Source organism: Hermetia illucens, chromosome 1, assembly GCF_905115235.1.
Source record: "Hermetia illucens chromosome 1, iHerIll2.2.curated.20191125, whole genome shotgun sequence".
In the NCBI taxonomy this organism is placed as follows: domain Eukaryota; kingdom Metazoa; phylum Arthropoda; class Insecta; order Diptera; family Stratiomyidae; genus Hermetia; species Hermetia illucens.
The window spans coordinates 91,258,311-91,380,206 of NC_051849.1; the positions used below are offsets into that span (position 1 = coordinate 91,258,311).

The 121,896-nt window shown below is 41.3% G+C and overlaps 3 protein-coding genes across 4 annotated transcripts; 2 read left to right on the plus strand and 1 right to left on the minus strand.

The window, feature by feature from the left end:
• Window positions 1-4,366: 4,366 nt before the first annotated feature.
• LOC119654670 (piggyBac transposable element-derived protein 4-like) lies at window positions 4,367-5,322 on the plus strand. The gene is made up of 2 exons (XM_038060207.1): window positions 4,367-4,667; window positions 4,727-5,322. Exons 1-2 carry the CDS (start codon window positions 4,367-4,369, stop codon window positions 5,320-5,322), a joined length of 897 nt encoding a protein of 298 aa, XP_037916135.1.
• A 46,594-nt stretch (window positions 5,323-51,916) lies between these two features.
• Window positions 51,917-77,809, plus strand: LOC119646144 (Usher syndrome type-1G protein homolog). The gene is made up of 5 exons (XM_038046502.1): window positions 51,917-52,550; window positions 75,896-76,039; window positions 76,097-76,318; window positions 76,418-77,335; window positions 77,498-77,809. Exons 1-5 carry the CDS (start codon window positions 52,528-52,530, stop codon window positions 77,661-77,663), a joined length of 1,473 nt encoding a protein of 490 aa, XP_037902430.1. The 5' UTR covers window positions 51,917-52,527; the 3' UTR covers window positions 77,664-77,809.
• A 50-nt stretch (window positions 77,810-77,859) lies between these two features.
• Window positions 77,860-120,366, minus strand: LOC119646143 (multidrug resistance protein homolog 49-like). Of its 2 annotated transcripts, none has more exons than XM_038046501.1 (13): window positions 120,283-120,366; window positions 104,807-104,954; window positions 91,605-91,662; window positions 91,350-91,543; window positions 91,142-91,286; window positions 90,969-91,069; window positions 89,391-90,895; window positions 89,169-89,323; window positions 88,841-89,107; window positions 88,326-88,771; window positions 88,106-88,268; window positions 87,630-88,031; window positions 77,860-78,235 (listed from the first exon to the last, which is right to left on the minus strand). In XM_038046501.1, the coding sequence occupies exons 2-13, from the start codon at window positions 104,884-104,886 to the stop codon at window positions 77,891-77,893; spliced, it is 3,861 nt and encodes a 1,286-aa protein (XP_037902429.1). In that variant the 5' UTR covers window positions 104,887-104,954; window positions 120,283-120,366; the 3' UTR covers window positions 77,860-77,890. The 2 variants fall into 2 exon arrangements, with proteins under 2 accessions (XP_037902429.1, XP_037902428.1); XM_038046500.1 differs by having other exon boundaries at window positions 89,169-89,326.
• Between the last annotated feature and the right edge of the window lie 1,530 nt (window positions 120,367-121,896).

The window sequence follows — 121,896 nt, forward strand, 5'->3', positions numbered from 1 at the left end:
CCAACTATATTGGACTTAAGATATCTGCAAAGTTGTCGCTCCTTTGTCTTAAGGTTCTTTAATTTGCTGTCAAAACTTGATCAGCAATAGCGTTAACTATACGAACTTCAAATGTGCCTCAAGTTTTCACTAGCGTCCATGGAAGACTCTGCTTTGTTTTGAAATTAGTGTTGCTACTGAATTCTTCTTGAGCACACTTTCAATCCAATTCAATAAGAAATGAAATCTAGCCTTATTTATTCTACACCTCTGAAAGAATTCCACAGGATCGCAACCTTTCATTTTTTGAAATGTCACTTTAAAATAACCATTAGTGTTTCGATCGCAATTTAATTTACGGACGCTACACCATCTCCGTCTTTTTCTGTTTCTCCACTTTACCCACTACTTCTTTAAGACGGCTGAAGTCCGACATAGTTAGGGGTTTTAGCTCTCGTGTTCGGGTGGTGGAATTTTAGTGAAAGCGTTATTTTAAAGTGACATTTCTGAAAATGAAAGATTGTGATCCTGTGGAGTATTTTAAGAACTCTAGGAAGAATAAGAAAAGATTTAATTTTTTATTGAGTTTAATTGAAAATGATCTTAAAAAACAAAGTTATCTATGGACATAAGCGAAAACTTGACGTTTATTTTAAGTCCGTATTATTAACGCTGGTGCTGGTTGTGACAGTAAATTTTACCATCTTAAGAGAAATGAGCGACAACTAAGCAGACGTCTTAAGCCCATCACAGTTAGGACTATAAGCATGTGAGCTACAAAGGAACCACGCTGGGATGAGTTATAATTTAAATCAGTTGTTAAGCGGACACAGTGGGTACAGGGACAACCTCTATACGTTCGGTTTGGATGAATCACCTGATTTTGCTATCTGTATGTGTGAATGCGTAGCCGACTATGCAGAACATGATTTCAGATCTAAAAGCTCAAGGAAAAACTTAGAGAGTGATCTAGGATGAAACAAAATCTCATTGAAATCGATTCAATGTCTGTCTGTCTGTCTGTCCGTCTTTTTTTTTTACAGGAGGAGAAATCTTCAAAAAACACTGGTCAGGGGACACACCAGCGTGTGGGATTTTTACCCGCTAAAACCACCCCCGACTCCCTCCCTGCCGCGCGGAACCACCATAAGGTAGTACATCACGGGGCGGAGTCAGCTCATTCTAGCTTAGTCACCTTTCTTCTATGCGCGGCGCACGTGACCGCGCTTTTCTCCTCTCCTCTGCCTTTCGCAGTTTGGTTTGGATAGATGCGATCATGGAGTTGACCGCATCCCAATTTCCTTGATGTGCTAGCATTTTTGGCACCAGATTTTCTGGTACCAGCGCCTCTCCTAGAGTGTCCTCTAGCTTCCTCATTTCTTCCACAAATCTCGGACAGTGGAAGAATACATGCTCTGGGTCCTCTGGGATTCCATCACAATTTGGACAGTCGGGTGAGGTCTCCAATTTAAACCTGTGCAGGTATTGGCGATATCCTCCATGCCCCGTGAGAAACTGGGTGAGATTATAATTAATCTCACCGTGTCGTCTCTCCAACCACTTTTTGATGGCCGGAATGAGCCTGTGAATCCACCGCCCTTTTCCCGAGCATTCCAACCGCTCTTGCCATCTACTTATGGATTTCTCCCTCTCAGCGTTCTTCGTCTGTAATAAGGAAGAAATTGGCTTGGCATTGTATATGTTCACCATCTTATCTGCCAAGATGTTAATCGGCATCATTCTAGAGATGACGAATGCTGCATCATCTGAAACAGTCCTGAAGGCAGAGCCGTCTGTCCGTCTGTCTGTCAGTCACATCCGATTTACTCGAAAACGGCTCAACCGATTGTCACGAAAATTGGTGACAATATGTGGTCTGTATCCCCTTTTACGTGGGCGAGTGATACCATTTGGTGTGAGTTTTTTTTCACAGAATATGGTCATGTGGGGTATCAAATGAAAGGGCTCAAATAGTACTTTCCCAAATTAGTTTTATTTCTGATATGGTAAACATAGGAGAGATAGGGCTCAAAATGTGTACCCCAAAAAGTGACACAGGTCTCGCTCTCAGAAATCCAACCGAAAAATTTGAAAAAAATCAGTGATCAGTGATCAGTCCTCTTTATACTCTTTTTAGTCGTCTCATTATAATAGCGCACGCAGTCTATTTGAGTGTGGCTATGTTTATTAGTATGGGCTGTCGTAGGTCGCGGTTCAAATCTCACTGGTGGCAAAGAGATTTGTTATCGTGACTGGATGTCGCATACTAGTCGACTCAGCTGCGAATGAGTATCTGAGTGACCGGACGAGCACAATGCTGACCACATTGCCTTCTACAGTGTACTGTAGTGTACCGTTACGGTCTTGAATGAAGTGCTCTAACACACTTCAAGGCCCTGATGCAATATAGACTGTTGCGCCAACAATTATTATATTATATGTTAAATTGCTTGGCCTTTGATGACTTCATTAACCAACTGTCCCTATGCAGATCCTCATTACGAATGAACCAAGGAGCGTCTACTATATTTCGAAGTATTTTATCTTGGAACGTTTGTATGACCTTCAGGTTTGATTCTTTTTGGCACAGCACCAGAGCTGGATGCGGTACGTCCATGTCGGCCTTAGGATCTGCTTGCTGGGGATCCCCAAAAACCAGTACATGCGACTGTATATGATATTTACCTCGTCCTTCTTTCTCAGGATGTGTCTTTTCCAGCTGAGCTTAGCATTATACCTAAATATTTGAGCTCACTCGCCTGTGTCACATCTTGTGCGTTTACAATGACTCAAGCTGAATTGTCTTTTTTGTTTGTGAAATTAATGTACGTTGATTTGCTTTCGCTCAAGAGAAAAGTATGAAGAAACGGAAAATTTCTTGGTCCATTCTACAATGTTGTCAATAGTTGTTTGTAACTTTATTTTTGTTTCTTCCGTAGTTTTAGCCGTGGTAGTGATAGCAGTGTCACCCGCAAATATCGCTATTTTGGCTTCTTCACAACAAGGTATATCATTGGTATACAGAAGAAACTGTGTTGGGTGCAAGACACTGCCCTGCGGTACCCAAGCTGCAATTTTTTTCAGTTCAGGGTAGGTTCCTTCGTATTTCACTCAGAATAGGCGCTCTGATACATATGATTTTAAGATATCGAAAAATTCTTCTGGGAGGTCCCTATGCAATTTATACAACTGTGCCTGTTAGATTATGGAGAGTTTTTCGCGGAAACCGAATTAGTGAGGTGGTATTAGATTTGGATTCCAACCATTTGCTTCAATCTCTAACGCCTTTCAAATAGTTTGGCTGTAGTAGGGAGTAGCGATATTGGTCGATACGATTCGAGTCTACTTACTTGTCTCCTTCCTTGTTTTGGGGGCCGTTATTACTTCGGGCACTTTCCATTGTCGAGAGACGTATTTTAATATGAAAGCTACATTAACTATTTGCAATAATTTGACTAAACCCTTTTCTGGCAATTGTTTTAGTATTTATTTAGTATTTATTTAGTATTTTTTTGCTGAGGATGCTGGGAGTCCTGAGCCCGCACCCACTTAGTGACGGACCGAACCACTTGGGGAGCAACTTAATCCCTCTTTTTGTCATTTGGTTTCCTTGCTATATTTTTGTCTTTTTACTTCATACTGCTAAGCTCTTCACAAATTTGTTGTTCGTTAAGTCTTCTATTTAAAATGTCAAGTCTATCTAAAATAGTTTTCAGTATTTGATTACCATCGTCATGCTTTTGGTTAGTGCACCTTGCCTTACCACCTCCGAGTATTCTATTTTTTCTATATTGAAACTTTGGCATCTTTTGCACTGGGGTGTTACTTTTCTTGACGTTTCTCAGTGCTTTTATTTCGACCTTCATATTAAGGATATTTCTTAAGTTGTGAATTTTGTTTGGGTCTTCAGTATCGTCGAACGTAAGCACCAGTGACTGAAAGAACAACCAGAATGAAGAAGAAGTCCATGATGGATTTCTCCAGACAGATATCTATCTGGCAGGCAGACAGATGACTTTAATAAGGTTTTGTTCTACACAAAACCTTAACCTTCATCCGTCCCTCGTATCAATTTGATACGAATTGCTACTTTCACGTTCTGTATTTTGTAGTAATATTAATATTTTGACCTGCTTTTTTGGCCCAAGGAATATTTTTATGAAATTCATTAGATAATATATTTCCTTCTTTTCTATTTTTCACCCAATTGGCACAATAAAAAAAGTCACGTAAAAGCTCCTCGCGTATCAAATTGATACTACGTAATGTTATGTGTTCGGAACAGAGGTACAGTACCGACATTTGTTTTCTTGTAGCTATCAAACGAACACAGTTCTGTCTGCTTGCCAAGCGTATTTTGTGTTCACTTTCGCGTTTTATTGTCGAAATGTCGAATTTATTTGATTTCGATCCTCGTGAAGACGACGAGGAAGAAAGTGATTTTGATCCATTTGAAACTAGTAGTGACGACGAAGAATATTTACCAGAACCGGGTGAAAATGATGAAAGTAGTGAATACGAGTCAGACGACGATGTTGTAGATAATGAACCACAGCAACATGAAACTACTTGTTCTGAACCGAAGGAGTTTGTGTTATCGAAAGATGGAAAATATTGTTATTATTTCGAGCCGCCGCCACAATTGCCGAATAGATCTAATGCTTCATTTGCTCTACATGAAACACCTGGTAAATTTTTCTTCATATTCTACTTCTTCTTGTTATGCTTGTGATATTTGCTTGAACAGGTCGAACTTTGTTTGCGTCGTCACGATGTACTGATATTTTGTCGTCTTTTCTATTATTCATGGAACCAATCGAAAAGACAATAGTTGAAATGACAAATTTATATGGACCTCGAAAATACAAGGAACTTTGGTTACCAGTTGATATTGCTTCTTTGCGCGCCTATTATGGTTTGCTAATATTAGCTGGCGTGTACAGATCGCATGGGCAATGTATAAATGAATTGTGGGATGACCAAACAGGACCACCAATCTTCCGCGCCACAATGACTTTGAAAAAATTCAAATTAATAAATGAATGCATTCGTTTCGATGACAAAGAACAGAGAAAGGAAATTCGATCAAGAGATAAATTGGCACCAATACGAAACGTTTACGACAAATGGGTGAATCGATTGAAAATGTGTTACACTGTTGGGAAAAACGTTACAGTAGATGAACAACTTGTACCATTTCGCGGTCGCTGCCCATTTACACAATATATACCATCAAAACCGCATAAATACGGTATCAAAATATGGTGTTTGTGCGATGCAAGTATTATGCTTGGAATCTTGAAGTATATACGGGTCGCGATCGAAATTGTAAAGCAGGAGTAAATCAAGGCCAAAAAGTTGTTCTGACTCTAAGCAATCAACTGAGTTGTCGTAACATCACAACAGATAATTTTTTTACTTCACGGCAGTTGGCACTAGAATTGAAAAAGAAACAAAACAAGTTGATTGGAACGATCAGAAAAAATCGAAAAGAAATTCCACCATTGCTGCTGCAAATGAAAAACAAACCAGTATATCATTCCGAATTTGTGTTCGATCATGGTTTGCGCAGCACAATGGTTTCTTACGTACCAAAAAAGAATCGTTTTGTCACTCTATTTAGTACACTTCATGACCAGAAAAGTGTGGCTAACGACGAACAAAAAAAGCCGGAAATTATTCGATTCTATAATGCGACGAAAGGTGGTGTTGATTCTCTAGATAAACTCGTAGGCACTTATCGCTGCAAACGCAAGGTGAATCGTTGGCCATTAGCCCTTTTCTGTAACATCCTTGATACTTCAGCATACAACAGTTTCGTAATATTTATTCATCTCAACGCAGATTGGAAATATGAGAAAAAAAAGTATCGCCGCCGCTTGTACTTAGTGAAGCTCGGAAAGCAATTAGTTACACCATATATTGCGAACAGAAAAACTCGTCCTCGAACACCAAATGCAAATGCTGTTATAGATGAAATTCAGAATATTTCATCAAGATCATCATCACCAACGACATCAACATCAGCAGCGCCAACATCAACGACAAACGCATCGCGAAAATCGAATTTACCAAATTCTCAAAAACTCACGCATGCTCCGTCAGCAGGAAAACGAAGTCGTTGTGCACATTGCGAATATAAAAACAACAAAAATTTATACAGCAATCGCTGTGATAAGTGTATAACTTATGTTTGCAATGCACATCATTTCAAACTATGCACAAACTGCATTGATAAACTATAATTTAACTCATTTTTTCATTTTTTACATTTCGGGATTGAAAGTTTTTTGCGAAAATCGACTTTTTTTTTAATAAATACTTATGAACTGAATTCAATTTTTTTTAAATAAAATATTTTCGAAATATTTTATTATTTATTTTATTTTTTCAAATAAAAATAAATAAAAATGCATGAAACACGTCTACTTTCTATGGGGTATCAATTTGATACGCGAGGAACTTTAATGTGTGGGGAAATGAGGGACGGATGAAGCTTAAAGAGGGTGTTTTTTAAAAAATGTCTAATCCTGAAGACCGGATTAAGTTCAGAACCAATTTTGTGTTTGTTTTGCGTTGTTTTTTTTTCTTTTTTAACAGAAATATCAAAATACATATACCCTTTTGCTGAAATTTGAGCGGTTAAATTTTATTATCGCTTTCCTTGCTGGTCAGACTGGACTGAGAGTGAAGAACTATGGGGGCCCGCCCGTAAATACAGAAGCTGCGTTGAAGTATCCCGGCGACACGCGCTTCACGCCTCTGTGCTAGCCCAGCTCGAAAATACGGGGGTCCTTTTGAGCGCCTCAGTAAACTAAGTCATTTCATTGATGAGAGGAGGGAATGTATGAAACATGAACGAGTGTAATATTATTTAGAATGAAGTATACATGCGTTTCACATTTTAAGTTGCTCATTATCCTGTGTAGCCTAACGATAAAATTCTTAATTTGATTCAACATCGGAATGTATTATATTTGAAAGATTCGGGGACTATACTTTGTAATTTTCGAGCCATTATTTATACTATTATAATTAAGCCTCCGGTTTCAAACTTCAGTGTGACTTCTTTTGGAATAAAAAGTATCATATCTCATATTATCTCATATCAAATGGTAAAACCTCGTCATTTATTAGGTACATCGATGGTATTTTGCAGTTTTAACACTACTTAAAAGTCTTTTGAAAAGATGTTCGTGGGTAGTTAACCAGTCCTTCCCTATTAATATTCTAACGTATTGCATGTTAGATAGTAAGCGCTAAATAATTTACTTTCAATCTATTGCAATTTTTACCACTAATTGCGAATATATGCAAATTAATACTATTAAAATATTATATCGCAATTAGATCAAGAAAATGTTTAATTTGACCTGCTGTATGCATACATATGAACTGCGAACAGATGTCTCTGTTAGTCACAAAAGAATATGTGGATAACTAATTAAGCATTCACTTTTCCAGTATGTGTGGTATGTAACTCATATGCAGAACGTTGGAATATATATGCATGTTTACATAATGTGCATATTTATTTATTTTCTTTGTCTATCTGACATACACCATGTATAATACAATCAATTGGTCCACAAACGGTTGAATTTATTGTTACAAAATATCACATGATATCCACTAGAAAACAAGTCGGAATACCGGAAGCTCGTGCTTCGGGTATAAAGGTTTTGTGTTCATCTTATCTAAGCAATTTCAACGCACATTTTTCTACCCGTATACAGCTACAAAACTGCGAGACATACGTACATATTACAGCCGTAGATGTTACGCTCACCCTAAACAAACAAACTCCCTATTTTCGAATACTGTACACATATAGGCACGTATATAAATTGATCGTACCCATATTTCCGATTTACTTCTTATATCTATCTGAATTAGGCTCCACCCACAAAGTTCATTAGTACGCATATACTATATACCTACATACACACATGTCTCGTTGGAATAATTGATATTCATATACAAATGATTAAAGAACTAAAACAAAATAATTCTTTTCCACCCAATTCATACGAACTTACTCCGTGTGGTATTGACGAATTGATATGTGATGATGACGTCATGCAGGTTGTAGAGTGCACAAAATTCACAAAAAAATGTGAAGTTTCACCCCCTATAACTTTGTTAATAATAATTGGATTTTTTTCAAACTTGACTAACTTGTGCATTATATTCTTCTTTATATGCATGTTAAATTTTGTAGTTCTGGGATGAATATAAGGGGGGTGCCGGGTGAATTTCTAAAATGTGGAAATATACTATTATTAACTCTATTTGTGCAGATATCGGAACCGGATATATTTTGAGGCCTAGATTTCGTAGGGATGCACCACTGTGATTTTTTTCAGATTTTTCGGTTGGATAGGTTCTGAGAACGAGACCTGTTACACTTTTTGGGGGTCATATTTTGAGCCCTCACTCCCCTATGTTTCACTCAACATCAAATATTGAACCAGTTTCGAAAAGTACTAATTGAGACCTTTCATTTGATATCCCACATGGCTACATTCTGTGAAAAAAAAATTTGCAGCCTCCATTCACATGTATGGGGAGCCCCCCCTTAAACTTAACACAAGTTGGCGCCAGTTACTGCATGTAAAGGGAACACCAGATTATATACTTTCACCGATTTTCGTGACAAATGGTCCAGCCGTTTCCGAATAAATCGGGTGTGACAGACAGACAGACAGACAGACAGACAGACAGACAGACAGACAGACGGACAGACAGACAGACAGACAGACAGACAGACAGACAGACGGACAGACAGACATCGAATCGATTCTAATAAGGTTTTGTTTCACACAAAACCTTAAAAATGCTAAAGCCATGGGGAAACAAAGTTTGTAAACACTCCCCATTTTCTTGTCTTTGAGAACAAGGCATTTGATTATATTTTAGAAATTAACTAATGATAAATGCTTCGGATGAGGAGCGGAAGGACGAGAGTGAAGAAAGCGTAAATTGATAATGAGTGATCAGCGGGGGGTCTGGAGTATCATGTACAATGGATTCTTACGTCAGTCCTTTCAAAAAGAGTAAAAGAGATGGTTTCGCAATTGCCATTACCAGCAGTTGTAGCAAAGCACGCACAGGAGATTAAAACAGTATCGAACGAACTAATTTGGAATATTTAAGGCTGGCTTGAAACTACTGGACTATTACAGGCAAATGCTAGCAAATACTGGTGGATCTAGATCATTATAATAGTGTTGTTTTCTTGCGTCATTAGCTCGAACTTGCTTTATAGCACTTCTGGACTGTGGCATTAATTACCAAGAAATCAAGAAGAAGCATTTCACTATTATGTAGCATATGTATCCCAAGGGTAATTAGAAGTTTTCGAGCGACATCGGATGACGTTGCGTTAGTGATAGTCAATTGGTATCGGTAGACATGTTACCTGAAAAGAGATTATAAATCTAGACGAGACTGTGAAAATTACTAAGCAGGGAGGAATAAGTCCTTCCACTACTTCTTTCCTCAAAACGCTAAATCCTTTTCCTCCTACTCTGTGGGCAACATTAGCAATTTTTCGAATTTCATCAGAACAGATGGAAGCTTTTTCGAATCTGAAATTAGAACAGGAAGGCATTCTTTCCACCATGCTCTTCAGGTTGAAGGACCAATTTCTTTTAACAATCCAACGAGCGATATTAACATTCTCTTTTGATATTGATCAACAGTTTAGATAATACGAAAGATAATTGACGAGCGTCATAAACTTTAAATGCTGTGACTATACCCCTCGATCAATCAACTAATTAAATGGTCTTATGTTTTAAACAATCCACCCACTGGTCCCTTTCCCTTAAAATTCATAGTTCAATTTCACTTAAACCATTTCAAATTTTATTTTTTATAAAATCACTCCTATTGCACATTATTAGGTGCAGGCAGGCGATTCTTCGTGGCTGAGGGGAGTAACCTGCCGCACACTTCAGTACCCGTGTATGTTGCTGTTGACGTTGAGCCGACATGGACCGGGAACGAAATTAGCGGGGCTAGATCGGCTGATCTATGAGCGATGAGCTGGACCGGCGGTTGTCATTTGTTAAATGGGTCTGGTGAGAGAAAGTGGGTGAGTCGTGAGTAAATTTTTAATTTTGCGAGAATAAATCAAAAGAAGTGAAATAAATAAAAAGAAGTGAAATTTTTCATATCTAAGCGGTCAACAGATGGAGCCAAAGTTCTTAAAAATCATCTACGGTGGACATGCGGAGGTAAATACCTGCTACGAGCCGTATTGATTGATTTAGAACCCGGCACCATGGATTCAGTACGTAGCGGAACATTTGGTCACATTTTGTTGACCAGATGCCAAAGGACAGTGTGCAGAAGAGCTGAATTGGATGCTTCATTATTAGAGGTTGTACAAAAAAAAATCGCAAGTTACAGAAACGGGAGCTTTTAAAAATAAATTTTAGTTCGTTGGGTTGCATTTTGATTTCGTTTTTATTGTGGTGATTAGAGAACATCAGATGTAAACCCTGGGAGGTCCATTGAAGGGGAATGCGTGCACTGCAACTTAAGGCGACTGACTTTTTCTGATTTTTCTGATAACGGAAAGAGCTCTGCGCACGGAATTTTACGGACAGTGAAAGTATAATTTGCGTAGTCTTCCACGTTCGGGAGTGTGCACCAGGAAAAGTTATGCCTTCGCTTGCTAATACTTGAATTGTGTTTGCTATGCTGGTCCATGCCGAGGAGAATCCGCCGTCGGCTCCATCCAGGACTAGGATAGGTATGTGCTCCATGCAAGCGTATCTTCAATTTATTCATAAATAATTCAAATGTGCGTATTTATTTTTCACAGCCACAAGCGGTGCGAACTCACAGTAACGGGAGGACTCGCGAGAAACAGTTTAGTCTCGCTAACCGCATACAACTGTGCTGGTAACTAGACTGTTTCGCGTCCGCCAAGACCCGGAAATACCCGTACTGACAGTAATTGAAAATTTGGTTTCTTGACGTGTTTCATGCTGAATTCACATTTTTAAGGAGTTTTATAAAGAAGCGCTTAAACGAGAAAGATAAAGAAAAATTGAAGCGTCCTCCGAGAGTGTAACCACACCGATTTGATTGAAATCTCCAAGTCGGAGCATTAAGAAGTTTAGGTCGATTCGAAATTTATTATTTTATTATTTTTTTTTTCGTTACATTATTGAACACTTTCTACTCGTTAGTTTTGTTAGTAATTGAGGAAACTTATTAGAAAAAGAAAATGTGACCACCGCAGCTCTGGGTGAGGTATTTATTTAATATTTTTTTTTACTTGTTTTCCTTTATCAAGAGTGGTTCCTTTTATTTTATTTATTCATTTTTTTTTTCTTTCATTTCCAAACCATTATTTTATTTTTTCATTCGTGTACTTTTTTTTTTTGAATTTACCTATACTGGTTATTTAATTATATTATTTTTTGGAAAGGTGCGGGGAGTGCAGGGGGTCGAAAATGATCATTTCTTTCACGGACTCATTCTCAGAAACTAGCCAACCGACAAATCTGAAAAAAATAGGAGGCTGCCACTATTTGGTGCCTAGGCTCCGAAATACCCTCCATACCGATATCTGTTGAAATAAAGTTAATAACAGTACATGACTATAACTTTTAGTAATTGACTGTAAAACCCCCTTTAAGTTCATCCTAGAATCACGAAATTGCAGCAGCGAATGCTATGATATATGAGTATGATCCTACCATGAAATCGCATTATTACTAACAAAGTCATAATTGGTCGAAGTTAATACTTGTCGAATTCAGGACTGAATGTCAGTATCGCACGAAGTCACATAATATATGCATGCTCGTATATTACGTGCTAGATACTAATGGGACAAATGTCCATCAAATGATTTTATGAAAGAAATAAATAAAACCTTTGATACCAGACGCTGGTTTCCCGACTTGTTTTTATATATCAGTTCCAGATTTGCACGCGAATTCCCATGATTGAGCTTTATTCAGGATCCGGTCTGGACCCACGCACCGGAAAGGATACGTGAATTTTTGTGAAAATGACACATGAGGGATCGAACCGCTCAAAGGAATCCCTCACATTTCCGAGCCTGACTAGCACCGAGGCGTGCAAGGATGTGTCTACGGAGTCTACGGAGCTTCAATATTTGTGGCGGACCTTCACGGTCAATTTTGCAAACTTTTTCGGTTTTTGGGACAGCTCTCCCCTCTTTGTCGTCTCCGGCTAGATGGTGGTTTGATCATCGCAATCTTCAATTTTGTCATTTATCACTATAACATTTGAGTGAAGATCTTTTAAAGAGTCAGAATGGCTTAGAACGTTGCCGATCAACAAAATTAATTTGAAATCTACTTTTTAAGGTTTTGTGTAAAACAAAACCTTATTAAAATCGATTCAATGTCTGTCTGTCTGTCTGTCTGTCACACGCATTTTTTTATATTTGATGTTGGTTAAATTGTTGGCATCTGCTAATAATAGTAAACTGAGAGCGTGAAGCGCATGAAGTTGACCATTATCAAAAGATTTATTTAAATTGCTTTCTAGAAAATAGAGGGCAATGGAATTTTTAACTATATTACACGGAACTGTCGTGCACTCGTCGCTCCTCACATCTTTTCTTTTTCTTCGGCCTTCAGTTCACAAGCGGGGTCGGCTCGTGGTGATCTTTTTCGTCATTTTATTTTATCAAATGCCTGATCAAGATGTAATCGCGAGGCCTTTAAATCCCCGTCCAGCGTATCAAGCCAGCATTGTTTTGGCCGGCTTTTTGGTTGCTTTCCATTGCTTTCGATGTTCTGACACTACTAGTTGTTGAATTCTTGTTAGCGTGAGTTAGGTGACCACAACATCGAAAACGCCTCTCTTGCAGTTTTTCCACAATCGATGCAAACCCATATCGATCGGGGATATTCTCATTTCACACGTAATCAAAACGTATCACGCCACCAGTGCAATGCAACATCTTCGTCCCCATTACCGCAAGATGCCGTTCATTGTCCTTTATAGTCGGCCAACACTCAGAACTATAGAGAGCGGCAGACGGACGGCATTGCAGTAAATTTTAGATTTGGGACGTGCGCTGATACGTCGATCACAAAGAACACCAGTTGGGGAATGCCACTTCATCCAGGTTGTATTAATGCGTGAAACAATTTCATTACGCAGTTCTCCATTGGCTGATAGCATTGACTCGAGATATTTAAATCGCTCTGTTCTGGCAATGGCAGTAACCTGCCCAGAACTGAGCGATTTCAATATCTCCGGTCAATGCTATAAGCCAATGGAAAACTACGCTATGCTCCTCACATAGGGAAGCACAAAACCGTTTATACCTGAAGCGACAAGCTTCCGGTTTCCCGACTTGTTTCTTTATAGGATTTGAATATTCTACAAACCACTCAATAAATAAAGATGATATGGCTGAAGTTTTGTGTCATTCATTGACAATTCTGTTTTGCCTTTGCCTTTCAGAGCCCATTCGGATTCCAAAAATGGCTGCAATATGCAATCTCCTGAAGCATTGGAACATAAAGGAATTATTAGCTTTCCTATCGAGGTTTCCAAACAAAACAACTACACAAAAAAACACGAAATGAGAGAAACATCTTTGAAAAAATGACATTTTTATTCATAAATAATGGACACCACAGCTTGTAAACAATAAACTAAGAAACTTTAGGAGCTAACTTAACTTGATACGGCCGCAAAGATACTTGACCCCAGCCGCAAAAAAAGTCGGAACGGCTGGTTTGACAATGAATGTAAGTTAGCAACGGAACGGAAGAATTCCGCATACCGAGTAATGCTGCACTCTCAAAGAACGTGGACACGCGCAGAGACTTATCACGAACTCCTTCGAGCTGAGAAGCGACTTCACAGACGGAAAAAGGAAGCCTGGGAGAACCAATAAGGCTGTGAACTAGAAAAGTACAGGGAGCAACCGCACCAGGCGCCCAAGTTTTACCAACAAGTCAGCAGGATGAAACATTATACACCTCGATGCTCATCGTGCCGAGACAAAGAGGGAAATCTGATTTCCGACAGAATGGGCATATTGGAGCGATGGGTTGAGTACTTTGATGAGCTACTGAACAACCAGAACATCGGCGAGTTGGAGGTCCCACCAATTGAAGACGACGGATAGATATTGCTACCACCAATTATAGGAGAAAAAGTCCATGCAATTCGTCGGCTTAAAAATCATAACTCGGCAGGAGCCGATGGAATTACAGCCGAATTAGTTAAATATGGAGGCGACCAGTTACACCAAGTGGTTCATCAACTTGTTCTCAAGGTATGGGACAGCGAATCAATGCCTGACGATTGGCAACGAGGCATTATCTGCCTCATACATAAAAAGGGAGATATCACACAGGTATCACGTTTCTTAGTACCATCTATAAGATATTCTCCTCTATTTTGCTAGACCGGTTAGCCCCATACGCCCAGAACACCATTAGCTCATACCAAGGAGGCTTCACTCCAGGCAAATCAGCAACAGATCAGATTTTCGCTCTGCGGCAAGCGATGGAAAAACTGTTGGAATATGGACAACAGTTCCACCATCTATTCATCGACCTTAAAGCCGCCTATGATAGCATAGCCAGGGTAAAACACGGCCTTGAGAGAATTCGGTATCCCAACGAAATTGATAAGACTGGCTAGACTGACCCTGACCAATGTGCGAGGCCAGATAAAAGCAGCAGGATCACTCTCAAGACCATTCGACATCAACAACGATCTACGACAAGGGGATACCCTATCATGCATCCTCTTTAATCTGGCCCTGGAGAAAGTGGTCCGTGATGCTGATGTACAATGTGCAAGAGGTACAATCCTATTTAAGTCCACCCAACTACTGGCCTATGCTGACGATATCGACATCATGGGAAGAACGACCCGAGACGTACAAATTGCCTTCATCCAGATCGAGCAGGTGGCGATCGGCGCGAGATTTTGGGCTGCACATCAATGAAGGAAAGACAAAGTATATGGTGCCAACGTCAGCATCGAAAACCAACCAACCAACAACATCAAACCGCACTGGTCAAACACGAAGAATAAGGATAGGAGAATACAACGTTGATAATTTCTCCCATCCAGGGTCGAAAATCACAACCGATAACAGCTATGATGCTGAATTCCGCGCACGGTTGTTGTCAGCCAACAGAACCTATTTCAGCTTGCAAAGACTGTTTCACTCGAAACGTCTCACCATAGGGTCAAAGCTGTTACTCCTCATGTATTCCTCGAAGACTTGGGTTCTTAGCAAGAAGAATTGCGAACTCTTGGCCGTGTTCGAAAGAACAACCCTCTGAAGAATTTTTAGCCCCCTACATGAGGATGGACGATTCCGTAGCCTACATAAGTCGAAGTCTACGAGCGCTACCATGACCGTCCGGTTGTGGATAAAATCCGGCTCATGGCGTATGGATGAGGATGATTCAGCCAGGAAAGTCTATAAAGAGAAATTCTATCGTTCGATTTTTTCTTATTTTTACATATTTTAACAGAATAAAATTTCGGGTCCATATCTAAATTCGTTTTGATTTTACAGCCTTTAACTTCAGCTTAGAATACTTTTTAGTTTGTGGAAACTTTAAATGCGCTTTTCTCAAATGGGTTTTTCTCAAAGCGATGTAAAAATTTAAGAAAACCATTGGACGGATTCACTTCGCTTTTGCCCATATTATTATTCTGTAAAGTGGAAGTCGCACCGCGTCCTTAAAGAACTATTGTGCGCCTTTGCACGTATACTAACTATTATATTTAACATCCTAAACAAAATAATTACATCTTAAAAAAAATAATTAATTTTTTTCAATTCTGCAACAGTGTTCCAATTAAAACAAATCGGAATATCGGAAGCGGAATGCTTTGTGTTTATAGGAGAAACATATAAAAAAAATTCAAAATGTTTCTTTACTGCAAAATATATTTACATATTGCAGACAGATATTATACTCACACTAAACAAACAATCATTCCTTATTACCTAAAATGTACATATGCATGTACATGCAACTGTACGTAGAGTTACAAAAGTAAGTGTGCACCACTCCTTTAAGTCATTCTTATAATTCCAATCACGCAAAAACATAAAAATTACATTAAATGCTATACGTCATGAATTTGATCAAATATGTGCTAGTGAAAAAAGAATACATTTTTGCAAAGCGGCGTAAATAAACAACATTAAAATTTTAATTAAAAAGTTCTTCCTAAGGGAGAAATATTATATAAAAATTTGCAAAAATAATAATTAGAAGACACTCTATTGTGTAGAAAGTTATTCAAAAGTACAAAAGTTCGAACAATTTGGTAGGCAAAACACGTTCAGGACGACCACGCGTGTTCGATGATTATGAAAAGGGCATAATTGTTCGAAAATTAGAAAGTAGTCTTTATGCTAGCGCAAGAAACTGCTTTGCATACGCTGGATACAATTGTCATAATGACTGCAAAAATAGCAGAAAAATTTGGCCAGGACATTTTCTCCGCCTAACATAATATAGCGAAATTACCGTGAAAAAGTATGGAGAGAAATTAACAGCGAGATGTAACGAAAAACAAGTCGGGAAACTGGAAGCTGGGCGCTTTAGGTATGAAAGGTTTTGTGTATTCCTTTTATAAAGCGATTTGAGTGTGAATTTGCCTCATTAGAACCTAGCACGCAATATATGCATATATTATGTGAGAATATCCACTTTCGCGTGATATTGACATTCAAAGTCTTAAATTTGTATAGAAACGGCAACTTTGACCTGTTATAACTTTGTTAGTAATAGTGCAATTTCCTTCAAACTTGGTAGAATCATGTTATATTCTATATTTTTGCAAAATGTGATACTAGGAGGACATACACATTATAGTAATATATATTAACTTTATTTGAAAAGATATCGGTATGAAGGGTATTTCGGATCCTAGGCACCATATAGTGGCAGCTTCTTGATTTTTTTTTTCAGATTATTGGTTTGAGTAGTTTTTGAGATTGGGTTCGTTGAAGAAATGACCACTTTCGACCCCCCGCACTCCTCGGCTTCTAATTTCCAGCAAAACAATAACTCCATACTGCAAAGCTTGTACAAAAATGGCTGCATCAGAATACTCCGAAAGGAAGCTGAAAACACCGTTACAAATTATAAAGCACACGTCTTCTACAAAAGCTGATATTTAGTGTTGATTTTTGAGTACCAAAGGTATTAAATTAATATTACCTTTCGGAGTTCATCAGATCCTCAGTGCTTTTTCTCATTTTTAAACAAAGCCTTATTAAAATCGGTTTGTTGCCTGTCTATAGCGTAGCGATTGACACCAAACTTGGTGGAAAGGTGGGAACTGTGAACGCTCACGCATACCGTGAGTTACATAATTCTACGACAAATTAAAGGGGGACCCTATACATGCAAAAGGGAGGTGTACATTATTTTTCATCAAATATAATCATGTGGGGTATCAAATGAAAGGTTTTGTGTGAAACAAAACCTCATTAAAATCTATTGGATGTCTGTCTGTCTCATACGATTTATTCGGAAACGGCTAAAGCGATTGTCCTGAAATTTGGCAAGAACGGGTGGTCTGGGAAACCTGCTGGATCTTCAGGTACCTTCTCCTCGGCAATGTTGTCTGGAGGGAGATCCCCTGTGTTTACCTTCCACAAGAAAAAAGGTGTGATAGGTGTCGTCCACAACTCCATTGCAAAACACACAATTAGGAAATCGTGCTTTCCAATCTTCTGTAGATAATGGGTAAGGAAATAGCCAGTCCCATGCTTCCGATGCAGCTAGGCACCTAAGTCACCTCTAAACTCAAGTTACCAAGATAGTTGCTGATATGGGTCGCAGAGTCGGAACACTTTTCCAGCAGTATGGAGCATAAAAAGTGGTTGGTATGAAGACGGCAACTCAGGGTTGCCTCTCCCTTTGCTGATCAGCGCAAGCCTCGCCACCTTCCAAAGAGAAGGGAAAATACCCTCTTTCAAGAAAGCGTAGGTGTAGCCGATGCGCCAGTTCTAGCGTCTTCTTGTTTTTCATAGAGAGGACTGCCTCTTCCAACTCTTTTTCTTTGCGCCGCCGTCATCATCCGGTACAGGGTGCGCAGGGAATAGTGCTCGTAAAATCGGTCCATCTGCTCGGCCTTAAGTGAACCAGTTTACCAGTTTGTAACCACTGGTCCCCATACATCTCGTCGACCAAGTTAGGGAGCTTTGATCCTGTTTATTGTACTGTAGAATTTCCTTTTGGTTGTACTTTGTCATTATCGTATATGCCTCCTCCCGTTCGTTTAGACATTGTGTCAAGCGGCGGCGTTTGTGACACTCTTTCCGGGGCTCTGCGCCGTCTACGAATACATAGAAGGCTTGCCCGTCTCAATGCCCCCATTGGCATGGAAGCTCCGCAGGCTATCATTATCAGGTTTATAACTGAATTTATGGCGGCTCATCCCCGCCCAGCCCCCAACAGCACCCTCTAGCGCGGCCCAACCTGTTCCAAGAGTTTCGCTTTCGCGACATTCCACGCACAGAAAGAGGTCAGAGTGGCGCACACCGAGTGTTTATGTCAACCACTTTGAAGATAATGTAGTGATGGTCGCTTGTCGAGAACTCTATTAGAATTCGCCAGCGGCACCAGCGATTTCGATGGGAAAATCATGTCGAGAATGCTTCCCTCGTAGCCTAGGCGCCGGAACGTTGGCTCCGGTGTTTAAAACTGCAAGTTCTGTTCTCGCCGCCATTTCGAAAATTTGTTTCCCTCTGGAGTTTGGGTGGGGCATGCCCCATTGAAGCGTATTGGCATTGAAGTCACCCTCGGCCAGGATCCTCCTCTTTGTCCCCAAGATAGCGTCCTCCAGAGCATCAATTCTGCGTTGAAAGTCTGGCATTGTCTCACTCGGTGTTAGATATACACTGAAAAAAGTTACTTTTAAACAGCGAATCCAGGCAAAGCCATCTCTTCGGCCTTGGGTAAGAACCCTAAAATGGACAGTGTTCCGAACCCAGATGGCAGTGGTACCGGATATGTTAGGGTGCCATGAAGCTGGGTCCACATCTCGGCACTGTTTCGCTTTGGCCTTCACAGCAAACTGCGCTAGCAACTCGTCAGCGATTGCACTCCGGTCCATATTTATTTGTAAGATGCGGATCATGCTGACCGCGTCCTGGCTCTTTCCAGTTTTGCTCTGAAAACTGGACACAGCTCCGAGCCCGCAGTGTACGCAACGCTATCATCTGGCACGTCATGATCCCTTCATAGAACGCAAGTATCGTTATCCTTGCAGGTATTCGCTTTATCGCCTACCTGATTTCATCTGTAGCATGTTGCCATTCTATCAGGTTCCCGGCAGATTGGTGCTTCATCCTTGGTGTTTACCTTAATTTCAGGCAGATTATGATGATGCAGCGTATCGTGGCATCTTGCCTCTTCGTTTGAGCTCTGGAAAATACCTGAGTGAAGTCTCTTTCAGATGCCTCTTCTCTCTTTCGTTTTCTTCCCAGTTCCCCAGAGTTGTCTGTGATCCGTTTGGCGCTAGCGGTATTCTCAGCGAAGGATACGGTTGTTATTGCTTTTCGCGCATTCTATTACAATCCATGTCTGCATGTATTACGAAATTCTGTCCAGGAACTCTTCCTGTTCTATCAGCTCGTTTTTCACCCCTTTCCGGACGAACGTCATTGACCGCATGCGCTCTACAATTGTCGCACATTTTTTGATAATTCTTTCTTTTTCGGCTTTCGCGAGAATAGTCGACACTCGGCTTTCTGCGAGGACAACACTGCGTGGTACTGTCTGCTTTGTTGTCTCCATCGCAGGTGCCGCATCACTTTACGATACTTCTTTTATGTTTGCGCATACCGATGTCTCGTCAAGTATTTCATCCATTGCTGCGTCCTTTGCTGGGTGCTGGGGTGAGCGTCGCATTTTTGTGCTGCGTACAAACGAAGCCAACTCATTCTCCATTCCGACTATTCCCTCATTCCCTCCCTCATCGTTTATATTTTCTTTATTCGCCATTTAAGCATCATTGGCAAGGAAGCGGATCTCAATAGTCTGGAATGGGTATACCCTCGGGGACAAAGCCCCTACCACAGTTCCCTGAAGTCTGGCCTACGTTTAGCTAATCCCGGAACTCACGAACAGATTAGCCCTCGCTCGGGGCAACGCGGTTCAATACACACTACCCGACCAGTGTCCTGAAAAGGCTGGCTGCTGATACACGCCTGAACTACTACCTTGGCAAAGCTAGGCTCACATCTCTCAGAAATTAGTTGAAACACATTTAATTTCAAATTAGTAATTAGCTATACATAAAATGAAATATTAGCAATAAACAATCGTTATAAATAAAATTAATTTGTTAATAAAGTATAAATAAAGTAATAAATAAAGGTAATCTGAATTAAAAGGTGTATTTTCAGTTGTAAGCAAATCCGTTATAGAAAACAAAGAATGATAGTCGAACCGCATTATCTTACCAAGTCATGAAATGCTGCGGCTTCTAGTTTACAAATCAGAACTGGATACGCCTTCACATTTAAAGCTGGGACTTTCTGAACTTTAGACAACTAACAAGTTTGCAATGAGGTCCGGCATTTTCCTTCAAGAAGGCATCTCTAAGTAAATTATGCAAATAGCAACCAAGAGTAACAAATTAATCAGTAATTTGTGGTTTCTTATTAGTCAGTAAGTAAAATATGCAAAGTATTTCATTTTGAAAAGCGAGTGCACTTTAAGAAATTCCACGAAACAGAAGAAGGCCATATTAAAAATTGCCTTTTGATGGTCGGCATTTAATGCCCGAAATTTTTTATGTTATATATATAGAGGTGCCTTTAATTGTTTTTTGCTGTCATAATTTTTAAAAAGAGTGAAAGTTTTGGGAGTATTGTAATTACTTGGTTAGTAGGAAATACATCTTTTATTAATTTTTGGAAGTCATCAGCAAAATTCGACTGATTCGGGCCGTTCGGGTTTCACGATTTATTTAGCACCTTTCCAACGGCAGTCCGCTCGACTTCAGGGCTAATTTTTTATGAAGGTATCTGCAACCTTTAGATTACCCGGTGCCGGTTCTGTCATTTCATCTTCAACTGGCAAATCTGGGAATAGAAGATCTTTATCTTAGTCCTGGCAAACGTCCAAGTTGACGAAGATTTATTTGGATAGCGAAGCAGGTTAGCTAAGTAGATATTAAACATTATATAAGTCGTTAATTTTGTATTTGTATTTATTGACCCTAAAATTTCATATGTTGAATTAGAAAGTTCCTAAGTGTAAAATCTTAGACAGAATTTGCCCCTTATGTACCGGTTACTAAAATACATACTAACTTATAAACTTGTACGAATATATAAAAAAATAAGTGATAGAAAATTTTCTAAATAAATAAAATTTCTTCTTTAACTAAGAGAGGCCTACTTCTAGTAATGGTTTTGCATTCATTAAATTGATATTGTTAGTCATGATAATGACATATGGTTGTTTTAAGAGAATAGATCAGATTAATATTGGGGCCTTGTACCGATAAATTTGTTTTTGATCAATATATTTAGCAATTATTATAGCCTCTACCCCATCCAACGGATCTATAATTTGTTATACTATGGCAGTAGGCATTGCATGAATCGTTATTATCATTTCTGTAGACATAATTTGGGATAGTTTATGGCAAACCAAAATCAAGTACATATTTAACTAATGTAACTAGATACAATACCAATACAAACTGTCATTTCTGCCTTCCGATCACGGTGTATATGGATGCCAGGCCTGTGCGCCGACTTTTTAAAATCGTGTCAGGGTAGTGTGCTCTAATGATATGTCACAGACAGATGTTGTGATGCACTTTCCATGTGCTACTCCCATATAATAATAATAATCGTTGGCGCAACAATCCATGTTGGATCAGGGCCTTGAAGTGTTTTAGAGCACTTCATTCAAGACCATAACGGTACACTAGGAGGCAATGTGGTCAGCATTGCGCTCGCCCGAGATTATTACCCTGATTTGACTCAGGTACTCATTCACAGCTGAGTCGACTGGTGTCCGACGTCAAATCACGATACAAATCCCACTGCCACCAGCGAGATTTGAACCGCGACCTTCCGTACGACTCCCATATAGCAACAGCAAAAAAACATTAGCACAGAACAGTCCCAACTTGATCTTGGGGTTGAGATAACTGCATTTCCAAATTTTAGACAAAGCAGCGAAAGCGCATCTAGTGCTGTTAATGCGTTGGGCAGCATCCAGTTCGGTGCAGGAAACCACACTTCCTAGATATACAAATTGATCGACACCTTCGACGCTTTTCCGGTTAATGCAGATAGGGAGAGCGATGACCCTTAGTTCAATTCCACTTGCCTCTCTCTCTAAATTCAAAGCCAGTTGGCCAAGGCCCATGACCCCATGACAGAGCAAACAGATGTCATTACTTTAGCAAAGGTGTTTGAGGAAATATGTCATAGTTTATTGAATTGGACTCCGCTTAGAATCCTCCGAGATTTTACCTCGATACAGCGCGCGACACTTTAAGCCGTCATATGTCGCTCTGATAACAGCTATTATTTCCTCCGGAATGACCCTCCTCCCTCTTGCATAGAGTACTCTAGATACGCTTCCTGTTCACACTATCGAAAGCTCTAATGAAATCGAGGTGAAGCGAAGCTCTCTGCGCATTGTTCCAAAATGATCCATAGGGGGTTGACGTGGTAAATGCATAGGATCCGGAGGGAAACATGCCTACTCTCTATCGAGCAAGTTTTCGAGATGTTTTTGAGGAATTCCGGAATTATTTAAGCTATTATCTTTGCAATGTGCGGGAGTACGTAGATACCCTCCCAATTATCACACTTGTGTCCTTCTTTGGAATCTTAACGGGCATTCCCTTTTCCAATTGGTGCCAAGAATCCGGATTCCCACGATTTCATACAAGTGCAAGAAGTAGATTTGCAGTAACTGCAAGTGCGACGATCGATAACTTTGCAGGGAGACCATCCGAAATGGTTCCTTTCCTGATTGTAGGAACAGCCCGCAGTCGCATGCTATGACGACTAGCCACCTCATCCAAAAGGGGAGGAACTTCACCGGATGTAATACGGTTAAGAACCATGGTGGTGTGTTTTTCCACCAGCGCAATTCTCTATTGTCATGGCCTACGCTACGTTGAACTTGGCGGGATTTCGATCGGTATTGGAGTTCGAGCGCGTCATGCCCGCCATCACTTGTAGTGTCAATGGAGCCTTCAACCTTTTCCGCCCCTTCGGCACGTGGTCGACGACCTGCCTAGCACTCGAGAAAAGAGCGTTTTGGATGGCAGCCCGATGCTCATCAGTATTCTCAGCCAGGTTACTCAGTACATCTGAGGAGAGTCACCTTCATTCATATCACCCATCATGAAAACAATGTTACCTTTAAGAAGCCTCCATAGAACCGCGTTTAATTGCTCGTAAAAAGCAACCTTCTCATTATATTGGAAGTTTGGTGCACAGCACTGCACAATTGTGATGCTCCTTAACCTGGACCGGAATCTTACAGTCTATCAGAAACCGGCTAAAAGATCGAGAAGTCGTTCATTGCGGTAGCCGTAAGAAATAACTCGACATCGAATTCACGTCTGCTACTACATAGCTTTCCAGAGTACAAAAGCACATTGCCCTTAGTGCGACAAGAGGGAGACGAATACTCTCCAGAGTCCCACCATTTTACTTAGTTAAGTCCCAGAAAGTCATACATATTGTTATAATTCTCGCTCGAGTTCAAGAAAATGAACATTCTGAGGACCGTCAGTACCATCGTCGAGGGGAACACGCACATTCCAGAAACCAATCATAACCCGTTTTCGATAACCAAAGGTCTTCGGCGTGAGATCCGCCCCTATTCGAGGTGTTGTTGATATTTCGGTAGCAATGAAGCTCAAAAATTTGCAGGATGCTAACTAACAAATTTCTTTCCGCTTTCGTCGCCCCTTACGACAAGCAGGGAAAACGGTGAGTGTGTTGTTAAACCCCAACTTACAGGGCGTAAAGAATATATTTCATGTATGAATTTTTCTTAATCTGCAACGCTATCTTTAGATAATTTTTATATATAGTAAAATGTTCACTATTTGATTTTTCTGAAGTTTAAGATACGATTTTTCGTTTTCAATAATTAACTATAGAATCAGTAGTCTTACGTTCTAGGGTTTCATGGAAAACCGAACCTTATCAAAATCGGTTCACAGTCTGTCTGTTTGTCTGTACATCTGCCTGTGACGCGCACTTTCCTTAGAAACGGTTACACCTATTGAGATGAAATTTAGTGGGAAGGTTGGAACTGTGGACACATGCAGTGAATTATTGCATTCCACGTTGAACTTAAGGGGGTTTTCGTATAAGTAAAACAGGGGTGCAACGTTTTTTTCTCACCGATGATTTTTATATGTGTATATATGTAGGGAAAATAGAGCTCAAAATATATGATATTCCCAAAAGTGTAACAAGTCTCGCTCTCAGAACCTATTCAACAGAAAAATCTGAAGAAAATCACAGCGGTGCATCTAAACGAAATATAGGCCTCAAAATACATCCCGTTTCGATATCTGCACAATTAAAGTTATTAATAGTATGTTAGTATATTTTAGAAATTTAACCGGAAACCCCCCTTAAGTTGTTTCACGCAAAACCTTAAAAATATAAATAGATATTAGGTATCTATGATAGATTATATTCATTTTTGTGTCTGGATAGCTGAGTGGTTAGAGCACAAGGTTGTCGTACGGAAGGTCGCGGTTCAAATTTGACTAATGGCAGTGATTTGTATCGTGATTTGATGTCGGATACCAGTCGACTCAGCTGTGAATGAGTACCTGAGTCAAATCAGGGTAATGATCTCGGGCGAGCGCAATGCTGACCACATTGCCTTCTACAGTCTACTGTGATGTACCGTTACGGTCTTGAATGAAGTGCTCTAACACACTTCAAGGCCCTGATCCAATATGGATTGTTGCGCCAACGATTATTATTATTATTATATTCGTTTTTAACGTTTTGTGTAAAATAAAATCTTATTGTCTGTCTGCCTATCTGTCCGTCTGTCTATTTATCTGTCTGTCACATGAATTTTTCTCGGAAGCGGTTATAGCAATTATACCAAATTTGGTGGAAAGGTGGAAACTGTGAACGCTCACGCATACAATGAGATACATCCTTCTTCGTTGAGTTTAAGGGGGAGCCCCCATATATGCAAAAGGGATGATGGAAATCTCACTATTACTAATAAAGTTATAATAGGTCAAAGTTGTCGCTTCTTTGCAAATTCAAGACTTTGAATCTCAATATCACTTGAAAGTGGATATTCTCATATAATATATGCATATATTACGTGTTAGGTACAAATGGAACAAATGCACACTCAAATGTGTTTATAAATGAAATACACAAAACCTTTCATACCTGAAGCGTCCAACTTCCGGTTTCCCGACTTGTTAATTGTTTATAAAGTATATATGTGAGTACGATGATTATAATAATAATTATATTTCATAATATCATCATTACGAAAAAAATATCAAATTCGGTTTTAGTTTTACTATAAAACATTATAATTTGTGACTATGTCATCATCTAAAAAATACATAAATATAAATCTTATAAAAGATTTATACCCATATTAGTACATCAAATATTTTGTTTAATATACAGGGGCAGCACGTTAATAACCACATCCTAGTACGCGCGCCTAAAGACGTACAAAACAGAATAAATACATATAGCAAATATTCATTGATTTTATTGACAATTTGCACATTCGTTAATTGATATTCTAGCTTCATTTTGGAAAATCAAATTGCTTTTAATTCAGGGAATATACGCTTGGAAATATTCTTTAGGAAAGTAAAGGTAGAAAAACTGCATGAGCTATCAACCCACCTGAAAGGAAAAGAGAAAAATATTTAATAAACTAAAAAATCACCATTTGGTTGGATATCCTTTTTGTGAATTTTCCGTAAAACATCGTCGCTATGTAGAGCACAGAAGCTTTTTGCATACATTCTTCGGGATCTGCTTTCACCCCTTCTCGATGACGGCCCAAAATTGTTGTGGTGTGCTTAATTTCAGTGTTATAACTCCCCGCTTAATTATTGCCCATAAATATTCTGTTAGATTTAAACCCGAGCTTTATGCAGGCCAGTCCATGGTTAAAGTGGACTCATCCATGAACTCTTGCCCTACAAATCGCGACTTATGATATGGCGCATAGTCTTGCCCGAAAGTTACCTTTGAATAAACTGACAGCGGGAGGTTTTCCAGGAATGATAAAATGTGCTCTGACAACATATTTCGGTAGGCTAAACCCTTAAGCTGCCCTTGACCTTGACAATAAGTCCGGCTTCATTCAACAATTTCATGTCATAACACTAGCGCCATCAAATTTCCCCGATTTCCTGGTGTACCTAGGATGCAACTCGCATGTAAGTTCTGCTCTCAGGACCGCACAAGTTGAATTTTGGTTCGTCACTACAAATTACTAAATCCCAAAAGGAAATAGGAGAGTCAATATGGCTCCTGACGATGGTTAACTGTTTTTTTCCGGTTACCGAAACCGAACATTTTTGAGTGGTTTACATCGCATAAATTATTAGAATATGTTACATTTGCAAAATTGCAGCATATTAGTGTGCCAGTGCTGCATGTTTCCTTCCTTCTTGTCACTTCTTCTATTGTTTTGCATATATTATTTTGTTTTTAGAAGAAGAATGTTAAATAATAATGTTAAATAATATTTGCAATACATGAATACATGAAAATACCGATCAAATATCCGAGCTGTGCTAGCAATAGCTGCGCACATTTATATCTTTCTTCTTCTAGTAAACGAGGCGTACTTAACTGCCTCCCGAATGTATAAATTTGCTCCAAAACTGTTTCAGAATGTTTCTTAGATATCAAAGACCCTCCTCTTTGCTCATTTTTTCAATTCAAGGAATCTGGCCTTACCTGAATTAAGAACGTACACTGGGTATGATATCTGATTTAAGAGTACAAAGAACTATTTTTAATTCAGTAATACAAAAGTCGCTATATATTATTTGATTTAGCTTAAATACCTATGTGAACCATAACTTAGTCAATATCTGTCTAATATATGAAGTTATTTGGAGCTACAGTATGGTATTACTTATAAATATGTGCTTGGGTTCCAGGGTACCCGGGTGGTAAACAACGTAAATTTTTTTGGATGATAACACAAGGGTTAAACTGAAAGTAGAAATACTATAACTTTACAATCATCACCATCATCAACGGCGCAATAATCGGTATTCGGTCTAGGCCTGCCTTAATAAGGAACTCCAGACATCCCGGTTTTGCGCCGAGGTCCACTAATTCGATATCCCTAAATGATGATTATGAAACTATTCCCTGAAAAATGAGATTAAATTTGGACAAAATTCGGCACCTACTTCCGTCTTCAAAATAGTCCAGCAATAGAAGATTTAACTCCCACGATGGTGATTTAGTTTCATTCAATATGTTAGAGGCGAAATAGACATTAAAAAGAAGCACAAATCTGTGTCTGTATGTGCTTTCCTCACCTTAGAAAAACGCTATAGATTGCTATTATTGCTTGATCATGAATAATATTAATCTTGCATGTCCATGAAGAAATCTTTTCCTAATTAATTCAAGTGACGTAAAAATCACTTAATAAACATTGTCAGCTAATCTTGCGATCACCATGATTCAACTGAGGTACATTTAATATAAAATATGTTATAGTAGTCTGCGGGGAATCCAAGAAACAAAACAAATCTCAACGTTCATGCCAATCACCTCACAAACGGCAAAGTTCATTTGCGTAGTGCTCATCACTCCATATTAAAAGTAATCAAATCTGGTTTCATCTGTTTCCATATTTTTATCTTTTTATTGAAAAGATCGATTCCCATTACTATTGAAAGCTAATTCAAGTTTAGCCGGCCTACCATAAAGTAAGGCTTCCCAAGCTTTTTTAAAAACTGAGAAGCTTTTCCGTTAGATTGAAAATATAATTTATTGTATAAATTGAAGTTTCGCTTCGAAAAGCTCATGATTTGACCCGTTGGGTAGTAGATAACTTATTATTATAGCTACGTTGTGAAGCACGTAATTTGCAAGGGGAAAGCGTCAATTTTTACGAGAGTAGTAATTGTGGGCTAAGTTTAGAAATAACAGGGAAGCGGCCAATTCACTCTTGATGTCGGACCAAAGGAACGATTTTGGCCTTTTTCAAGTTACCAGATGCACTCGATCATTGGTGGAGTTGAAACCCCATCGTAAATAAAGTATGTCTATAAATAATTCGCCTTATAACTTTCCAACCAACTTTTTTTCCCCTACTTTTTATACATGGCATAAGATACATATACGAGTACAGTGTGTCAAAAAAGTACTCGTCTGCTTACCTATTCCGTGATTAATTTAGGATTTTCATTAATAAATAAATAATTGCGCACCAAAATGTTTTGGTGAGTACCGTTATCTGGTAATATTTCAAGAGAAAATGCGTAGAGATGAATACTTTTTGGTGTGTAATACTGGCGTTTACTTTGTGTTTTTATTTTTTCTTAATAACAATGAAGCGAAGAGAAAAATTGGGGACATGAATCGAACATTTCCTTATTTAATTAGTTATGAAAATCCTTAAGTTAACCACGGAAAAGGTAAGCAGATGAATACACTGTATATATTGGGTTGAAGAAAAAGTAATGTCGTATTTGCGATCGAATTTTAACGCTTTATTTAACATACTTCGAATTATCCGATTTAAGTCAAATATGTGCCGTTTTGTTCGCCATTGTTGTTGCCATTTAGAAGGCAACTCCATTATCCCCCTCTTATAAAACCCCCCTCCTTATTTGCAAAAAACTCAGACAGCCAGTTTTCGCAAGCCTCTATTGAGGCGAACTTAGTAGCACCAAGAGCGTTTTGCATGGACCGGAAGAGATGGTAATCACTTGGTGCCAGGTCGGCACTATACGGTGGGTGCGATAGCTTCTGGCGGATCATCAAAGATGTGTGAGGCCGAACGTTGTCCTGGTAGAACAGAACACCATTCCTATTGACCAATCCTGGCCGCTTCTGGTCAATCGCCTGCGTCAAACGGTCGAGTTGCTTACAGTAGAAGACCGAATTGAGCAGTTCATAGTGGATGATTCCCTTCCAATCCCACCAAACACACAGCAAAACCTTCCTGGCCGTGAATCCGGGCTTAGCGATGGTTTGGGCCGGCTCGCCGCGCTCGACCACCATCTTCTTCCCTTGAAGTTTTCGTACGTGATCCACTTTTCATCACCAGTCACCATCCGCTTCAAAAATGGGTCGAATTCGTTCCGTTTCAGCAGTGCATCGCAGGCGTTGATTCGGTCCAAGAGATTTTTTTCCATCAACTCGTGTGGCATCCAAACATCCAGCTTTTTTTTGAAACCAATCTTCTGCAAATGGTTCCAAACGGTTTTATGGTCTATACCCAGTTCCTGGCCAATCGAGCGAATGCTCACATGCCGGTCTACTTGGATGATTTCGACGATTTTATCGGTTTCTACGACGATTGGCCTGTAAGTACGGGTGTATCAGCGACATTCATTACATCAGAACGAAATCGATCGAGCCAACGCTGTGCTGTGCGAATCGTTACAGTATCGGACCCATAAACTACATTTTTACCTCTCAGGTAGTAAAAATGTAAAATATGACGAATTTCTTGCTTGGTGGACTCCATCTTGGACACGCTATAACTTGAAACTGAAACGTACGACCATAAAACTGTCAAAGAGACACCTGTCGCCAAGATTGTCGTCTTCAAATCACCGTATAGTATGACCCGATGCGATAAGAACAACACAAGATATCTTTGAATGTCGCCATCTATTGACAAAATACGATATTACTTTTTCCCCAACCTAATATTTAATTATTCCCTTAATAAGGGTGGGTAGGGTATCCTCAAGCCAGTTTTCATTTTCTACTCCGCGGCTTTTTCTTATAATTTTGCTTTCCGGAAAAGAAATCTAGTATATTGAAATAATAAAACTTGTTGTTTCTTTTTCGTTGGTGTGGGTATTTATTCTTGCAAATACCGATATTTCGGGAACCACTTGTTCCCTTCATCAGTGCAAAAACTTGTTTGCACTGATGAAGGGAACAAGTGGTTCCCGAAATATCGGTATTTGCAAGAATAAATACCCACACCAACGAAAAAGAAACAACAAGTTTTATTATTTCAATTAATTAATCGTTGGAAACACCGCATAATTTCACCCCAAATCTAGTATAGCTTTAATGGTTAAATTACTTCATTGCATACGTTTGCCGACTTTATAGTGGGAAGAACCGGGTTAAAATATTTCACTTTCATGGTGTATTCTTCTGAATTCATGTACCTCATACGATTCCGCTGGTAATTTACTTCCTAAATTTGAACCTATGACACTTCCCTATCCGTTACTCTTGCCCAGGGGTTGATTTTCGCCTCAGTTGATGTTGTCGGTGATCGCTGCAGTTATGTTCGTTAAAAAAATGGTGGGGCCTTACCTTCAACAACAATTTGGGCTGGAAAGAGGTTAACGACCATGGTTGAACTAAAAAAAAATAATTAAAATTGTGCCTATAATTGTTCAACTTTGAAAATTTCTCATTATATCCTAAACTACTGGATACATGTAAGTAAGATATTCTGCAAAGTGGGCAGCTAGACTTAAATACACATTCCCACCTGAAAATAATTAGATTTTTCCCAAAAATTGAAATTTTGGGCAGAATTTTATGATTTTTAAGTACCGCAAAAAGATAGCACATAATGTATTCCTCTTTAATTAGCTTGGCTCTTTGAACTAGGTCAGTTGAAATTTGACCTTTAAAGGCCTTTAATCAAAAAGTAGGCCTTCAAGGTAGAGAATAGAACGGTTTTTGGAAAATGGATCACGGTAAATTGTTGGGTTCTTCGGAAATCGTCAAGATTTTTGAATTACGACAGGAAGGTAAAAGTGTTGCGGAAATGTTCCGAACTATTGGCAGGACTCGAAAGGCAGTAACAACCACCTGGCCGACCACGAGCGATAACACCCCGGCACAAACCTAGAATTTTGAAGGGGGCCAGTGGTGAAAACCACTGTTAACCTCTCTTCACAAGGAGCAATGTCTCGCGTTTTGCACCCGCGCGTTTTGTGGTATTTTCAGATGAGAAGAAATTCAATTTGAATGGTCCTCGACGTCCGAAAAGAGGAAGTAATTTTGAGTAAGCGGTAACATGGTGGGGGCTCCGTAATGCTGGGTACTTCCGGATTTAACGATCGGGCCGAATTAACGTTCATTAGCAGGAAAATGAACTCTAAAAAGTACGCGCAGCTGTTGGATTAACAAATATCTGACTGTCTATTTACACCGGAGGAAAACAATTTGCAACAATGAAAACAGTAATAATGAGAGGTTGGGGAGCAATTTCCCGGAAATATATAAAATAAATAATGTATAAAAGCCTTTCAAAGAGTTCTGGGCTATTGTTGCGAATAATTTGACTTTTTATTCGTTACTACTATCCTTTTGTGGCACCTAAAAATTATAAAATTCGGCCTAAAAGTGCAATTTTTGGGGAAAACCTAATAAAAATGTGTATTTTAGCCTACTTGCCCGCTTTGTAGAACATCTTACTGCCCTGCATCCAGTAGTTTAGGAATGAGAACTTTTCAGGTGTGCTATCTGCTTGGTCATATTTCGGACAACTTTTGAGAATTTCAATAATTTGATCCAAAAATAACAAGTTTATGTGGCATTAGCCCGCTTAAGGTCGTAACTAGAGTTCTCCAATTGTGGGACGTGTAACGACTCCAAAATGAACCAAAAGGGTTTAAGTTTTACATTACCAACTTATTATCCAAGAATATGAACCTCAATTCAGGCGAGAATAGCTAAATTTAAAAGTTTTACGAGCTTAAAAAAAAATCCAATTTCATCAGTTTTTGACTAATTGTTTAAAAAAACACTTAAAAATAAGATATCAGCATTTATAAATACGCTATTTACATAGCGCTGCAAGATTTCGTAAGGACATACAACGGCTACCTCACGGGCGCTCCACGCTGAACCCGAACCTGTTGATCACTCGTTTTTACCCTCGTTAAATCTAAGGAATGCGAATTTCATTTGAAAATTTTTCTAGCATATGCTGGGATAGCTAAGTTTACGGTCTATGCAACAAAAAAAATCGAATCAGAAAATCTTCTTATGTGGTTTTCCCCCTTAAGTGTGTATCTGTGTGCTCCCTGCCGCTGCAGGGATTGTGTCTAAAATCAGCTTGATTGGCAGAGAGCAGGCATTGACCCTTGCGGTTTATTTTGGAACAGTATGCGGAGGTTAGATCTTCGATTTACCTGCTCTTCATCGGTTTCAAGAAAGCTTACGATAGCGCGAACAGGGAGTGTACTATATTTGGAGTGTTTTATGAATGAGGGGCAGTCGGGAGAAACTAATTGCTATTATCAGAACAACATATGATGGTGGACAACGTTACGTGCTCCACCGCAGTAACACCTCAAGGGATTTCGACGTCTAAGGCGGAGTTCGCTAAGGTTGCATCTTACCACCGATATGATTTCTTCTTGTTATCGATAACGTTGCCCGTGGTGCCTTGTGCAGAGGATTATGACATGCTTCCTTAAACACCTTGCCTACAGTGATATATCTATTGGCTCTCTCACCGGGTCATGGGTCTTGGCCAAATGGCTCTGGATTTAAAAAGAGTGGCAAGTAGAGGTGGACTGAAGATAAACACAAAAAAAAACCAAGGTCCTCAGTCTGACGGGTCATCGCATTCTCTCTATCTGCATTAATGGGCAGACTATCGAAGGCATCGATCAATTTGTATATCTAGGAAGCGTGGTGGCATCAAACTAGATGTTGTCCGACACATTAACCGCGCTACACCCGCTTTCGATGCCTTGTTTAAAATCCAGAATGTGGTTATCTCAACACTTAGTTCAAGTCGAGATCATTCTGGATCCTTTCTATGTTACTATGTGGGAGTAGGATATGGTTGGTGAACCTCCTGCCACACGAAAGCTCCAATCTTTCGTCAACACTTATCTGTGTCATATTATCAGAGTACCCTGACCTGGTACTATCACACACGAAGAACGTTGTCGGCACATAGGCCTGTCACCCGTACGCGATATAAACAGAAGACGAAAGTGACAGCGGATAGATTACATTGCCGACTACGCCATACAATGGGATCTACTCTCCCAAGATGGCGGACGAGTGTGTCACCCCTGGAGCACACATCTTTGTTTGTGTAGTTCATCTGATTAATTTTCACTTTTTCTCCAGAAATAAATATTCACTATATTCCAACCTTTCCACTGGTTTCATTAAATTGGCTTTTAACAATGTGAAGGGATGTTATGCCGCAACGTCAGTCACGTCCCTGCCTCCGATGTCATGAGAAAGGTTCATTCGCTCCACGGGTGAATTTGGATGACGCATCCGAAATTTGAACGTAGTAGTCCAAATCCAAATCCAAATATTCCAAATGCATATGCCTATGAAGGGGTAATGACCACATTCAGTGCGTTTATTTTATTCTTTCCCGAAAGATGCGATTCCAGCACAAGCTTCACAAGTCACAAGAATTCCAACAGCAGATCATATTTCAAATCAGCAGCTCGAACATGGAATCCTTGATCACTGATTTTTCCATAAAGATGGATGTTTTGAAGGGTTGATAAGTAAGTAATCGGTCTTGCGTTTGCGGGGTTTTGCATCGTCTCCTTTTTCAGGACAAGGTAGGAAGCTGCGAAGAAGGGCGGAAATCCGCCCAACCGAGTGATGACTTGATTTATGCCATGTGCTAGCCGACCATATATACTTACGAACTTCATCTCATCATCAACGACGTAACGACCGGTATCCGGTCTAGGCCTGCCTTAGTAACCAACTCCAGACATCCCGGTTTTGCGCCGAGCTCCCCCAATTCGGTATTCCTAAAAGTCGTCTGGCGCCCTGGTCTATGCCATCGCTCCATCTCAGGCATGGTCTGCTCAGTTTTCTTTTTTTACCATTGATTTTCCAGGGAGGGATCATCTTCATCCATACGGATTAGTTGACCCGCCCACCACAACCAGTTTAGCCGAGAGAGAGTTATCCACAACCAGACGGTCATAGTATCACTTATAGATTTAATCGTTATGTAGACTACGGAATCGTCCATCCTCATGTAGGGGGCCAAAAATTCTTCAGAGGGTCCTTGTCTCGAACGCGGCAAAGAGTTCTCAATTTTTCTAGGCAGTATTATTATTCAAGCCGGAGCACCATGCCAACGAGATGATCCGAGTCTATATTGGCCCCCTATATGTTCTGACATTCGCCAAGGCTGAAAAGTGGCAGCGTTCAATTAGCACTCGATTTGGTTGAAAGTGCTGTCGTCTAGAAAGTTCACGTTACTTTCCGCTCAAACGAGATACTTCCAGCAACCATTTCGTGCGACACTGCTAATTGAATAATCCGAAGTTTGTTATTGGAGCCAACCTATCAGGTGAATTCGGGTTCCGCCCCTGCTTGACTCCAAGTATGATTTTGATACATACATGGGGCAGGCTTCGAGGGTGCGTTCTACTGCCGTTGTAGAATCCATCCAGCCTAAGGCTCCTTTCGTGGCTTCGTAACGTCGTCCTCCAGGACTAGTGCGTACAATTGTCCCGTTTGTAGGCGAGGGAGACTTGCTTCCATCTTTTTCTATCTGCAGTTTTCCGTTAAGAAAAAACTCCCAGCGATCACCATGTGGAGGTGGAGATAGGATTTGGTAGTAGAGCTGTTGGTGTTGGTTGAGCAGTCGTTTCCCAGGTTTTATGCTCCATCGTGTGTACCAATCCACGTCTCGCCCTGGAACCTATACTACCCTTTGGCAAGGTGACTGCGCAATGGGGAAGACGGAAATTCCCCTGGCCAAATAATGATCTGATTTACGGAATGTGCTACTATGTATAATGATGAACTTCGTATACCAGAAACGTTGCACTCGATGAACACCAGGTCGCTTCCAGTTCTCCAGGATATTTATGGCTCATTGAATCTCCTCTTCGGTATTGTTTGCAAAATTCGTGCCTGCGAGAGTGGCATGGCGGGTGTCTTCAGGGGTAGTCCCCTCAGTGTGTTCATCATGCTGACCGGGTAACCCCAAAATCCACCCCAATATTCTTTTGCTTCCATTACTGAAAACGGCATTGTCTGGACTCTCTGCTGAAAACCGTTGTGCTCTGAAAAATCTCCGCTGCTTCTTCGCGTACGTTGAATTCCGAACGCGTCTGGAGTGACTTTCGTCATACCAACGGATCGGTTAAATGACACGTGATTTTTTCTGGAATGTAAAGGACTGAAGTGTCCAAAAGACCCCGCCCTCCATATTTCCGAGTAAAAAGGGAGATATCACACAGTGCAGCAATTTTAGAGGTATCACGTTGCTGAGTACATCTATAAGATATTCTCCGCTATCATACTGGGCTGGATAGCCCCATACGTCCAGAAGATCATTCACCCATAACAAAGAAGCTTCACTCCACGCAAATCAGCGACAGATCAGATTTTTTCTCTGCGGCGAGCGATGGAAAAACTGTTGAAATATGTACAACAATTGCACCATCTCTTCATCGACTTTAATAATAATAATAATAATCGTTGGCACTACAATCCATATTGGATCAGGGCCTTGAAGTGTGTTAGAGCACTTCATTCAAGACCGTGACGGTACACTACAGTAGACTGTAGGAGACAATGTGGTCAGCATTGCGCTCGCCCGAGACTATTACCCTGATTTGACTCAGGTACTCATTCACAGCTGAGTCGACTGGTATCCGACATCAAATCACGATCCAAATCCCACTGCCGCCAGAAAGATTTGAACCACGACCTTCCGTACGACAACCTTATGCTCTAACCACTCAACTATCCGGACTTTAAAGCCACCTATAATAGCATAGCCGGGGTAAAAATGTAGACGGCCATGGGAGAATTCGGTATCCTGACGAAATTGATAAGACTGTCTAGGCTGACCCTGACCAATGTGCGAGGCCAGATAAAAGCAGCACATTCGCAAGACCATTCGACATCAACAACGGTCTACGACAAGGGGATGCGCTATCATGCATCCTCTTTAACCTGGCCCTCGAGAAAGTGATCCGTGATGCTGAGGTAAATGCAAGAGGTACGATCCTCTTCAAGTCCAACTACTGGCCTATGCTGACGATATCGTCAGCATGAGAAGAACCACCCGAGACGTGCAAACTGCCTTCATCCAGATCGAGCTGGCGGTGCGAGATCTTGGGCTGCACATCAATGAAGGTAAGACCAACCAACCAACAACATCAAACAGCACTGGCCAAACGAGAAGAATAAAAATAGGAGACTACAACTTTGAGGCCATTGATAATTTCTCCTATATAGGGTCGAAAATTACAACCGATAACAGCTATGATGTCAGCCAACAGAGCCCATTTCACCTTACAAAAACTGTTCCGCTCGAAACGTCTCACGATAGGGTCAAAGCTCTTATTGTACAAGACAATGATCTTGCTAGTCCTCATGTATTCCTCGGAGACATGGGTTCTTAGCAAGAAAAATTGCGAACTCTTGGCCGCGTTCGAGAGAAGAATCCTCCGAAGAATTTTTGGCCCCCTACATGAGGATGGATAATTCCGTAGAATACATAACGACGAAATCTATGAGCAATACCATGACCGTCTAGGTTTGGGTAAAATCCGGCTCAATAGGTTACGGTGGGCGGGTCACTTAATCCGTATGGGTGAGGATGATCCAGCTCGGAAACTCTATAAGGGTATATCTATGGTAAGAAAAAAAGACGAGGCAGAGCCTGAGATGGTGCGATGGCGTAGGTCAGGACGCCAGACAGCTATTAGGGATATCGAATTGGTGAACCTCGGCGCAAAACCGGGATGTCTGGAGTTCCTCATTAAGGCAGGCCTAGACCGGATACCGGTTGTTGCGTCGTTGATGATGATGATGATGATATTTCCGAGTTTGACTAGCACAGAGGCGCGCAAGCGTTCGTCGACGGGACATTTCAGTGGAGCTTCAGTATTTGCGGCCAAATTTCCACGATCAATTTCACCAACTTTTTGGGGGGCTAGATATCGGACAAGTAGAATGGTCTTCTAGTCATCACTCATTTCGCCAAATCATTATATTACTCATGCACAACTTATGATATATGTAGATCACTTGTGATCTGTGAAATCGGTGTGTGTGAAATCTTGCATAGCATTTTTTTAGAAACTGAAATGCCTGAAATTCTAAAATCCGAAAAAAACTATTTAATGTTTTCTACTTAGAATGGAATGATGATGGGCTTGCCATACAGTTGTATATGTTCGCGGTGTGTGACGAGTTAGTACAGAATAATCAAGGACTATTATTGTTTATGCCAATATAACATAATTCTCTGAACCAACAAACGTTCAAAGTGATAAGCTGATTTATTTTTCCATATGATTCAATCCAAAAGTTAACAGATAATTAATTAAAAAGCGAATTGAAAACATATAGCAGCCAGTATCTAAATATTAATAATAAGGACTTTCCCAGGTTACATGAATGTTTCATTGCTATTTCGTGCTAAAGAGAAAAACTCCTTGCTCCGAAAAATTCATCTGCCGTTACCCTACTCACGTTCACATTATTATCTTCCCAGTTAAAATGTACTATTTTATGACAAACTACTTTCCCCATATTACAAAACATCCATTATCAAATGTGTTTCGTGTCTTTTGATTTCGTCATTGCAAATATTAAGTATACTCTATAAATGGTTGGGTGAAAATAAGAGAAAACTGAACAAGAACAGACAACTTATCTTATCGAAACGGCAAAAATTCAATTTAACCAATTATAACTGATAAAGGGAAATAACTCATACTTCCCATCCTATCAGAATTTATCTGTTTTCATTTAATTATCATCATTCACTAGAAAAACAATATTTGCCATTTTGAGGTAATTGAGCTTAATTTTATAATAAGCAAGGTAAGGCAGATATTCACAATGTGAAGTATACCACTTCAGAATTTTATATGCAAGTCCGCCTTCAGGTAAATTAGAGCTCAACTGCTAGATGTTATTCCGCAGCTTCCTATGTTCTACCTGACTAACTATCCTTATTTGAAATGAAATATGTACATGCTCAACTGGTTCAAGTAGGATTTTTCCGCTGCTTTCCAGTAGCTGGTTTTTAACAATACTGGGGAAATATCAATGAACGGGTTTATAGAACTAATTCCCACTATGGGCTAGGAACTGATTTGTTAGCCAGATCCGGGGTAGAGGTTCCTTTTCACTGTTACTCTATACTTCTTAAGGTATGAAAACAAACCAAAATGGGTTCACTGCCTGTCTGTCTGCACTTTTCTCACACGGACGTTTGGTTAAGGGGGAAATCACATTAAGAGGATAGACCGTTAAGTTAGTTATCCTAGAATGCGATTTTATAGACATGAAACCAAGGGATTATCGGGTACAGGATCAAGCTCGAGCGCCCAAGTCGTTTTATGTCCTTACGAAAACTTGTAGTACTATGTAAATAGCGGATTTATAAATACTTGAGGTCAGTCCCTTACATGAGTGCATTTGTATTTGTTGTAATTCTATTTTGATTGTAATTAAGAGTGATAAATATATTCATATCCGAAAGGCGATTTTTCTAACAATTTTTTTCAAATGCGTTTTTCTCAAAAAATTTTTGAATTCCAACTCATGAAGTAATAAACCGATCATTATGAAATTAGGAGGTTTGATCCTTTACAAAATTACCGTCTGCTTCAAATGGTCGAATTGCTCACAGTAGAGGATCAAATTGAGGATCTGACCATAGTTGAGCAGCTCATAGTGGATGATTCCCTTCCAATCCCACCAAACACACAGCAAAACCTTCCTGGCCGTGAATCCGGGCTTGGCGATGGTTTGGGCCGGCTCGCCGCATTTCGACTACGATCTTTTTCGCTTGAGGTTGTCGTACGTAATCCACTTACTTCTTACTTGGTGGACTCCATTTTTGACGCGCTATAACTTGAGACTGAAACGTACGATCACAACACTGTCAAAGAGACACTGTAGCACAGATTGTCGTCTTCAAATCGCCGTATAGTGTGACCCGATACGATCAGTACAACACATGATATGTTTAAGTGTCGCTATCTGTTGACAAAATACGACATTTCTTTTCCTCCAACCCAATATGTATGTAGAGTTCTAGGTTGCGCATAAGAAAGAGTCTCCATATAAGCAAAAGAAGAGTGTACATGTCTTTTTCTTACCGACAAGTAAGTAGTTAGCAAAAAGCAATTCTTAGTATAGACATCAGCTGTAGAGTGCAGGGATAAGAACCTCATTTATTTCAAAGCCTGTCCTGAGATGCTACTCAACCGCAAGTTAAAAAATCAAGCCGTTGGAAATGCGCTATCGGTGGAGGGAAATCTGGATGAATATGAGTCGAAAAATTTTTAAAAAAAATCTGGATACCAGCGCAGAGAAATTGGAAATTTGCAAACATACTAAATATGCCTAGACAGTGGCTCGAAACGTAAAGCGTGAAAACATCTGTGGGATTATGTGGACGATAGGCTCCGCAAAGGTCCCATTTCCAGCAAAAAATACTTTATGGGACGTCTTCTCGAATAATGGAAAAATATTCCGGCCGGATATATCCAGCGTTTGGCTAAATCCATGTCACTGCCCAGTGAAGGATGTATATGATGCTGAAAGTCTCCCTGCAAATCATTTTTCAGGTTTTATGTGAAGCAAAAATCTTATTAGAATCGATGTCTTTTTTTTGTAGAGGTGGATAGCATCGAAAACTGTAGCTTGGGACTAGCCTACTAAAACTACGTCTCCTCCGCTATCCTCCACGGAACTATCTAGAGACACTACATCGTGGAGCGGGTTAAGACCCTACAGTGAGAATTGTTCCCTCCCTGCCGTTTTTTCGTAAACGTTCTAACCGTCCTCCTGAATACAATTTATGATGTCACTAATTGCACTTCTTGGAATTCGAGTTTTTGCGGAATGATCGTCTCCATTTCTAAGGGTTTCGTCAAGGGAAGTTCAAGCCGTTCCTTCTCATTTGGAAATGTCAGACACACGAAGCATATATGCTGGGGGTCCCCGTGCTCGTATAAACATTTAGGACAGAAGAGACGCCCAAATCAATGTAAATAGCACTGGTATCCACAATGCCCAGTCAAAAACTGAGTCAAGTTATAGTGGGAATCGCCATGGCTGCGCATAATCCAAAGCTGGATATTTGGAGTCAGCATCCCCACGTTCGTGTCACATCCTGACTGTGCGCGTTCTCTCTCCCCGTCGTCGATTTGGGGGATTATGGTCACTGTATGATTCCCAGTTATATAATTCTCGCTCTCCTCAGCCATTGATATGGGCATCATTCCCGCGACTATGAAAGCTGCTTCGTCTGACGTTGTTCAGAATGCGCTAGCAACCCTTAACACGATATTATCTTTTCTTCTATATCCCTGAAAACTAATAGATTTTGTCCAAACTGGTACTACGTATAGCACAATTGATAAACATAATCTGACTAGCACAGCCTAGTCGCTGGTTTGGATTATCCAATATTGGACATGATGGCAGTTACCGCGTTACCGTGTTCCTTGAAGGTCAATCGATAATCTAGTATAACGCGGAGGTGTTTAATGAAATGCTTGGACTCTATCACATGGTGTCCCACATGAAACAATAGAATATCTTTCAGTTTGCAACTGCTGAACAGTACAGCCTCAGTTTTGTGTTCCACCAACTCTAATCCATGTGGTACTAACCAATCCTTGATCAGCCTAACCGATGTCTTACATGCTCAGACAATATCCTCCAGTTGTTTGTCTGCTACAACAATTGTCATGTTGTCGCATAGCCGATAACGGTGGCTTGTCACTGGAGTTTGATGTACATCATATGGTCTTACATCACGTTCCAGAGCAGTAGGGCCTTGAGGCACTACGTTGATTACCGAATATTCAACGTAAGTGCCATAGAGGAGCCTTCTATACACGTAATACTTCGTAATGAGTAGTTGAATATACGTGGGCACATTTAGGTGGCTTAAGGATCTTACTATATGCTGCCGTTGTGCTGAGTTGGAAGCATTCCTCACTTCGGCGGAGGTGAGGTGAGGTACACTACTGTTTGGTACCGCCTTGCCACCTTATACATGCAATTGCTTCCTCTGCCAGAATGTCCACCCCGTTGATAGCATCGACAGTTGATCGGCCAGTGCGAAAACCGCATTGTTGTGTGGACATGCCTCCTGTTTCCTCTAAAATTGGGAGCAGCTTGTTGCATTTTCCATACTGTTCAACAAACAAATGGAACGATACAACTATGACTCACTAGGTAGTTTGCCTTTTCCATTGAGTTGGAAAGAGTCCTCTTCCAAGCAGGTATTAAAAGTGGAAATGAACCACTCCGGTCTTGGTTTTATAGGCCCTTTCAAAGCCACGTTCGGTATTCCGTCTAGCATTTTAGCCCCTGAATTTTCGCAGGCAATAGAAAGTTCATCTTTTAGTACACTTGAAATATTCTTTGGGGATGCTCTGTTTCAACTGCAATAGTGCATTTCCGTTGCTGTGGAAAAATAGTCACTATTCGTCGTTATAAAGCTGGGCATTTAATCTGCGAGGCGCTGCTTCTTTTCAACTTGGCCATTACCGCTCTATAGGCTCCTCCCCGCGGGGTGGATGTCGCCCTATTCTTTAAATGAGTTACGTTTACTTCCACGAATCGCCTTCCGCAGCTCTCGTCGACTAATTTTGTATCTCGGCTTTCTCCGTGCAATTTTCTGCTCACCATTCGCACTTGGTAATTTCTTCTTGCTTGCAGGCATACTGCACGCAGTCGCCTGTTTTCGTCATCCCACAACGGTTTCGGTAATTTATGAGGGCTATTTCTACGCTTGAGCATTGAAGCTGTGATCAAATTTTTCTCTCGATGTACCTGTTGGTGTGGAACTTCTCTTAAGTATCTCAGCGAACATTTTCGCGTCAAACATCTTTCAACTCCGCTACTCCGTCTGGCATGACATTACATCTCTCAAATGCCCCATTCTCCTGCTCTCTATTATACTAAACAACATGGCCTGATGGCTGCTACGCGTGTGGTGTTCACTAACTCACTATATCCCTCATCAACGCACTGCCTATGAAGGTAATATCTACCACTGAACCTATTCTCCCTTTACGGATAGGTATTTCCGATATCCGAGAGCAATGTCCAGCGAAACAAAAGTTTCCAGGAGGATAATTATTGTTAGAAACCTTGCTTCCTCACTCGGTAGACCATGCGCTGAAGTTTCCCGCAACGACAATGGGGAATCGAACACTTGCGTCTAGCGCCAGTTCATGTAACATTCGCTCATATTCCACGCTTGCAGAAGCGCATGAGGTCATTCCGCCAAACGTTTGCTTCTTTATCATATCATTCCCTGCCTCAGCCCCCCTTCTCTGTACGAGAGTCTCTTCGACAGATTATCATAAGTGTTAATCGTTTTGTTCCCCTCACTTCCTTTCATCATCGGGGGCGACTTTCATCTTCCTACGCTCTCCTGGCCTACTGATCCCGGCCTTCCCTCCTTCCCTATTAATTCCTCCCACCCTCTCTCTCTTTTCTGTATTCATTTTCATGTACACCTGTGCTGCCCTCCAATTTGCCCTTTCTAGAAACCACTAAGATTACACTCTTGATTTTGTCCTCTCTAACCTTCCTGTGCGTTGTCCCCTTATGCCCCCTCTTACATTACTCCTCACGTCCATCATCCTGCTCTCGAGTCCGGTGCTCAGATATACCGACTTCACTCTCTTGTTGCCCGCAAGCCTACCAAGTTTAACTTTTGTATGGCGAACTTCGAAGGTCTGAACTCAGCCCTGGCGGCAATTAACTGGGCTCCCCTTCTCTCTCCATTAACCTGTGACTAAGTGTGGCGCGGCAGGATTCGCAGCATTCGAAATTTATTTCGAATGTTGCGAGTGCGAGCGAATAGATGGCGCGGATCTATCCACTTTGCGTAGCACGCCACGGGAGTGGAAGATCGCAGAAAAGTGTGCCATGAGTTGTTGTCTAAAACGAGTAGACACACACAAAAAATTAATCTAATGCAGTAATTATGTTTTTCGTAAATGTCTCTGATTTGTAATATTAAGTTCGAATATATGAATAAATACTGAAGTCCTTTGAATTAAAAATAGGAAAACGGAAGTTGAGTCCGCCGACTAAGATTAGGTCAAATAACATGTATAACTAATTTAATAATAAATGTTAACTTAAATATTATAATAAATATAAGTAATGTTAAATACTTAATAAGCATTCAACACTTTCTATATCACTTTACCTGATCCTCTTGCCTGTTACGTTTCCTCCTCTCCTAAGTACTTACGCTTTAACCCTGGCTGATTCATCTCGGAACTCCACAAAAAAAAACTTCGCCAAAAACACAGTACGAGGAAAAAGTTCCTATCTTCTATAATAGAACCAATGCTGACTTGGTTTTTTTAAGGTTTTGTTTGTAGAACAAAACCTTGTCAAAATCGGTTCAATGTCAGTCTGTCTGTTTTTGGGTTTTTGGTTTTTTTTTTGTTTTTTCGGCGTTGGAAGGTGCAAAGGTTCTAAACCTACTGCTGGCTCCTGCCACGCAGTTATGTAAGACTTCTGCCTACTAAAACCACCTCCTTCTCATTCAACTCTCCCCACGGAACTCCTATCAAGTATTGCGTCGCGGGGCTGGATCAGCTTTTAACTGCGGCTCATTATGGTTCCCTCCCTTCCTTGTTTTCGTCATAGTTCATCCTCCCTAAGCTGTTGGTGAATAGCTTGCACTTCCCTTACAACCTGGTTCCAGGCATTCGTTGACTCCAGCATAAACTCCACAATGTTTTCGGGTGTTAAACGCCTGTCTGCGACCGCTTTTATTCTTGTTCGGTGCGCGGTGAACCTGGGGCAATCAAATATGACATGGTCCGCATTCTCAGCCACGTTACCCCATCTTGAGCAGCATGGTGATTCGTCGTGACCAAATCGATGTAAATAAGCACGATAACCTCCATGTCCGCTTAAGAATTGTGTTAACTCGTGGCTTAATTCCCCATGGTTTCGTTCAAACCATCTCCATATATCCGGAATGATGCGGTATGTCCAACGACCAGTTTGGGACTCGTCCCATCGCTTTTGCCACCGTTCGATAGATTCCCATCGTGCTAGTTGCGGTCGAAATGCGCTAGACTCTCCAGCTGCTTACGTTTTGTCGTAGAGTCGCCGACTTTCCTTCGCCAAGATGTCTATGGAGAGCATCCCTGCGAGTACATATGCTGCTTCTCCTGATGTTGTCCGATATGCACTGCATACCCGGAGTGCACTTAGCCGATACGCCACTCCAAATTTTCGGCAGTTCACTTTGTTATTCAGAGCAGTTGCCCAAACTGGAGCTGCGTAGAGTAGCACGGAGCTGACTACCCTGGAGAGCAGAAGACGTCGACTTTGTCTTGGCCCACCAATGTTCGGTAGTATCTCCGAGATCGTTGCAGCGATGGAAGACGCTTTAGTTGCGGCGTACTCAATGTGTCTTTTGAAGTTGAGTCTTCTGTCAATAATTACTCCAAGTATTTGAGCGATGGTTGGGAGTAAATTGTTTTTTTGCCAACTTTGATTTTCACAGTTGTTCGTTTCATCGTTTCATTTGCATAGATCTCGATCTCGTCTTGGCGTTTTGCAACCACTGTTATTCCGATATCATCGGCGAAGCTAATAGTTGTCACGTTGTCCGGTAGGCGTAGCGTCAACACTCCATCATACATAACTAACCACAGCAAGGGACCCAGGACAGAACCCTGTGCACTCCGCAAGTTATCGGGAATATTTTTAGCCCATCGTCCGAGTCGCAGTACAGTCTTCTCCCAAGGAGAAACTCAACCACAATGCGTACAATGTACTTCGGGGCCTGTATCTTGTCGAGTGTCTCGATGATTTTTTTCCATTTCGCACTATTTACGTCGAGGGTTATTACTGCACAACATTTTCCTTCTTCTATTGCAGCCTGAACCAAGCCATTCAGCATGCTGATTGCGTCGACAGTTGATTTGGCCTTACGAAATCCGAATTGTTTGTTGCAAAGGCATCCTTCCTTTTGTCTGTCTGTCACAGGCACTTTTATCAGAAACAGCTGTACCGATTGACAGGAAATTTGGTGGGAAGGTGGGATCTGTGTACCCCCAGACATGCAGTAAGCGATATCCTCCTACGTTGAAATTTAGGGGGTCCCCAAACATGTAAAAGGCGGGTGTAAAAATTTTGTTCACCCAATATAGGCATGTGGGATATCGAAGCCGGTCTTAGTTTTGAGATTGGTTAAAAAGGCGGGGAGTGGGAGGGGTGCAAAGTGACGATTTTTTAACGGAGCCATTCTCAGAAACTACTCAACCGAAAAATTTGAAAAAAATCATGCTGCCTATATATGGTGCCCAGGCCTCAAAATACTCTCCATATCGATATCTGTTCAAATTAAGTTAATAATAGTATATTACCATATTTTTGGGAAATTTGAGTAAAACCCCCCTTAAGTTTATCTCAGAGTTATAAAAGTTGGTAGTAGTATAAAATATAATATGAAGCATATTATCTATAAGTTTGATGAAAATCATGCTATTATTAACAAAGTTGCAGTAGCCCGAAGATGTCTTTACCGTGTAAATTTACAACCCGAAGTACTAAATCTGATATGCTAAATGCATATTCTTAACGGGCTACGTACAAATTAGTTCTACACTCAAATATACTCACACAAGAAGCAAACAAAACCTTTCACACCTGAAGCGCCCAGCTTCCGGTTTCTCGACTTGTTTTCTTTTTCAAAACTCTGCGTTCCTCGGTCAAATTCTTAATACGTAAGTTCAGAAATAAATATCTGGCCGGTGTTGAAGACTCACTGGGGCGCGGAAGCCTGAAGCGCAACTCCCGCTTTCCTGTTCAGCTATCCGTTCATCCCGCTAGTGGATGTAGTCTGCCTCGCATTGCCTACCATTCCCTTCCTTACCCCTCTCCTTGTCGAGTACTTTATTGGCAAACTTGATGCCAACATCGATCCTGACTACGATGGTCTTTAAAACCTTTTTTTTTGCTTAAAACTGGTCACTCCATTTCCTTTCCCCTATCGCTTATTTTCAACAAATACTTTGAAGAGAATCATTTTCCCCAGCTTGTGGAAAGAGACCCTCATCATTCCCATTCACAAAAGTGGCGATGGTACGCTTGCGGAAAATTACCGTCTCATTTCCCTTCTCTCCTTCTATTCCTAAACCTAGGAAAGATGTTAGCGGCAAGTTGTCAGTCCACTCCTCCCACTGCCTCCCTCCAATTTGCTCGACTTTACCAACTTTGCCCTTAAATGTCTAAATTCACGGCAGGAAATGAATAATATTTTCACTATCTTTGGAAAAGCATTCGACATTGTAAATGACAAAATATTTCTATCTAAACTCTCGTCATAAGCGTTTCCATACTGCTTGCCTTAGGGCTTTCCAACCGATCCTGCCGCATCTCTTTTGATGGCTGCACATCCCGTTTCTGGCGTCCTGCAGGGATATTTTCTGGACCTTTTATTATTTTTATTTTTTATCGACTACCTCCCCCCCTCCTTACTTCTCCCGGTTTGCTCTATGCCGATGACCTTAAGCTATTCCGCTATATCATCGCCTGTGGACCCCTCTTCAATCTAACCTAGACTGTTTTTTCGTTGGTGATCTGCTAATGGTTTAGCACTAAACATCAAAAAGTGTAATTTTATGTGCTACTCGCTTAAATCCACATCTACTTCCTTTTCCTATTCTCTTCACGGACAATTCTTATCATACCCTAAATTCTGTTTAAGACTTCGGAGTCACTTTCGGCAATAAGCTCCGCTTCAACCCTCATTACCTCGAAGCCATCAATCAAACAGCAAAATTGTCAGGCTTTATACCTTCCTCTGATTTAGACTTCATCGAACCCTCCTTAGCTCTCTTCAATTACCTCGTGAGGAATACCCCCGAGTACTGCTCCGAGATCTGATCCCTTCCCGTAACTGTGATTGTCTTGCCCTTGAAAATGTGCAACGTAAATTCACCTGCCGTCCTGCGTCTTATAATACACGTAACGAAGGCATTTTCAAGGTGCCCTTCACAGAGCTCGAAGTCTACTTCCATTCCCCGATTCCTAGAGTTTGCCAAAATTACAAGGCACAATAGCTTGGTCCATTAAACTCTTCTTCTTTAAGTAGTTTTAAGCATAGGATAACATAATTGCTTTCTCCTCCTCCAATATAATAAGTAATTAGAGTTTAAGTATAATATCTGTGCGTTTAATATGTACATGTTCTCGGAGTTTGAAGAGCTGTGAAGAATATTTTGAATTTTTAACTATGTATATACAATGGGAAAACGTGCATAGAGAGTTCCTCGCAAAAAATAAACAGAAAACGTTTCAACCCAATTCATCCACCTGAAAGATATTTTTCTTTCTTTGATGTCCTAGTCAATTTGATACAACAGACTTCTGAAATGAGAAGAGACAAAACAAAAAATTCCGCGGAGTTCCTGATACGATTATTTGAATTAAATTCATTAGCAATGCAGCGTTGGCAATAGAAATTATTTAATACTTACAATCTCCAAAAAACTTTAGATAATTATTAAAAAATCATCAGGAAATTTTGGGAATATCCGATTTTGTAACGCTTTAATTTCTTTCCGGAAAGGAGGCAACTGAAACTGTGAAAAGTATCATCAAGAAAATCTGACTCTCTCCACAGTCGCCAAGTGCTTGATACCAATTTTGTTTGTACAGTCATTTTGGAATGCATCTCGAAATGACAAGTTAATTGTTCATAACACTTACGAATGGATGAAAGAAGGAAGAAAAAATATTCAAGTCGACAGTCATTCATTGTTTGCGTAATTCATGCTTAAGATACTTCCAAAATGCCTGCAGAATAAGTGTCGAGAGAGCAACTTCATGTTTTTGTTTAATCGATATGCAAGGCTCTGCCCCTCGAAGACGATCAGCTTATAAGACCCTTTTTGGTATAGGAGTATACCAGTGGTCAAACAAACACATAACATGCAATTGAATCAAACGTGCAAAGGTACCAAAGGTGATATTATTGTTTAGCTATTACACTTGTAACTACCATTTGCCCACATTAGAGAGAGACATTCACTAGACCGTGACTTCTGGTGTTTGATGTTCAGTAATTGGATGTACATACATACACATGAATTTTCGCTCGTTTTTAAGATCGTACGTTGTAAGCTGGGGAACTTATGAGAGGCAGGTTTACACTCTGCAATGTAAAAATGCTAATCTTACTAAATAAATGCCGAAAAGTTGTAACTACATCTATTTGTAGTTGAATTTTTAAAATAATGTACTATTGAAAAATCCAAACTAATTTTCAGAGGATGGAAAGGAGCGCATCTAATTTGTATGGCAGTTTTTTTGAGTTCGAAAGTTATAAATATGTATATATTATGATGTCGTGAAATTTAAAGAAAGATGAAACCATCATTCCTTTAATAAAAGAAAATATGGTGAAAATAAGCTTAAATCAAATCTGATGTTATGATCGCTGAAGTGGTTTAATGCAGTAGTTTTGAAAACCAGGTATAGTATAAATAAATTGTGTACAGTAACCGCTCGAAAATTAGAATTCGAAGAAGCTAGAAAAGCTTGGGAATTAGAGCAGAAAATGCAGAAAATTTGTTTACATGTGTCCTTCTAAAATTAGAATAAATGGTTCTGAGCTTAGAGTTTTGTTTTCTGTTTACAAGGTATATTCTTTTTCTTTGTTTTCCATTTTTCCCACAAGTGGCCATACTCCCGGTTTCTTTTTTGAGTAGTGTGGATGAATATGTCGGCAAGGTGTCGGACTACCAACTAAACATCTCCCCCTCATCTGAGGGCTGGAACGGTTAGGCACATTATTTTGGGTTAGGCTTCCCATTCTCCCACCTAAGGAAGCTTTCAAGTCAGGGAGAGGAGAGTTAGTTTGAAGAATACCTTGCTGTTCGGTCCTTCCATCGATTGAGTTGAGCCTTTTTCGCGAAAATAAGTACCAAATCGTAATGTACAATACGGCTCTATCTGTCAGTGCTCTTCAGTACCTCTCTAACAATGTTGCCCAGAGTAAGCCCCCTCTCATCCCGCCATCCTCACCAAGAGGGCTGTTTTCATAGCTTATTTTTAGGGTAACCATCGTTACGATGCGCAAGGAGGGCCACAGAGGGGAGCTCCCTTTACCTCCTCCGCAAAGACATTAGAAGACATCCTACGCCCTATCTCTAGTTACGTCCAGTAATGAAGAGTTCTATTATACACGCTGTCCCGTCGACGATGGTAGAAATTTGAAGGGTAGATAACACCACTCGTTTGAGGAAAATTGTCCAAATTTATGAATATTGTGTATTAAAACGAAGAAAACATAGTCTTGATGAGGAGCAAATTGACTTAGATGACTTAGATTTTTTAAGGTCTCCACGATGAGCAGTAGATCTCCCTTAGATCAGCGTCTGGAAGCATAATGAAACTTTGTTCATAAACTTCATAAGTGTAGCTAGTGTTGTATATCAGATTATAATTTCAGATTTTTGTTTCTTCACAGTGGCGGGGTTTAGAAAAAAATCGCTTTTTTTATGAAAAAAATTGACCTAGATTGTTCATTTAAAAAATTCTCTTCATCAATTGTTAAAATCATGTCTACTTCGCTAGATAATCAAGTGAAGGAGTTATAATTACATTTTCATGGCGGTTAGATGAAAAATCTTTGAGGTCCACTACTCGCCGATTTCGAAAGCATGGAAGCATGGAGCGCTATAAATTTTCGAAACCTTAACAGTATGGTTCATAGAATTTTTTTAACTTCACTCTGCTGTCCCAGCATTAAACAAACTCTTTTCTGACTGCTGTAATGTTGCGCCGAGTCATCTTGCCATATTGGAAAGTGAGTGTTTTGTGACTTAAATGCGGTTTTCTTCTATGGAGTATTTCTGAGTTATTTTTATACAGGATCGCTAATTATTGTTAATCTAGAGACATTTTAACTTATTTTAAGTTAATAAAAAAGTAAAGAAAACAAGTTTCCAAACAGATATAACTCTTTAATGGATAATGTTCGTTAAGCTAACATAATGAGCCAACTGTTGTCAACTTCGCAAGTCTGTAAAATTAAGGTAATGTTACAATATTGCATTTTGGAATTTAGATAAAAATCGAATATGAAATTTCCTCAAAGTTGCAACAGTTATATATTTGAAGTGGCAGTGACCTCTGCAATTGGAAAAATATCCATTTGCAGCATTTCCACCTCTAGTTAACGATATTTCAGATGAACTTAACAGTTTTCCAAATCAAATTAAGACTTTCCGAATAAAATTGGTGGACTATATTTCCACTTTTCGCACATAGTTTTTCTTTTATATTACTTAAAAATTTTATCCTGTGAATCTAATTTCGAAAAATGTTAACTTTATTTGGACAATCGTTGATTAGATTTGGAAAAAAGTTAATTTCAATTGACAATCGTGAATTTTATTTGGAAAAACTGGAATTTGGTGTGGACAGGCGTTGATTTAATTTGGAAAATTGTTAATTTCATCTGAAGTGTGCTATAAAAGAAATTTTATGTAGTTTTCAGATTTGATGTCAAATCTGGGATTAAATGATTGGAGGAAAGGAAAATTGTCGTTTTATTGAGCAGGTCAAGTTTTTAACACAGTAACGGTAAAAAATAGTTTCCTCAAATAAAAAAAAATTCTACCATCGTCAACGGGACAGGGTGTGTAGAGGGTCTGTTATAAGGAACAACCATGATTTTCGAACATAAAAAATTATCACTTATTCTTAATAAAAAACTAAATGCAATTATATGCACAAAGTGCAGTTTTTCCAGCAGAAAAAGTCTGCGGGGTAAGGGTAAACTCTGCGTTTAATAACCTTCTTGAGGCGTCTTTGCATGGACTTAACAAATGTTGCAGTGTCCTGTACATTTATTTGAGCCCACTCTTCCTTCTTGAAAATTTATCTTACGGTGTCAGGACATATTTTTCTAAAAAATTTGTCGTTAATATCTTCAGCTATTTTGGAGGCTATTACCCTTGGATTTACCTTTATCTAGTTGATGATATCACGTCTTTCTTTGGATTGGAGGACGCCCAATGTGACGTTTAGAAACGTAAGAACCCATCTAGTTGAATTTATTTATAACTCTCTGCACAGACGAATATTGACAGCCAAAATTCTTAGAAATTTGTCGAAGATTTTTGCCATCTTTTCTAAATTTAACAATTATTTATCGTCCACTAACACAAATGTCACCTCTTTTATATTCCATTATAAACGGGTACCGTTTATCTCCAAAAATTTTCAAATTATATATTCTTCAACATTTTAAGAAATCAACTGATAGCGAAACATTAGTTGCACAATTATGCTTGCATGAAATTTCAAATTAAAGGGAGAGGTGAAATCTAAATACTAAGAAATGAACGCGCAATATTTCTGCTATGTGTACGTTTCAATGAGGAAAACTTTGTCCTGTATGTCCTGCGAAAATTCTTACGCCGCAGATTTTTACCTTGCATATTATTATCTGAAAAGTAAATATATCGAAGACATTATCGTCTTCCAATTTCTTTCACTTACACGGCACTTTTCTCACCGTGAGCTGTAGATTTCGAACAGGTGAGAACGGAAGGTATGCACGTTCGGGCTTTGTAGCGAAGTGAACATACATATGTGAATAGAGGTAGGGGAGCTAAAGAGAGAGAACCGCAACAACAAAAGCAGTAACCTGCACTTTATAGGGGTCTCAGATATTACTCGTTTCTACTGCTTTCATTCAGCACGGCGGCTATGTGTATAGCGTTCAGTTTCTAATCGGTGTTGCGGGTTGGCGTACCTGTTTCGTGGAACCTGAAGCCATCAGAGTGGTTAACTTCTTTCTGCTAATTTGTTTTACCTTTCCGCCCAGCAAGATCACTCTGTGTTTGGTTTTAAGTTGAGTGAACCGATACAGTGCCTTTTGTTTTCGTACTGAAATCGAAAAGTTTCGCAAGAAAGCTACGTGGAAAGCTGATTCGCGATATAATAGTTACAATTCGCATATCTTTTCATGGGAATTAATTGGTGACCTACAGGTAGAGTTGAATTGAAATCAACTAATTTGGTTGACTTTGGCATAACTCTTTTCGGTCCGTTTAACGCGACCCATGCAATCGGTATTTGTGCGTAAGAGCAATTTCGTAATTGTGGGATTTATGTGCTTGTGGCTTAGATTACATGCTATAGCGTGAATATCCAAAATATGGAATACGAAATTTATAGAGGTCCGTGTTCCTTTGTAGACTAGAAAGTGCACTAAACGTTCTGATAACAAAAGTGGATTTTGAGTATAACATCACTCGAGGAGTAATTATTATTTTCAGGCAATTCTATTTAATTAAGGAATGTCGTCCGATAGGTTTCATAAGTAAGTACTTACGAGTTTGTTTCGCTTAAGTTAGTTAAGTAAGTTCTGCTTTCTTCAATTCACACTCTTTGATGCATGCAGCAATACCCTACTTAAAACCGGCATCTTTTATTTAATGTCACGAATTAAATCCGTTCAACTACGTTGTCAATGTTCCAGAAAAAAATCAGCTCTTCAACTACTCAAAAATCGTTATTGACATTGCGATATTTCGCTACGCTCTTACTTTTCGGCAAGTAATATTGCAATTCCAGAGAAGGCATTTGTCCATTTATACTTGAAAATTTAGATCAGTGTTTTTCAGGCTACTCGAGAACTATCCACTCGAAGCGATCACAGTGTTCATTGCAAGCTTCTGAAATGCCTAAGAAGTCAATCTTCTAGTTTTCACCTGGTTAGTATTTGGTCAGGTAACCGTGGTAATGGTTATTAACTGTAGGCCGGTATGTTGTTTTTTAGTATGTCCATTAAGACTTCTTTACACTGCAATGCTTCTGATCGTAGTCACGATCGCACTACTTTGCATGTTCCATGAGCTGAACACATTTTTTTTCAAAGGTATTGAAATTAACAGAATCAGTTCAGGCCTTTAATTGCGCCTTGGATAGTGAGTAAGTATCGTCTACTGCAATGATGCGAAAGTTGCACATGCTAGTAGAAATGTGTATCCATTTACGTACTTACATACGTGTGTATATCTGTCTGTCTGAAGAAACCAACCGTTTGTGTATACTCATTAATACGCATGGTTAATATGTACATTTATTATAAAAAGTATAGAACTCGTTTGTAATTATCTCCGCCCACAATCCGCAGCGAAAGAGAATGTGATTAAAAAAAGTTTTTTTTTATGCATCAACTCTTTGTACTGAAATGTAATTGTTATAATATTTGAAATGTACTACAGTCGAATCCTGATAATTCTTATAATCACGGAATTGACGATTTGGTACGAAATATTGGGTTTACCAATTATCGGGAGTGCAAGATAAAAAAAAATCATTCTGAGGACTGGCGAATTTGTACGAATTAGCTAGAAATACGAATAATCGATGTACGTATTATCGAAATTGCACTGTATATACAATTGTTAATATCCTAAAGATACAATAAGACTAGAATGAATGCGTTTACAAAAAATTCGGAGGATTCCAGGAACTTATCCCGCCAAGAACCACGAGAGATTCGCTTAAATAACGGTTTAGAGCATATAGCAGATTTTTTTTCAGTGCAAACCAACTTCACAACTGTGCATGATGAAATGAATGCAATATTCTTATACCGTGGAAACCCGGTAATTCGTACATCGATTATCTGGATTGTCGGCTATTTCGCCGGTCCTCAGAGCTGTTGTTTTTTATTTTGCACTTCCTATATTTCATAACAGATCATCAGTCCCTTGGCTATGCGAATTATCAGGGTTCTACTGTATTATTATTAATTATAGTACGTATTTCTAATGGATTTTCGAAATACGTCGCTAATCGAAAATAAATAGAAAAATTGAATTTATAAAACAATTAAACGAATAAATTCAGACTACATGGAAAGGTGAACTTCACTTTCGAAAAGTGAAAATTATGTTTGCCATTCACCTCAAGGTCCTGATCCAATATGGATTGTTGCACCAACGATTATTATTATTATTATTCACCTTTTGGTTGAGTATAGCGCGTCAAACATAAATGCGTGTCATCGCTCACGGCTCACTCAAATGCGCTTCAGCTCCTCTCAGGATTTTCCGAGATGCACTCCTCATCTACTGTTCTGCGCCAATGGCGAACGGGTGACAGGCCTGTACAGCAACCAAGTTCTTCGTTTGAAATAGTATCAGGCCAGCGAGTTGCGATGATACAAAGCAGATAATTGTTGACGAAAGCTTGGAACTCTTGAATGACACTGGGGGTCCTCACTCGGACACCTTATCATGTAATACTTTCATATAGCAACACAGAAAAGACACTATAGGCAACAGTTACAACTTGATGTTGGCATTGAGAAAGCTGCATTTTTAAGCGTCTAGCGTTGCTAATGCGTCGGACAATATGCAGTTCGGTACCACTGTAGGCACACATGACGCTTCCTTGATATACAAATTGATCGACGCTTTCGATGCTCTTCTCATTAATGCAGAATTCGGTTTTATTTGTGTTTATCTTTAGTCCGACTCTACTTACCCCTCTTTCCAAATCCAGAGCCATTTGGCCAAGGTCCATGACTTGGCGAGAGAGCAAACAGATGTTATCAGCGTAGACGAGCGTAGTCAAGTTGTTTGCTGAAAGATATCTTCACTCATTGGACTCCTCCACATCCTCTGGACTAGCAGCACGAAGAACGTCACCGACAATAAAAAGTAATAATATGGGTGATAAGATCCAATCATACTCCGCCTTCAATTTCAAATTCTGTTCAGATTTTACCTCGGTGCAGCATGTGATATTTTGCACCATAATTAGCCGCTCTGATAATATTAGTTTTTTTCGGAATGTTCAGCGAGTGTAATGCACGCCAGATATTCTCCCTACTGACGCTGTCGAAAGCTTTTTCGAAATCGGTGACATGAAGATCTAACTTCCGTGAACTGTTCCCGATGGTGTGGATCCTAGTCCTGATGCGTTTCAGGATTATTTTCACTAGTATTTTTATGACGGCAGGTAGCACGCAAATGCGAGTGGCTTTCTTTGGAATCTCAATAATCATTCTCTTCTTCGACTCTTTGGGAAAGGACTCGGATTCTCAAGATTTTCGTATGAGTAGTAAGTAGCAGATCTGCAACAATTGCAGGCGCAGCGATAAATAACTCTGTGGAGAGACGGTCAAGCCCAGCCGCTTCAATTCGTTTGATTGCATTGATGGCCAAAATGATTTCCCTTATGCTTGGAGGAACAGTTCGTATCCGCATGTAACGATGGCTAGCCATTTCATCCACAAGAGACAGAACCTCATCGGATGTGATACAGATAAAAGCCATGGTGAAATGTTCTTTGCACCTGTTTAGTTGTTCGTCATCGTGGACGCGAAGTCGACCGTTGGCATCTTTGACAGGGCCAGTTTCGTGATGCGGTATACATTTCTGATTGGCATCATACATACATTTCTGATTACGGCATCTTTCGCTTCCCTGGCCAGCGCAATAGTAAATTCTTTCTTGCCACCGGGTACAGTACGTTGAACTTCTCAGGATTTCGTCCGTGTGAAAAGTGGCGGACGCAATACGGAAGCGAACGTAAGTGATCATCAGATGGTGGTTTTCTCCGAGGCCGATGTCAGCGCCTTGCTTGCTACGGACATCCAGAAGACAACTTCTAAATCTGGTACTGATCGCAATGTGGTCAATCTGATTTCTCTTACGATGTTGTCACTTAAAACACATTTGCCCTTATGGCAGACGATGATTCGGCAGTAGAAGCTGCAGAAAGCCACAAACCTCCAACCATTATCGTTACGTTCACCGGGATGACGCTTCTCTAGCACATGTCCGGGCAAGTATTATCACAGCCCACCACATGTTCACAATGTTACTTTAGAAACCATCTCCTGAACTGCCTGTAATTGCTTGTAGAAATCATGATTCTTCACGATATCGGAAATCGGTATCTCGCAGTCAGAATCCTGTCGACTTCAAGGTAAAGGGAGCGCGATTTGTGGTAGTCTTTGGTAACAAACTGAGAACGAATTCGCGTTTGCAACCACTCGGTCTTCCAGAGTATAAAACCATATTGCCATTAGTGTGGTAAGGGGGAGTGGCATACACGTTATTTCACTTAGCCCTAAAGTGTTCAGCTTATATCGTTGGAATCCTCGTTTGAGTCGGAGAAAGTGAGCATTCTGAGGACCCCCGGTACCGTGGTTGATGAAACCAATTATAGTACGTTTGCGATAACTAAAGGTTTTCGGCTTGGGGTCAGCCTCTATTGGAGGCGTTGTTGATATTTTGATAGCAATAAATTGGAAATTTGCAGATGCTAGCTCACAAATTTCTATTCCTTTTATAATAGTCGTCTCTTACGATAAGCAGAAGGCCTTTGAGTGTATTTGAGAACCACAACTCATTTTCTTGTATGAAATCTTAAACTTTTTTCTTCTTCATGCATATCAATATTTCTATCAATCACTGGAGTACTCGAAGTAGCTCCCTTCTCATTAGTTTACCTGTCAGAATTGTTTTTATCGTCAGAAGTTTCATTCTTTGTATTTTCGCTAAGAACTTCCTGTACGATATAATCATATATTCGTGTTCCACAATATTTCAGATCTTAGTCCCATAACACATATTCCTCTGCAACACCGATCGGGCTTTAAAAACAACTTGAATATTACTTCGCTAATTTCTGCATTGTTCACTTTGTCGCTCATCAGAATTTCCAAATGTAATGTGTTCCAAATTAACATAATGCAATGCATCCGAAGCCGTTACAGGTTTAAGAAAAACTTTAGAAGTTTTACTCTTTTCAATTGAATATGTAATACAGTGGAATCCCGATAATTCGCACGTCGATTATTTGTATTTCCGGCTAATTCGTGCCGCTCCCCAGAAGTAATTTTCTTTATTTTGCTCTCCCGGTAATTGGTCATTCCGACATTTCGTACCAAATCGTCAGTTCCTTGACAATACGAATTAACGGAATTCTACTGTATTTGTTTTCTTACTATCATCTGTTGAAACGGTGAATTATATCTTAATCTAGGGGCTGAATTAAGCTCTTTGCGTACGCTGGTATAAATTCGGCTTCCTCACTTTCACCACACCCACCATGGTCTTCCTTCCTTCAAGGTTAAAATAATGTGAGAGGATAGGATGTTAGAGTTTGACAACTACAGAAAAACTACCTATACACGCTATGAGCAGTGTTGTTTGATGTTGTTGTTTCTTTCGTTTTTGATGTGGATGTTGCCTTCATCTTGCCTCCATTAATGTCAAGCCCAAAATTTCACGCCGTTCTGCTTGATCAGAATAAATGCAGTTTGGACATTTCTGGTTGTTCTTCCCCTAATGTCCATATCGTCAACATGGACCAGAAGTCGAATGGACTTTCAGAGGATGATGCTTTTCACAATTGCATAAGCACCACGGACTACTTTTTCCAGGTTCAAGTTCAAATGGATGCATTATATTGCATCCTCTTATCATAGACTGTTGTTGATACTGAATGGCCCCGAAAGTCATCTTGGTGCTTTTATTTGGCCTCGCACATTGGTCAGGGTCAGCCTAATCAGTCTTATTATTCTAGTCAGGATACTGAATCCTTTTATGGCTGAGTACAGTTTTACCCTCACTCACTTATCATAGGTGGCTTTTAAGTCGATGAAGAGATGGTGTAACTGATAACCATATTGTAAAAGTTTTCGATCGCTTGCCGCAGAGATACAATCTAATATGATGCTGATTTACCTGAAGTGAAGACTCATTATTAGGAGCAGATGATCTTCCATCTAGACTATTTAGTCTAGCAACATAGTGGATTCTCCACCATCTTATAGATGGTACTCAACAACGTGATACCTCTGTAATTGCTGCACTACGTGATATATCGTTCTTCTTATGTATCAGGTAACGAGTCATCAGATATAGATTTGCTCTCCCAAACCTTAAGTATAAGTTGATTAACCACATTGTGAAGTTGGCCGATTCTATATTCAACTAACCTGGCTCTGGCGACTTATAGTTCTTAAACCGAAAAATTGCATGAGTGTTTCCATGTTTGGTGGTGGCAGCATCTGCCCGTCGTCTTCAGTTGGCAGAAACTTCAATTCACCAACATTCTGGTTGTAGAACAGTTTACCAAAATTTTCAATGCATCGCTACAATGTGACCATACTGTCAGCAATCAGATCTTCATTTCTGTCCCGACAAGGTGAGCATCGAAGTGTTCTTGGTAAAACTTTTGTGTCTGGTTCGGTTGTTTGCTCTACTTTGAGTTCACAGACCTGTAGATTCTCCCAGACTTCCTTTTTCTGTCTGTGAATCATACATTCAATTAAAAAATGGCCCTTGTCAACTCTATGTATTTTAACAAGGAAAAGAAATACATTCTCAGCACCACGAAGATCAACGGGTAAATTGTGGAAACAATAGAATGCCTAATGAGTCAAAAGGAGGGGAAATTGTAAAGGAGGAAGCTAAGACACCTAAAAATCGCAACAACAAAAAAATCCTGCTTCATCTACTCAAGGGCGACACACAGCATTGAAAACTAATGGCGGAAACCAACCCGGTGCCGATACACATAAGCAGGAAACAGTAACAAAAACAGAAGCTGGGTTCTCAAAAAGACTATCTGCAACAAACGAAAATAGGGGGATTTACACAATTGATTGTTCATAATGTGTTTAAAAGTACGTCGGATAGACGAAGAGACAACCACGATTAAAGAACACATAGGAGAACGGAGGGCATACTAAAAGGGACAACCAACTAGTGAAATCAAATCACCTTTAGCCAAGCATGTGATAGCAATTTATTGTTTTGTATTATTAAACTACTTCACCAAGTCTGAATCAAATTCCTTACGCCCCTTTCGCAGACGCTAAAATTTTGCATTGTTTCCCATTTTTGTTCAATGGATAGAAAAGTGTATTTTCCCCCAATTTGGCAATTCTGGGCTAGCACATTAATTCGTTTATAAATAATTGCAAATGTACAACCAAATAGGGATAATCACCGAATTGAACCACGTTCCAAACGTGGGGGGGGGGGGGGGAGAGCACGAAGAGTGGAATCCAGCGGACTCCGATCTTCACAATCAACCCGTAGTATTTATAAATGCAACTCCCCCAGCCTGCATTCAGAGATCTCTCTTAGGTCCTCAAAGAATTGTTTACTTAATGTTCGCCGCCTGGGTCTCGCTGGAGCTGGACAGTCGCATGGGAAGTGTCTGGAGGTTCCTCCCTCCTTTCCACAAGCTTGACGATGTGAATTTTAGAGTATGCCGCGGCTGACAGCCTGGTGTTCAGCGCAGCGTGTAAATTGCCGTTATCCTGTTCCGGTCCCCATGAAACAGACACTATCACCGTCAGTGGCAGTGACCTGCCCAGAACTGAGCTATATAAATATCTATCAAATGGTGAACGTCATTATGGAATTGCTTCCCGCATTAGTGCAGCCTGAACGATGTAGCGTTCCACAAAGCAGCTTCTTTTTGATCGACATAGGCGAAGTGTTGGCGGAATACAAAAGACAATGAACAGCATCTCGTGGTAATGGTGGCGAAGATATTGCGTTGAGCTAATGGCGTAATACGCTTTGACCACATCTGAAATAAGCATATCCGTATGCGGTTGCACCGATAGTGGAAAAATTAGACGTCTTAGTTGAAGATTGGATGGAAGGCGATGGTATGCGACCAAAAGGCTGGCCACACAAAGGTGGATTGATACGCTGGATGAGGATTTGAAAACCTCGCGACGCACCCAGGTTAGGCCTTTGATAGAACTAAATTACGCCACCGATCACGACGAGCCGATCCCGATTGTGAAGGAGACAAAAACTGAAGAAAAGGAAAAAAATTGCACGCGTCTCGTCTCAAAGTTTTCCCGATCCGGTCTTGTTATAAGAGAGCCAAATCCGTACCGCCCAGTGCGTCTCTGCATTGTCCCCGTTCTGTATAACAGAACCTTATTAAAATGGGTTTGATGTCTGTCTATTTGGGAACAGCCGAAGCCATTAGCAGGAAATTCGGGGGAAGTATGTAATCTATGAAGTCTTTTGGATGCAACAAGTGCACAAGTTTTCGCACGAATTTAAGCAAGGGATCCTCATACATGTAAAAGGGGGTGGACATTTTTCTTTTCAGAATATGGTCATGTGGCGTATCAAATGAATGGGTTGTATCCACCATAAAGTGAAGCTAGTCTCGTTACTACAACCTAACTAATCGAAAAATTTGAAAAAAATCGTGATGATTAAATAATCTGTATAAAATCTAAGCCTCAAAATATATTTCAACTCAATATCTAGTCTAATTAAGTTCGGGAAAAGCCTCAATACAGCGTGATGCTAGAAAGTTTGATTGAAATCATGCTATTAGGAACAACGTTATAGCAAATCAAAATTGCCATTTTGATAAGAAATTACTGTACGACAGGAGATCATTCTATATGATATCAGCGTCACATTAAAGTGGAAAAACATTACATAAATACGAGTATATGACGAAAGCATTCTAACACACGGTAAATTATTCAAGATTATATACTTAGTCGCGTGCATGGTTAGAAGAAGGGTATGTACGACATTAACTTGCGTAAACATTGGTGTATACAAATCTATGTTTCCGTTTGTGAAGCAAAGCGGAAATGTTCAGATATATATATATATATGTGCGCTTACCCTTAAATATTTAATGATCGATTTTGAAACGAGCTTTTGTTGATAGTATATATTGTTTCAGTCTACGATTGGTAGTAAGAACAGCCTCTGCCTTTGCATCCGCTAAGTTTAGTTTAACTATTTGCAGCCATGATGGTATAAATTGTTGCACTTCCATATAATTCCACATCCTGGGGTATTTCACCACTAATAACCACCCCAGGGTCCGCTCAAGCGCAACGTCGTTGGTTATCATCCTTTTATCATACACGATCTATACTTACGGACCACTCGAACTTCTTCTTAATAGTTAACTTGAGGGCCCTGTTTAGAATCACATTTAATCCCGGAACTTTATTTCTCACAGTACATCAATAGATCTCTTGTAGTTTCTCTTCGGTAACCGGGAGATAGGCGTCCTAATAAACCGTTAGGCAATATCCACTTTCTTTCTATAATTATTCTGAACAAGAACCGCGGACATCTTGTTTGAGTTCATTTTTGGGCAAACATCTTGTCCATTACAACTTCGGAGATATTTGTCCCTGTAGTAATTCCGTTTACTTTTCCGTACGCCTCTTTTGAGGTTATTTAGAAGATCTCATTTTTCCTCCTCTAGTTCCAGGTGTCCCGGTTCCCTTCCTGCTATCGGGAGAAACCACTTTGCTTACAGAGACGATATTCTCAACGGCAAGATATCCTGATTCGAACAGCAGTTTACCTGCATTTCTATGTCCCATTTTGACCGTTTTGAACATCTCCCCCTCGAAATTTCCGGAAGACTAGCCATCCTAACTTTTTTCGATTTCAGTGCGCCTTCGGTTTTCGTTTCAACCGTTTCCGATAGCAAGAAATATCGCGTAGTGGTCGCTCAGGCTCACACTATCACTCTGGCAATTAGGTACTGAAGTATCTTGTATCCCGATGTTGTAGCGCTACCCCGGGCACGAAAAAAAAAATTTTAGAAAAGGGTTTTATTGCTGATATTTACGGTACGTGGGCCGTTCGATGGGCGCGTTGAAGCATATGTATATGTTCATAGAATTAAAACGAAAGTAGATGTCAACCTAATCCTGTACAAAGTTATTTTTGAAAGCATTATGTGTAGAAGGAAAACACAACACTAGAAAACAAGACGTGTAGCACTGATGGAGGGAACAAGTGTTTCCCGAAATTTCGTTATAAGCGAATAAAATAAATAATACTAGCGAAGAAGCAAAAACGGTCTAATTATTTTAAAAAATTTAATCACTAGAAACTCCACAAGACTACACTTGGATAAATATTAGAATAACCCCTTAAGTTATTTTGGAATGAGGGAGAAAGTAATGGGAAGTGTTCATATTTAGGCTAATTTGTATTTCACTGACCAATGCTGGGTTCATGAATATTTTTTGCAATCAACCACAATACGCAAAACTTTTAGGATTTCTATTGTCTTCAACTGGAGTTTCGTGGTTACTTTTTGGAAGTTATTAAGAATCTTTATTCGCCAAAATCGTCCCATACTTTCGCTGGGACACCACCTTATCGTGGTGGATAGTAGTTTATTATTACACTACAACATGGATATGGAAGCTATGAATTTGAACTCTCCAAGTGGAAAGAAGTCACAGACTTCGAATGCACCCGCGGTCATGAGGGATTAGGTCGCGACCTAGGCGCGAATTTTGGAGGCGTCACAAAATGTATGTCCGCCTATGGATAAATATGTAGACGGAGGCGAGGGGCGGACTAGAGACTGAATTCTGCCTGTTAGAACCTTCTCCTTCACCCTTACCGGGAAGAGCGGAGGAAAGAGAAGTTGGCGACGAGGATTCTAGTAATTTAATGCTGGTCTGTGAAAACGGAGCCAAGCGGCGCGGACTTGGAGAACCTGGGGAGCTCCAAGTCGACGGAGGAAAAGACCCCGGATGCAAGGTGGAGACAAATTGGTAATCCCGGCGAGACTCACGCTGGGGGCAACAGACTCCTCTGTCAGCGGTAATGCGCGCAAGAAGCATAAAACAAACATATCTGCGGTGCTTTATTGCACTCCGCATTAGGGTCTATATTCACGTGTGCCGCGGTGGTGGACCGGTGTGCCAGGAGGTGACTAAACTGATGAAAGAAAACCTAACTTCTTTGGCAAAACGTCCATGCTCCTACTCAGGTGTTTGTGATGGGCTCCTCCATTTGGAGTGTACTGATGGGGCTGTTTTAAAGTGGATTTCAGCTTGGTAGAGTATGAAGGTGCTCAGCGGCAGTCACTATATTGTGCTTCATTTCCTGGGTAGATTAAATTGACGGAGCTCTCGCACAGGGGTGGTGTGACTGAAACCTAGTTGCACCCCGATCGAGGCAGACGCTCTTAATTGAACTAGGCCTATGTCGAAAGACATAAAGTTAGGTCAAATTACCCATCAGCAAGTCAAAACCCTCTCCTGTCTGCCGGTAGAAAGGTTGACCAAGCTGCAGGATGACCGTTACATTTTTCTGGTGAAAGAGCCCTAAGTTCAATTTAACGAAATCTATGACTAGGATCTTTTCTGATGAAAGATCCATAAGACCGAGTTCTTAAAGCAAGATGACGGTTAGAGGCAACTATGCTGAGACAGCCCTGGTTACGATTATCTTACAATACCGCATTAATAGTTTGAGAAATTGCACAAGGTTCAATGAATTTCTCGACAATAAAGAGCAGCCCTCTAGGAGTTGGAAATTCTGAATCGCACACCTTTAGAGTGCTATGAGGAGTCTTGCCCTACTTCCCGAAGCAAGCGCGATAAAATGGTTCGATGATAATACCACGAACTGCGAACCAAATCAACCAGAATACTTCCGAATCGTGCATCGTAAAGGCAATAAAAATGCAGACTCATTAAATTTGCAGAACTCACAGCGTGAATATAAGAGGCTCTTTAATTGTTCGAAACGGAACTCCTTCAGAGCGTACTGTAAGGAACTGGAAGTGGAAAGGGAAACCTCAAGGCTGTGCAGGGTCCTTAAAAGGGATGTGTCGACCAAGTTGGACTCTCTTAGAAAACCGGATGATACTTTTACGAAATTGGCAGTGCACCATCCGAGAGCACTGGTGAGAGAAGTGAAAGCTGGAGAACTACGGTTCTTACAACACGAAAGGGTTGCAAGGAGAATTGGGACACTGCGAGAACGGTTCTTACCAGTGCAAAATCGAGAATTGCCATGCTTTGATCAGTTGAAAGCACTTAACATGAATGGCATCTATTAAGCAGTGCTGATGGCTTTTAGAGCGACTGCAAAGGAATATTTTTCTGGCATGTCTTGCTTTGCGCCACGTGGTAGTGTTCACACCAAAGCCACGGAAAGATGACTTTGCAAACCTAAAGAACTTCAGACAGATCGGCTTATAGAGACTAGTTGATCATTGCCAACGTGATTAGCCCCGAATCGACCGCTACCTAACAGCAGAAACAACGAAATGTTGCCCCCAAGGAGGTGTCCACTTCTGTGCGCTATGTTTTTCGACTTACTACTATGCGAACTGCAACATTAGCCAATAACCCTCCAAGCTTATGCGGATGAAGTGGCTGTGCTATTTGGTGATCCGGATCTTGGAAGGGTGTGTAAAAATATACAAAGTGCCGTTGATTCGACTAACAGCTTGTGCTCCTGGAATGACTTATTATTAAGTAAGGAAGTATCCAAATAATACCACCCCCCCGGTATTATTTACAAAAAAATAGAAAACTGGATGATCTTTGGCTTCCAGAGGGATATAACCCTTCAACTCTTCGAGGAAGTGAAACATCAGGGAGTCATTCTAGATTAAATGCTTTTTCGGAGCAAACGTGCAGCGGTAAAAACGAAACAAGTTCTCACAGACTATGGATTGTAGATATGGACCTTTGCCTCGTTATGACATCATGTGGTAATTTGGATATACGTTGTTATCATTAGATCGATGTTCGCTTATGCATCCATATTGTGGTGGGTTAAGGTAAGACAAAAAAGTTTTCAGTGTAACCTAGCCGCACTATAGCATTACCGGTGCCATGGGCATAACATCTGTCGCAGCTCCAAATACAAGATTTGAATCTAGTTCTTACAGGGACTTTTGATCCTCGGTTTCCCAAACATCTGTTTGCTAGAAAATATGAAGTTATCCTGAAACGTAGAGAAAACTGGTAAACCCCAGAGGACCTAAATGCTTGCTGATATTCTTGGTCAAATGTTTTCAACGCTTTTGTCATCTGCAAGGTGTAATAATTATAGCTAAACTGAAACTAATCAGTATTGAGAGTAGACGGGTGTATGAACACTACGATGTTGGCGTCTTTTTGTTCATATACAATCATCTAGGGGAAAACCCGCAATTAGCTGATAATTACAAGCCATTCAATACGATTGGTTGCCGATCACTAAAAACCGAATTTAGTTTATGGTAAACTTTATTCCCAAACAACAGTTTGCCATTTACAATCCTTGCACAATCAATACTGTGAATAACAAAGCCTAATTTCTGCCGCCTCCTTTCATTTAGGGATGGTGTCAATGACTAATTTACACCACACATTTACACAAAACAATGAACACGTCAATAGATTTCCACAAATTATTCAAGATTGATAGATGATCACAATAATATTCTTTCTGGAGAAAAGTGTCTGCCGCCTGACATCATTAATAATAATTTTCGACAATTTATATGCACAAGTGCACATCAATGCATTCATTTCACATTATTTATTAAAAGAATTTACCTTGTAACTTTCACGGGTAGATTAATGTGAACGAGTGACACTTGTGATACGAGTAAAAGTAGACGAAATTCTCTATCAAAATTTACGCTTCAGATGGGATGATGAATTTTACATTCTCCTTATGCTGAAGATTAAGCTGAAGACTCCACCGTACATGGCCATATACTCGTAAGTTTGAGCTTTCAAGATCTCAGATCAAGATTTATCAAAATTGCCACTATTTCAGTATCTAAGTTTGATTAATTCGTTTTTAATCGCCTCCTCCTCTCTTGCTCCTTTCCCAAACGGTATCGACAAAGAATAGAAGAATAATTCCATGGAAAGAAAACCTTTCGCAAATAGATGTTTCTATGTACGTATATGCAAATGCATATGTACCAGTAGGATTCTTCACGTAATCATATTTTCCCAATCATAAAGTGATTGTGACGACGAGATAGTTTAAGCAAAAAAGGAGATACTTTGTTTTGTGTTTTTTATCAGAGCCTGCACGTTCTAGCATTTTTTTTTGGTTCAGAGAACTTTGAGAAAAGGCAAAATTATTCTTTGTTGAATAACCGGTCCAAAGGGTGAAGGGTAGTCCGATGCACAAGATGAAGCATAATAACTAGGAAACCCACCCTATCTTCACAGCCATCTGGTTGCTGGGAGTCCTTTCCTTATGAAAATCTGTACACGGAGAGGAATGAAGGAACAACGGGACAAATTTTATCAACTGGTCTTTGTGGCTGGGGATTAAGTAGGGCTGACAACCCTACATGAAAAACAAAACTTGCCGACAAAAAGTTACAAAGCCAAACGGCGGGCCTGGCAATGAAAACGGACAAACAATTTGCGCATTTGCTCATGAAACGTGCGCTCTCTGTACAAAAAAGAAGTTACCAAACAGCTAACCATACGCTAACCCAACATAAGGCAGATGCAAAAGCGTTACAAGAGAGGGGTTGAACAGGGACTGGTGTCCTAGAGAAGAGCCACTACACCATATACATATTATAGTGGCCATCCAGTAAACAACGGCTCTATACTCTACGTTTAATAAGGGAATTTCGAAATGCAGACCACATTAGCGCTCACGCACCTGCAGAGGGGACTGTAGAGTTGGAGATAGTCCTGGGAGTTTAATGTGAGTACCTGTCATAGAGAATTAATCCCACGGCCTTCTTAAGACACTTATTGATTTTGTGACCACAATCAGAGCCACGCCGAAGCAAGCTTCGACAGTAACAGTCTATACCAAGTGCATGGCTCAGCATTCATACTGGTGGATGCAAGACCTACCTAAATCTCTACCGAACTAAGGAGTACGGCACCCGTGTTGAAACGCAACACCACGCCGAGGCCCGAAAGTTTCTGTTCGCTTGAACGTAACCACAACCCCCATGAAGCTCCCACTAGGGGGCCAACCGCAAACAACCGAACTGTACTCACATACAACACGTATTCTCCCGAAGTATGTGAGTCCAGGGGCTATTCCGGTTCCCATGGTAACAGCATACCTTTGGTAAGGTTTCGTGACCAATTGCCACTTCAGATGAGTCCCCGTGTATACTCTGGTCTGATTGCCCTGATTATACCTTTGGAACATTCGCCTACTGCATCACGGCCGGCAAGCCAAATATACAGCGTCTCCCGGTACCACCACTGTGGAGTTTCTCCCCGGCCATTTGGCTTTGGTTTGGCCGACAGGGTTGCCGCCCCGTCTTCCTCACCGCTACCTCTGAGCACATGTAGAGTTGAAGAAAGATGCATTCTACGAGGCAGTAAAACGAACCCTCGAAGATTCATCATCATCAACGGCGCAGCAACCGGTATCCGGTCTAGGCCTGCCTTAATAAGGAACTCCAAATATCCCGGTTTTGCGCCTAGATTCACCAATTCGATATCCCTAAAAGCTGTCTGGCGTCCTGACCTACGCCATCGCTTCATCTTAGGCAGGGTCTGCCTCGTCTTCTTTTTCTACCATAGATATTGCCCTTATAGATTTTCCGGGTGCGATCATCCTCATCCATACGGATTAAGTGACCCGCCCACCATAACCTATTGAGCCGGATTTTATCCACAACCGGACGGTCATGGTATCGCTCATAGTTTTCGTCATTGTGCAGGCTACGGAATCGTCCATCCTCATGTAGGGGGCCAAACATTCTTCGGAGGATTCTTCTCTAGAACGCGGTCAAGAATTCGCAACTTTCCTTGCTAAGAACCCAAGTTTCCGAGGAATACATGAGGACTGGCGAGATCATAGTCTTGTACAGTAAGAACTTTGAGACGTTTCGAGCGGAACAGTCTTTGTAAGCTAAAATAGGCTCTGTTGGCTGACAACAACCGTGCGCGGATTTCATCATCGTAGCTGTTATCGGTTGTGATTTTCGACCCTAGATAGGAGAAATTGTCAACGGTCTCAAAGTTGTATTCTCCTATCCTTATTCTTCTTCGTGTTTGACCAGTGCAGTTTGATGTTGTTGGTTGATTCGTCTTCGATGCTGACGTTGCCACTATATATTTTGTCTTGCCTTCAATGATGTGCAGCCCAAGATCGCGCCACAATTACCGCCTGCACGATCTGGATGAAGGCAGTTTGTACGTCTCGGGTAGTTTTCCCGTGATGTCGATATCGTCAGCATAAGCCAGTATTTGGGTGGACTTGAAGAGGATCGTACCTCTTGCATTTACCTCAGCATCACGGATCACTTTCTCGAGGGCCAGGTTAAAGAGGACGCATGATAGGACATCCCCTTATCGTAGATCGTTGTTGATGTCGAATGGTCTTGAGAGTGATCCTGCTGTTTTTATCTGGCCTCGCACATTGGTCAGGGTCAGCCTAGTCAGTCTTATTAATATCGTCGGGATACCGAATTCTCTCAAGGCCGTGTACAGTTTTACCCTGGCTATGATATCATAGGCGGCTTTAAAGTCGATGGAAAGATGGTGTAACTGTTGTCCATATTCCAACAGTTTTTCCATCGCTTGCCGCACAGAGAAAATCTGATCTGTTGCTGATTTGCCTGGAGTGAAGCCTCTTTGGTATGGGCCAATGATGTTCTGGGCGTATGGGGCTATCAGGCCTAGCATGATAGAGGAGAATATCTTGTAGATGGTACTCAGCGATGTGATACCTCTATAATTGCTGCACTGTGTGATATCTCTCTTTTTATGTATGAGACAGATAATGCCTCGTTGCCAATCGTCAGTCATTGATTCGCTGTCCCATACCTTGAGCAGAAGTTGATGAACCACTTGGTTTAACTGGTCGCCTCCATATTTAACCAATTCGACTGTAATTCCATCGGCTCCTAGCGACTTATGATTTTTTAGCCGATGAATTGCACGGACTGTTTCTCCTAAACTTGGTGGTGGCAGTATTTGTCCGTCGTTTTCAGTTGGCGGGACCTCCAACTCGCCGATGTTCTGGTTGTTCAGTAGCTCATCAAAGTACTCAACCCATCGCTCCAATATGTTCATTCTGTCGAAAATCAGATTTCCCTCTTAGTCTCGGCATGATGAGCATCGAGGTGTATAAGGCTTCATCCTGCTGACTTGTTGGTAAAACTTCCGCGCCTGGTGCGGTTGCTCCCTATACTTTTCTAGTTCACGGACTTGTTGGTTCTCCCAGGCTTCCTTTTTCCGTCTGTGAAGTTGCTTCTCCGCTCGGCGGAGTTCGTGATAAGTCTCTGCGCGTGCCCGCGTTCTTTGAGAATGCAACATTACTCGGTATGCGGCATTCTTCCGTTCCGTTGCTAACTTACATTCATCGTCAAACCAGCCGTTCCGACTTCTTTTGCGCCTGGTGCCAAGTATGTTTGTGGCCATATCAATGATAACGTTCTTCAGGTGATTGTGAAGATCATTTGTTGATGCTTCATCTCCAGGTCCTCTGTTGACTGCAGTTATTGCAGCATCCATTTCCCTCTTATAGGTGTCACGGAGGGTTGTGTTGTGGATGGCTTCATTGTTCACTCTCACCTGATTGTCAGAGGGGATTCTAGGTGGTATTGTTATTCGAGCTCGGAGCACCATGCCAACGAGATAGTGATCCGAGTCTATATTGGCCCCCCTATATGTTCTGACATTCATTAAGGCTGAGAGGTGACGGCGTTCGATCAACACTTGATCAATTTGGTTGAAAGTGGTCCCGTCTGGAGAGGCCCACGTATGTTTGTGGACCGCTTTCCGCGCAAACCAGGTACTTCCAACAACCATTTCGTGTGACCCTGCTAATTGAATAATCCGCGTTCCGTTATCATTTGTTTTTTCGTGTAAGCTATGGGAGCCAACGTATCGCCTGAATACGGGCTCCTTCCCTACTTGGCTGTTAAAATCCCCAAGTACGATTTTAATATCATATCTGGGACAGGCTTCGAGGGTTCGTTCTGCTGCCTCGTAGAAGGTATCCTTCTCCGATTCTGCAGTCTCCTCTGTAGGGGCGTGAACGTTAATGAAGCTTGTATTTCTAAACTTGCCTCGCAAGCGCAGAGTGCACAGCCGTTCGCTTATGTTTTCAAAGTCAATAACAGCAGGTTTCATTTTTTGGCTGACTAAGAAACCTACTCCGAGCACATGGTTTACTGGATGACCACTATAATATATGGTGTAGTGGCTCTTCTCCAGGAAACCGGTCCCTGCCCATGCATCTCTTGTAACGCTGTTATACCAGCCCTATATTGGGACACGGTATCGGCTAGTTGCTCATCAGCTTTATCTCTGTATAGGGAGCGCACGTTCCATGAGAAAATGCGCAAATCGTTAATCCGTTGTCGTTGCCGGGTTCGTCGTTGTAAAGTCCATCCTGTCCGAGGCTCCTTTCGTGGCTCCGTAACATCGAAGATTGCCCCAGGTATAATATCAAAATGATACTTGGAAATTTTAACAGCCGGATTGGGCTTGACCCGTATTTGGCTCCCATATTTTACATAAAACTGCCAATAACAACGGACTGTGTATTATCCAAGTAGCAGTACCGCACCAAATAGTTCTTATGAGTACCTGTTTTGCGAGAAACGCTGTCCACGAATATAAATGGGCCTCTTCAGATAGGACCATTTTGAACCAAATTGACCATGTGCTAATCGAATGTCAACCTCTCCCAACCTTGGTGAATATCAGAGCATATAGGGGGCCAATATTGACTGACATTGAGGCCATCACCAATAAAACCCTCCGTGATACCTATTAGGGGAATTGGATGCTGGCATAATCGCAATCACTTGGTTAAATATGGACGCGATCCTCATCAAGGTGTGGGACAGCGAATCAATGCCTGACGACTGGCAAAGAATCATTATCTGTCCCGTATCTAAAAAGGGAGATATCACGCAATGCAGCAATTATAGAGGTATCGCGTCGCTGAGTACCATATATAAGATATTCTTCGCTATCTCGCTAGGCCGGATGACCCATACGGTCAAAACGCGATCGGTCCATGCCGAACAAACTTCATTCCAGGCAAATCAACAGCAGATCTGATATTCCCCAAGCAATGGAAAAACTGTTGTAATGTGGCTATCAACTGCAACATCTTTTCATCAACTACAAGGCCGCTTATGACACAGCATAGCCCGGGTAAAATTGTACACGGCCATTAGGGAATTCGGTATCCGGGCGAATTTAATAAGAATGACTAGACTGACACTGATCAATGTACGAGGCCAGATAAAAGTAGCAACATCACTCTCGAGACCATTCGCCATTAAAAGCAGTCAAAGACAATTAGACGTCCTATCGTGCATCCTTTGTTACCTGGCCTTGGAAAAAGTGATCCATGATGCTGAGGTAAATGCGAGAGGCACCATAAGTCCAATCCCAACTACTGACTTATGCTGACAAAGTAGCCATCATGGAAAGAACAACTTGAACTGTACATTTTGCCTTTATCCAGATCGAGCAGGCAGCGCGAAATATTGGGGTGCACATCAATGAAGGGAAGACGAAGGGTCGAAAATCACAACCGATAATAGCTACGATGATGAAATCCGGACTTCGCTGTTCGCATCCAACAGAGCCTATTTCAGCTTACAAAAACTGTTCTGCGGTGCGGTGCGACATTTCGGCCATAGGGTCAAAGCTCTAACTGTACAAGACAATGATGTAACCAGTCCTTATATATTCCTCGGAGACTTGGGTTCTTAACATGAAAAATTGCGAACTCTTGGCCGCGTTTGAGCGAAGAATCCTTCGAAAAATTTTTGGCCTCCTAGATAAGGATACACGATTTATTGGCGATACAACGACCGTCTGACTGTGAATAAAATACCGCTCAATATGTTTGGGTGGGACGGTAACTTAATATGTTTGGACGAAGATGATCCAGCCCGGAAAGTCAATAAGGGCAATATCTATGGTAGAAAAAGAAGATGTGCAGACCTTGCTGAGAGCGATTGTGTCGGCCAGGATGCCAGACAGCTTTTAGGGATATCATTGTCTGGTTATGTGATTGTTCGTCTATCTGCCGAACGCATTTCCCAGGAGCGTTTACACCAATTGATACAAAATGGGAAGATTGGAACTGTGAACGTCTGCGCATGAAGTAACATTGTCATACGTTGGGTTTAAAAGAGCGATCTATACATGCAAAAGGGGTGGAGTTCATTTTTTTCCCCAGTTGCTTTAAGTTAATGTTCTAATATATTTTTACATTTTTGGGAAATATGGTGGAAACCCTCTCAAGTTCGTCCTAAAATCAGTTATATGGGCTGCTACAATTGGGTGCAAGTGCAACGGAAAAAGTTCTGTATTCAAATATTTCAATATAAGAAATACGTAAACGTTCCACACCTGAGAAGTTTAGTCTTTCGATCTAGTTGCTTCGAGTTCGAAGCATAACAGGACTGGAAAAATCAAATAATGGCTATTACTTTTAGGCTGGTGCCACACTTAATGTTATCGGCCGTTGTATTTGCAAGGTCAGTTTTATCAGCTGTATAACAAATCCTATTCACTATTTTGTCATTGTTTAACATGATAAGTTGTTCCCGAAAAATAATCAAAAAGAAGCGGCACCAAAAGCAGTTATAGCGTACGAAAAATTCATATCTAATAAAAAGAGCGGCGCAAATTCGACGAACATACCGGTGAAGGTATAGCGCCTTTTTTCAGAAACGTCTCTGCTTCTGAGACACACTCAGACATTTATATGTTCATTCTCTGCGGTAGACGCAAAGATTTGCCTTCGCTAGATATAACTCGTGTGTATGAAGCCGGGTTTGTCAAGAACTGTGGAGCTACTGACGCAATATACAATGGGCGATAACTAATGGGGAAACACAGTGAGAAGCATCGCCTTCTTCACATTTCTGGATCTACAGAAGGCGTGATCGTTTGCTACGCTCATCTTGGATGCTCTGCAGCAATATTTAGTACCTGAGCAACCAGTGCACTGGGTTAGGGTAGGTAGGTAGGTATCAGTGGCCGCTCCGAGGAGCCCAATTGGCGCTTTGGTGCGCCGTTTTGATGCCATAAACTCCTAAGACCGTGATTGTTGTTATGGGAGCAGGGAAACAGAGTCCATCCGGCTCAGATCTTCAGAGCCAGCCCGTAGCATTCACGAAGGAAAGCAGCTGTCCGACCCTGCAGCTAGAAATCTCTCTGAGGTCCCCAAAGAATAGTTTACCCAGTGTCCGCAGCCTAACTCTAGCCAGAGCTGGGCAATCGCTGAGAAAGTGCATGAGGGTTTCCCTTCCTTCTCCACAGCTTCAGCAATGCGAGTTGTAGGGTATGCCGAGCCTAACGGCATGGTCCCCTATGGGCCAGTGCCCCGTGCAGACCGCCGTAATCTTGAATGCATTTTCACGCGTCTGGCACAGGAGCTCTCATAATCGGGCTATGTTATAAGCGGGCCAAATTCTCCTTGACTTGGCACAGCTTGTAAGCCTTCGCCATCTTAGGCCCGCGGCTGCTAGGTAGTGCGAGTAGACTCCGCCCCCGACAGCTACTAGCGGAACACCGACTGTATTCGCCGAGGAACTGCCAAGCGCAGAGCCTTGCTTGGCCAATCCGTCAGCTCGCTCATTCCCCTCTATGTTCCTACGCCCGGGAACCCAGAGGAGAGTGACCTTGAGCGTGCCGCCCAGATGATTGAGCGCGTCTCTGCACTGCCCCACCAGCCGGGAAGATATTGCCGTTGAGTACAAGGCCTTGATGGCCTTGCCTGGTCGGTCAGAAAGGCTATGTTACGCTTGGGACTCGAATCACGCTCCAGCCATCGACAGACTTCCAATATCGCCAGTACTTCCGCCTGGAATACACTGGCGAAACCTGGAAGGCCATACGACTTGGATACACCGTGTGTATTCGAGAAAACCCCCGCGCCGACTCCATAGGCCATCTTTGATCCGTCCGTAAAGAATACCGTGCCATATTCTTGCAACACGCCGCCGGTCTCCAACTTTGCCTTGGTTGGAAGGTCCACAGCAAAGTTTCTCGTGAAGTTCAGCTTGCGTGAGACATAGTCCGTGGGGGATGCCCACATTTCCCGAGGTATTTCATCTAAGATGTTGCTGTGGCCGTAGGACTTGGACAGCGAAGTCCGGACCCACGTAGTCTGACGGCACTGCACGCTGCAACATATTTGATGTGGAGGTCTAGGGGGAGGAGATGCAGAAGTACATTGAGAGCATCTGCCGGGCAGGACTGCAGAGCCCCCGTAGCCCCTGCACACGTGGTTCTTTGAATCCTATTAAGCTTCTTTCTATCTACAACTGATCCCAATGAAGCAGGCAGTATCAATGTCAGTGATAGCAATCTGCCCAGCAGTAAGCGCTTTAAATATCTCGGATCAATGTTACCAGCCAATAGTGAACTGCATTATAAAATTGTTTCATGCATCGGCGCAACATGGACCAAATAGCATTGCATTGTAAGCGTTCTTTGTGATCGCCACATCTATGAACGTCTCAAATCTAAAATATATCGCTGCGTCGTGCACCCTGTCGACTTCAATGGATCTGGGTGCTGCGCAACTATTAAATACAATATACGGCGCCTCGCGGTAATGGAGACGAAGATGTTGCGGAACCGGTGTTACACACCATGAGATTTTCGTCTGCTACTTGTAGTCCAGTCTAAAATTGATTTACAAGGTGCAGCTTTCTCCAAACTACAATTTTTTGTTTTTAACATATATTTATATATTTCGGGAGCGACACACCCTCTTCTTCAGTACAAACCTACTTCGAGCGAGAGAGAGTCTTCTTCGATGGTATGGTGGCGTAATTCGCACTACCGTCTGAACATCGAAGTTGCTCAACCCATTCACCGAGAAAAATGGCGCGGCCGATCAAGACATACTGATTCTTTTTATAACGGGAGAAAGACTGAAAAGGACGAAAATGTTGCCGCAAGAGGAAGAGTAGTCTTTCACAAAGTCCAATCAACTCACTTCGCTTATATCCAAAATGCCAGTTAGGCAGCAAGGATTCCGGGAGTCCACGATACCGTTGTCATGGGCATATTCTGGAAACCAATCATTAGCCATTTTCGATAGTCAAAGGTCGTAACAGCGATGTTAGTTCACGTTGTTTATGTATTGGTTGGAAGATGCGCTTATCATTTATTTGAAATTAGAAAAAAAAATATTGAAAGTAAGAAACTTTCGAAAATTTACTATTAAACTTTCTAGGATGTGGTAAATCATATCATCAAACTGAATAGCTCGACAAGGACCTATTGGTCGAAAGAATTCCTTCTTGTGGCGTCGGAATCATCAGGATATTTTTCATCGTCGACGTATCAACCAGATGTGCTGGTCAGAAGGCGCAGTTGGCAGTGAATAAACTAAACATTAAGAAAGAGCAGGATTGGCTGGGAGTGGGCAGTCCTAGAATTACGTGGCGCAAAACAGCTTCTTGGGAAGCTGTCAACGATGGCGCGCAAGTGTTGTTGACGCGCTATGCAATTAAAGAGTAAATGGCAATTTTATACAGTTTGATGCCCGCGTAAAGAAGAAGAAAAAGGATATATTAAGTGGGGAGATGCCAACTTCAGGGCATGACTCATTCCGGCCGATTTCGAGCACTCCAAAGAGACTTCATGTCAGTGCATTGTGCATTGTTATACCCACTTCCCCATGACTCTGTAAGATGAATCTTGAGTGATTTGGCTAGCAGATGTTGAGTGCTACTCTCTCACTTAGCAGCTTTGTGCGCCATATTTTAATTCAAAGTTAAAATCTAAAAATTTATTTTAGAAACGTTCTTTTGTGGTTTTGTAAGGCTGATGGCTTTCAATTCTCCTTTTATTTAATTATTTTTTTATTTTAATTTAAAAATTTATTTTAATTTTTAAAATAATTGATATAATACCATATTTTCTTCTTTAAGGGCTGCAAAAGACGGACTTCTTGACATTCTCAAAGAAGCGACCCGTCGAGATGCCAACAATAAAGATTTAGATGGTATGACGCCGGTATTATGGGCTGCTTTCGAGGGCCGATTAGACGCTTTGCGATTACTTGTTGGTCGAGGGTAACAACCTTCCCAGTAATAATTTTCCAACTTACTGTTTAAAGATGTTTATTGCAGGGGTGATCCAGATAAATCCGATCAATATGGTAATACCGCCTTGCACCTTGCCGCTGCGAAAGGGCATTTACAATGTGTAGATTTTTTGGTTAAATTTGGGGTGAACTTGTACTCTTTGGACATTGACAAACACAGTGCGAAGGACTTAGCTGCAATTAATAACCGAGATGATATCCTGAGATATTTGGATGGAGCCTCAGCTAATTTGGAAGTAACGGACAGGTAATAGTAATGGCACGCAGAAAGAAGTAAACCCAGAGACAAGCAATCCTTAAGTCCCTTGTTTGTCTCTGATTTTTTTAATTGATATTATGCTTTTAGGAAAAAAGCGAAAGCCATGAGAGAATTAGCTGAAAAGAATTGTGAGAAAAGAATCAAGGAATATACGAAGCGACAGCAGAAACTCGAACAAGAGATGAACTCTAAACCGAATCAAAATGGGTCTTCAGTACTATCAGCGTTAAAACACAAAATATGGGCCACAAGTCAGGGAAATTTAAAACAAGCATACAAGGACCACACAAATACAAATACCACAAAGTTTAGTGCCTTGGTAGGAGGAACAGTGGCTAGTCGTGCGGGTGCTGTTCAAAAGAAAGCTAATGCGCTTAAGTTTAAACAACAACATTGCATGACATCTCAGCCAAGGCCAGAGGATAGTGGTTTTAAAATCGGTGAAATGGAATCAAACGGAAAACGGAGTATAAGATCACTACAAGGAGTCCAGCGAGACTCTGAGGTTCTCTACGTAGGCAGCTTTAGTTCCAACGGTGATGTATCAAGGCGCGGGAAGATAGCGGATGTATTTGATGTTGACGCCAACAGTGACACAGAAAGGGAATATCCTCGTGAACATCAGTTCCTTTCCAGATCCATGTCACAACCCGACTTTTTTGCTTCTTCAGCTGATGATGAAGTTAGCGCGGAAGTGAAGTTGCAAAGACCCTATGGTCTATTTGATAGGCCTATGTTAGGAAGTCTAGCATTTGGACGATCAGTAACATCTGCATTAAGTCAATTGCACCCAGAAGGTTCATCGATAGGTTCTTCAAACTCTACAATGAATTCTAGGAAGAATGGGCCTTTAGCAAAATCAAGAGCAGGAAAGGCGAGGTCATTCTTAAATATATCAGACAGCGACTCGGATGGAGGTACGGACAGCGACGAGAACCAACACGAGAGCCGAACTGCAATCCAAAGGTTTCTGTCAGCATGGGGACTGGAGGAGCACTTGCATATGTAAGTACCATTTATATCAACGCCACAAATCGAATTTTTCATCAGCAATTAATCATAGTTTAATAAGAGATAAAGAAAATTGCTTATTTTTATGCTGGTAGTCGTTGGAATGCAGATAAAATCATCAGAAAATTAAGATGTCGAATTTTTTTCTATACACAGCTTCCAAAAGCAGCAGATTGATCTGGACACATTGATGCTCCTCACAGAAAGTGATCTTAAATCTTTGGGGTTGCCGTTAGGACCGTTTCGGAAGTTAGCTATCGCAATCCAGGAGAGAAAGAGTGCATTGGCCAATCCTGGCGTTATAACAGACAGTCGGTTTTGAAGAAACGAACTTCGCTTTAAAAATTGTACATTTTCATTACGCTTAGATTCTATTATTTTTTTGTTACTTTTCAAATTTTCCCATAAATCCTTCTGCATTTGTAAAAGTACATTTGGATACTTTTTTCAAAACATAAATAAATGCATCTGCCGAGAAGAAGAAAACAGTAATATTTATTTGTTCTGATTTTAGTCATAATAATTGAGTTTAAAGCTAGCATAAATTAGTTAACTTATTTGTTGCATTGCGTGCAATTTCGCATACTTCCTCCCTAATTCCAAAAGTTCTCTATGAGTTCCGGTTTCTACAATTTCACCGTCCTCAATGACGCAAATCGCATCCGCGTTCTGTATTGTTGTCAGGCGATGAGCAATTATAATGCATGTACGTCCTTTGCGGGCAGTATCTAATGCGCGTTGCACTACTTTTTCGCTTTGAATATCTAAAGAGGATGTAGCCTCATCTAGAAGCAATATCCGCGGATTTCGGATAAGGGCACGCGCAATCGCAATGCGCTGCTTTTGTCCGCCCGAAAGTTGAGTTCCTTTAGCTCCAAGCGACGTTCTGTAACCCTAAAAGAACGAAAAAAAACAAAAACGATTTTATCTTGCTGGTTATTTATTTGTTTTTTTTTAATCCTAATTTAATAGATACATATGTGCACATAATGTGCGATTTAGCCAGACCTATCTATAGACCTATTTATTCTTGCGAAAAGAACCTCATATGGTGAAGAAGATTAGGAGGAAGGCTTCGGTGCAGACGGCACACACCTATGCCAAACTTTAAAAATCCTTGAGAAGCCAAGAACCGTACTTTGCAAGATGCCATGAAAAATGGAATTTACGTCGGATTTGTGTTCTCGGTTTCATTGTTGAAAAAAAAGCAGCAAGGAGGGTAGCGTCTGATTAGCGGATAATCGAACTGTGCAAGTTTACATGAAAGTGGCAGATTATCGAACAACATATTTGACCCTTGGTAAAGGACATATGGGTCGCTCGAAAAAAATGCTTAAGTTAAGAACTAGGCAATGCAATAATGAACCATCTGATGAGATGTTTCGATGTTTGATCAAAGAATCGCAGCTACAAAATTCTAATATTCGAAACTTTGTTTTAGTGCTTCGAATAGAGACAACACTATCTCAACATTGTTTTCCGTTAAACTCCACGTACACTTGACTTCGCTATTTTTAACCCTGGGCAACAAGTGTTCCTATGCCTCATTTTCTCATCTCAACTTCTAGAACAAATCTTTCTATCCATTCCTTAGTAACGTACCCCAGAAGCTTGTGGTTTCTTATGTCGTCTTTTGGGATTAATCGTCTTGCAGGTCCTACCAGAAGTCTCTGGATATACGAGCTTTTGCGGCTAAATGTAGAAGGGTATTGCTCCCCAAATTTCTGAGCCCTACCTTTCCAACCTGTGGGAAACTATAATTTCTTCGTTCAATGATTTTGAAAAATACCCTATTCATTCTTCTTCGTCGAGATGAACTGACGGGTGAGGTGAAACTTCGATGGAATACGGTATTGTGTATAATCCTCACTTTGATCTTGTTTTGATTTGTTAACTTGTATTCCGCGACGGGAAGCAACTCTCCCATTTGATAATGAATGTATGGTCTGGGGGAGTTTTTACCATACATATGATACCAGCAAATTTTGGGGCTGAGATGCCGTTTGGCCATCGATGGCCTCTGCAGGTTGTCCTTGTGTAGTCGAACATTTAAAGAAAGAGAGTCCTCAAGGTTGATTTTTCAGAATATTTGATTGTTTTTTGTTATTTTCATTAACGATATTATTTGATTTTTTTGATTATTTATATTACTTTCTTCCATTTTTTTGTACTCAGTTTTCTTTCTCTTCGTTGCTACTGGCTTTCACTCGCATCATGGTTTCTTTTTGGGTTAGACAACATAACAACGATCAACTTTGCCATCCTATTTCTCAGTCAGGTTAACCGAGCTCCCTGACGACTGCACGTAGCCACGTGAAAAGATTCAGTAAGTTGGGTTGATCTTTCCAAGCGGTTTGCAAAGGCCCATCGGGTCAGCTGCAAATATCGTAAGCTAATATTGCAAGTAAGTAGCTGCGGACAAGCAGAACGTCCAAAATGTCGACCAATTACTTGTCTTCCTACAATCTTCAAGATTCTTACTTCAGTTCTCTGCGCGAACATTTCAAAACAAGGCTCACATGGGTGTAAAGAACAGCTTATAATCGATATGGCAGCTGTAAAGCAGGCTATTTTGGTAACCTAGATCGATTATAAAGCAGCCTTTGACTCCATATCACATCCGTTGTTACTGCAAGTGTTACGTTGGGTAACTCCGAAATAAAAAGAATAATCACGAATCCCAAGAGAACGGATTGGGAATCCTACACAACGCACCTGAGCAACAACATTGCCCACCTTCAAGGGGGCGGTGACATCAGGAGCGAACTGGAATTAAAAACGGTGGTGGAAAACCTCAACACAATCGTCATTGACGCATATGAGGCCAGCTGTCCGGCCAAGACAGTCAAGTCATCAAGGGATGTACCATGGTGGAACAACAACCTAGCCAGAATGAGAACAGAGGTACGAAAACTCTTTAACCGGGCAAAACAAACCGGGAACTGGCGGAGATATAAAAATGCACTGACTGCGTATAGCAACGCGATCAGGGAAGCGAAACGGAACAGCTTTAGGGAATTCTGTGAAGGGATTGAACAGATCACAGAACCAATCCGGCTGTACAAGGCTGTAGCCAAAGACGGGGGAATATCCTCTGCCTGCTTGAAAAAGGAAGATGGGACATTCACCGAAAATGAGGAGGACAGGTACACCTGCTTCTCAGAACTCATTTCTCGGGGTCCTACCCCTCGGCGGCAGGCGACAACAATCTGTCTGACATCCCAACAACGAATAAAATGGGAAGGAAAGAGAGTTGGAAACTAGCAAAAGAGGTATGCTTAGAAGCTAGGCTAAGATGGGCAGTGGGAACTTTTAAACCAGTGAAATCTCCCGGAGTAGACGGCATTTTAAACCAATGAAATCTCCCGGAGTAGACGGATTTTCCTAGCACTTATCCAGAGAGGCCTAGGAATTATCTTAGAGTGTCTTCTGAGGGTGGTAAGGGGGAGCTTAGCACTGGGTTACATACCAAGGGCATGGAGACGGGCAAAAGTGGTCTTTATTCCGAAAACGGGTAAAAAGGATCCTTTTCACCCTAAATCTTTCAGACCAATCTGCCTAACATCGTTCGTACTCAAAACAGAAAGAAGATAGAAAGCAGATAGAAAGAAGATAGAAAGCAGACAAATAGAGATACAAACAGCTACAAATTCTATTATCATGAATACCACTCAAGGCTGTCCACAGGGTGGAGTATTATGGCCGCTGATGTGGAGTATGGTAGTGGATGAACTCCTGAACGTGTTAACTAATACTGGAATACAAGTCCAGGGCTACGCGGACGACATTGCTTTAATCTGTAGGGGCAAATATGAAGATACCCTATGTGATAGAATCCAAACTGGATTAAGGGTTACTAGTGCCTGGTGCAGGAAGGTGGGACTGCGGATCAACCCAACCAAAACCACCATAGTACCATTCACTAGGAGGCGTAAGCTGGATCACCTGAAAGCCATAACATTACATGATATGGAGGTGAAACGAGAAACCGAGGTCAAATATTTGGGAATTACGCTAGACCAAAAATTACTCTGGAAGACACATGTCGGAAACACTTGTCGGAAAACCACGAGGGCTCTGATGACTTGCAGATCCATAGCAGGAAAAAAATGGGGTTGCACCCCGAAGATGCTACTTTGGATATATACTGCAATAGTAAGGCCAATGATTACCTATGGAGCGGTAATCTGGGCAGAAAGGACCCAACTCAGCACACAAGCCAGGGAATTACATAAGCTCCAAAGGCTGACTTGCGTGTGTATCAGTGGGGCAATGAGGACATGCCCAACGGCATCCCTGGAGGTCCTTCTGGGATTAACCCCTCTCCATCTGCACATACAGATGCAGGCAAGGAGATCAATATTCAGGATGGCGGGTAGTATGAGGAGATTGATATCCTTTCTAGGCGGTATCCCGAATTACTGATACCGAGGGACAACATGACAACGAGGCTTCACTTCGATAAGAAATTTGAAACACGTTGGAGTAACAAGACAAACTGGGAGAGCGTGGCTGCGACATACGGCTTAAACCAGCAACTGATTACTTGGTACACTGACGGATCCCTCACAGCAGAGGGAGCGGGTGCCGGTGTCATTGGTCCAAGGAAAATGTACTTTGGGCAGGTACACTAGCATATTCCAGGCGGAAATTTACGCCATAGACAAATGTGCCTCCTTTAATCTGCAAAAGAACTACAGGGGGCAGAACATAGCTATTCTCACCGATAGCCAAGCAGCGATCAAGGCACTTAGGTCCAACCAGGTGAACTCTAAACTGCTATGGGAATGCCTTGATAGACTGAATACACTCGGCTCGTCCAACAAGGTCTGGATACTTTGGGTTCCAGGCCATGCTGGGTTGGAAGGCGAGGCAGGGGATGAACTATCCAAGAAGGGAGCAGGGATGCCTTTACACGGGCCAGAACCCTTCTGTGGAATCGGAAACGGTTTCATGGCTATGAATCTAAGAAACGAAGAGAAACGGTTGAGGGAACTATATTGGGCGGGCCTACCAGGGATGGAGCAGTCCAGGGTGCTTATTGGGGGATACGAACCCATGCGTACAAAGGATTGCTTAAACCTCACCAAAAAGAACCTTCGAATCATAGTGGGAATTCTCACTGGTCATTGTCAGCGGAACTATCACCTAGGGAAACTAGGGATATCTACGGACACTGCCTGCAGGTTTTGTGAGGTGGAGGACGAAACCTCTATGCACGTCCTGGCACAGTGTCCGGTACTTGTGCAAAGTAAGTCGATGCATTTGGGAGAACATTTAATACCAGATGCAAAGCTGAAACATCTGGAAGTAGGGAACATACTAAAGTTCCTAACGATTACAGGCCTGCTTGAGATACTATGATCAATAGGTATACTATAACCAGTAAAAGGGGCACAATAGTTCTTCAAGGACGCGGTGCGACTTTCCCTTAACAGAATAATAATAATAAGTGTTACGCTTGTACAAAATCAATCTAAATGTCGAACTTCTCCTAAGAACAGTGATGGAGAATTGGGGAACGAGGCTATTGATATCCTTCCAAACACTAGAGGAGATGCCAATCAGGCGTAGAATCTTCCAAGGCGACTCTCTAAGTCCGCTATGGTTCTATTTGGTTTTGAATCCGTTATTTGATCTTTTGCATGAAAGCAAATGCGGGTTCTACATTAAACATAGCATACTGTCGAAATGTATATTGAACCATTTAATGAATATTGATGATATCACATTATATGCCAAAGACGAGAATCAACTTCATTCCCTCCTGGACGTAGGGATATCGATATGCAGTTGGGTTTGAAGAAATGTCACATGAAAGCTATTATTCGGGGAAAACACATCGACAATGAAGGATACAAACAGCTTGACTTATTGGAACCAACAACACCTACTGTGGCAATTGTTAAATCTCAATTACTAGGGAATGCCGTCTGGATCTTGTCCTGAAAGCAGAGCTGCTCGGGAGAAATAAAATCATGGCAATCAACCTTCACCATTACCGCCCCTCTATATTCGTTCAGTATGAAATAGTAGAGTAGCATCGATTTAGTATCTGTCGATAGACGGAAGCAAACAACAACATGCACAATAGAGCTGCCGCAAAATTGAAGATCACTACCCCAAGTCATCAGGAAGGAAGGGATGTACCTAATTTAAGGGGTCGCTCGTCATTTCGTTTAGAATTTTTCTTCGAAATAAAAATAAATGTAATCTTCTCAGTGTGGTTTGTAGCATTGAAATTTTTGGTTGTCCTGTGTTTCAATGACACAAAGATTGTTTTTGTTTAGGGACGACCCTAATGTTTTTATTTGCAGATATCGATATCAGATTATAAGCACTGAGGAAGGGAGCAAGTGACCCCCGAAATATCAATATCTACAATCAAAAACAATAGGATTGTCCCTAATCAATAAACAATATTTTCGTTTCATTTTAAACTTTTCATATGTTATTATTGGGGTCTTAAATTAAATTTTGAATTAACGAATTTGATAATCGTTTGCATTTGTGCTTCACGGTCAAAGTGGGCTCCTCTAAAAAAGGTGGGTAACTGGTATCCAGATAAAAGCAGCAAGATCATTCTCAAGACCATTCGGCATTAACATCGGTCTAAGACAAGGGGATGCCCTATCATGCGTCCTCTTTAACCTGGCCCTCGAGAAAGTGATTCGTGATGCTGAGGTAAATGCAAGAGGTGCGATCCTCTTTAAGTCCACCCAACTACTGGCCTATGCTGACGATATCGACATCATGGAAAAAACCACCCAAGACGTACAAACTGCCTTCATCCAGATCGAGCAGGCGGCAAATGGTGCGAGATCTTGGGCTGCACATCAATGGAGGCAAAACAAAATATATGGTGACAACGTCAGCACCGAAAATCAACCAACCAACAACATCAAACCGCATTGGTAAAACGGGAAGAATAAAGATAGGAGAATACAACTTTAAGACCGTTGATAATTTCTCCTGTCTAGAGTCGAAAATTACAATCGATAACAGCTATAAAATCCGCGCACAGTTGTTGGCTGCCAACAGAGCCTATTTCAGGTTACAAAAACTGTTCCGCTCGAAACGTTTCACCATAGGGTCAAAGCTCTTACTGCACAAGACAATGATCTTGCCAGTCGGAAACTTGGGTTTTTAGCAAGAAAAATTGCGAACTCTTGGCCGCGTTCGAAAGAAGAATCTTCTGAAGAATTTTGGGCCCCCTACACGAGTATGGACGATTCCGTAGTCTACATAACGACGAAATCTATGAGCGATATCATGATCGTTCGGTTGTAGATAAAATCCGGCTCAACAGGTTACGGTGGGCGGGTCACTTAATCCATATGGATGAGGATGATCCAGCCCGGAAAGTGTATAAGGGTAATATCTCTGGTAGAAAAAGAAGACGAGGCAGACCCTTCCTGAGATGGAGCGGCGGCGTAGGCCAGGACGCCAGGTAGCTTTTAGGGATACATAGGTGAACCTCGGCGCAAAACTGGGATGTCTGCAGTTTCTTATTAAAACAGGCCTAGACCGGATAGCGGTTGTTGTACTAATGATGATGATGATGATGACTGGTAGGAAGCCGACTTAAATTTGTAGTAACCTGTATACTTGCCGTTATCGTCCGTATCAAATTTATAATTTTACCTTACTAAATTGCGGAAAATCTTCCAAAATCCCCCTCCCCGATTGGTTTCATGAAATTTTAATTATGCTTCCCACCAGTTAAAACAAGTCGGATTGATGACATCATACACGTCTTACAGTGTGATAAATTCACGTGAAGTACACAATTTTGACCTTGACCAATAGTTAGATTTTCAAGCTTTCTAAATTGTGGACTATATTATTACATGTTTTCTACTTTAAGAGTGAGCTTAAGGGGGGATTTGGGGAAATTTCTTAAATATACTATTCAGGAGATGGGATGTATTTTGAATTTTTCAGATTTTTCCGTTGGATTGGTTCTGAGAACGCGACCTGTTACACTTTTCGGCACACATTTTGAGTCCTAGTTACCCTATATTTTACCCAGTATCAGAAATAGGATAAATTTCGAAAAGCAAATCGGTAAATCGAGTGTGACAAACAGACAGATAAACGGACGAAGAGACAGACATTGAATCGATTCTGGTAAGGTTTTTTGTTTACACAAAACCTTAAAGATGTGGTTTCAAGAAGAACGCGTTTTTCGTTTTGAATGCGCGTCAACATGGCATTTGCTTCAACTTGGTAAATATTTTGAATTTCACTATGAAATTGCTACGCTATACTCCCAACATATTTTGTTTTCAAAATATGTATAAGAGACAAAATCGTGGGTTTCGTGGGCTTCTACAAACCAATTATATCAGGCTACCCTCATGGCAGATAATAAATTATCTTAAACTTGAAAAGCAGAAAAAGGATCGAATGTTACTTCAAGCGAACAGGCAACATGTGGAAAGAGAAATCCATTTACGGAGGTCACATCAAAAATTGTTGATTGCCAGGCATTACATCGAGGCCGAATTCAATGAGACGGAAGCACTCCTCACTTCAATTCAGAATGCCTCGCTCCAGCACATAACATCTATGTACCTGATACTTAGCAGTACCGGGTATAGCATCTGTCTAAGATCGGTCTGCAAGATTCTCCACTGCAACCTTGCATTTAAGTATAACTTAGTGGTAATTTGCCATCCTTATTATAAGTGTATTCCGATAAGAGAGAATCTTGGAGAATGATTGGGTGAAACTACCTTGAGGTCACATTATTCTCATCGACCACAGTGTTAATCAGAATTGACCTGATCTATGATAACTCTGCCTCTGAAGGAAGAACGAGGGTGTTTCATACTCGATGTAGCCGTACCGTTGGACCGGAATATTTTGAAAAACAACAGGCACTAAAGCTTCTTGGCGGACAATACGAAGCAGACATGAGGACTACGAAATATCGAAGAAGTTCCAGTCGCAATTTTAGCGATGGGATTCGTCTCGCAAAATGTACATGAAGTACTGCAAATGCCCGATTTTTGCCACATAATTGCTTGAAGTGTTTACGACAATCGCATGATCGCACACACTGTGAGTTGAAACATATCATCGCTGCGATGCGAGTCTTTGAATGTTGGCTTCACCCCATCCTTAACACCGCATCCACGTTCAGTTGGGCCTGTAATTTACGCCGGAAGAGTCCGCATCTGACCGGTGGCTGTAACGTAAATGGTATGTAGTTGGACCGTCAGTTTGAACTGTTCAGGCGGCCGGCGATTGAATGACAAATGATTCGGTTAACCGCTATATATGTTTGTTTAGCCTGTGCGCGACGATTTCATGTTTATTTAGGCTGTCAGCGAGAATTTTATGGGCACCTTTGTCGCTTGTGAAAGCTTACCCGCAAAAATATAAAGACCTTTCTTCTCAACGCTTCAAACGTTGAAAGTCGAACTAAAGATGATGCGGCTTGCCCGTTCGTGGATGGTGCTTTCAGTTCAACTGCCGACTGGGTTCATTGCGGGTTCTTCCGGCGTAACTGGCAGGTCGAACTGAACATGGATGGCGGGCTTTAGGTTGGTCATTCCTCGGTCCGATCGGACGGGAAAAAAGCTCGTGTTTTTTTTACTATATGTATATTACTTTAGAAGTTCTAGTGATGCACTGTTATTAACTTCATTTGAGCAGGGATTCAAACGAGATATCTGTGAAGGTCTTGATGGATATCATGATAATTTTGCTTAGAATTTTTCGTTCGTCCGAGATTTGTTTGACACCGTAGTGTATACATTTAAGCGGTAACTCCATTATACTAATATTATAGTTTGAACTAATTCTGAAAAATAGTTTTAGCCCTTCTATTCGATAGCCAGCATTACCATATTTTGAAAAAAGTATTATAGAATCCCTTTTTTGCATGTATGTAGCCTCCTCGTTTTATACTCAACAGAAAATCATGTATCACAGGCCCCAAATTCTCACATGATTTGAATTCAGGATTCTTCGCTCCCAACAAAAAATTATAATCAGTACATCTTTCATGACTCTCCAACTCCAATTGTAATATAAGTTTATCTGTTTCGAGTACATTGGTTGCGACAGACAAACCAGATCAATATCAGTAAATCATATCGTAAGTATTAAGTTTCATGCAAACAGGTAATCTATAATGCATAGTTACCTATTGATATTGCAATCTAGAACAAAATTACTTACAATGATCAAGAGATCGATCCGTCATCTACATAAATTCCATCTCATGGATAACTTTAAGAAACAAATATTCCTTAATTACAGTCTTATCTAAACTTACCAATGGAAGATTTGTGATGAAATCATGTATATTAGCGTCTTTTGCAGCCTTAATGATTTCAACCATAGACACCTCCCGAAAATTATCACCGTAGGCGATATTTTCAGCAATTGTTTTGTCGAACAGTACAGGCTCTTGGGAAACTAACCCCAAGCGCGATCGTAATTTTTCTATAGGAAAATTCGTCGTTTGGACTCCATCAAGGTTGATTTCACCTTCGTCAGCATCATAATAACGTAACAGCAGTTGTATGCATGTTGATTTCCCACAGCCTGAAGGCCCCACTAAAGCAAATGTTCTACTTTTCGGTATTGTCAGATTTAGGGCTCGTAAAACCGGAGTGTGAGGACGAGTAGGATAACGGAAGTAAATGTTGTTGTAATTAATATTACCCCGAATTTTCTGAAATATTGAAAGAAATTTCAATTTGATTATTTCTTCCAAGAAAACATTGATTCTTTGAAAAAGGCACTTACCGATTCAACATTGAATGGAACTGATGGCGGATTATATAATTTCGGAACTCGGTCCAGTAATTTGAGAATTCGCATGGCTGATTTCATACCCGCGTTCACGCTAGGTGTAAATGAAAGAGCTTGACCCAAAAACCATGCACCGGCTACCAGGGCTTCTGACACTCTTAAAGGCAAAAAGTTGTCGAATAAATTCTATTTCCTCCAGAAAAACCTAACTTACTTTATAACATCCTTATAATGCAATTCTCCCTGAGCTACTAACATACCTCCATACCACAATACCAACCCATAAGCCCAAACCATTACCGTGTGACCGAATGCAAATAAAACTCCACGGAATCGGTGTTTTCGACGGCACGCATGGAAGCATGCTTCAGTTTGCTTAGTGTATCGTTTAATGACTAGCTTCTCCTGATTAAGTGAGGCAATCGTGCGGATATTAGAAATTGCTTCAACAGCTATTTGTGAAGCCTTTTCTAAGGCTTGCTTTTCTTGAGCGTCACCTGTCGCCGTGTAGTATGCTTCGAAAACTACAGTTTCTAGAATAAGAGACATGGTGATCAGTCCAACTAAAGCCAGCTTCCATGAAAATACGAAGGCCACTAACACTCCGATGACCACTGTTGAAATAGATTGAAGTATCGCTCCCAATCGCGTCCCAGTAGCCTAAAAGAAGGAACAACAATAATTGGGGTCAATCAACTTTGAAAATAGGAAACCTTATAAAAAACCAACCCCGTGTATATCCGCACAGTCTCCAGATAGCCTGGCGCACAAGGCGCCAACTGAATTATTTTGGTCATCGAAATAACCCATTTCCTGGGAAAGAATGTTTTTAAAAGTAAATTTTCGCAGTCTTGTCGTCAACCGACATCCAGCAATGTTCAACAAGAAAGTTTGTAAGAATGTTGCGATTCCAACGATAAGCCCCAAAATGAGGGAATATATTACGAAACGAATAGATTCTGACCAAATAATTCCTGGATCATCAATGGAAAAGATCTAATTTCAAATTATGAGCATTTTAGGTAGTTTGATATCTTAAATTTATGTAGGCACTTACTCCATAGAATTCTCCGAAAATTACGGCGAATGCTGGTTGTGTAGCTCCGTGGATAATTGCAGCCAAACATCCGATTACTATAAATTTCCATTCTGGTCCATTCAATTTGAATAACCTCATGATAGATACTTTATATTTTTCACTGGTTGCAGCATCTACTATGTACATCAAAAATATTATTTAGGAATCTAATTTGGAGGAGCAATTTTTTTAGTAAATTACCTGGCTCGCTCATTTCTGAAGCTAGAGGCATTAAGTCTTTTTCGAGATCATCATCCTCCAAGGAACTGGAAGCGAAGCGAGATTCTTTACTTCTTCTTGGTTCTTCCTCAGATTCAGGTTCCTCAGATTTTGAAACCTTCACTAAATTATAATACAGACCCCTTTGCTGCATTAAGTCGTAATGCGTACCTTCCTCTTGAACGATACCATTTTGAATAAATACAATTTTATCAGACTTGGTGATAGTTGACAATCGATGCGATACAACTAAAGTAGTTCGCCCCTCACTAGCTTTCTCTAAAGCTTTTTGTACTTTTTTTTCAGAAACTGGATCTAAAGCAGATGTCGCTTCATCCAGGAGCAGAATTTTCGGATCCCGAATTATAGCTCTAGCGACTGCAATTCGTTGTTTCTGGCCTCCTGAAAGTTGCGCCCCACGCTCTCCTACCATTGATTCATATTTTTCAGGAAGTTTCATTATGAAGTCGTGACAATTGGCAATTTTTGCAGCTGCGATGATTTCTTCTTGAGTACAATCTGGTTTCCCATAGCGAATGTTGTTACCGACAGTAGTAGCAAAAAGGACAGGCTCTTGTCCTACTACACCGATATTGGAACGCAGCCAGTTTGTGTTGAGTTCAGTTATCTTGTTCCCATCTAAGCGGACAACTCCACTCTTCGGATCATAAAATCTTTGTAGAAGTTGTAGACAAGTTGATTTTCCGCAACCTGAAGGCCCAACCAACGCGACACATTGACCTGCCTTCGCAGTCAAAGTGAATCCTCGTAAGACTTCGACATCATTGCGAGCAGGATAGTTGAAGAGAACATTCTCAAAATTAATATTGCCTCTAATATTCGATGGTTTTAAGCCGCCTTGACTTAATGGATCAATGAGCGGTTGCCTAATTATTATCGAAAAAATTGTCCTGGCTGCTCCTCGGGCCATAGCGAATGTTTCAATATGTGGTAACGCCGACCCCACATTCTGTGATCCTATCATAACACCAGATAAAACTGTAATCAACAATGCCGGAGTATACAACTTATTCTCTTCGTAGCGATCTTCAACAATCAAGGAAACACCATACCAAAATATTAGGGCATAACAGCAATATATAAAGAACCACATAGCTCCTCCTCCGATTCCGGAGACAAGTCCTGCTTTGAACCCACTCTTTTCGGCAGGGGTAAGTTTTTCTTGGTATCTACGTAGCTCTTTTTCCTCTCCGCCAAATGCAAGTACAGTCCTTATAGAATTAAATACTTCTTCTGCAACTGCTCCTGCCGAAGAGTATGCCTCCATTCCTTTCTCGGAGAGCGAACTTTGTAATTTGACCATGAAAGCAGTAGAGAAAATAACCAGAGGAGCACAACTGAGCACTACTAATGTTAGCTTCCATCCGTGAAAAAGAGAGAACACAACAGTCATAGTGAATAAACCCAGAATATAAATGAAGAATATCAGCTTTTCTCCGATGCCGTCTTTTATCTTATTCAAGTTACTGAAAAATTACCAGAAAAAAGTGTGCTGCTGCTAGTATTATGCGCATTGATGATTGCGTTAAAGCGACTTACTCTGTTAGCTGAACCGCAAAGTTGTTGCCAGTAAAAGTGTCATGCCAGGATATGTCCTGTCTGATTACCGACCGTAAAAATAGTTTTCGAATTGTTTCTACCTACATGCACATGATTGGAATCATAATTCAACTTTAGTGATACCCAAAGTTTGGGATTGAAAGTTTTTTAACCTGTCGCAAGGCTGAATAGTTGCCTAAGTCCATTGCTATTGTAAGACACAGGAATTCAATCAGACCAATCGTGAAGCTTGCAATTCCAAAGGCATTCGAGTCCTCCAATATAGCATTCTTCTTTTCTTCTGGTGTTGCATTGGTTCTGTAATTTAAATACATTCAGTAGAAAAAGTAAATCTTTTAGCACTTACTGTTAGCGACTTACAACACTCTGCCGCCGCCAAATTTCGACAAAAGTATGGTTTTAGTCAACGTTCCATTTACAGACGTCCTATCGACTAAGAGCGCTGTAAATTCACCATACGCGATTATTGCGAAAGGAAAGCCTGCAGCGGCAACTATTCCGAACAAAATGGACACCGCGGTCAAAAGTTGATCCCATATAGTGGAGAATTTAAACTATAAAAGATAAAATCTTAGCATTTGGTTGTTCAAGCCGGACCACTTGTTACTTGCTTACCAACTGGAAATAAGAAATTGGAGTATCACACAGATCTGCATCCGTGCGGATATACGACCTGAAAAACGAATTTTCGTTGAGAAATATCTACTGGTATTGCTGGTTTAACCTTACAACCTAATTTACATAGAATTTACATAGAAAATAATGAAAGCACATTGGGGAGACTGGAATACACATCTCCTCTACTTGAAAATTGATTGATTGATTGAACCTTGAAATATATGTATGTGAGTGACTAGCTGACCGATTAGTCAAATACTTTCTAATCCCCTTCGAATTAATTTTTCAGTGTCTTTCCTCAATCCTCCCCATATTTCTAATTACTTTCGTCCTGCTTTCCCAATTTCTGATATTTCCCAAAACGTGGTTCTAGGTCGTCCTCCCCTGCTATCATTGCTATCACTTGTCCTTATTACATGCTGACTACTTATTGCAGGTGGTCAAAGGGTAGTATAGGTCCCAAGGCGAAACGTGGATTGGTACCCACGATGGAGCATAAAACCTGGGAAATGCCTGCTGAACCAACACCAACAGCTCTACTACCAAACCCTATCTCCACCTCCACGTGGTGACCGCTGGAAGCTCTTTCTTAACGAAAAGCTGCAGACGGAGAAGGATGAAGGCGAGCCTCCCGCGCCCTAAAAACGGGACAAATTGTATCAACTGCTCCTCCAGGCTGGCGGTTGGGTAGGGCTGACAACCCTGCACGGAGAACAACTTGTTACGAAGCCACAACAGGGGCCTCGGACAGGACGCACTTTAAAACGACAAACCCGGCAACGACAACAGATCAACGATTTGGATATTTTCTCATGGAACCTGCGCTCCCTGTACAGAGATGAAGCTGATGACCAGCTAGCCGATACCCTGTCCCAATATAGGGCTGATATAAAAGCGTCACAAGAGATGCGATGGACAGGGACCGGTTTCCTGGAGAAGAGCCACTACACCATATATTACAGCGGTCATCCAGTAAACCATGTGCTCGGAGTAGGTTTCTTAGTCAGCCAAAAAATGAAACCTACTGTTATCGGCTTTGAAAACATAAGCGAACGGCTATGCACTCTGCGCTTGCGAGGCAAATTTAGAAATATAAGCCTCATTAACGTTCACGCCCCTAGAAGGAGACTGCAGAGTCGGAGAAGGATGCCTTCTACGAGGCAGTAGAACGAACCCTCGAAGCCTGTCCCAGTAATGATATTAAAAACATACTTGGGGATTTTAACAGCCAAGTAGGGAAGGAGCCCGTATTCAGGCGATACGTTGGTTCCCATAGCTTACACGAAAAAACAAATGATAACGGACTGCGGACTATTCAATTAGCAGGGTCACACGAAATGGTTGTTGGAAGTACCTGGTTTGCGCGGAAAGCGGTCCACAAACATACGTGGGCCTCTCCAGACGGGGCCACTTTCAACCAAATTGACCACGTGTTGATCGAACGCCGCCACCTCTTCGCCTTGATGAATGTCAGAACACATAGGGGAGCCAATATAGACTCGGATCACTGTCTCGTTGGCATGGTGCTCCGAGCTCGAATAACAATACCACCTAGAATCCCGTCTGACAATCAGGTGAGAGTGAACACTGAAGCCATCCACAACACAGTCCTCCGCGTCACCTATAAGAGGGAAATGGATGCCGCAATAACCGCAGTCAACAGAGGACCTGGAGATGAAGCATCAACAAATGATCTTCACAATCACCTGAAGAACGTTATCATGGATAAGGCCACAAACATACTTGGCCCCAGCCGCAAAAGGAGTCGGAACGGCTGGTTTGACGATGAATGTAAGCTAGCAACGGAACGGAAGAATGCCGCATACCGAGTAATGTTGCATTCTCAAAGAACGCGGGAACGCGCAGAGACTTATCACGAACTCCGTTGAGCGGAGAAGCGACTTCACAGACGGAAAAAGGAAGCCTGGGAAAACCAACAAGTCTGTGAACTAGAAAAGTATAGGGAGCAACCGCACCAGGCGCGCAAGTTTTACCAACAAGTCAGCAGGGTGAAGCATTATACACATCGATGCTCATCCTGCCGAGACAAAGAGGGAAATCTGATTTCCGACAGAATGGGCATATTAGAGCGATGGGTTGAGTACTTTGATGAGCTACTGAACAACCAGAACATCGGCGAGTTGGAGGTCCCGCCAACTGAAGGCGACGGACAAATACTGCCACCACCAAGTTTAGGAGAAAGAGTCCGTGCAATTCATCGGCTAAAAAATCATGAGTCGCCTGGAGCCGATGGAATTACAGCCGAATTGGTTAAATATGGAGGCGACCAGTTACACCAAGTGGTTCATCAACTTCTGCTCAAGGTATGGGACAGCGAATCAATGCCTGGCGATTGGCAACGAGGCATTATCTGTCTCATACATAAAAAGGGAGATATCACACAATGCAGCAATTATAGAGGTATCACGTTGCTGAGTACCATCTATAAGATATTCTTCTCTATCTTGCTAGGCTGGATAGCCCCATACGCCCAGGACATCATTGGCCCGTACCAAAGAGGCTTCACTCTAGGCAAATCAGCAACAGATCTGATTTTCTCTGTGCGGCAAGCGATGGAAAGACTGTTGGAATATGGACAACAGTTGCACCATCTATTCATCGACTTTAAAGCTGCCTATGGTAGCATAGCCAAGGTAAAACTGTACACGGCCATGAGAGAATTCGGTATCCCGACGAAATTAATAAGACTGACTAGGCTGACCCTGACCAATGTGCGAGGCCAGATAAAAGCAGCAGGATCACTCTCAAGACCATTCGACATCAACAACGGTCTACGATAAGGGGATGCCCTATCATGCGTCCTCTTTAACCTGGCCCTCGAGAAAGTGATCCGTGATGCTGAGGTAAATGCAAGAGGTACGATCCTCTTCAAGTCCACCCAGCTACTGGCCTATGCTGACGATATCGACATCGTGGGAAGAACCACCCGAGACGTACAAACTGCCTTCATCCAGATCAAGCAGGCGGTAATCGGCGCGAGATCTTGGGCTGCACATCAATGAAGGCAAGACAAAATATATGGTTTCAACGTCAGCACCGAAGACGAATTAACCAACAACATCAAACCGCACTGGTCAAATACGAAGAAGAATAAGGATAGGAGAATACAACTTTGAGACCGTTGACAATTTTTCCTATTTAGGGTCGAAAATCACAACCGATAACAACTATGATGATGAAATCCGCGCACGGTTGTTGTCAGCCAACAGAGCCTATTTCAGCTTACAAAAACTGTTCCGCTCGAAACGTCTCACCATAGGATCAAAGCTCTTACTGTACAAGACTATGATCTTGCCAGTCCTTATGTACTCCTCGGAAACTTGGAGGCTGGCCGATTCCGTAGCCTACACAACGATGAAATCTATGAGCGATACCATGACCGTCAAGTTATGGATAAAATCCGGCTCAATAGGTTACGGTAAGCGGGACACTTAATCCGTATGGATGGGGATGATCCAGCCCGGAAAGTCTATAAGTGCAATATATATGGTAGGAAAAGAAGACGAGGCAGACCCTGCCTAAGATGGAGCGATGGCGTAGGTCAGGACGCTAGACAGCTTTAGGGATATCGAATTGGTGGACCTCGGCGCAAAACCGGGATATCTGGAGTTCCTTATTAAGGCAGGCCTAGACCGGATACCGGTTGTTGCGCCGTTGATGATGATGACTTATTGCAGCTCTGGGCTTCACACAAAATCTTAACAAGGTTTTATTTTACAACCTTAACAAAGGCGTTCAGGCGAGTGGCCAGATGCGAGGAAATTTTTTTTATTTTGCTGACCCAAACGACGTTGCCCTGCCTTACCAACTTCTGGCCGCTTTTTAAGGTTTTGTGTAAAACAAAACATTATTAAAATCGGTTTTCAGTCTGCCTGTCCCCTCTGCCACACCCATTTTTCTCAGAAACGGTTACAGCGATTGACACAAAATTTGGACGAAAGGTGGGAACTGTGAAGAGTCACGTGTAGGATGAGCTCTATCATTCTAGGATGTACATTCATGCAAAGTGGGAGTATAAATTTTTTTTCACAAAATATAGGCATGTGGGGTATCAAATGCTCGGTTAGTAGCGGTCTTAGCTTTGACATTTCATGGAAAGGCAGGGAATGCGGGGGGTCGAAATTGCTCACTTCTTTCACGGACCCATTCTCACAAATTACTTATCCGAAAAAATTGAAAAAATCAAAGAGGCTTACACATCGATATCTATTCAAATAAGGTGAATAATAGTATATTACAATAATTTTATTAACATAGCGTGCTAGTCCCAAGCCCAAGCAAAGGAAGAGGGTTTGAGGCAAAACATGGACGGCGATCCACAAAGCGGCCTCTGCAACCCTCGGGGTCACCAAGCCAGGTAAGCGGTACATCAACCGAGACACTTGGCTTTGGAATGACAGTGTTGAAATGAAGGCCCGTGAAAATAAACGCCCCTACCGCAAGTTTCTCGAAGATTAAACGCTAGCCAATTGGCAAATTTATTAGAATATCAACCGAGAAAAAGCGATCGCTGTCATCCGAGCCGTTCATTACAAAAATCTTGACGATAAACCGGACACTCGAGATGGCGAGAGAAATCTGTATCGACTTGCCAAAAGATGACACGACCGCATACAGGATATTAAACATTTCTCTTGCGATAATGACAAGAACGGTACTTTGCTAACCGATCGACAAGCAGCGACGGACAGGTGGTGAAAATATTTTGAGCAAAGTTTAACTGAAGCAACTGAACCTAGCAATATCGGCATGTGGGGAGGAAGTTATAGAACGAATGAAATCGGGGAAGGCAACAGACCACATCGTATCAGCGTTCTGGAAAACGAAAAGCTGAGATCCAACATTATGGCTCAGTGAATTTTTCAATCGGATTATTGAGCAAGAATACTATCTGACTGGCAAGAAAATGCCGTAGTTCTATCATAATATGAAAAAAGAAAGCTAGTCCAGCAGAATGGTAAAAATACCGCTTGATCCGGTTACTGTCCATACTACGAAGATTTTTGAACGCATTCTTTTTAACTGTATTCGCGACATCGTTCAATCGTGAATCGAGCCGGGGTTGTTAAAAATTACTGTATTACTGATACAATATACGATTATTCATAGAGAAACACCGTGAGAAGCATTGCTCTCTCTACGTTGCATTTCTGAATTTAGAGAAAGCGTTTGACCGTATGCTAAAGGATAACACCTAGTGCCTGAAGAACTCGCCCGCTGGGCTTAGTTGCTCTACCACGATCCGAGAAGGAAAGTTCAAAGTGTGGCGGGTATTTGCGTCGGTGTTTATCAATCTTTCTTTTGTTAAGGACACTGCTTTATGCAGACCATGTTTTCCCAGCGTCTAATAGGAAAAATGATCTGGAGCAACTTGCCTAAGTATGGAATGATCCCATCATGCAAGACAGTATCAGACTGAATGTGGACAAAACTAAATTTCTTTCGACCGATCAGTGACCTGCCCAGAACTGAATCAATTAAATAACTCGGGTCAATGCCATCAGCCAATGGAGAACTGTGTTATGAAATTGCTTTACGCATTAGCGCAATCTGGATGTAGTAGCATTCTACAACTGGTGTTCTTTGTGATCGGCGTATCAAAGAACGTTCAAATCCCCCGATGACGAGCAACTGAAGATGTGATGATGATTCATCATGGTTCTTAACCATATCACATCCGGTGAAGCTGCCCCTCTTGTGGATGAAATGGTTCATCGTTTAGAGGAGCAATCTATATCCGCATGCTGGGATACGGACTGCTCCTCTAAGCAGAAGAGAAATAATTGCGGATTTACACAAACCGAGTAAAGTCGCTGGTCTTGACGATCTCCCGCAGAGTTATTCATCGCTGCACCTAAAGTTACTACAAATCTGCTGCTTCCACTCGTACGGAAATTTTGAGAATCCAAGACTTTTCCCAGAGAGTTGAAGAATAGGAGGATCGTTAAGATTCCAAAAAAGGCACACGTTTTGAGTGTGACAGTCCCTGTCGTTGCAAAAATAACAGCTAAAATAATCCTGGAACGTATTAAAATATATCTCAAAAGCTTGATTGTCAGAGAGCAGGTTGGTTTCCATTCCGAATCCTCATAAGTTGACCACAACAATACCATACAGATCATTTTGGAACGATGCGAGGAGTTTAGATCTTCGATTCACCTGCTCTTCATCGATTTCGGAAAAACTTTCAATAAAACTTTCAATAACGGGAGTAGGGAGTGCATCCGTGGTGCTCTACGCAGGAGGGACATTCCGAAGAAGCTGATAACTAACATCAGCGCGACATATGATGGCACAAAATGCCATATCTTACACCCAAGTAAAATCTCGAAGATTTTGAAGTCCAGGGTTGCATCCTGTCACCTCAAAAACCTCGATTGCGCTCATGACATCTGTTTGCTCTTTCACCGTGTCATAGACCTTGGCCAAGTGGCTCTGGATTTGCATAGAGAGGCAAGTAGTGTTAAACTGAAGATAAACATCAACTAAATCAAAGATTTCCCTATCTGCATTAATAGGCAGGTACATCGAAGACGTCGATCAATTTGGATATCTAGAAAGTGGGGTTTCTGCCAACTTTATCTCAGTTATCTCAACATTAAGATCAAGTTGAGACTATTCTAGTGTCCCTTCTGTGTTGCTATATGGGAGCGACACATGGAAAGTGAACCCCACTGTTACTCGAAAACTCCAAACCTTCGTCAACACCTGTCTGCGCTGTATCGTCAGAGTGCAAACGAAGCACTCAGACGGCACCCAGGCGTGGACCCGCACGCACTGTGTCGGAAACGGAAGTGGCAGTGTATAGGTCACACATTAAGGAGTGGTGACAATTGCATTGCTGGTTACAACATGGAATGGAATCCATTCTCTCAAAATGGTCGACGGGTGGATCGTTCCAACGGCACTTGGCGCCGAAGAGAAGGAGTACAGGCGACCTAGGAAATGGCACATTTCTGATAACCGCGCTATACCCCAACAGGGAGTCAACCATATATCAGAGAGCATTAAAATGGAAGATTCAAGCTGCCATTCTATCATTTCCAAGTTTTCGAAAGAAGAGCATCATTTCCTTTCACACGTATATACTCGGGAGATGTCTGCCATCATTTATTACTACTATTGACTGGCTTTTTCCAAAATTCATATGCCGGTTTTAAGCACTCTGCAGTATGTAAGAATTCTTGCCATTGATGAGGATTGTAAAATGATAGTCACTAATTCTTCTAACCGTGGCTATCTTAGATACGGTGGTTGTAGTGCCGTTCACGCAGCATCGTTCCTCAGTAATATATGTAAACACTTGTACATGCTCTTGTGCACGCATATTTTCTCGCAAACTTCCAACGAAAGATGGATCGATCGAATTTTTTTTACATGAAGAATTTATCAGAAAGTCAGAAACAAAGATATAGTGGAGACCATTTCGGCTGCTGTGGCATTTAAATCCTCTTTGAATGTCGTTCTCTCTCCCAGATGAACTGCAGAAAGCAAGTCCGTTTAAGATTGGTACTTCGGACACATCACACAACGCAACCACGTCGCTTTAAATTACGCTCCCTGATCTGTTGTGACTCTCCACCGAAACTCCACCGAAACGTGCATCATCTAATGATATACAGGGTGCGGCAGCATAACTTCCTTTTTTAAAATGCGCGCCACTCAGTTAGTTGATGTCATAGCGGAGCGCTAGTGGTCTCGTTCAAGAGGGGATACTGTAAAGTTTTGTCCCGACACGGTTCAGTCGCCATCATGCGTTGGAATAGTGAGGAGCGTGCCTTTGCCGTTGAGGTTTACTTTTCAAGAGGATGTTCGGTTATTGCAACACAGCGTGCATTTCGGAATCGCTTTTGCCCCGTGGGCTCCTGTCCCAGACCGCAAATCAATTGTTATATGGGTCACTACATTCAGACAAACTGCAAGTGCGACAAAAGGAAGAACTGGAGTCCCTCGGCCCGTTAGATCACCTGAAAACATTGAAGCAGTGAGAGCGTCAATGTTGCGATCGCCACGGCGTTCTGCGCGCAAACACGCATCTGCCCTTGGACTATCCGATCGTTCTGTGAGAAGAATTCTTCGTGATGATCTTCATTTTCATCCCTATAAGATGGCGATAGTGCAGGAACTTTCAGAACGTGACTTCAATTCTCGGATGAACGCGTGTGAGCTTCTTGATGTCGTTCCCGAGGGTGCTATTGTTTTTTTTAGCGATGAAGCCCATTTTCATTTGTGTGGGTCGGTTAACAAACAAAACATGCGCTACTGGGCTGACACCAACCCTCGAGAATTGCATCAAAAGCCTTTGCATTCACCCAAAGTCACAGTGTGGTGTGCAATTTCCTCAGCTGGAATTATTGGTCCCTGGTTTTTTGAGGAAAATGAGGTTACAGTGACAGTCAATTCGGACCGGTATGTAAACATGCTACAGAATTTTTTTTTCCCACGGCTAGAAAATTTGGATTTGGGGGACACTTGGTTCCAACAAGACGGTGCATCAGCACACACTTCAAGAGCATCGATAGCTGTTTTGAGGGAACACTTTCCAGAGCGCCTTATCTCAATTAGAGGCGATTTGGAATTGCCGGCACGCTCTCCCGATCTGTCCCCTTGTGATTTTTTTCTATGGGGTTTTTTGAAATCCCGTGTTTATGTGAACCGTCCAAGAAGCCTACAAGATTTGAAGACCAACATCCAAGAAGAAATTGCCAACATAACACCTGCTATGCTAACAAGAGTCATGACAAACGCCAGAAATCGGTTTACGCAATGTATGGAGAATGGGGGACGTCACCTAACAGATTTGATCTTCAAAACAATGTAAATAAAAACTTTAGACACGTACCTACATTATAAAAAATAAATAAATATTTTCCGATGCATACAATAGTTTTTATTGAGTTTTGAAAAAAGGAAGTTATGCTGCCGCACCCTGTATTATAGAACGTAACAACTGTTGGTGTTTCGATTTATTCTAAACTAAGCAACGTATCTGCTGCTAAGTTCCTGCTACGGTGTCGTTTTGTCATTGATCAAAAACTACTTTTATGACAGATTTCTTTTGTATCCTTCGAAGGCGATCGTACCAACTTTGGCCCAGAATACTGTTTTTTTTTCGAATCGTGAGATATGCATCGATTTCTTCTTAAATTTGAGCTCCATATTATGAGAAATAAATAATCCTTGAAATGGAGCATCCCAAAAAATACACATTTCGCTAGGTTAATGATTATACTATACAAGAAAGTGTTCGTAGTATCTAACGTTAACGTCTGGAATATTCCGTTAGACGGGGGTGGCGAGTACAATGGCTCTTTGAATCATCATTAACAATGCCGCGACCAAGACGATCGAATTTTGGAATGCTTCATCGTAGAATTTCCAACGACGGAAGTAAGGCGATACGGTTCCTGGTTATCCGGATGTGTGTTCTACTGATGCTCCTGGTCGTATGTATACAGTTCATTCAAAGAATGATGAACGGTTCTATGATATTTGCGGTTGTTGCTGGTAAATGTGCGTGGGCCAACGTCATTTGAGTGACTACGGACTGTTAATGGTATTCCCAATATATCGTGCTACAAGTGAAGAATTCAATTTACTAGAATACGATGAAGGTTAGGAATGCCAGCGCCAAATCGCGAAATGAATGACGCATTTAATCGAGAATTGAAACGGGAACGTGAATATGATCACCAAGAATTAGATTTAGTAGTTCAAACGAATGTACCACTGTTGAATCCCCAACAAAAGGAAGTTTATGATACATTAATGAAGGCAATTGATGATGGAAATGGTGGTTTATATTCCCTCGATGCCCCTGGTCGAACTGGTAAGACATTCCTCATGTCAGTAGTTTAAGCGACTGTTCGTGCGAGATCCAACATTGCGCTTGCGGTTGCTTCCTCTGGACTAGCAGCCACATTGTTAGAAGGATGCCGTACGGTTCATTCAGCATTAAAATTGCCGTTAAATCTTCAAACTATTGAAGAACCAACATGTAATATTTAAAAAAACTGCGCCATGGCCAAAGTTTTATCAGCATCAAAAATCATCATCTATTGCGAATGCACAATGGCGCAAAAAGGTGCATTAGAAGCACTTAACCGAACATTGAAAGATCAATGAGACATACAAACGGCCTTCATCCAGATCGAGCAGGTAGTGCGAGATCTTGGGCTGCACATCAATGAAGGCAAGACAAAGTATATGGTGGCAACGTCAGCACCAAAAACCAACCAACCAGCAACATCAAACCGTACTGGTCAAACGGGAAGAATAAAGATAGGAGACTACAACTTTGAGAGCGTTGATAATTTCTCCTATCTAGCGTCGAAAATCACAACCAATAACAGGTACGATGATGAAATCCGCACACCGTTGTTATCAGCCAACATAGTCTATTTCAGCTTACAAAAACTGTTCCGCTCGAGACGTCTCACCATAGTATCAAAGCTCTTACTGTACAAGACTATGATCTTGCCACTCCTTATGTACTCCTCGGAAACTTGGAGGCTGACCGATTCCGTAGCCTACACAACGATAAAATCTATGAGCGATACCATGACCGTCAAGTTTTCGATAAAATCCGGCTCAATAGGTTATGGTGGGGGGTGACTTAATCCGTATGGACCCTGCCTGAGATCGAGCGATGGCGTAGGTCAAGACGCCAGACAGCTTTTAGGGATATGGAATTGGTACATCTCGGCGCAAAACCGGGATGTCTGGAGTTCTTCATTAAGGCACGCCTAGACCGGATACCGGTTGTTGCGCCGTTGATGATGATGAATGATTGTACTGTCTGGCGATTTCCGCCAAACACTGCCAGTAATTCTAAAGTCATCGGCTACCGACGAAATAAACGCTTGCTTCAAATCATCGAATCTATGGCGCTATGTGAAGAAACTTCAACTGACAAAAAACATGAGAGTTACATTGCTTAATCCTGAAGATTTCTCTAAGCAATTGCTGACTATCGGTAATGGTCGAGTACCTGTCGACGAATCAAGCGGATTGATTTCATTTCCTCAGAATTTCTGTAACTTTGTCTCATCGAAAGACGAACTTATCAACAAAGTATTCCCAAACATCATTGCTAACTAGAAAAATAGTGAATGGTTGAGTGAGCGAGCAATTTTAGCGGCTACGAATAAAGATGTAGATGACCTAAACTACATAATTCAAAATGGATCTGGAAAATCAATGTTCAATTATATGTGGCATGTTCACGGGTCGGAAGACCATCTGCGTTGTTTGTTCTTGCGCCTGATGATAAAACAAAAAATGTGTGTATCACAAGGTGCTTAACTGAAGGGTGCAGCTTGTTAAAGAATCATTGAAATACTTGATTAATAAAAAAATTAACTTAATATCAAAAATCTGGTTATTTTTTGCCTCTAAGGCGGAACTAAGTTCGAAGGGCCAGCTAGTTTTATATAAATTTGAACAAGTCGGGAAACCGGAAGCTGGACGCTTCAGGTACGAAAGGTTTTGTGTATTCCTTAGTACGTAGCACGTAATATATGCATATATTATGTGGGAATATCCACTTTCGGATGATGTTGACATTTATAGTCTTGAATTTGCGAAGAAGCGACAACTTTGACGTATTATAACTTTGTTAGTAATAGTGCGATTTCTACCAAACTTGGTTAGATCATGCTCTATATTATACCCTATATTGTTGCGAAATTTCGTGGTCCTAGCATGAATTTAAGGGGGGTTCTGCAGCAAATTACTAAAAATTATAGTAATATACTATTATTAACTTTATTTAAACAGCTATCGGCATGGAAGGTATTTCGGAGCCCAGGTACCATATAGTGGCAACCTTTTGATTTTTTTCAGATTTTTCGGTTGAGTAGTTTCTGAGAATGGCCCCCGTAAAGGAATGGTCACTTGCGACCACCCGCACTCCCCACCTTTCCAACAAATATGAAAACTAAGACCAGCTTCGAAAAGTACTGATCGAGACCTTTAATTTGATACCCCACATGACTATATTTGATGAAAAAAAAATTTACACCCCCCTTTTGCATGTATGGGGACCCCCCTTAAATTCGTTGTAAAAGGATGTAATTCACTGTATGCGTGACCGTTCGCAGTTCCCACCTTTCCACTAAATTTGGTGTCAATCGCTGCAACCGTCTCCGAGAAAAATGCGTGTGACGGACGGACAGACAGACGGACAGACAGACAGACAGACAGACAGACAGACGGACAGACAGACAGACAGACAGTAAACCGATTTTAATAAGGTTTTGTGTTTACACAAAACCTTAAAAACGGAATATGTTGGGAATATCCTGCAGACGAAAATTCAAAATATTTACCAAGAACACGTTCATGTTGATGTGCGCACGCCTTTACTCAAGCCCACATTTTTCTAACTAGTGGGAAATACTGAAATTTCTATTGAAATCGAACTGAAGTTTCTACACGATTATGTATTTTCGTTAATAATTTCTTACTTTTATTCTGGATTTTCGATGACAAATAGACGCCATTTTTGAAGATTTTTTTTATAACTCCACCATTTTTAGGTAAAATTATAATCATTGTTCGGACAATAAAGGCAAGTTTGTATACAGAATAAGAAAACATTTAAATTTTTGGATTCAGATTACTACAAATGGAGATGAGCTCACCACCAACCGCCTTCTCTTTAGAGAAGCCCACATTGACAGCAGAAAAAACACAAACGATTGTCAAATTTGTTAATTAAAATTTTTGTGTCATAATTCAAAACTCCAATAATAACACTCAAAATCATTGAAGAGATTGCACTCCGCAGCGTCACAAAGGAAAACATCCTTCAAATATAAAGGGGCTCTGATGGTGATGACCGGTAGTAGGTTAATGGGAGAATCCGCTACAAACTGCCCGCAACATTGAACATGTTTGCTGAATTTCACCTTATTATTATAATTATATAATTTTTATAATTTAATTATAAGTGCTAGTTTACATATATTTTTCAACTTTATTTTTCATTTATATGCCTAGAAAATTTGCTTTCCAGTTTTAATTTTGTTGAGAGGTCAAATGAGAAAAAAAATACATATATTATTGAAAATTTTACCGAAAAATTTTCATCTTTAAGGAGAAGAAGGGGAAGGGGGAAAGAGATGTAGTAGCGCCCAATACAGTATGGAGACAGCAAAGTGAATGTTTTTACTTACGGGGTTATGCTACTCGCTTTGGTTTGTTTCTCTTCAAAATCCAACTGAGATAGATCGCCTCTTCCACGTTCCTTAGTCATTGCTAGAAGAACATTCACTAAATGGTCTTCCTAGGGCAATCAACTTTAACTCAGTGCCTATTAGTTATCTGAAAAGAAAGCAGAATTTATAATAATCGTTGGCGCAACAATCCAATTGAAGCTTGTTAAGTGCATTTCCCACGCCCAGATAAAGGAGGAGGGTTTGAGGGACCGTACTTTGTAGTGTCCCCAGTAGAACAATAAAAAAATCCTGAGATCAGGGAAAGAGATAAATAAGGTACAATTAGAGAAATAATCAGTATACGAAACCCTACCTGATCTCTCTTGGTAGCGGGTCCCACTGCCGGTCGACCAATGTCTGACCAATCTCCGACCAATGATCCAATGTCGTTGAAAACAAAATGATCGTCTTGAGATATCCTAAGCCTCGGAGAAATGCTAAGGCGTTCACCTCACCCGATGCGGCAGCAGGGCCCCAGTCCTGCCGAGAATTGGGAAAATAGTTTTGACGCATGGACCGCGTCAGGACGTAAGTAAATCAGTCCAAGCAAAATAAATAAGTGTCAGCACGGTAAATATTGACTTCCCCACTGGAAAGAAGGAGTAACTTGCAAGAACCCTTTGGGAAAGGCCCATTAATATTTGCGCTCTACAAGAAACCCGAAGGTATGATGCCAAGCAATTGCGACATGGAAAATGGCTACAAACTTCCCTATTTTGGTAGCCCACATACTCAATATAGCCTTGATATTGCCATCTCCGAGGGTTTCCGTACGCAGCATAAACAGGTCAACCCGCCGTCAGAAAGGTGCCTTCTGGCAACTTCTCGATACAAAGACATGTAATGTGCTTGTGATGACTATATTATCATTGCGGGTGCCGATACTTTACCACCATTACTGACTGCAAAGTCGTTCCCTACGAGACCATCGTACCTCAACTTCGGACGTTGATTGGTGTCCTGCGAATGAAGCTACCGATAAGACAGCGTAAGCAACGCACTGGCCCGTCGCATATTAGATGGTGACCATTGCTTAGAAAAAGAAAGAAGAAATCATCTCATTTACGCGATAACTAACCATTACAACTGGCGAAGAAGTGTGGAACCAGGTTAAACCAACGTTCCAAAAGCGACATATGCCACCCTCGGTGTGACCAAGCTAGGTTAGGTTAGGATACATCGAATAAGATACTTGGGTTTCCAATGACGATGTCCACATAAAGATCCGCTAAAAGAAATGCCTCTACCATAAGTTTCTCGAATGCAACCCGGGAAGCAAAGAAAGCGCTATTACCGGTCGCAAAAACGATTAACTGGACATTTGGGATGGCGAGAGAGATCTCTAGGCACTGGATTTCGAACGCTTGTGTTGCGATAATGACAAGGACCGTACTTTGCTTACCGACCGTCGAACCGCGACGGATAGATGGCGAGAATCTTTCGATAGAATTTGTTCATTCTTCACTTCTACAAGCCCTTCCGACACTTGAAGCAATTCCATCTATCAGCGCAACTTGTGGTGCTCAGAGGTGGCGGGGACGAATACGAGGCGGCGACCGTATAGGCCGAACCAAAACTAAGTGGCCGAGGAGAACCTTCATAGTGGTGGCACCAGGAGAGGCGAATGCTTAAAAAACCTAATTAGGGCGATCAGACCGGAGTCTGCACAGGGATTCATCTGAAGTGGCAATAGTCACGAAAGCTTACCAGGGGTATACTGGTACCATGGGATAGCCCCTGAGTTTACATACTTCGGGTGAACTCCTGTCGTATGTGCATTAAGCTCGGTTGTTTGCGGTTGGCCCCCTACTGGGAGCTTCATGAGGGTTGTGGCTACGTTCAAGCAAACAGAGACTTTCGAGTCTCAGCGTGGTTTTGCGTTTCAACACGGATCCCCTACTCCTTAGTTCGGTAAAGATTTATGTAGGTTTTGCATCCACCAGTATGAATGCTGCGCCAGGCACTCGGTATAGACTGGTACCGTTGTAGCTTACTGCGGCGGAGCTCTGATTGAGGTTACAAAATCAATCCGTGTCTTAAGAAGACCGTGGAATTAAATCCACGAGACAGGTACCCGCATAAAACACCGTGACGTAACTGAAACACCGTGACGTAAATTGAATCGATGAAAGCAATAGGACCTGACGATATCCCATCTGAGCGGAAGATGAGGAGCTCGGACGCGGCGCTGTGGCTCAGTGTGTTTTTCAACCGGGTTATTGAGGAAGGTAAAACACCAGAAGAAGGCAAGAAACCACCACAATTCCAAAAGATGAAAAGGAAGGCAATCCAGCAGACTGTCCAAATTACCGATCGCCTCGGTAACTGTCCCATTCCATGAAGTTTGTTGAACGTATTCTCGTAAACCGCATTCGCGAAACCGTTAATCAAGCCGGGTTGGCAAAAACTACGAAACTACCGACGCAATAAACGCAGTGCGCTTACTCATGGCGAAGCATTGTTAGCAGCACTAAATTTCATGTCAATAGTATAGTCGTTTTAATAAAGTTTTGTTTTACACAAAATCTTAAAAAAAAACGGCTAGAACGCGCGAGTGCCACGATCGAAAGGGAATGTCCACGACGGATCGCAACCTCAATCGATCCTTCTCCTACCACAATGTACAATAAGGCGCGGTTTTTGGGATTCCTACTCGACCTTGATATCTTCGGGTTATTATATTGGAGGTTGTTCCTCTATTAGAGCAAGCTTTGCGGTTTAGAGAGAAAGTGAGCAAGAGGAATGAAGCTTACAAACCAAATAAAACTAGCTATTTAAGCAGAAAATGGTAATAAATTTAAAAGAAGAATAAAAATTAAAGGACAGAATAGAATAAATGATAATTCTAATTCTATTAAAAATGTAAAACTGCGGGAGTGACAAGTAAAAGCGTAATTCAATTATTTTTCCAAAATTTTTACATGCCAAAGTGAGCTGGCAAGGCCTACTTCACGCGATTACTCTAACCGGCCTTGTGGCAGGTTACGCGCCCCCTCAGTGCGCTTGGTATCGCTCCGCCACAAAACTGCCTCGTAACACCGGCGTTAGGGGCGTGGTTGACGTGGCAACACAACATCACCACCAAGTCGACTCGTTACAGACTTATTTTTATAGCAAACAGTAGGCGAGTCCTCTGCAAGTGGCTATTTGTAAGGCAAACTGTGGACTGACTGCACTTAACTTGATGGATCGATCTTTCAATCCTCTGACTGGAAATCAAACCAGGAGTGGAACGATGAATGGAAGTCGAAGGCAATGGATGGTAAGCACGTGAATTGCATTTGGCAGCCCTTTGTCGATTTTCATTTGTCGAACAAATGGCTGTCTGCTGCTGGGGAGCTCTTTGCTGAGACGGAGGGATTTATGGTGTAGTCGCCACCCGACCTTACCAGTGCACAATATGTGGTTTGGCGTTAGAGACGTTGGAATCTCATCATCATCATCTCATCACTATGATCCAAGGTTTAAATACACCATTCTGCATACGTGTTCGATGTTACGGGGAGTTCTGGACGGATTCGCTCACTAACCTACCACCGAATACCATCATGCTTCTTTATCTTTCAACTAGGTAGGACCATTCCAGCTTAAATGCTTGGTGCTCATTGTTAGTATTAGGTCAAATCCCGCGTCTGCCTAGATTATCACAACTCGGAAAATGAAAATTCTTTAAAAAAAAAACACGATTATAAAACTAATATGCCCCCCCGCCTCTACCTTTACAGCTCCGGATGAATGGTTTGCAAGAATCTAATAATTTTCTTCTTTTCTTTTATTTTCTTTTATCAAAAATTTGACAAAAATTATGGCGCACGGTATCTAGGAGTCAAAATACTATCCATGCCGATATATGTTTAAATAAAGTTAATAATATGTTTCTTTTTAGCATATTTGTTAGAAATTCGCTAGAAAGCCTCCTTAGATTTACCCTAGAATCATGAAGTTTTGCAGGTTATGCTACTTATAGAACATAACAGTTAGGTGGAAATCACGCTATTACTGACAAAGATGGTATAAATTGCCAGAATCACATTGAAGTAAATATTCTGGGAAACTAAATGCATACAATTTACGAGGTAGGTGCAACAGGTACAAATTTCAACTCAAAGATTCTTTTATGAGAAATAAACAAAATCTTTCATGCCTGAAGCATTCAACTTCTAGTTTCCCGGCTTATTTAAGGTTAAGGAGCACAGGTCTTGTTCTCAGAACTTATCAGATCGAAAAATCTGAGAGAATTCTCAATAGTGCATCTGTATGAAATCTAGTTCTCTCAAGTACATCCCATTTCGATATCTGCTCAAACAAGGTTAATAATAGCATATTGCCTGTTTTAGAAATTTGCCCCAAATTCGCTTAACTTCTTTAAATAGTTCAGTTTTCATCCCTTTTTTTAAAGATTTATCGAATCGCATAAGAGTAATTTATGTCTTTTCTCCTTCAGTTTAACCACGGTAAGATTTTGTGGAATAAATTGATGTTTTGGAATTTCTACTGGTGGACGGAAATGTTGGCACTTCTGTGTATTACTTAGTCTGGTTCGAAAAATAGCTTTTCTCCATCGTAAACAAGGGAACGATGAGCCTTATCAAGTAATCACAGCCTGTCCATGGCTGCCCCAAAGGAGGGTATTTGAATACAAATTGCCATGATTCGGTAAACCCATTCACATACCTTTTGCAGTGGGAAATTAAAATTTACGGAATCTAGGTTTTTCCACTGTGTTGTGAAGTCGGAGACTTGTTGTCTAAAGACTAAAGACACCCTCCCGTATTGTTGAACTTGTTTCACAGCTGTGCTGGAAGGTCTCCCCTCGATTGCTTTCCATGGAATAATTTAAAGCCATCAACGTTGTGCCGTGATAACCATCAATGAAAATGCGCGGGCCGGAATAATGGTTTTGTCGTAGATCACGAAAATGCCTCGAACGACACTTTCGTGAGTGCCGAAAGTACGGTGGCAACAGTAAAGACAACTTCCTATAGCCTAGTTTGATGCCTCAAATAAAAAATTTATATATAATACTGAGGTGCTCTGCCCAAAGCGAGGGATCGTGGACTAGAAAAAGTAAGATTAGCTTCCTCTCCATTTGGCTCAGTTCGACATCGAATAAATGTGGAATAAGGAAGGAAAATATAAATCTTGAGTTAAATATTGTATTATATATTAAAGTGGCACAACAAATAACAAACAAAAAATGTGATGTATTTGTCTGTTATGTCCCATGTTCGACCGGATCCAACACACTATGACACTGTAAAATAATATAGTATTTCTTAAGGCGACTTCTTTCCTAAAGGATCCTTTAATCCATGTACGCCTATTTATCATTTCACTCATAGAACTGTTGGTTGACTCTACTTAATCTTTAATCTTTATTTCCATCACACGGCAGGGACTAATTAGGAAATCCCTCAAGAGAAAAAATCATCAAATTAAAATGGTAACCATACATCCAAACTGACAAGCTTTTTTGAAATTAGTTGAAGAGATGAGAACGTGTATTATATAAAATTAAATAGAATATACCCATCTCTGACTGGCTGATGACAATTATGATTTTGTTTTGATCTGGAAAATCTGCCGTTATCAAGTAATAAACTTTATGACTCAATATAATAATTACAGACTGGATGGTAAAGATGAGGATGATAATTGTGGCGGCATATATGGATTCTTCATAAATGTGTGCAAATAATCAATAATAAAGGTCTTGACAGCTCACATTTACGTAATTTCAAGTGGCGTAGTAAGCGCTTGAAGCCCCGCCTTTTAGAGCAATATTGTGAATATCAGGTCTAGATTTGAATGTGTTGATCCACCTTGTCAAAAATTGTTTCATATACATACATACAAATCAATGTTAAATATATATTAAGGTATTGCGGTCCTGAATTAACTCCGCCATTCTATTAACATAGTATGCTGGTCCCAAGCCCAGGTAAAGGAGGAGGGTTTGAGGCAACGTACTCTGTACTATCCTCAGTAAAACAAAAATAAAATGCTGAGATCAGGGAAAGAGATAAATAGAGTATAGTTGGAGTTATTCTACTATGCTAAATCCTACCTGATCTCTCTTGGTGACAGGCCCCGCGACAGGTCGACCAAGAAAATGCATAGAATGTCGTTACAAACATGATGATCGGATTAAGTCACAAGCCTCGGAGAAATGCTAGGGCGTCCACCTCAGTCGACGCGGCAGGACGGGCCCCGGTCCTGTCGAGAAATGGGCAAGGGTTCTTGACGCATGGATGGCGTCAAGACGTAAGCAAGTTAGTCCGCACAAAACGAACAAAACAAATACGTATCTGCACGCTAAATGTTGGTACCCTAACTGGAAAGACCGAGGAACTCGCAAGAGCCCTTCGGAAAAGGCGCATTGATGTCTGCACTCTGCAAGAAACCCTATGGTCTGGTGCCAAAAGCTGCGACATTGAACGCGAACGCGGTAAAAATGGCTACAAACTTCTCTATTTTGGTAACCCACACACTCAATATGGTGTTGGCATTGCCATCTCAGAGGGTTTCCGTGATGCCATTAAAGAATTCGAACGATTTGATGATCGGCTGATGAAGCTCACTATTATATCAGCTGATCGCACTATTCACTTCTTCACCGCGTATGCACCACAGACAGGTCGACCTTATGCCGAGAAAGGTGCCTTCTGGCAACTTCTCGAGGAAAAGACTTGTCACGTGCCTGCTGACGATTATATAATCATTGCCGGCGACCTTAATGGTCATGTGGGTGAAAAGGCAGACGGTAACAGGTGCCATGGGGGAAAGGGGTTCGGAGCGCGCAATGAGGGTGGCGAGCGTATAATCGATTTTGCGAACACCCTTGACCTCGTACTTATGAATACACATTGGAAAGATGGAGGAACTTGCAAGAGCCCTTCCATAAGCCCCCTGATGAACTGATATTTGCGCTCTACAAGAAACTTGATGGGCTGCCAAAACTGCAACATAGGACTCGAACGAGGTAAAAATGACTACAATTTTTTCAATTTTGTTAGCCCACAGACTTAATTTGGTGTCGGCATTGCTATCTCAGAGGATTTCCGTGGTGTCATTAAAGAAGTCGAACGATTTGCTGATCGGCTGAGGAAGTTCACTATTATATCAGCTGATCGCACTATGTACTTCTTCACCGCGTGCGCACTACAGATAGGTGGATCCGCTACCAGCAAAGATGCCTTCTGGCAACTTCTAGATACAAAAACCTGCAACGCCCATGCTGATGATTACATCGTCATTGCGGGCGACCTTAATGATCATGTGCGTGAAAAAGTGGACGATAAGAGGTGCCATGGGGGAAAAGGATTTCGAGCAATGAGGATGGCAAGCGTATAGTCGATTTTGCGGACACTCATGACCTTGAACCTGTGAATACATGGTTCATAAAACGATTGTCTCATCTTCCTACATTTTATAGTGGAAACAGTAAAACGCAAATCGACTATATTCTCATAAGACGCCAACATTTTACCACCGTCACTGATTGCAAAGTCGTTCCCTATGAGACCATCGCACCTCAACATCGGCCGTTGATTGCCGTCCTGCGAATTAAGCCATAAAACAGCGTGAGGAACGCACTGGCCCGCCGCGCATTAAATGGTGGCGATTTGGTGAGAAGAAAGAAGAAACGATCTCACTCGTACGATTGCCGACCATTACGAATGTGGAAGAATCATGGAACCAAATGAAAGACACGATCCACAAAGCGGGCCTCTGCAACCCTCGGGGTCACCAAGTTGGGTAAGCGGTAAGCGGTGCTAATTGGCAAATTTATAAGAATGCCAACCGTGAAGCAAAGAAAGCGGTCGCTGTCACCCGAGCAAACCATTTCAAAAATCTTTACGATAAACTGGACACTCGGGATAGCGAGAGAGATCTGCATCGACTTGCTAAAAGCCGTAATGAACGCACACAGGATATCGAACACTTCTGTTGTGTTAATGACAAGAACGGTACTTTGCTTACTGATCGTCGAGCCGCGACGGATAGATGGCGAGAATACTTCGAGCAGATTTCAACTGAAGAATTTGCTCATCCTCCACTTCCACAATCATTGCCGACATTTGGAGCAGTTCCACCAGTCAGCGCAACTGAAGTCGAGGAGGCAATAAAACAAATGAAATCGGGGAAAGCAACAGGACCTGACGACATCGCATCTGAGCTCTGGAAAGCGAAGAGCTGGGACCCAACACTGTGGCTCAGTGAATTCTTTAACCGGGTTATTCAGGAAGGAAGAACACCATTTGACTGGCAAGAAAGTACCACTGTTCCAATATGGAAAAAGAAAGGTAGTCCAGCAGAATGTTCAAATTACCGTCCGATCCGGTTACTCTCCCATACCATGAAGATTTTTGAACGCATTCTTGATAAGCGTATTCGCGAAATCGTTGAAATAACCGTGAATCAACCCGGATTTGTCAAGAACTGCGGAACTACTGACGCAATACACGCTGCGCGGTTACTCATGGAGAAACACCGTGAGAAGCGTCGCCCTCTTTACATTGCCTTTCTGGATCTGGAGAAAGCGTTTGATCGTGTACCACACGAACTCATCTGGTATGCTTTACGACAACACTTCGTGCCAGAAGAACTCGTGCGCTGGGTTCAATTGCTCTACCATGATCCGAAAAGTAAAGTTCAAAGTATGGCGGTGTATCAAAACCGCTTCGTGTCTCTATTGGTGTTCATCAAGGAAGCACCCTCTCACCACTCCTTTTTGTTCTTGTTATGGACACCGTCACACGGAATATCCAACGTCCAGCGCCCTACACACTGCTTTATGCAGATGATGTTTTCCTAGCATCTGATAGCAAAAATGATCTCGAGCAACTTGTTCAAAAATGGAATGATCGCCTCATGCAACACGGTCTCAGATTGAATTTAAACAAAACTGAATTTTTGACGACCGATCCGCATGAAACAGGCACAATCACTGTCAGCGGCAGTGATCTGCCCAGAACTGAGCGATTTAAATACCTCGGGTCAACGCTATCAGCCAATGGAGAACTGCGTTATGAAATTGCTTCACGCATTAACGCAATCTGGATAAAGTGGCGTTCCACAACTGGTGTTCTTTGTGATCGACGTATCAACGAACGTCTCAAATCTAAAATTTATCGCAATGTCGTCCGTCCAGTCGCTCTCTATGGTTCTGAGTGTTGACCGACTATAAAAGACAATGAACGGCGACTTGCGGTGATGGAGACAAAGATGCTACCTTGGACTAGTGGCGTCACACGTTTAGATCACATCCGAAATGAGGATATCCACGATCGTTATGGGGTTGCACCGATCGTGGAAAAGTTGTGTCTTCGATGGTATGGTCACGCATTTCGCGCTAACGAGAATTCACTTGCCAAGATTGGTCTGATCATCGTAGTAGATGGTAAACGACCAAAAGGGAGACCTAAACAACGGTGGCTTGATACGCTAGATGGAGATTTGAAAGCCTCGAGATTGCACCCAGATCAGGCATTCGATAGAGCCTAATGGCGAAACCGATCGCGACGAGCCGACCCCGCTTGTGAACGGGACAAAGGCTGAAGAAAAAGAAGAAGATTGCTGTCTTGAATTAACTGCATGAGTCTTCTAATTGAATTGTTACTGAAATTGGCTGATCATTGGACTCTTGAAAAACATCATCTGCATAAAGCACGCGCTGGAGGTTGGATGCCCCGTTTGCCAATGTCCATAGCGAGAACAGAGAAGAGTAGTGAGAAGGCGCTTCCTTGATGAACACCAATAGAGATACGAAACGGTTTTGATATAGCCACCACACTTCCAACTTTTCGGATCGTGGCCGTCAGATTCTGTTCTACCTTTCGCAATAGCCCGATTGAAGAATTCACTGAGCCACAGTGTTGGCTCCTAACTCTTTTCTTCCCAGAGCTCAGATCCGATGTCGTTAGGTCCGATTTGATTCGTTTTATTACTTCCTCCACGTGAATACCTGGCGTGTAGGCATAATCCCATTGTCTCCTTCGGCCACGGATTGATTTTGAGACCATAATCAGAGCCCCGCCATGACTGACACAGAGGTACTGATTTATTCTGAGTGCAGGCTCAGCATTCATACCAGTGGATGCAAGGCCTCCGCGGCAATTAAGGGGTACGACATCCGAGTTGTACAGCGCAACTCCACGCTTGAGCTCTGCCCGCAATATAGACATAACCGCAACCCTTGAGAAATTCCCAAATGGGACCAACCGCAAATAACCGAGCCGAGACCACATCCTCTGGAAATTCTCCTGCTGTATTGGCTTTCAGAAAACTATTCCGGTTCCCATGGTACCAGTGAATGGCTTAGCATTCATACTGGTGGATGCAAGAATTACCTAAATCTCTACCGAACTAAGGAGTATGGCACCCGTGGTGAAACGCAACACCACGCCGAGGCCCGAAGGTCTCCTCTCGCTTGAGCATAACCACAACCCCCACGAAACTCCCACTAGGGGGCCTACCGCAAATAACCTAGCTGTCCTCACATACAACGGGAGTTCACCCGAAGTATGAGAGTCCAGGGGCTGTCCCGGTTCCTATGGTACCAGTATACCCCTGGTAAGGTTTATAGGTTATAGGGTTGCCGCCCCATCTTCCTCGCCGCCACCTCTGAGCACCGAGTTGCGCTGACAGGTGGAATTGCTCCAAATATCGGAAATTCTTGTGGAAGTGGAGGCTGAACAAATTCTTCAGTTGAAATCTATTCTGAACATTCTCGCCATCTATCCGTCGCGGGTCGACAGTCGGTTGTAAGTTTTGTGTAAAACAAAACCATATTAAAATTGGTTTACTGTCTGTCTGTCTGTCCGTCACACGCATTTTTCTCAGAGACTGTCGCAGCGATTGACACCAAATTTGGTAGAAAGGTGGAAACTGTGAACGCTCACGCATACAGTGAGTTACATCCTGTTACGTCGAATTTAAGGGGGGGGGGGGGTCGCCATACATGCAAAAGGGAGGTGTAAATTTTTTTTTCATCAAATATAGTCATGTGGGGTATCAAATTAAAGGTCTCGATTAGTGCTTTTCGAAGCCGGTCTTAGTTTTGCCATTTGTTAGAAAGGTGGGGAGTGCGGGGGGTTGAAAGTGATTCTCATTCTCAGAAACTACCAAACCAAAAAATCTGAAAAAAATCAGGAGGCTGCCCCTCTATAGTGCCTGGGCTCCGAAATACCTTTCATAGTGATATCTGCACAAATAAAGTTAATAATAGTATATTACTATGATTTTTAGTAATTGACTGCAAAACCCCCGGTAAGTTCACGCTAGGACGACGAAATTTCAGAACAATATAGAGTATAACATAGAGCATGATCTTACCGAGTTTAGTGGAAATCGCACCATTACTAACAAAGTTATAATACGTCAAAGTTGTGGCTTCTTCGCAAATACAAGACTATGAATGTCAATATCATCCGAAAGTGGATATTCTCACATAATATATGCATATATTACGTGCTATGTACTAAGAAATACACAAAACCTTTCGTACCTGAGGCGTCCGACTTGTTTATATTTGCTGTTGGTTAAATTGTTGGCATTTGCTAATAATATTAAACTCAGAGTGTGAAGCGTATGAGGTTGACCATTATCAATACAGGGCTTTCCATCAAATGATTTATTTAAATCGCTTTCTAGAAAATAGAGAGCAATGGAATTTTTAGCTATATTACACGGAGCTGTCGTGCACTCGTCGCTCCCCACATCTTTTTCTTTTTCTTCCGCCTTCAGTTCACAAGCGGGGTCGGCTCGTCGTGATCGGTTTCGTCATTTTATTTTATCAAATGCCTGATCAGGATGTAATCTCGAGACCTTTAAATCCCCATCCAGCGTATCAAGCCACCATTGATTTTGCCGGCTTTTTGGTTGTTTTCCATTGCTTTCGATGTTCTGACCAATACTGGTTGTTGAATTCTGTCTGTTGTTGTTGTCTGACCACACAATCGAAAACGCCTCTCTTGTAGTTTTCCCACGATCGGTGCAAACCCATATCGATCGCGATCTTATTTCAGACGTAATCAAAACATGTCATGCCACCAGTGCAATGCAACATATATTAAATTAAATTCCTTGACAAAAAGGAAAGTAGAATTAGTTTGTTTGTTCGGACATGAATTCGGTCAGCGTAAATACGCGGACGCAACACGCAATACCATTAAAGAAATGGTCAAAGCAAACTAAAAAGAAATTACTGACAAACGTATTGGCACTTTCAGAAGAATTGATCTGCACAGCCAATATGGAAAACTGACGCGAACTGATTCCGATTTCAATGCAAATCCGTTTTCATTTAATAAATAAAAACATTAAAATTAAATTAATTCAATAATCAATGTGTTTGTATACATTTTCAATAAAAGTTTAAATTTCCTAAACTGATTTATTTGTTAAGGTAAGCAAGGTTTTATCAGATTACATACAAAGTTTCTGCCACTCTATCTATGCTATCGCAGTATCCTCCACGCGCAAATCCATTGTAGAAAAGCGCACTAAAGATGCTACAATTAGTTATATTTTACACGAGTTGAACACTATTATTGCTGTCCACTGTCCAAAGAAAAATGATGCTCTTATGTTTGCTGATATAATTATATTTCAATTTTGTGAGGCAAAAATGTAGCATCACATGATAACTGGCGCTCAGGTCATTTAGATAGCCAAGTTCAAACAACACGTGGAAACCCCACATATCTGTGAATTTGCCCTTCCTGCCATTAATGAACTCCACAGTATCCAAGGTCAAATGATGTGGAATGATGCCTTCCTTCGAGGGCCAAGTATCCTACATCCGACATGTTCGGTCATGGAAAATTTGGTGTGCACAACGGTAAACTTGAGGAGCCCATTGCGAAAACCTTAATTATTAAACCTCGGCTTCGTTGCAGGCCCCAACATCTTTCACACAAGCATTCCCAGCGAATGGTAAATCGTCCCACTGAAACTTTTCTGACAGCGGTAAGAAATGAGGTCGCTGCTCGCGCATACATCTCCTTCTTTTCCGTTTTCGTGCAAGTATTCCTATGGAAGGGACCTGCTTTGTTAAGACATTTCCAGCAGAGAGCAGACCAGTCCTCGCCCTCGCGGAAATTGTGAAAATGGACCTCAATGCATAGCACATTGCATTGTACACCACGGACGCACTGGTCTTACACCGAAGAGTCTAACGTCCAGTTGAGTCTCACCGGGGTTACTAATTTGCCCCCAAAGATTCTGCTTTCTTGCATCCGATTTCTCTGCAATTGTCACAGGGAGCTTCACATTTGTCTTCTTCTGACGTCGACATTCATTAGATTAGTTACGTTCACATCACCAATTTCGCTTTCTTCCCCCTCTTTCCCTACAAGCAATGTGACCAAAAGTGGTATTGTGTAACACAATGAAAATAAAAGTAGTGTCTAGTTTAGGACCAAGCTGCCAAATTTTTCTCAAGTAGACCGCATCCACTAGATGATAAACAGGACCGAGTCTCCCACTTGATGATCGCTTTCCAGCGCCAATTCCACTTTGTTTCTTACTAAAGATTTTAGATAGCGATCTTGAAGAAAACACAAATTTATTGGAGAAAAGTTTGCATTCTGCTAATCAATAGTGACCTTCAAAGGCCGAAAAATATGCCACATCGCGATACATTATCACGGCAAATAAAAATATCGCTACTACAAGATAATTCATATACTGCGTGATTTACAACAAGGGGCAGTTTCTACACTTTTAAACTTTAGTGGTGGTAAAGTCTTGAACTTCATCGGTTACGGTTAAGTCGCCCTATATGTTACCGGTCAGTGATCTGACTTTCTGACTACATGTACGAAAAAATCCAACGACATAGAGGTCTTCACGAACAACTGCCTAATGAAAATATTACCGTAACTTGACTACAGGGGCTTCCGGGTTCGATTGGAATCCAAAACGACTTCCATAGAAATGCGATTTCGTATCAAATGGTATAAAACTAGATATTTTTGAGAAGAACAGTTCACATTCAGTTGAAATGCAAAGCCTCAAAATCGGTTTAACACAAGTTTGTTAGTGGCTTTATTTGTTGATTTCTGATTATACATATTTGCTTTTTTAGCATTTTCTGCTGATAAAAAGTAAAAGTATCTTCACAAAGTATCAACAACAGATGTGTTATCATTGTTAACTATCCTTAAACTTCAATACAAAAATTGAATTCTCTACGCCCCAGAGCATAATGCTGCCAAGTATTCTCCTCGGGTGTAGCACATTTCCAGAAGATGCCATATCACGGTCTGATCTATAAACACAACAATTTCCTTTCAGTAATTTTGCAGCTGAAGAAGTAACTCAAACCTTCAGCTTTTAGCAAGCATCCAGAAGGTTCCCAAAAAAAACATCTTGGGTTCTAGGTCCTCAGCCAATTGTAACCTAGTGACTCCAAATAATCAAAACCTCAAATTATGTTGCTAAAACTAGAGATCCGTCTAGGATGAATTGAACATTAATAATAATTATCGTTGGCCCAACAATTCACATTGGGTTAGGGCCTTGAAGTATGTTGGAGCACTTCATTCAATATCGCAACGGTACACTAATGTAGGATGCAATGTGGTCAGCATTGCGCTCGTCCGAGATTATTACCCTGGTTTGACTCAGGCACTCTTTCGCAACCGAGTCAAATGGTATCCGGCATCCCGTCACAATAAGAAATCCTTCTGCCACCAGTGACATTTGAACCACGACCTTTCGCTACGACAGCCGAGCGCTCTAACCCCTTGAGCCATCCGGACACACATGAATTGAACATTGACTACCAAAAAGCAATTCTTCTCAGTCTCAACTAACGAAATTGTCTTTAAGTGACAACGATTAGAGCAATCCAGTCTCAGAAGGGAGAGATGCAGGTCGCAGTCATGGAGAAAACTTTTCTGGACAAAAGCAAAACCATCTGCTTCTTGACGATCAAAGAGTATTTCTTTAGCACTTTGAACAGTATTTCAGCTATTCAGCTATTCCCTCCAATTATTACATTCGGATTTCCATCGGGATCTTAATAATTATTCTTTTCATTCAACTCCCACAAAATTTATCAGTTTTCTAAGGAAATTAAAACGTAACATCATCTCCGTCATTAATAGTGATTTTATTAAGTAAATATCGATATTTCCTTGATAAAATCACTACTAGCGACGCAGACGGTGTTATGTTTTAAGTTCCTTAAACCTGTTCGCTAGAAACACCGCGCATCACACACTGATTATGGTTTTCTAACGTTTTAGAATAAATAGGGGTAACAACTCCGCAAAAATCGGAAAAGTTACAGTCCTGTACCGAGACCGTTACATTCAGTAAATTCACTTCTTCCCCTCCTCAGCGAACCTAAACCAGCTAAGAGTAAAATAGATATCTTCGGAATCACTGAATGTTTGTTGATAGAAAATATCCTTATTACTTACAGCGGTAGATATCTCCTCCACTTATACATTAACTAATCACCTCACTAGACACGTTAGCATTAACTGGAAATCTGTCAATGAAACTTTACCTCATATTTACAGAAAATCATCTAGGGCGTTAGTCTCTAGCTAGAATATCAGACCGAGCCCTAATCTTTAGGGCGGGAATTTCGTTGAATAAAAATCTTTTACTTTATGGTTTTATGGCGATAAATTCCCTCGCATCTTCAACGTTGGAGAATACGCACTAGCGAATGTCATATTTATGAAAATACAAATCCTTGATAGAAGCGTCATGTCTGTTTATGTACTTGCTAAGATCAAATTATACATAGGTACCGCTGTACGAAATCTATCCAGATCATAGTTAAAAAAATTATTTCCGTGTCTTTTCTTAACTGGTTTTAAACATACCTGGATAAAGTTTATGACAACGCATCTTAAACAAAACAAACAAGTCAGGAAATCGGGAGCTGAACACTTTAGGTATGAAAGGTTTTGTGTATTTCTTATATAAGAATATTCAAATGGACATTTGTCAGATTTGTATGCAGCTTGTAATGTTCAGCGTGATTCTGGCATTGAAAGTCTGAGATTGCAATAAATTTGTCCAAGAGAGACAACTCGCTGCAATTATACCTTTGTTAATAATAGTGCTGCTTCCAGCGAACTTGGTAGTATCATGTTGTACTGTGTAGCCTATGCTACTGCAATTTGACGATGCTAGGCTAAAATTAAGGAAGGTCTCTAGTCAATTTCTAGAAAATGTATAAACTCCCCCGTAGCCGATCCCAAATGCGGTTGTGAATGGAGGAGGGAGAGATAGCTTCAATTTGAATGCCTGTATGCCACCGCAGCGTCTCAGAGTGTAGGTGAGGAAAGTGCAAGAACTTTATAGTTTTGCAGATTACTCACTGAGGAAGCTATCACCACACTTGGCAGTTAGGTATAAAATACAAACCCAAAAATGTCGAGAGTGAGAAATTTGAGGTATGGTAACTCCCGCTGGTTGTTTGTCTAACTTGGTGACTCTGGATCGAGCTCCCGTAATGGATAGCACGGGGTCGAAACCGTTAATCGTGGGAAGGTTCGAAGTCTAGGCGCCACAATGACCAGGAGCGTTGCCCCAATTGCTGCAGCTGTTTCCATACAATCGTCGCCCACCAGCAGGTTCGCGTAAGCAGCGAATGAAGTAGACAGAGGAAATGAACCTATTTATTACAGGTACAGCATGCTGCACGTGACTATGCAGCGGATATCACAGACCAGTACCGCCGCATTACTTCTAGCGACACAATCACAGCCGTCATCAGGGAACGTGGTCCTATCGAGGTCATCGCGGAAACTGGTGACCAAGAGTCGATGGGACAGAGGCATTAATAACACCATGCCGCATTTCAGGCAGCAGTTTCAATACATGCTGCTGAGGTTTGGGACAAATTTCGAAAAGCGTGTATAGAATTCTCGGAAATGGATACTTTGCATAGACCAGGTATCCCCAGGCTCTATGCGTGTCTAGCCACTCCGAGAATTCTATTTCAAATCAATGATGAGATTGTGTCTCAACTGTGTGCTGATAATAATAATAATAATCATTGGCGCAACAATCCATAT

Bases quoted from the DNA above. Each gene is read 5' to 3' on its own strand.
- LOC119654670 (XM_038060207.1), top strand. From the start codon at position 4,367: ATGTCGAATTTATTTGATTTCGATCCTCGTGAAGACGACGAGGAAGAA. The intron at 4,668-4,726 runs GTAAATTTTTCT...TTGCTTGAACAG, and splicing joins TGCTCTACATGAAACACCTG to GTCGAACTTTGTTTGCGTCG.
- LOC119646144 (XM_038046502.1), top strand. From the start codon at position 52,528: ATGTCGTCCGATAGGTTTCATAA. The intron at 52,551-75,895 runs GTAAGTACTTAC...TTCTTCTTTAAG, and splicing joins TCGTCCGATAGGTTTCATAA to GGCTGCAAAAGACGGACTTC. The intron at 77,336-77,497 runs GTAAGTACCATT...TTCTATACACAG, and splicing joins CTGGAGGAGCACTTGCATAT to CTTCCAAAAGCAGCAGATTG.
- LOC119646143 (XM_038046500.1), bottom strand. From the start codon at position 104,886: ATGACTAAGGAACGTGGAAGAGGCGATCTATCTCAGTTGGATTTTGAA. The intron at 91,070-91,141 runs GTTAAAAAACTT...ATGTGCATGTAG, and splicing joins ACTATTCAGCCTTGCGACAG to GTAGAAACAATTCGAAAACT. The intron at 88,772-88,840 runs GTTGGTTTTTTA...TCCTTCTTTTAG, and splicing joins ACTGTGCGGATATACACGGG to GCTACTGGGACGCGATTGGG.